Source organism: Saccostrea echinata, unplaced genomic scaffold (assembly GCF_033153115.1).
Source record: "Saccostrea echinata isolate AGI-Se365-2 ecotype Australia unplaced genomic scaffold, CSIRO_AGI_Sech_v1 ptg000029l, whole genome shotgun sequence".
Taxonomy (NCBI): domain Eukaryota; kingdom Metazoa; phylum Mollusca; class Bivalvia; order Ostreida; family Ostreidae; genus Saccostrea; species Saccostrea echinata.
The window spans coordinates 42467313-42611491 of record NW_026889778.1 but is presented as its reverse complement, the minus strand read 5'-3'; the positions used below and the strand labels follow the sequence as shown (position 1 = coordinate 42611491).

Below are 144179 nucleotides of genomic sequence, written 5' to 3'. Positions count from 1 at the left end.
TTTTCATCTTATAATGTAACTTGGAATTTAAATTCTTTCTTCTTTATATATTTAGAAAATAGTGTTATAATTCATCATTGAAACTCCTGTCTATGTAGGAATAAGACTCCGCTAAATTAAAATATTAAACTTTGAATATCTTAGTTCATTGATATCGAGAATTGATACAGCTCAAGCTAATAGCTATGAACTGATTCGATATTTGATAAATAACTACAAAATATTTCAAAAGGAAAAATTCAAATGAAACGTCCACTATCCCTTACTGTAAACAGGTGTAATTATTATGAAGAATTCTTCTTACGAAGCAAATAATTGGCTATATGATTTTCACCTGATAAAATGACCTATCAGAGATTTTTAGAATTACATAATTACAAATTTATCTCTCTCTTATCAGAGGGCCATTAAAGTTAAAATCAATTGATTGTACTCACAGGATGAACACTTTTTTGCCTTTTTATCTCTTAGGAAACTGTACATCTTAAATATTTTTTTTAAAAATATACAATTTCTCCGTTATCGTCATATGGACAGGCTAACCTATACATGTATTTATTACAGTTAGAGTAACACGTGTGTCGATCAAACACGTGTTTGTTTATTGATATTTATACTGGAAACCAATTTTCATTGGTTAGCTATTTTAGAAATAGAACCTGTTAAACAGGTTTATCTATATGACACGCCTTCTCACCAGTTTAACAAGTAAACCCCATTCGAAGGCTCTCTCTTCGTGCAGTTTAGACGTGCCTAACCTGATGGTGGAAAATAGCGAAGAAGAATTACTTCAAGAGTCCAGTTTTACTCCAGCAGAAACTGCAAAAAATACAAGTACTAGTAGTACATTTGCTTTGACAGACGCTGTGCAGTTAATTTCGTCTACTATCAGCACTCAGTTTCAACAGCTCGCAGAGAAACCTCAACAAGAAAATAACAATTCTGCGCAGTTATTAAAGAAAAAATTGAAAGAGAACATTGCTGGAAAGCTAAAGTTTGAAGGTAACAAAGTAAAATACACATTTAATGAAGAGTGCCTGGAAGAACTTGAAAAACTTAAAGATTTATCCTCGGCTGACCAAGGAATTGTCAAACGTTTGAAAGAAAAAATCAATACAAGACAGAAGTACATAAGAATCGCAGATGGGTCGCCAGCAGGATGGAAAACTGTCCAGGAATACCAACTCAACCACGTTGTCGAAAATTCAGATGACGAAAAACGGATCAGAAGTGCTGAAAACAGGGCCCTTAGGCAGAGCAAACAAGGAAAGAAATCAAGATTTCAACCTTATTCTTAACCAGCTCCAGCGGCCGTGGCTGGTTCTTCTGCCCAGCTTGCTTCTTTTGGTTTTCAACAACAGAATAATCCAATGCAATCAACAAACCCTTTTCTCCAGCCCTTTCGTTCGGCTAGCAGACGCACTCCGCAGCCCAGTGACGTCTGCTATAGATGCTTTCAGACTGGACACTGGAAATCCAGATGCCAATCTCAGTTCAGTACAGCAGTGCCTTCCACCTCCAAGTGAAGTGAATGATAAGTATTTAGTCAGATATGTTTGACCAATACAATGATAATGAAATTTTATTGCAAGAGCACATTCATTTCTTTGATGATCTTAATTCTGGCGAGTCAGAAATTTATAAAGGAATAAAGAAAAGTTTGTCAAATCATTTAGATTTCTGGAAAAGAATAGGCACTTATGATCACATTTTAAGAATAATTGAGCATGGTTATCACATTTCTTTTGAACAGAATCCACCCAGGATGTATCTGAAGAATAGTAAGTCCGCTGAGGCTAATTCTTTGTTTGAATTGCTGGAATCAGGTTGTGTCTTACAGGTGCCGTTCAAGCCTTTTGTAGTCAGCCCCTTGAGTGTAGCGGAGAACCGAGAAAAGAAGCGTCTTATTCTAGATTTAAGTATTTTGAACAAGTATATAAAGAAAGAAGAGATCAAATTTGAGGATTACAAAACAGCTCTACAATATTTTGAGAAAAATTGTTTTTGCATAAAGTTTGATTTAAAGTCGGGTTACCATCACATCGATATTAGTAAAGAATGCCAAACATATTTAGGTTTTCAGTGGAAGGATAAGTACTATTGTTTTACTGTCCTACCTTTTGGCCTTTCAAGCGCACTTTTTGTCTTTACAAAGTGCCTTAGATCTATGGTTCGATACTGAAGAGCGTGTAATATTAGAATTGTATTATACTTAGATGATGGTTTAGCTATGGCTGAAACTTATGAAAAATGTGAGAGTATTTCAGATTTCATACAGAAGTCCTTGGAAGATGCAGGCCTGCTTATTAATTTTAGCAAATCTGTTTTCAGACCAGTGCAAGAAATCGAATGGCTGGGCATACAGTGGAATTCTGTAAAATTCAGTATTTCTATTCCAGAAAGAAAAATACAAGATGTAGAAGAGACGTTATCAAGTTTTATTTCTTTGTTACCTCATGTTTCAGCAAGATTTCTGGCAAAAGCTGCGGGAAAAATTATGTCTTTGCATTGTTTTTTGGAAATACTTGCAGATTGATGACTAGATTTTGTTATATGGAGATAGTGTTAAGAAAATCTTGGGATGCAAGAATCGATTTGAAATTTCAAGAAAATACATTGAGAGAATTGAATTTTTGGTTACAGAATATACGAGTTTATAATAGCAGAAAACTGACTAATACAAACCAAGAAAGTGTAATTGTTTATTCAGATGCTTGTAATGTCGCAGCAGCGGCATGTACAGTAGGTGTAGACGAACATAAGTTTTACCAGATGTGGAATGAACATGAGGTTCATAAGAGTTCTACGTGGAGAGAAATGAAAGCTATTGAACAAGCTTTATTTTCATTTAAAGAATTTTGAAATACAATTCTGTTAAATGGTTCACAGATAATCAGAACTGTGTTAAAATATTTGATACAAGAATTGTCATTTATAGCATTTTTGATTTTTGTAAAAAACAACATAAATGTCAATGTTCAATGGGTGCCTAGAAATGCTAATGAAAAAGCTGATTATCTTAGTAAATTAATAGATTATGACGACTGGGGTGTTTCGATGGAATTTTTTGAATTATTGATTTCATGTGGGGTCCACATACAGTTGACAGATTTGCTAACGCAAAAAACAAGAAGATATGTAGATTTAACTCTGCTTTTTGGAATCCAGGTGCAGAAGCAGTAAATTGTTTTACTCAAAATTGGGAAGACGAAAATAATTGGCTCGTACCACCGATGAGTCTAGTTATAAAAACAATTAAATATGTAATCAATTGTAAGGCAGTGGGAACTTTGGTTGTCCCAAAATGGGTATCAGCGCCATTTTGTCCCTAAATGTTTAGGGAAGAAATGAAAACGTATGATTACGTGGCAGACATACTCGAATTTAAAAATTATTCAAATATTTTCGTTCAAGGGACGAATAAAAATTCCATATTTGGTTCAGAAAAATTTTACTCTTCAGTGTTAGCTATAAGATTGGATGCCCGTAAAACTTAAGTTTTTTTTAGGAGAGTGTATTGCAGTGATATGTCCTAGTTCACTTGATATGTATTGATAAGGTCCTGGTACAATGGTACTGCAGATGTGAAAGAATTATATGTCTAGAAAAAGCATAGCGTTTGTGATATGACACAGAAATTGTGATGGTCCTGGTACAAATGTATTGCAGATGATTTTCTTTTGACATTTAGATGCTTGATAATTAAAGCAAAGTATATTGGAGAAGGTTTTAAGAATTCTGAATATTATTGATATGGCCCTGGTACAATGGGTATGTACAGCAGATGAAATAAGATTTATATCCTAGATAGGATTAAATTATTCAGGTGTCTTAAAATTAATGTATGTGTTTTCGTGCTATACGATTTGCAGATATATTTTCGGTTGGAAGGTGGAAGACTCTTTTTTCCAGCGTTCATGATCCACAGCTACAACAACTGGCAGAACTTCTACCTTCCTTCTGTCTAAAAGCAAGGGCCGAAAGCACAAGAAAAAAATACAGGTACGCATTTGACAGATTCACAAAATGGTGCAAGAACTTTGACCCACATGTCCCTAATTTACCATCAACAGATGTAAGTGTGTCTCTTTATTTGATATACATTGCTCGAAATTATAAATCTGCTTCTAAAATAGAAGAAGCCACACATGCTATAACTTGGGCACATAACCTGGCAGGATTTTCAAATCCCTGTGATTCTACTTTGGTGAAAAACACAAAGGAGGGTTGCTTACTAGACACTGGTCATTCCGTGACAAAGACGGATCCTATAACACCCGAAATCCTCTCATCTGTTGTTTCAATATTTGGAAGTAGTCAAGCATCATTTTTTGATTTACGTACATGTTCCATTTTTTTGTTGGGTTACGCAGGATTTTTGCGATTTTCAGAGATTGTTAACATCCAGAGATCTCATGTAACGTTTAAAGAATCACACCTGAAATTGTTTATTGAAAAAAGCAAAACAGATGTTTATAATGAAGGGAATTTTGTGTACATTTCTCGTACGAATTCTCCTAACTGTCCAGTCAATTTACTGCAGAGATATTTGAGAATGTCGGGTATAGAGGAAAATTCAACTGATTAAATTTTTAGGCAACTGTCATTCTGTAAGAAGTCTGGTATTTATAAAATAAGAAAACATAATGTACCATTGTCTTATACTAGAGTAAAAGAAATTGTTTTGTCAGCTTTAAAAAACTTTGGGCTTAGATTATACAAAATTTGGCGTTCATAGTTAGCGTTCGGGTGGGGCCACTGCAGCTTCAGGAGTCAATGACAGGCTATTTAAAAAACACGGTCGGTGGAAAACTGTTAAAGCTAAAGATGGCTACGTTCACGAAAATTTAGAAAGCAAACTCTCAGTTACTAAAAATCTGGGTATCTAACTCTTTCTTTATTTTTCGATACTGCACTCTTCAGAGCGCTTCTGTACCTACACACTGTGTTTATTTATTGTATAAATTATTTATGTTCGGTTGAGTGTGAACGAATTAGAACATAAATGTATTCATTACAGTTATAGTAACACGTGTGTCGATCGAACACCTGTTTGTTTATTGATATTTATACCGGAAACTTACGCTGTTCAAATGACAGTTACTCATGCTTTTCATAACCACAAAGAGCAATCTATCATTGTTTTAATGAAAGATGATATTTCTACTGAAAACATGCCTAAAGATTTAAGATACATATGGTGGTGTATAGAAGTGATAAATATGTCCGATTTTCGCGACAAAGTGGACTGTTCCATCTGGGATCATATTGTTTCTCTCTTGCGTCCAGATTTGAAGAGTGCACTTACGAGTACACAATAGCTTAACAAAATTGCAGTCCTTGTGATTCTAGGGGGGGGGGGGGGGGGGGGCTACAAATTATTTATCAGTTTACTTATGTTCATGCCTTCACATAACAGAATATATTTATTTCTAGGATGACAGGAGATAAGTATATTTTTTCTTGTTCTTGTTCTTAAAAATGTTTGAGAAGCAAGGAGGGGTTGTCCAAAGACAAAAACTTTCTTTTTTATTTCCAAGATCTTCCAGCCCCCTTACCCAAACAGGAATCAAATGGTTGTACCCTTTTTATTTCTTTAAAAACCCTGGACAGAAAATTCTGATTTATATAAACTTTTCCGAAACTGAAATTATTTTGTCAAATATCAAATAGTATTTGTCTTCTGGATCAATCAGTAACACTGTGCTTACGAGCATAGCTGAGTGAGGTAGATTGAAAATGAATTTCAAACTAGAATTTCAATCCAATGTTTTCTCAGACGCCTGCGACGAATTTTATCCGGCCATTTCATTCCCTAGCCTGAAGTGTTTTGACTCTAACAGATGGAAATTACGTAAGCTCCATATTTCCAATCTTGCCTGTTTATGTTCCGCGGTCTTAGTCTCTATGTGTTCACTAACAGACATTAGAATCTTCTGATTAGCAGTTCCCACCACATAACGTTTGTGCTTGTTAACAATTTATTTTTGTGTGGCGTATTGCATTATTTTAGTATTTTTACATATAATGAAATGTGAATCGCAAATGTCATTTCATCCGCCGTGTTAAAAAAATTGGAATGTCATTTAGATCTTTCTTTTTTTTTACATTTCATTTCAAACCATATGCCCCTTCATCTTTTTATCATCTATGTGGTCCTACTTGTTGCAAACTGAGTCAAGTGTATTTCTTCTGGTCGAACTCTGACTCTGCCAAATAACGTTTTTGATCAATTGAAGATCACATACAAAATCGATGATCTGGAATAGAACTTTATTTACTTCAAATTAAAGTAATTTCTATTATATCCTTGTCATTGTTTTTTTAGATTTTCGTCATCCCTTTATTTTTTTTTCCTGACTTTTTTCTTCCATTGCGGCATATGCTGCTATATCCTATTTTGAATGCGACTCTTTGTTATTTTTGTTGATGCTTTTGTTGTTGCTTTGTATAACCTTGACCTTACTGATCAAATAATAAGCTTTTGTATAATATACGTGATCCTATTCATAGAAGGGGGTGTATTAATTTATTAATAATCATAATTGTGGGTTCTTTATTTATTACCTCCTCTTCCTCTGACCATCCGAAACATCTGTGTAACAAATGAAAAATAACTAATATAAACTATGTAACCTTACTAACATATAATTTGCCAATGTATGTCAAAGAATAAAAGTTTATTTACCAAAATTAAGTACATGTATTTTTATTACGGCATCCAAGTCGCTATACTTCATTTACTATTATTCATTTCGATCATTGTTCGTTATTACCCTTTTCATTACAAGTTTTCAAATTCTCTTTGATTGTTGTTTAACGTCCCCCTCGAGAATTTTTCACTCATATGGAGACGCCACCACTTGCCGGTGGAGAGGTGCAAATTTTGACCTATACTCGGCACTTAAGGCCATTGAGCAGTGAGGGATCTTTTTCGTGCCAGCACCTACTGCGACACGGGACCTCGGTTTATACGGTCTCATCCGAAGGACCGGTCTCAACGTCCCGCATTGGGATTCGAGCCCGCGTGTAAGGATCAACTCCTTACTCCGCGACTCTAGAGCAGGCGCTCTACCACTGCGCCACGCGGGCGACGACATAATATTTAAATTGTGTATTCAAATACTATTTCCTAAGCTTCCATCCTCAATTTGATTGATTGATTATTGTTTACGCCGAATCGGCACTATTTCAGCCGTATATCGGCGGTCCCTCGTTAATTTGAGAAATATAAATGCACTTAATCTTTGAAGAAGCTCGAGAGAAACGTTTCAAAATGCTTCAAAGTGTGATACTAAAATGTCCAAGTACAACAGTATAATCAAACATCAAAGTATCATAGTAAATCAAAGTATTTAAGAGATATATTAAATCATAGTTAACTATTATAAAGTAAAGTTATTATAACATTTTTTTGTTAAGGATTTCTTCGAAGTTAATGAGAGCCCTGTAAAATCAACTTATTTGACAGTAGTCTGTTCCAGTTTTAAAAACTGTATTGTAGAATTATGCTCTTGCTATCATCTTCAGATTGAAGACACCATATGTAATTGATATTGGAATATTACTATATGTACATAAATACGGGAAGCTGACGAGGGCAAAGTTGAATTCCTCCCGCTTGTCATGTATAGTTCATGTATTACATTGTCATTAAGTCTATAGTCAGTAACACATCCAAATGTGAAACAGATGTGACAGACTCTGTGGTATCTTTTATTTAGAGTTCAATGGGATATACTGAGTCAACATGTGAATGAAAGTAACTATTGTTAATTGATAAAATGTCGTCGATATATCTGAATGTCAAGTTGAAGGCCACAGCAAGAGTTTTCTTCTTCTCATGAAGTTTTTTTAAGAATTGTGCTTCGTTAAAATATACAAATAGGAATCGGTTTATGGAGGGATTCTTCTCATATTTCTTGTATTTAAAAATTAATGAAATTTTCAGAGAATCAAGAAGACATTAACACTAAGTGATAGTACCAATTAGATTAAATTTGATCGTTTTTTAGAAGCAAGATGAGCTCAAGGTCATTATCTTTTTCCTTGACTTCAAGAATAAAAAATAATTGTTGCCAATTATATGATGCCTGCTTCTATTTCAAAAAATTATTTTTTTCTTTTTGCATAAAATGTGTAACCATATTACGTTTATCACATGATGTTTATCACTATCAAATTGACATTAATAATTTAACTAAAATAGATAATTGGCTAATCCGAATTTCCTCTATTTTTCTTAAAGATTTGGAAAATATTAGTTATTTTTTTTATATGCTTCGTATTTTTAATTTTTTTTTCTTTTTTTCACATAGGTAAAGTAGTCACCGTTAACTAAGAGAGGAAAATCACTTTTTACTCTTCTTTGGCTTAAATCTGTACTAACATTGGAAGATTTCAAATCAAGGTTGTAATTTGTTTGGAAAATCATATTTATTTGATATAATTTAAAACTTTAGTCCATTATCATTAATTTAAGTTACATAGAAAATTGTTTAAGTCTTTGATTGTTTAAAAATTTTAACTTAATTGATTGTTTTTTGTTTTTTGTTTGTTTTTTTGTTTGTTTTTTCTTTTTTTAATTTTGAGAAGCGGAAAACGTGATATTTTTTATACGCCGCCGTGAAATTTAAAGTCTTTTTTTCAATTCTCTCAAATTCTCTCTGCCTCGGTTGCAAAAATATATTTTAAAAATCGAGAAACATCTTGTTTTGAAGATCCCTCGGGTTATCTAGATCGAATGCCGTGTATGGTACAGCCAGGTCGTCAGCTTCAATATATAGATAATATCAAGGTTATTGGACGCCATCTCGGACGGGGGCAAGAATTTGGGGCTGACGTCATAATAAACAATGGCTGAATCGAGCTCCGGAACTAACGATGCAGTAAATATAATCGCTGCATATAATTTACCTGCGTCATAACAAGTGTGCTTATCTTGCAGAGAAGACCCTTAGGTAATGTATAGTTTGGATCTTAAACAAGTATATTTTTTTTATTTATATGTTTATGACGTAAGACGCTCATTTACCCGAAGTTGCAGAATCACGTGGCCGACGAAAACGCTTCTTATATTTTGGAGATCGGTTATGTTATGCATCGCCCTAGGCCTGGCTCTATGCGACATATTTCAGTACTATAATTTTTGTGGTCTATGGTGGATGATTTGGATGCTAGACATTTTTTTTTCAGAAGGCCTGAGACAAAATTTCAGTTTTTTTATAGAGCTTTAAAATCTGTCACATTGATGGTGTTACATATACAGAAACGATTTCCTTTACATTAAACTATTTCTAAGTCCTTATAATTTTTTTTTTTATCTCGAGAGTTCCATATCGGCTTTGTCTTCTGCTACGCCGTACTTCTAATACAATCAAGGAACGAATTTAATAGCTATCCAGGTTATACTGTATAACCTAGGTTGAGGCATTGTACGCTTTATAAACTGCGAAGGGGTTTATAAAACAGCGTAAACTGCTCCAACCCAGGTTATCCCAGGGTAGGTGTTAAGTTCGTTCCTTGTAATTTAATTTTCCTTCATTAAGTGTAGAAAATAAGACAACTTTTCTTTCAAAATGCCTTCAAATTAAGTATGTAGTATCCTTATGTAAAATAGTAATCCGAAATTGTTATATGTGCACGTGTTTGGTTTATATGAAGTATAACCGGAAGTGTATGAAAAAAAAAGAAGTCTGTGCATTGGAACTATGTCGTTCTTGAAACTAGGTAATTTGATCATCCATATAACAGACCAGAGTATCACAAAGCATATTTTAAAAGTATCCTCAAGCGGATTTATGCGTTTTTGACATAAGACATTGTGAAGTAGGTAACACAGGTTATAGGATATAAACTAATTTTTAATCCAATCAAACAACCAAAATTAAATTATTATTTTTTGTTTTGAATTCTAAATGTCATTACATCTGATGTATAAAAGAATACTGCATTAAATTAGCCTACATGTATTTAATGTGCTTCCAAGTCATAAAAAAGTCCTTCAACTCGAAATCATTCGGATTTGCAATAAGAACTTTGCTCTTCACATTCAAACAGTAGGGACGTCTTTGCTTTTTTCGTTGAAGGAATATACCGGTTGTTAAATTCGTTTTATTATTTGTAATGATAGACATGGCGTTTTATTGCTGTTCGCATTCTGTGTCATTTGATAGTTGTAATTTTTCCGATTTTTAAATTCTATCGTAACCAGATTTAAAAACAAAAAACAAACATTGCTGTAGTTGGCGTTCTCCAAAAACGAACGTTATGCATGTCTGTCTAAAAAATCAAGTCGTTCGATTACGTGTCATTTAATTCATTGCCAATTTGTTGAGCTTGCTCGCTTTGCTCTCGTGCATCATTTTGGCAGTAGAGGAAATCTCTTTTAAGTTGGAAATATAATATTAATTATTTTGATTGGTGTCATCCTGAGTTCATCTCTAACACTGAAATTCTTACTTTTCATGCCTAATATGTATGTTCGAGGTAGCTTTGAGAATTAGTTGAAGTTAGTTTTGATGACCATCACAATAAATTTGTAACATGAGCAGTGACGAACTGAAATGGAGTCTTCTTCGTGTTCGATTAATTTTAGATAATCATGATAAGCTATACATCACTGGGACATTCCTTTTAGAACTGCTTACAATGAAAATGTGAGTTGCCCCTGAAATCTCTATAAACCTCCTTACTGTTTTGCATCAGTTTCTGGTGATTATCCTGTTTCTTTCTTTTCTTTTTTTTTTTGTTTGTTGTCGAAGCCAGCTTTTAGGCGTTTGGAAATGAATTCTGAGTATTCGGTTTCTGGTGCTAATCAAATGCTGGCTATTCTTGCTGGGGGATTTTTTCATGGGTCTTACGGTATTTCGTAATTGCAATCTTTATAAACAAAGCCCTATGTACATAATCATGTGAAAGCCTAAGTCTTTGCTTCTTCTGATGATCCTAAAAGCTGAGGTTAATTTGTCCTTGTACAACGGTAGTTTATTAAAAAAAAATTGCTCACTGTATTGACTTTTTCAAAATGCATTGGCTTTAATTCGGTTATTCATTTATAACTGGTGACGTTTATATTGAGTTTTGAAAGACATTTTAAAGCTTCATATAATCTATCAATCAGGTAAAATTTAGTATCTATGCAAGAATATCTATTGAAGATTGCTTACGCTATTAGAAAGTACATGTTCAACAAGAAGACATAAAGGTTAACATAAACTTGTAGATATTAAACTGGATTTTTTTATGTATCGATATGTAGATTTATAATTGCAATTCAATGATTATGCAGGTTTTATTTTGAAATGATAGGTAAAAGGTGACTTTATATGGAAGTAATAGTGGACAATCTCGATATTTTCTTACGTTCGCGGCACTTTTACATGTACAACTGCAACTTAAGGCATTAAGATTGATTGATTGTGTATTGTTTTACGTCCCATTCGAGAATTTTTCACTCATATAGAGACGTCACCATATACCGGTGAAGGACTTCAAATTTTGACCTTTTACTCGGCACTCAGGGCCATTGAACAGTGAGGGATCTTTATCGTGGCAACGCCTGCCGTGACACGGGACCTCGGTTTTTAAGGTCTCATCCGAAGGACCCGCAACTTTCACTTCAAAGTGCCGAGCGCATGGCGAAAAAACAGTTGCTACCCATTTGTTATCGACTTAGGTCAGTCGCGGCCGAGATTCGAACTCACGATCTCCCGATCACGGAGCGAGCGCTCTACCGACTGAGCTACCGTGAACTGTCTTAAGGCATTAAGAGAGAAACGTTTGATTTGATAATGGTAGCATTAAATTCTTTAATTCCTTCACTTTACATGAATAGACAATATGTTTTCTTTTTTATACTCCCCATCGAAGAAGGGAGTGCAAATTGCTTTGCTGCTGTCTGTCGGTCGGTCTATGTGTCTGTCTGTCTGTCTATCCACTAACAGTTTCCGTTCATTTTCTTCACAGAGGTTGCACAAACTGAAATGAAATGTGGTATGCATATTTATCTAAAGAATATCTAGGTCAGGTTCTGTTTTGGCACGATCGAACAATTTTTGACAAAGTTATACCCCTTGGACTTTGAAAAATCTAATTATTTGCAGTTTCCGTTCATTTTCTTCGCAGAGGTTGCACATACTGAAATGACATTTAGTATACCGATTTATCATAAAAATATCTAGGTCAAGTTCTGTTTTGGGTACGATCGAGCAATTTTTGACAGAGCTATACCCCTTGGACTCAGATAAATTCCAATTATTGGGGGGAGGCATAAGTGTTTCACAAACATCTCTTGTTTACTAAATATTTTCATGTCAATTATATATGAAATTCATGCGTTAAGCTTAACAAATTTTGTAGCTAAATGCCAAAAATTGCAATTTATAATATCCTTCTTGCACATTTCTGAGACTAAACATCATGAGCAGATGAATATGATGAGCAGATGGTTAACAAAAATTTTGTTAAGTTCCTGATTGTACCAGGAAGAGAGTCATTTTGTAACTTGTACACAAACATGAGAGTTCTCGTCTCTTCATATCTGTACTTTCCGTGCTCCTATTAAACTCAAATATTTGTACATAGAACTCGATATAGATAATAGACAAATATCTACATATTTCCTTGTAGTATATTTTTAGTATATGTTTGTATATTTTTGTACTAATTTTATTATTTTTGTAAGATCTCGATAAATGAAAATCTGGAATGACACATCGATATGACTGAGGTTAATACAGAATAGGAATTATCACGTGTATCATTTCTAACCTTTCACAAACAAACAAAACCCTTTGAATATTGCTTTTATTTGAAGAGCAATTAAGATTTTTCTATATCCTGTCTACATTAGACTAACCTATATGCTTTATCAAATCATGTGATCTCTCGAAGTTGTAAAACAGGACACGTATTACATAATTTAACAGGAAAAACCTTTATTCATCATGGAGATAGTAATCCCACTGATTGTGTTGATTTTTTCAGTAGAAAGAATACATGGTTCAGGAAATCAAAATGTAGAAATGGTTTTAAGAAACAATTCCAAAGGAGAAAGAAAAAACGTAGATTACAAAATGAATATCTCGAAAGGCTGTTCAGTTAGTCCTGTCTCAAGTTTGGTACGCCACGACATCAAACAGAAACTAGACTCTGGAGTTACTTTAATAAAAATGCAGCTAAGTTTCATTAATCATACCGGAACTTTACCAGGAGAGACGGAGTCTGATATTTATAAGCCTTTTCATTGGGAGAGAACAACTGGTCGCCATGGACGAGGTTTATTATTCTTGAAGACAGGTTTTGAAATTCTTTCGCTCTCAACTTTAACCTTCGGCACAGAAACCATGAAAATAGAGTTAATGGAAGACCCCACAGGATGCTTATTGCAGAGGAATATAAAAGAGATAGAACATAATATTAGGCGTATTCTTTTAAATGATTTTCAGGAAATCTCTTCAGACGGATCTGGTGGAAGCTTAAATAGCAATGAAAATGTATGCAACATGCACATTAAAAATGTTAATAGACGTGCTGCTTTCTACCATATTTGTTGCCATAAAACCATGAAAGGTGATATCGTATGTTCGGAATTGATAAAGGATATCTGGGTACAAATTTTATTTTATTGTATATACTTCATGAACTTTATTGCAATCATGTTTTGCCCATATCTTATACCCAAATCCTGGTACAAGATCAAATATCAGACACTTGCATATAATGTTAGTTTTAGCGAAGAAAAAGGAACAATCGGAATTTTAAAGCAATCGAGACCCAAGGGAAAAGATTACATACACCTCACTGAAGTGTCAGCGATGAAAAATTTTCAAGAACTTCTTACTAACGTGGAAGAGGATGACCCAAAACGATGCAAAATATCAGAACTTTTTTTACGCGTTAAACCTCATCGATTAATACCACCAAATGATGTACCTGTTGGTATTCTTGAGTTTATCTATAATTCATTCTTCCTCTGTAAAATTCGAAAGACGGAATCTTTTTCAGCGTGTTGTGACAACAGTATATGTGGACCACTAGAGAACCTATGTCAAAATTCCAAAACACCGTCATGGTATAGTTGTTTAAGAAAGCTTATGTTTGTTGTCACATGTGTTCTTATTATAACGCCATGGATTATACGAATTCTTATCTTTTACAAATTTGAAAATGCAGAGTTCGAAACGAAAGAAGAACGCGCCAAAGAACGAAACTTGGAGGTTCACTTTGCTTTTTTTCCGGGAAGCTTAGTAAGTTTTCTTACACCTCTACATATCTTGTTTTTGGTTTCTTATGTTGCCTTGTCAATAGATGTTGTCCTTTTTTGGTTATTGGGATTATGTCTAAATATTAAAAGAAAGAGGTTTATAGCTTGGCAGATTAAGCAAAATATAGAAAGTGTTGTGCGAAAGTGTTTCAGGGATATGCATGGATCTTCATTTAAAGATTCATTTGTTTGGGCAACAAGTATCTTACTATATCCTTTCAAAAAGTTTGGAATTTTGGCTTTTCTCTTCTTTGGAATATACTGGATTATTTTATTACCTGTTTCCATTACTGTTGTTTGCTTTTACTGTATTCCAACTCTTAATATTTTCGTGCGTCTAATGTCTCATCTTCTAGGAATAGTCATTCCTGGCATTAAAATCCCAAAACTGTTATTGAAAAGAAATGACAAATTTTTGCAGAAACAAGAGATTGGACGTTTGCCAAAACATTCGACAAGGTGTTTCCGTTGTGTTCAGTTCCTGACCATTCTGCTGTGTTTGCTAGCAATGATGTCTAGTGTTATATTGGCAGTGGAAGTTTTTGTGTTTTTCGTGGAAATAATTGTCTATACTTTGATCGGCATCATTTTGAATGCTTCTCAAACTCTCAAGTTTGTGTCATTAATTTTCATGCTATCTTTGTATGCACGCGAGTGCTTTGGAAGCGTGACTAAGAAATATCAAATTTTCAACCAAGCTATTAACAAGGCTCTTTTAGAAAAGGCAAAAACGGAGATTGACAATATAGCTTGGCAATCAGCAGATAAGCAACCAAACACAGCTTTCCAAATCAAAGTGGATGATCATATTTCAAATCAAAGATCCTTAGTTCCGGAATTTTTCGTATCAGATGGAATCCTCAAAGTAAAAATTGCTCGAGTTCTGCTATTTTTGGATAATCAGGACAAACCCTTTATTTCTCATGATTTCTTTTTCAAGGTAGCCTACCAGAATCATAAGGGATGTCCAGGAAGTCCTCTCAAGAATTTATGTCAGGCACTGCGTCAATTTTGTATTATTATCTTATTTCTTTTGTTCGTAATGGTTGTTGTGATGGCTTTTGGAAATGAGTATTCATTATCAGGTTTCAACCAGATGTTGGCAACACTAGCCGGGGGATTTTTACCATGGATTTTCAGGAACATTCTGTTTAAACCTCCAAATGAATTGGAAGTTGATACCAATAGTATATCCTTTAGCAATTTCTTTAATGAGAACATTCGTAGTTATGCAGAAGTTTGGCCTGTTGCTGATATTGATTTTGCAGAGCAATCATCCATTGATACAAATAATTCCAACCACAAAATCATAAGAATCAAAACTGATAAACGAGAACACAAAAGCTATGAAATTGAGATGTGTTAATCTTGAAATGTAAATCATATTTTATTATCATTCAATTGTCATATTTTTATGAACATTTTAGAAAGGCCCAATACTACTAGGAAGATACTGTCTGATATTTGTTTAACTATCAAGTATTCAATTTTGAATTCATTTGAAAATTACTAGGAGCTTCAGTAATGAATTGAAATTATTTGAACATTCTTAATACTAAATAACAATGACATTCCCCATAATCTTACACCGAATACCTGTGTTTGTAAACAAAAGAGAGCTCTGTAATATTTTTTTTTTGACCGGGTGTGTTTGATTGCCTGACACTGCTTATATATTGACAACACTGGTGTGTTGGATTTGCTTTTTTTATATTTTGTCAACTTTTCTGATTACAGTTTCTATATGTTTAAATTATACACTTTAAATTTCAAATTTCATTTGGATATTAGAGGTAAATTAAGATTGTGAAAGTCCAAGGATGTATGACAATAAAACAGACCCTAAAATTCGTAGTTTTCATAATTGTCAGATAAAAGAAATTTTTAAATATTTTTTTATAATGTATCAGTCTAAAACGCTATAGGAATGTGAAAATCATTAAATTTAACCAAAACTTTCGAAGGTCAAAAGCTTCAAATCTGTCTGCATGCCCCTCAAGGAAAATTGAACTCTTCACACAAATCGTAATTTTTTCCCAGTTGATTATGAAATTTTTCATTCAAAGCAATTGGTTTTTGTCGGAGTTTACCTTAATCTTAGATTGTTACCATTGAATAAGTAAGTTATGAAATCCAACCCATTCTTTTGAATAATTCTAATTCCTGTGGATTAATGTTCAAGGACAGTCAAAAACGTTTATTGGTTCCTAGGCACAAAATTTCGTGGAATAATCATATGTAAAGTTTTAATGAAGCGATGTGTTGCCAAGTTAGTGGAGAATTGTGGTCATGAGTAACAGTGATAGACGAAATCCAAGAACATTGATCCCACATGACTACTGATGACCCAAATGTATTATATAACCCATTGTCTACTCCTCTTATACCACTGAATGAAATTTAATGAGACTTTCGCAGAATCTTTGTTACATAGTGCCATTGTGCACCTCCTATTTTACATTTTGATCGGACACATATTTCGGGTTTCCCATATATAGCAAAACATGGACATTGCCATTCTTTCGGTAATATTGAGGAGTACCCATCTCTTATCCGCAACTCCTCCTAAACCACTGAATAGAATTTAATGATACTTTCACAGATTCTTTATTACATAGTGTCATTGTGCACCTCTTATTTACTTTTTGACCTGACATTTAATTCGGGTCTCCCATAACAAAACATGGATTTTGCCATTATAATCATATGGGAGGCGAGGGTATCATTTTGTGAACTCAATACTCACAGTATCTCTAGTTTAAATTCTTATTAATACAATGCTAGTAAACATTTTTATTTTAAAAAAAAAAGATTTGCTATTATGGTGAACCGTAGAACACAGCACAAAGTTATCTTTTTTTAAATATAGCACATAAAACTTTGTTCTTTTATTTGTTGAAAGACTGTAGATAAGTGGAATCTTTTGGTGATAATTTAGTACTTTGTCGGCAACATCGGCCTATCAAGATTGTGAAGGCATTTAACTATAAGTCATCAAATTACTTTGTGCTGAAAATATGAAATACTAGTACATTGTATATTAAAAAGTTGTGTGAACAAATATTTGTTAATTTGAAATTGGACATTTCAGGATTACATGAATATCAGAATTACTGAATGTTTATCAAGTATACTTTGGAATAATTATCTTGCAATAAACTGTAAATATATATATGTTGTTTGTTTTGAAACTGTTGAAGTACCTTCATTTTATCTATATGAAATAAAATATTGATATGAGTAAATACGATTAAAATGCAGGGCCGGGATTCATAAAATTTCTTAGTATATCCTTCAGTTTAAAAAATCACTTAAGTTATATATTTTTCAATTAGGTTCCCTAAGTATAACTTAAATTTAGGTTCCCTAAGTATTACTAAAATTTAGGTTCCCTAAATATTACTTAAATTTAGGTTCACTAAGTATTACTTAAATTTAGGTTCACTAAGTATTACTTAAATTTGGTAGAAACACTTAAGTGTAATTCATAAACATACTTAATGCTTTAAAAGTATTGACTTAAAGTTAAGTGCCCTCAGGCCTCAAGACCATAAATTGAGAACAGACTTAAGTCAAAATTTTGATTTTGAATATCTTGAGTTTTATTTCACATGTGCTTAAACATTTGGAGGTTTATATTATATTTAAGTTCAAACACATGATGAAAATTTTGCTTCATTATCAAAATTATTTCAAAAGTTATATTGATTTGAAAATTTGACTTTTTCTGTGCACCATTATTTTTACTTTGATAAAGAAAACTTAAGCATTTCTTATCTACTTAATACACCTCCTGAGGACACTTAACTTTAAATCAATACTTAAGCAGTAAGTATGTTTATGAACTACACTTAAGTATTTCTACCAAATTTAAGTAATACTTAGGGAATTTAAGTATAAAATTTATAACTTAAGTGATTTTTTTAAACTTAAGATATACTAAGAAGTTTTATAAATCCCAGTCCATGTATTTATTTTCTATCAATTATACCCCCAGCTTCCCCCATCTCAGGCTCTTTAGCTCTATTTCTAACAGTCAAGGCACCTGGTTGGGAACACAACAGTGTGTTCAGTATACGACCATTCTGCTTTCAATCTACACTTTTTCACTGTAGAAAAAAGTAAACTACACATATTTTTTACATTTTATTTTTGCCACCATAGATTTTGCAAAGTTACTAATTTAATTCACTTTATATTTCATCTGTAAATAAGTTGTAATACATTTTAACACGAGTTAGTTTGCCTGATTGGTACAATAATGGTTATTTACAATGTGGAAATAAAAGACGAAGGCTTTTTCTATTTCAATCCCTTTTTTATCATTTCATCTTTAAAAATATGAAAATCTTTACAGAGAATATATGAATTCGTCATTACCAAAAAATCAAATCATCTTCAATCTGTTATTTCTTATATATCTATAGAAACTTCTTTTATAGTATAGTATAGAATTCACTAAAGGACTCAAAAATCTGATGATTAGCAGTTCCCACCACACGAGGTATGTGTTTGGTAACAATAAATTTATTTCTATGTTTTTTTTATGATCTTAACATATGAAATGTAGATTCCAAATGTTATTTTGTTCTGCAGTGATACAAAAATAGTGTTGCAACATTTAGATTTTTTACATCTCATTCAAAATCATGCTTCTCTACTTTTCCATCATATGTGAATTCCTTCTTATTGAAAACTAAATCAAGTGTTTTCTTCTTGTCTGTATCTGACGCTGACAAATTAAATTTTGACCAATATTAATTTAAGATCATGTACCAAAAACCGGAATAGAACTTTATTTTTTTTGAGTTAAAAAAAAGTAATATTATTATATCTCGTGTCATTTTTTTTTTTTTTTTTAGATTTTTACCCCTTGAATGTTTATTTTTCAGACGTACCTACCACTTTAAATTGCTATATCTTTTTTGGATGAGACTTTTTTCCTATTTTTATTGTTACTTTTTATAATCATTACCTTTCAGTTCAAATAAAAAGCATTCGTATGATATTCCTATTCATCGATTTGGGTGTTATAAATTATTTTTTAAAAAAGTAATAATTGTGGGTTCTGCATTTATTATCCCCTCTACTTCCTCTGCTAATCTGAAATATCTGTAACCAAAAATACTAAAATAAACTGTAGTGACCTATAAATTACCATAGTATATCAAAGATTCAAAGTTTTTTGAAATTATTATTTCTACTATGGAATCCAAATTGTTATACTTTTTGTTATTCCCATTTCGATCATTGTTTTTTACTACATTTTTCATTACTTGTATTCCAATTCGCAATGCAACGTTTTATATTAGAGTGAACATTTTAATTGTATTGTAACGCTTTATCTTTGAAGATTAAGATCATTTATCTTTATCAAATTACATCAAGTTTTATCACGAAGGTCGTGAGAAATATTTCAAAATACTTTAAAGTGTAATAGATAAATATCAGAGTATTACATTAAATCAAATATCAAAGTTTCTTAGTAAATCAAAATATTCATGAACTATATACTGAACATGTTTAAAACGTTGACTATTTTAAACTAAAGTTGCTATAATTTTATTAGCCTTGTAAAATCAACTAATTTGACAGTGGTCTATTCCAGTTTTAACAATTGATCATGGAGTCTTGTTCACCGAATCCGATGTGAAACATACACCATATGCAGTTGATGGTGAAATATTACTAAATAAATACTGGAAGCTGACGATGGCAAAGTTCAATTCTTCCCTTGTAGTTCACATGTTACTTTTTTCTTATATATAAAGTCTGTAAAACATCTGGATATGAAACAGATGCCAAAGACTCTTTGGTGTCTTTTATTTAGAGTTCACTCGGATGTATCGAGTCGAATGAAAGTAACTACTGTAAATTGATAAAACGTTGTTGATATATCTGAATGTCAAGTTGAAGGTCACAGCAAGAGTTTTCTTCTCATAAGGAAGTTGGTTTTTTTTTAAATTCTGCCTGACAGGAATATAAAAAAGGCAAAGGTTTATAGAGGAGTAAAATTAGTTTCAACCATAATGTTGGACAGAGATATTGTCAAAGAGGAGCTCTTTTAAACAAAAAATTTCATGACTTGTGTGTAAAATCATAACATCTTTTAACAAAGCAATTTTGTAGATGACCAATTACAAGATACAAAAATCTGGTCTCTAACTCATCATGAGGAATATTTTGTATAAAATTTTCAAAGGACATTAATGACAAATTTTTGAGACAATGCGACTTTAATCCTTTCCGTTACTGTAAGATATTGTTCAAAGACATTATATCTTTTTAGTGTTCCTAAATAACTACCTTGCTTTTACACTTTTGTGCTCCGATTGATGTAAACATCCAAATCACCATAGTCTTGGAATTCGGCCGGCCTCAACAGGTTCTGTCTTTTTCGTTGACTCTATATTTTCCATTCTTTGTTTTAAACCAGTATTCAAAAACCGAAATAAATAAGACTTTTATGTTTATTATTCCCTCGCAATGGAGGGGATATAGTAACGCAATCGTGTGTGTGTGTGTGTGTGTTTGTGGGTGAGAGACTGTGCGAAACGGAAGTGACGTAATTTGCATCGGGGTCGATGTCGAATGCTGTCTTGATTTATAGATATGCTCTTTGCGAGGGGATGTTCCACTTTGCGGTCCCCTTGTTTCTATAACAACTATTATTACGAGCAACATATCTTATCAGCAATGTTTTGAAATCAAGCATTTGATTAAAGTATAGGTTGTATTCAACTACATTTGAAAATGGAGAAAAAAGTTGTTATTTTCAGATCCACCTTTAGATCGAACAATCAGCAACGCTGGGGTAGGGTGTGAGGGGGCTTATTGAACTCAGTCTTCATTTTGGTTTACGGGCTCTCAGTGGCGTGGTTGGCGGAGCTATCTATACCATCAACATTTAAGTACACAATTATATATATATATATATATATATATATATATATATATATATATATATATATATATATATATATATATATATATATATATATATATATATATATATCATCTCTGGAGTCAGTCTGCTTCCTTTTCGTCAAATCTTCTTCCTTGTTCCTTTGAATTGGCCTCAGGAAATAAATTTGATTTCATGGGAACCAAAATCTTTCCGACTTTCTCAATGATACACTTTAACTGTATTATCAATGCATGTACAGTTAGATAATTATGAAGTTAGATGATTTATTCATGAAACTAACTTTCTCAATTCAACATGCGATCATGCATATGCAATCACGGCAATTCAAGCAAAGTTAATCTTTGCATCTTAATTTTTCACGGTTATCCTCATTCCAAATGTGTTAGTTTCTATGTATCATTTGATCTGGAAAAAAAGTAGGCATCAATACATTGATTAAACGCATACCGTACATGTAATTGCACCAGAATACCCCCGGTATGCGAGTAGTTTTGGCTTTGAAGCCATTTCAAAATATGCAGTTAATGAGATATACAAGTGACCTGTCTGAGGTGATCCGTTACCTTCTGGGATTAATTGGGGAAATTTTTTATCTTTCTCCTCAGTCATTCTACGATAAATGGACCAATTCAGGGTATAAAACATGAAAAAATAATTGTTTAGAATAGCAAAATGAACATCATAATTCTCTAAAGGACATATTAGAGAACTTGAAAAAAAAAAGAATTGTTCACAAATCTGGTATCGTTAACTTTTTACAACAATTTCAATATACCATTGATTTTAAGGTAATGTTACGGAAGTTAATGCTTGATCAAGTCTTATGATTTTTAAATAAAGCTGAATTTGACCAATTTTTCGTTTCTGATGTTCAGTATAGAACGCTAAAGTATGATTTATGAAGCCTTGCATGAATCCGAAATAAAGTTAAAATTTCGGGAAAAATATCGTTAGGGAAGTTAATTCCCAGCAATAAAAGTTAAAATTCTCGGCAATAGTTAAAATCAAAGTTTGTTTTAGGATATTAAACAAAAGTATGAAGCATTTCGCTCCCAAAATAATAAAAAAATTTATATCTTTAATCAAAAAGTTTTCTGAATTACCGTTACGGAAGTTAAACTTTGAAGAGAGACAACTATTTTTGTCTAATTCATTTTGTTATGTCGAAAATGTAATCGTCTAAAATAGCTGATTCGCAAACTACAATCGATGATATTGGGTTCCGTGGTCACTTTCAGATAAGTTTCCGTTCGTTTTGAAATCTGCTTTCTGTGCGTGAAATTTAAAACAAAATCGTTACGGAAGTTAATCGATTTTTAGCGAAATTCCATCTTGAAATTTGTAAATAAATAAAGCGACATTTAGATTTGCAGTGGAATACTTTTTTCAACATTACATTATGTTCATATCAAAACTTTTAACAGCATATATTCGGTAAATAATTACAAAACCATGTGTGTATGTTAAGTCTTTGAGTTGAAATCGATCTTTAAATTTGTAGTTAAGTTATTATAACGGTAAATTTGTAAGCGACATAAAATATTCTTAATTGGCCATGTTTTTTGTAGAATGACTGTCCTATACAATTCAATACAAATTCACCTCTGCTTAAAAGCGAATAACCTGAGGATCATCGATACTTTGATAAGAGACATAACTCTAAATGGGATAAACGCCTATTTTTCCTATATATTTACATCCACTGAATAATATTTCCTTTATTTCTTATAAAAACCATTGCCGTTTATCAGTCAGTAAACGACACTAAGCAAGTCACCTGCAGAGATTTCTTGAGCAACGGCTGTTCCATCAATTATACATACAATGACAAACACTTCTATTATACAATATTTAACATATTTAGTTTTACTGGAACTAACTTCTTATACAGATATAAATTAATATAAGCAATAAAATGTCTTTCTTTCTTTGTTAGTAGGAGAATTAACGTCGCAGCTATTGCAGAAAAAATTACACAACTCGCTTACCAAAGAAAGCATATTATTGTTTAAATAAATCTGTCAGTGGGATAAATGTCTATTATTCCCATATAAATCTATCATTGGAATAAATGCCTATCATTCTATATAAATTTGTCAGTGGAATATATGTCTATTACTCCTACATAAATGTGTCGGTGGGATAAATGCCTATTTTTCCTTTATAAATCTGTCAAGTTCAAGTGTGTTTTCTGTAAAATCGTGATGTGTAAAATTTTTAATTTTGTAGGAAGATCCTAGGAAAATCTCACTTTAGCTGTAAAAATATGTATTAATCAGCTGTGTTTAGCAATGTACAACGTTTCGAGAGCAAAAGACGAGACATCGATATGATCTTTATAATGTATTTTATTCTAAAGTCATATATTAATTTTATCTGTACAAGTGTGTTTCTGAATTAATAATCGTTTGCTGACGTCCGTGTTTTATTGGAGAATAATGTCTGCGGTATTACTTTGGCTATATATACTTTTATGTGGCATTGCATGCATGTTAAAATTCATCTTAATTCTTATTAGTAATTTCAATAATTGAAACCTGAAAGATTTAAATTCAAGCTACATAAGTAAAAATACTTATTTAAGGTATTCATTTTACTTAAGGTATTGCCTTATTCATCTTTAATCGTAGAATCTGGGGAAAAAATGGTTTTGAAATGGCCACGGTTAAATATTTAAATGCCAAATTCCTTTTTTTTCTGTGCCGAGGAAAAAAGTAGGCAAAACTTAAGTAAAAACAGGGAAAACGTATTTATTATCCAATTTTATGACATGAGAAAAAAAAATACTTATAATCTAAACATACTTTGGGAGCAATGCCAATTTTTAGGCCCCTTATCACTACTGATCTACTTTTCCACTACATAGTAACATACATGTACTAAAGTTAGAAAATCATGGCAAGATATTTGCAGTCAGTAAGTACATGTAGTTTCCTCGTTTATTCTAAAAGTTGACTTAATCTCTAAATCATTAAGCTGGAATTATAAATTCTTTCTACAATGATCTATTTAAGAATCCCTTTATTTCAGGTGATTGCCATTTTCATAATAATTGTCAACTGCATTGATACCATATATGGTGTAGGAATAATTCCAGACTGTCCGCTTCCTCTGCCTTGTGAATGTAATGGAAATCAACAGATTGTGTACTGTAGCAACAAAAATCTTTCGTCACTTCCTCCTATCCAGAAGTCAGAAGGAAAATGGACATTTTACCTAGACGGCAATGGGATTGAAACTATACCTGAAAATTATTTTTCTGGTGTCAGTATCAATTTTCTCTCATTGGAAAACAACGCCATTAGTACAGTTGGAGAGAATGCATTTCTAGGGAGTGAAAACACTTTAAACTATTTTCATCTTGAATATAACAAACTCAGAGAGTTGCCCAGTGCCATTGCAAAGCTTAAACAACTGACTGCAATTTCAATTCAAGGAAATCCAATTCCGGATTTTCCTGAAAATGTGCTGCGAAACCTCTCCTCCTCTTTACAGCTGCTTAGTTTCGGATCCGAGTCGATGACAAGATGGCCGATGAACATGCATCTTCTTCCCAATCTCTTTTCTATTGATTTATATGACGTACAGTTTCCTGAGCTGCCAGACGATGCGTTTGCTTTGTACAAAAATAATTTGATATTCCTTAGCTTCTACAATACTGGTTTAACAAAGTTACCATCTTCCTTAAACGACTGCAGAATGATTTCAACCATGACTTTTCAAGGAAATAAGAAATTGTCAGCAAATGCAATAACGGAGTCTATAACCGAAGGATTTCCATTTCTAACGTCGATAACATTTGAGAACAATGGATTAACAACTCTTCCCTCTATCTTTTCAAAATCAGATAAGATTAGACAAATTTATGTTAATAATGAACCCATAGAATATCTTCGTGGAGACATTTTCCCGCCGGATTTCAGCAAGTATCTGTACTATCTGCCCTTTAATGGTACAAGATTAACACGTATACCACCTGTTTTGTCAAATTTAGACTTTCTGCAGGCCTTGAGTATAACAAACAGCCAAATCTTCGAAATTCAGGACAATGATTGCAGCAGATTTTTCAATCTAGATGTCCTTTTCCTTAGTTACAATCCCCTGACTCAGATTTCGGAAAATGCATTTATGAACAATAAACGACTTGGTGATTTAGTTCTGGATCATACTAATCTCACCTCCATCCCAAAAGCACTTTTGAAGGCAGAGTCCTTACAATCGGTGGATATGGCATCATCCCCTGTGGAATGCACATGCGCCAGTCTAGGATGGATGAAGTCGTGGAAGGGCATCCCCTCGTTTTATGGAGACTGTGTCAATTTAAATGGAACCAGTATAATGACCTATCTTAAAAATGAGGTTCCCAAATGTCCCTAATTATTTGTTTATCTAATTTATTATCTTAATAATGGATTTTTCAAAATCTTATTTGTGTCAAATTGCTGAAAACATATTTCTGAGGGGAGTGCCAATTTTATGTTTCATGATTTTTAGAGGCAAATACGGAAATCGGAGGGGACTTTATGTGTCTCACTTAGACTCTCACTATATGTCTAGCTTTGACTTGTCTGTCATTTAGTCAGTCCCACTTGGTTTTCCGATATTTGAAGATCAACTGCAACTTTTCGGACCTTTCCGACAACCAAAAAAACCTCGGATGTGTTACGTAGGGTGCCCATGTAAACCCCGCCCCTCTTTCATATACCTTGAAATAAACATATCTGATCTTATATATTTAAGGGAATTTAGATGATACATAGCCGGAAGGAACAATTTTGCTTGTACAATAATGTTAAAATGCTTGTTTATTTTGTAGAATTAACAGACACTTAATATCTTAAAGTCACCCGCGTGGCGCAGTGGTTAGAGCGTTTGCTCTAGAGTCGCGGTGTGAGGAGTTGATCCTTACGTCGCGGGTTCGAATCCCACTGCGGGACATGAAGACCGGTCCTTCGGATGAGACCGTATAAACCGAGGTCCCGTGTCGCAGTAGGTGCTGGCACGAAAAAGTCCCCTCACTGCTCAATGGCCCCGAGTGCGGAGCATAGGTCAAAAATTTGCAGCTCTCCACCGGCAAGTGATGGCGTCTCCATTTGAGTGAAAAATTCTCGAGAGGGACGTTAAACAACAATCAATCAATCAGTCAATCTATTTGACTTAATATCATTGAAAGAAAAGGAAACTCAACAATTTCTTTTAAAAAAAACAAAATCAGATCTGATTTTAAAAGTTTGTGGTCGCAATGTGTACAGAAACAATTTTAAAAGAAAGAAATATGTTTTAACTCACCTAAGCTAAAAGCTTTACTGAGCTTCTCCGATCAAAATGTGTCCGTAGTCTGTCGTCGTCGTAAACTTTTCACATTTTTGACTTCTTCTCAAGAACAATTCAGCCACAAAGCACCCTTTGGTAAAGAGAGGATTCAAGTTTGTTCAACTGAAGAGCCATGTCCTCTACCTAAGGAAGATAATTAAAATAAATGAAAATTTACTAGCATCTTTTACGCCCTGATTAGTCATATAAAACATTCTCAGGTAGTGTAAGCCCTGCATTAAAGATCAAAATTTTACATAAAAATATTTTACAAAAATCTCCAATATATAATAAGAATAAATCTGCTATTGGAGAACAGCATAGGCATAGAGACTAAAGTGAACGATATGGCTTATAGGCCTCTCGTTAATAAATGCATGTTTTCCGAAATGGTTTATAGTCTGTCATTATTTAAATGTGCATTTTCGTCGTTCAATACGTTTCAGCCATTAGTCCTATTTTGATATGCTTCGTTTCGGTTTGTCGATAAAATTGTTAATAGCTTTGTGACTGTTTTGCTTCCTTGAACACTATAAAGGTTTCCGCAAACACTTCATGAAAGTTTAAATTTCCGCTTGATTGATTAAACTGCACCACAACAGTATTTTAAATGCCTTCTACACGTAATGGTGATTAAGACTATACCATTAAACTGAAACTAAAACATTTTGCAAAATGGACGTCTTTGTGTTTGCTGTGTTTGTCTCTGTCTATTTTCGACCAGCTTTTGGCTCCGAAAGTAATTCTGAAGATCAAATTCCACTGATGAACACTACAAGTGTGATTTCTTTAAATCGAGATTTATCAGTGACTTTGTCCAAGAATTGCACAGTGATACCAGTGTCCGAAATGCTAAGACATGATATCAAAGAACTTCTAGACGCCGGAACGAAACTTATAATATTTGATCTGGAATTTCGCAACCATTCCGGAAAACTACCGGGAGAAACAGAGTCGGATATTTATAAAATATTCCAGTGGGAAAGAAGTACAGGTCGGCATGGTCAAGGCTTGTTGTTTTTGAAGACGGGTTTCGAAATACTTTCACTTTCGACTTTAACATATGGCACTGAAAACATGAGGGTCGACTTAATAGAAGAACCAGATGGTTGTCTATTAGGTAGAAATATACATGACATCGAGAGGGGACTTCGTCAAATTTTATTGAATGATTTCAAAGAAATTTCACCAGACGGAAGCGGTGGAAGTCTTGGGGATAATGAACACATCTGCAACATGCACATTAAAAATGAGAACAACAGAGCTGTTTTTTACCACGTGTGTTGTACAAAATCTTCAAAAGGTAGCGTGGTATGTCAAGAGTTGGTAAAAGACTTGTACGTCCAACTTCTGTTTTTCTGCATATACTTCATGAATATGCTTGCAATTATGTTTTGTCCTTATCTCATACCTAAGTCTTGGTATCAAGAAAAGTATAAAATGTTGAAGTACGAACTTAATTGTGAGAAACAGGTCCAAGTCAGAGTAATGAAAACTTGCTTAAAGAATATCAATACCACAGCGGACAATGTCGTGAATATAAATGAAATATCTTCAATGAATGGGTTCATGAAACAATTAGATGAAATGGAGGAAGACGCCGTTTATTCACTAGGTTTGTCTAAGATCCACTTTAGCGTGAAACGTGATCGACTGATACCTCCAAATGATGTCCCAGTCGGCATTATTAGATCATTGTATGATTCCTTCTTCCGTTGCCAAATTCGAGAAAGAGAATCTTTGAAGACATGTTGTCACCGCAGTATATTCGAACCTTTTAGGGGAACCTCAGTTTTCAAACATGTGAAGTGGTATCACTGCCTACAAAGAATCATGTTCATCGTTTCTTGCTGTTTAATAATTATTCCATGGGTATTAAGAATCGCTATTTTCTATCGATATGAAGATAGTGAACACGACGATAGGGACGACGCAGCACAAGATCGGAAGCTGGAAGTGCACTACGCATTTTTTCCAGGAAGCATGGCGAGTTTTTTAACTCCAGTTCATGCTATCTTTGTTTTCTGCTACTCTGTGCTTGTATTAGACGCTATCCTGTTTGGAATTCTAGAATTCGTCACATCTGAAGTGAAAAGGAACATTGAAATAGTTTTTCGGAAGTGCTTCCGAGATATGAAAGAGTCCTCATACTCGAGATCATTCGGATGGGCAATAAGAACTTTGCTTTACCCCTTCAAGGAGTATGGAGTTCTCGCATTCTTCATCGTTGGTATATACTGGTTGTTCGTTTTACCAGTTGTTATCATAGTCGTGGCATTTTACTGCATACCAACACTGAACATCGCTGTACGTTTATTGTGCCATTTGATAATTGTAATTTTCCCGGATTTTAAATTCGTAACCAACCTAAAAGAACAAGTTGGTGTAGTTGGCCTTCTCCGAAAAGAAACTGTTGCACGTCTGTCAACCAAATCTAGTCACCGGTTTCGTGTCATTCAGTTTATTGCCATTTTGTTGAGCTTACTTGCTTTGCTCTCCTGCGTAATTTTGGCGGTAGAGGTCATCGTCTTTTTTGTTGAAATCATAGTGTACACGTTGATTGGCGTCATCCTGAACGCTTCTCAAACACTGAAATACGTATCCCTACTTTTCATGCTAACTTTGTACGCTCGAGATTGTTTTGGGAGTGTGACCCGGAAGTACCAGGCTTTCAATCAAGCTATAAATAAAGCACTTCTTGGAAGGGTAAAAGATGAAGTCGACAAGGTGGCCTGGCAGACAGCGGACAAGCAACCGAACACCGCCTTTCAAATAAGTGTTGATGATCATGAGAATAAATCTGTGACAAATGACATTTACGCTCATATGTGTAGTGGCGTACTGAAATGGAGTCTTCCTCGCGTTCTGTTATTTTTAGATAATCATGATAAGCCATATATCACTAGGACCTTCTTTTTTAAGGCTGCTCACATTGATCACGTGGGTTGCCCCGGAAGTCTCTATAAAAATTTGTTGTGTGCTTTGCGTCAGTTTCTAGTGATTATTCTGTTTCTTCTATTTGTTGTTGTGGTTGTTATGGCGTTTGGAAATGAATATTCGGTTTCTGGTGTCAATCAAATGCTGGCTACACTCGCTGGGGGATTTTTACCATGGGTCTTTCGGAATGTTCTTTTTAAGCCTCCTGCTGACATTGAAGTTGATACAAGTAGTCTGAGCTTCCGGAATCTTTTTGATGACATCATAAGAGAGCACAGACAAAACTGGCCAGTAGCAGATATCATTCCAATTTCAAAGCAACCTGAAAGTCAAGGTATTGAAAAGAGGGCAAATTCTCACCCATCGGAAAAGATTCGCATGGATCCAGGGAGTGTTACTATGCTGAATGGGAACTTCTTCTGCGAGAAGAAAGACGACGTGTTGATTGTCAATATTTCGAACAAAGTTAAACAAGAAAATGAAATGACGGATGTATAGCGAATAGTTGTTCAGTTTACTAGTAGAAGTTGTGGTTGTTTTTGTATATTGAGGGGGGAGGGATAAAATGTACATTTGGATTTATTCTTAGTTTGTCCATCACAGACTGTTCATCTTCGTATAGCTATTGATTTTCTACTTTATTTTTTTTTAATCTAAAATGAATTATATGTAGGCAATTCTTTAAAATATTATTTTTAGGTAATCATGCAACAATCTTATTGTCTCTTAAGCTGATGATCTCATTTTGTAAGTGTTATTTTTACATCAACTTTTGCTGATATAGAAATATACATATATATGCCATGAAAATACTCAGAAGTCATCTCTGTTATTCCGTCTTCTATTTTTCTATACTGTATAAATATGGCTTATATTTGTAACATACAACCTAAATAAACGTAAAATAAATGACAAATACTGCACACTTGTCATGAAATCTTTATGAAATACTAGTATGTGTGGATGTAAAATTTTAGGCAGGTATACAGTTAAATTTTTGCATATACGAGTTCAGTTCTTTATTGTTCACAGCATGAGGCCTTTTAAAACAATTATCAATTACGTAAGAGTTCAGCTTCGGTGATTGCATGTTACGGAAGCCATTTTAACACTTTTTTATTCTTCATTTTCATTTTCCAAACCACCATTTCTTTAATCTGTAAAATTTACACTTTCATCTATAAATTTTATACTTTTTTACTTTAATCTGTAGATTTTACACTTTTTATTTGTAAAATTTACACTTTATTATGTAAAATTTACACTTAAATCTGTAAAATCGTACATTTCAATTTGTATAATTTACACAATCAACTCAGCTACCTCAAACATCATACATATACGTTTTAAAACCAAACGAGCATGAATCCTGCATATTGTAAAAAGTACACATCTTCTATAACAAGTAATTATGATATCACTCAGTGATATCACTCAAATATAATTGAAGAATAATATTTCTTGTCAGGTTTCAGATAAACATGTAGCTTGTGAAATGTAAGTGAAGAACATAAATAAAAGATAGAATGTTCGTTGCTCTTACTTAAAAAAATAAGTGCTACATTGAAAATAAATTCTTGAGGAATTACAGGGGGAAATTACCCATAGAAAACACCCATGTAAGTCACTGTGGTACTACTTTCTTCAGAAGATTTTCCCATCTTTACTCCAAATGCAAAATTTGACCCCATATTTTTACCCGCCCTAACCCCAAGAGGTCATAACTTATTGAATTAAATCAGTCAAATTAAGTTCAATCGACACAACACGGGGATGGTTCAATATCTTTATAACTAACATTGTCTGGCTATTTTGGAGATGATTTTGAGATTTTTTTTTCGTACATACATATTTTTGTAACATTTGATCCACGATTGAAGCCCACTAGAATCAATAATCTAAAGACTTTTATGTCACTATTTAATAACATCCCATTTTGTACGATTTATAACCATGAGCCAGTCATCTTTTAATTTTCTATATCATGTACATACATAACAACATAATATGACCATTCAAATAATACAAACAATTTTATAGATCAATGTGTAAAATAAAGTGTATATCATTTAGTTAAAAATGCAAATTTTACAGATTAAAATGCAAATTTCAAAGGTGTGTTTTCAGGCAGTGACCAACTAAGCCCCACCCTAAGGTCTGAACCCGGGGATCATTATTTTTTTCAATTTTAGGTAGAAAGTGGAACATTCGTCATACTGGTAATCACGCAGGAGATTACCTGCTAGATATCCATGAAAAAGAAGAGAATATTATAAGATAAACATGTACATTATATGTAAAGCATTTCCTATATATATGCCCAACTTAACCCCATCCTAGAGCCTGAACCCTTGCACCCAGGGGCCATAAGTTTCAGAATTTTAGTAAAAGGCTCTTAGGTAATTATAATTAGGCCAACAGTTTGCCTTATAGATAACAAGGAGTACAGAAAAATTTTGAAGATTGTATCAATGTTGAGCGCTTTGTCCCTACTATCATGGTCCAGTTGGTGGATGTAAATTCAAAAGTTGTAACATAATACTAACCCTCGGGTCCCAGGGAGGCAAGGACCACGAAATTCACAAGTTTTGTTCCTTTGACCCATAGATGCTTAAATTGGTTGAAATTGGTTCGGGGGTCCCGGAGAAGGAACTGAAAGTTTACGATCAACGCCGGACGACGAACAACGAACTCACCCTCCCATATTTATCTATTCTTAGAAATCTATTTTAATATTAGATTTTATTAATTTCAGAAAAATATTTTCATTCCACAATAACCCTAGTTTCTATAAATTCATTTATTTTCAATAATGTTTTTCTTCGTTGACTGATACAGATAGCGAGAGGGCACGTGACTCAAGTAACCTGAAAATGGATGCATGGCGCTGCCCTATGCACGTATGAAAAAAGTTTTTTAGACATTGAAAAAAAATATCTGCATATAAGTTTAATATTGAGTTTATCGTTTTCATTTTTAACAGGGGCACCAGACAAAGGTAGCCATATATAGAAAAATTTCAAAGACGACAAAGTATTGCTTAGAAGAAAACACTGTAATATAAATAAAGTGCTCCGTTAATTTCTCTTGGGCTAATAAATTGGTAAGAATGCTTAAAATGGTTACAAATTGAGTAATGTGTTGTAATTTTAATTTTACAGCTAAGGGCAGATTACTTTTACTGCATAAAAATTCCTCAGAAGTGTGCAGTGGACAGAGGTCGTTTAAGATTAATCCTTGAAAGCAGGTGAGGGCAAAATTATAAATTGAAAACGAATCAAATTCAAAATGAAAGTACCGTAAAAAATATTTTAATCACGCATTATCATACACATTGACTGCAATCAATTTACTTTGATATTTTACACACCAATCCAGGGTTGTCTTTCCTTTCATGCACTCGTTGTCCGACCCTCAGCAGCTAAGTAATTGAAAATGCTCACAAAATTTGTCTCTGAATTCACAAAGTAGTGTGTTTTTAACCATGATATTTCTGTAAAGTTCATCACCATTGAAGTTAATCATTTAATAATATATAAGAGGTGGTCTGGGTTATTCAGGGCATAGGTCTGAAAAAGTCATGAATTTTATATATTTATGGGAAATTGTGGTTTTTAATGTGAAAACTTTGTGCCATCTAATCAAGACATTTCCCTTTTTGAAATTCTAAACCTCAGAGGGGACGCAGAGAGAAGGAAGAAGTATTACATTTCAAAGACATTATTCATAATTTTTTCCTTACCTAAGAAATTAATGTCTTTGTGATGATATACTTAAAGCTTCGAAGACAAGGAAATCAAACATGAAATGAATACTATCTTAAACTATCTTACAAAAGATTTTTTTTTCTCCCCTATATTCCAATACATTTTTTGATCCCATTTTGTGCCCCCACCTTACCCACTGGAGCCATGATTTGAAGAAACTTTTAAAATCTGCATTTGCCATGCAGTAATAACAGTATTTGTTGGTGAGTGTAAGCATTTTATGTTTTACTATACACGATAGATGGACACCCCAACCGCCAACTCACCCCCACCCCTTCATTTACAAATTGCTGGATCCGTCACTAGATTATGCGTATACCTTGCTTTGATGTGGTAGTAATTAAGCTGATAATAGCGGTATACCACACTATCCGAGTTCGCTGATTTTAATGGTGGAATGGGTCAGTTTTATAATCCAGTCTTGCCAACCGCTGCCAGAATGTATATCTAACTTAATTACAAGGCATTAAATCTTATTAGTGTGTTAATGAAATTATAGACCTCAGGAATTATCTATACCTGTTCTACTTCTCTGAGTCACTTTTTCCTCAGAGAGAAAAAAAATATAATCAGTATCTGTTGCCATATAAAATGTCTTCTTTCGGAAAACATATATATAATTCATGGGGAAAAAATCTTTATTTTACTAGAGATGGTTTAAAACTGTTGTATTTTTGGCAAGAAATGGCGATTTTTCCATTAGCGCGGTTTCTTATTTAACGCGGTCTTGTCAGAGTTACGACCACATGGAGCCACATTCTTCAATCCCAAAGACAAAATCAGGTTACCAGCTAATAGTTGTACTAAATAAACATTGTGTAATGCGGATTTTATACTCGATGCTTAAATGCAATAAATACAATTCGGATCTATTCTGCCGATATCGGATCGTTTTAAATCCGTTAATAACTAGGGGAAATTATAAGCTGAGCTTGGAGAAAAAGTGGTAGACTTTTCTGTGGCATTGCATGGAAAATATTATATTTTTTCATATTTGAAAAAAAAGGCTCTACTCTAAACAAAATTATAAAATGCTTTGATGTGAATTAAAATATTGTTTTCCAAGTGTGTAACAAGTTTTGATGAGACAATGGCTGACCGATACAAACGTCAGCCCATGGGGTACGACCTACCTTACATGGCAGTAGTGGAGAGATACTTGAGCAGTTTGAACGGTGTATCTTGCCAGGCGCAGGTAAGAAATATATAGACCATGCAAATGACTTTTCTTTCCATCCTTTTTTTTTCTCGGAAAAAGAGTATGTGTTTGTGGCGGGGGGAGGGGGGGTTAAATATTGATTCTCAGACAAAGTGTGTGTGTTTGTGGTCGGGTGGGGGTGGGGTGGGGGTTAAATGTTGATTTTATTTAAAATCCCTTTCATTTTTAAAGTGTAATATCTTATCCTTTTCCACAAATGTTTTGTAGGTAAAATTTACATATCTTGAATTTATTTATAATCAAATTGATAAATGCAACACTGTTCAGATCGACGAGAACAATTGCCAACTTTTAAATACATCCCGACTGATTGTTATATTAATATTCTTTCGGTACCTACAAATTTAACAGCTGCAGATTTATACGAATAGTTAAATGTGGTAGTCTCTTTTTCACCAAAAATAAAAATTTCAAGAGAACAAAGTTTGACACGATAAAAAATGGAATATCCAGTTACTGAAAGTAAATCAGTAAAAAGCGGGAGGGGGTAGTAGGAGGGGCTGTTTGATAGATCACCGACATAAAATCCAAAAGGTCGTTTGATAATTCGAATTTTGTTGGGGCAAAGTACGACGTCCCCTTGTCTGCAAATTTTAATTCATTTTTTATTAAATCTACATATTAATAAATACTCTCTCTCATCAGAAATAAAAAAGAAAATTTGCAACTTTGGCCGAGTTAAACTAAGTGACGAACTTTCTTTATTATTTATTACTTATTTGATTTTAAACATGTGATCCTAGTGAAAATTTTATATGAATTTTATTTTCAATTTTTATATAATGAAAATATCTGCTAGACAAAACTTTACCTGAAAAACAATTTTAATCGTTTAAAAAAAATTATTTTGAAGCATTTTAAAAAAAAAAAATATTCACACCAGATCGATTTCGTACGATGACAATATTAAAATTACAATTTGCATATCGAGCGGTGCATTTTAATTTTTGAAAAATAAATAAAGCTTGCATTTCACATTATGTTAAAATATTTTTTTAACATTTTTCTTTTAGCAGGACTTTTCGTTAAAATTTGTTGTGTTTCTTAGAGTTATCTCTCCTTTCTTGAAAAATTCCGCAAGCCGAAGACGAACATGGAAACAGCATAAGAGGTTCCGAATGCCCTTCTTCGGTTTGTGGGCGGGGCTTAGCTTATTTGAACCCACATTGAAAACAAATCGTGATTTTTACCTGAGGAGACAAGATGTGTGATCTTAGCGATGTTTATTTTAAAACACCACATGAAGAGAAATGGTGTAAATTGTTTTAATGTATCACCTTAACTGTACGGATTTTAAAACATAGAAATTGATTTGGATTTTACACAGTATTATTTAATCCCGCCTTCGAAAGAGAAACTAGCGAATCGCACTGTGAAAGGGACGAGTTTGGGGGCTTATTTTAGTTGCACGTGAAAAAACACTAGATGAGGGAACGTGATGGGTGAAATACACTGTGGAAACTGTGTAGGATTTTAATCGGGATTTTAAAATTACTTAATGTGATTTCTATCTTGTGTGTTTGTTTTTATCATGGCTAATGTTGGAGATAATTTGATGAAGGATGATGAGAGGCCGATATTGGACACGGGGGTCATCCCCAAAACTTACAACACGGTAGGGGGAGGTCGAATTACTGAAATTTCTTCTATTTAAGATTTGTATTTTAATTGAACAAGCAAGATGATGGAAATTTTGCGAATCTTTATGAAAGTTCGGGTTGGCATGACTGCATATATAGAATATGGCGTATGCTAAATGTCTAATATTTACATTTATACAATTCTTCAGTCTTCATTCAATACTTTACAAGAAATCAATTTTGTCTGCTTTATCACAATTTTATTTTACAACTGATGCCTGCATTTCAGAGTCCACCCCTTGCACACCAAGTTTCAGCAGGAAAACCATGCTCAAACTGTCGGGAACTATGTCCAGGCTTCGAACTTCATTTCTGGAGGTGAGTCTTGAATTCTGCACAGGTGCATGAGGTGAAATTCTGCACAGGTGCATGAGGTGAAATCCAGCCCCAGAAATTTGAATAAGCTTGCACTCTTTTCAAAATGGACAAGATCAGAGGTTTCAGAATGTGTGGAAGTTTGGGAAATTTTTAAGTGTTATCTATAAGTGCTTGTTGATGTTATTTTTTACACTTGCCTGCCCAGCTTCCGTGAGTTTGGTCTAGTATTACACCTGCTGTTGGTTGCATTAGTTTTAAGATAGGAGGGAAATATATCTCCCCAGTTTCTAATTCTACCTATCTTCAAGTCGTAATTTGAACATCCGTTATACCATAGAAAAAGGTGGAGCATTTTAAAGCATTTCAGATTACATGGCAATAGAAATTCTTTAGTGTTACTTAATTTACACAGAAGATGGGTTTAGTTTGCCTTATAGCAAAAGTAAACTTTAGCAGGCAGAACTTTTTCATTTATAGATTTTTAATTTTTTATTGACACTGCACAAAAAAAATATATACATATGGAGCCAATATTCCTTGACAAGTCTTGTACAGCAAGACCAACATGATGCAATTGATAAAAAAAATCAAGCTGGCTGTTTTCCAAAAGGTACCCGTTAGAATAAATAAAATATATTATTTCAGTCCCGTATTAAACCCCCTACTGAATGATAAACCAAGTAAAGGGTATAGGCTGAAATCTGATTTTGTTCTCTGTTTTTTAGAAATGTGACACTCTGGACTTTGAATTTGTGAAAAAAAAAGAATTTATTTTAATTGAATATAAATATAGCCCTGTATTTAGATGAATATGTCTTGTAGTATACATATTATTAAAATTCCAGCACATTCAAGTAATTGTGATATACACCACTGAGAAACTAAGAGCCTCATCATGTTCAAATTAATAAATGATGACAATCTGTCAATTTAGGGTAGAATTCTGGAAAATGAGATTGTAAAAATCTTATCCTGAGGCAATGGTTATAGATGTTAATCTCAATGTTAATCCTCTCTGTGTATATATATATCCTGTGATCTACATGTAGCCTGTCTGAGGCAGTGATGTAGTAATGAATGGATTGATTTAGGGAGACATTACACAGAGGGGTGAGGGGTCCAATATACAAACAACAGATGTTCACAGAGAGAGAGAGAGGGATAGTGAGAGAGAGAGAAAGAGAGCACAGATTTTTTATATATAATTATGAATTTGGCCAAGAGTCAGACAGTAGCTGAAAAAATATGCTAGTTTTCTTAGACTTCACCAGAATTTTTTTTATCTGACAGTTAAATAGATTCCTGTTATACATAGTACTGTGCAATGGATGAAGTTGATACAAGGGTCCATATCTATATATATACTGAAGTGCCTGTTTGAACAAATCTTGTATCATTGAAAACTAGCTTTTCTGTGTGAAAGGCTCTCTGATATGAATGAAATATTGACTAAATACTTGATAAAATATTGAAATAAAAGTGACAAACACAGCTTTAAATGCCCAGCAAATAGTGGGAAATTATTTAAGCACACATTTTGAAATGGACACTAACTAAAAAATTCAAATAAATCAGTGAATATACATGTATTAAAACTCTTTATTTGATTAGGAGAAATTTTACTTGCATGCATTTAAAAATTATGTGGTTCAGAAGAAATTACTTTTCATTCTATGTATAATTGCATGAATGAATATTTAAAAAAAAAATTAACTGCAAACTTTCACTATGTTGACCAGCTGAAAATCTTCACAACACAGAAACATGTCAGTCTGTAATTGTTAGTTAGCCAACAGATGAACAGAAGGTATAGGAAACGGCCAGTAAAAAAACAATTATAACAGTTAATCTGAAAGATAATCTGATAATCATAAAATAGCATGGCTAATTAGACACCTTATCCTCCCACAATCTGTTATGACCCCCAATTTTCTTCACGACCTGTGGCACCAAGGTGACATTCTGTTAGGACACCAAGGGGGTGCTCTTTTGTCTGATACTTGGTGCATTTAGCAGGGACATGTATTTTTATCAGGTGACCATCATAATTCACCAATTGTCCAGATTGAAAGTTTTTATTGGGGCCCATTGTGTGAATTTATAGGCCTGCTTATGACACACGCTGGCTGTTTATGTTTCGTCAATTATAGCTTTATGGTCCCCTGGCTTTGATTTCTTTGGGGGGAAGGTGTTACAATATTGAGGGGGTTACATCAGTAATTACTTTAAAAGTGGGGGTAGTTTCACATTAAACTTTTAGATTGTTTATCATGTTTATAGAGTTCAGACAGTTTTAATGGATCAAGGGGATTATTAGAGGATTATCAGTTAATTACTTTCAGTTGCTTCTTGAAAATTATGGGAATTTTTTTTTTTTATTTTTTTTTTTTTTAAGAACAACAGATTGGAATTTAACCAGTAAAATACCATACAACAATATTATGCAACAAACTATTGATGAAAATTTCAAGAATTTTTTAATAGGGTTGATTAAAGAATTAGAATATGTTTGTATCACGCAAACTAACCTTGGGATATTGGAAATATGTAACCTTTCTTGGTCCTTAAAATTTTTTGACACATTTGTCAAAAGGCTGGAGGGTTAAGATTGCAGGACCCTTTTATCACCTTTTTGTTTATATTTACAGAGTAGATACAAATTATCTCCCCTTTAACAAAGGTTTATCTACGTATCAATCTGGACAATGGTACCTTATGTTCCCTAGTAACTTTATGTAGGGGGGCATTGTTACGTGCTGATAATTCGGAGATTTCATTAGTAAACAAGAAAAAATAGAAGAAAACCAGACAGGTATATGGTGCCGATCGCAAACAGAGAAAATTGTGCAAACATTCAGGGAAAAAAGAGCGAGAAAATGGTTATGTTTACATATAGGGCTACTGGTAAAAAGGCACAGACACAAAGAAAGTTGATTCGAAGCCACTCATTTGTTATTTCTATGAGGGGTTCTGTTCTCAATAGAAAATATCTCGCAAATGTACATTTGTTGTTCAAAAGATCATTCTCAAGTTTGAATTTTCTTTTTAGGAGAAATACTTAGTCTATTATAGATTGATGGAAATTTAAATGACAGACACCTACTAATATTTCTAGACTTATATTACACGAACATTCCAAAAGTGCATTTTGCGGTGCCCATCTTTCTCATATCACAGTTTGGAATTCGATCCATGTGTGTTATGTAATATAGGTCTCAAGTGTATTGCATGTTCATTTGAAATCGATATATTAAAGTGACTAAAATCAGAATAATTTTCTTACACGTAAATGAATAATTTAAAAAACACCCACATTGAGACTTCATCATGTACAATGATGTAAAATGTAATTATAAAGGCCTGCATGGCTTAAGTTAGAGAAAATAACAATTTCAAGACATTTTTTCTGCCTTTATTTAATGTGGCTATTAGAGACTTGAAGCATGCAATCATTTTTTTTAACCAAACCAAACATTGTAAGAGTTGAGCATGATTCACATATTTTTCAATGGTTTAAAAAATTGTTTATTGCTGGCAATCCCATTGAAGCTAATTCTGTAATCTTGGAAGAGATTAACATTTTTCTTGATGATGTAAGAGGCCTAGTTTATAAAAGTTTATATTTAGCGGATTTCACATGGAAAGACACTTATTTCAAGGCTCAGTGGTCAATTTTAAGTCAAATTACAACATAATTTAGTCTCATTAGAGAGATAAAAGAGCCACCGATATTAAATCCATTTAAATTCGGAATATCCAATTAAAGCTTGCGTGTTGTGATTTTTGCTACTTCAGGGATGTATCTGCGGGTGACCTTTGAGGCACTGTTTAGTTCATTGAAAAGATTCGAGTCAAAGATACAATGGGGGGAAAATTGTTTTTGAGGGGTTTTAAACATCATTTCTGAAACTGATTTTAAAATGGCTAACATTTGAGAATTGAATTGGATATACAGCCATGCTAGGAATTTTTGAGTCATTTTTAACTTAATTAAAAATCAAAATTTGTTAGCATACTTTTCTGAGCATAATTTACAAAATTCCAAAAGCTATTATGTAATGTGCATTAGGAAATTTTTCTTTTGACAAGCAAATTTTAATGTTGAAACCCAAATACTTCCACATGTATATATAAATCTGCACATAGAAATATATTTCACCTTTACTTGCCAGAATAAAATAGACATTTGAATATATATATATATATATATATATATATATATATATATATATATATATATATATATATATATATATATATATATATATATATATATATATATATATAATATATATATTTTATTAAAATTGTGCAGAATGTGTGCTAATTAAAAAAAAAGAGACAGGTATTTTGTATGACAATGACCACCAGCTGTCAATAATTTACATATGATTTCTATACACAATATCTTGTATATTGTTTTTTTATACCTGTAATTAATGAGCCTTGTTTGACACCTGTTGAAGTATTATAGATGACAGGTGTCTCAGGTAAGTGATAAATCATTCGTCCATTATGACAGCCCCACTGCAATGTATAGGGGAATACACTGTTCTGCCATATAGCCACACAAGAAGAAAATTTTCTTCCACTAGCAAGAGTGTCAATGTCTTGTTTTTCTGCTGTTGCCAAAAAATGCTGAATGTTAATTTCTTTGTGCCATAACACGTCTTTCAATGTGTCGTAGTTGCCAATCAATTCATTAGGTATTTCTGATAACATGGCAAAATTAACAAGAGATCTTTTCATAGCTTTCAGTATTTATGTTGACCTGCCATGCAATAGTTCAGTCTCCCTTCATTCACCCTCATGTTCTTCTGGCATTCCCCAAATTTGATTCACACTGTAATTTTTGCTCTCATGTTATTTTTCCCCCCAATGATATATGGATGATACTGAGGTACAATAACTTATACAGTGTGCATGCATACTTGGAATCCACTTTGATGTAAAAAGGTCTTTTGAAAGGCTTTGGAGTTTGGATGTGCTTCATGGTATGAAATGTGTTGCTATCATTTCCAATAATATCTGCTTTTTATGATATTTTCAAAGTTATACATCTATGATCTTTTTCATCACAATCATCAGTTTTAACAACTTCCATTACACTGCTAATATTTTATAAAACCATCAGACATTGACAGACATGATAGTTCTTACCTCCACCATTAAAGCTATGGCTATCTGTATCACTGAATGTTTGTTGATGGTTCTGATAGTGGGATGATGGAGGGAGATAAGATTAATTTGTATAGTTTTAATGGCTGCACTTGTTATGGTTGTGAAAATGAACAGTGAGAGGGGCCAGAAGAATTTATTACTACAGGAGTTCTCCTATATACACTGACCCTCAGACATCTTGTTTCTGGTTGTTCCGCTGTGGAATTCAATATAACATGGAGGAGACAGCTGAAAATTAGTGGAAGTAGATAAGCTTACCCAAAGAACATTGTTCAGATTAGAAATCCTGAGATATTTACTAATATTTGAATGTTTGGTATGTAGAAAAAGATTTTAGGATGAGAGAGAAGCCATTTTCCTTGTTTTCCACATAAAGTGGCCTTCTTTTATAGTGGAATGCTGTACTTCTATCTTCTTAATTAAAATTATATAAATTCATTAAAAAAATTTTAATTTTTTTTTATTTAGAATTTTTTAGGGAATCTACAAAGTTCAATAAGAAATACTCTGTATTTCTCATATTTGAGCAGGGTTGTTTTCTCTCTATAAAGGGCCATAACTCTGTCCACCACTCCCTAGCTGTATTGGGTAATTGTATCTGTAAAATCTTAGCCATCTGGATATGATGGAGGAAATTTTCCTTCTTTTGATCACAAGAAGATCACCTTGGATCTCTCTGTAAAGACAGGATTTGTTGAGGAGGTTCCACATAACTCCATGTGTTTCCCCCACAGTTGCAATTCACTCAAAAATTTTTCCCATTCAGTGTGTGACCAAAATGGAATCCTGCTCTCTTAATGAGTTTTCAATAGCTGTATGCTAAATGCTTAATTATGGCATTGTTGAATGAGTTATGGGTAACAAGTGACCAGTCTTTCAACTGTGAAATTAACACATGGGGTCTGAGGAATTAGGGGTCCTGCTGTGTATCAAAACAATTAGGATTTAATGAGGAACAGATAGGATTCCAATGCAGAGATTTTGCACTTGAAGAATGTTTCTGAAATTTATGTCCCATATTGAAATTGATGTCTGCTTGAATTGTTGTCTCTAAAGATAATCCTTGTAGGAAGAGCAAGATTTCTTACACAAACAGGAGAATGTTTAAAAACATCCTGAATGTTGTAGAATTTTGTCTCTATCATGATGAAAACTGCTGAGGGCAAAAAAAAATATTTCTCAGAGATTTTTCTCATCTGCTGAAAGAATATGTTCAAATTCTGGAAGCATTCAGCCATTTGATAAATGGCAGAAACAGAGGTTAGGGTGATTGCATGGAGTTCTGATTTTTATAAGTCATGGGGAGGGGGATTAGACTGAAAAGATAAAATATTGATTTGTGGCATCTGGGAAGTTGTCCCTCATATGTGTGTGTGTGTGGGGGGGGGGGGGATTAGTGCTCTCTTGCTGATACTTCTTTTTAAAAAGTTTTTTTAAGGGATTTTGTTTACCATGACCATGACCCTTTCATTGTGTCATTAGACATATTAAACACATAAATATTTAATAAAAAATTGTTTGAGTCAAAAAGAGTTACCAAATAGTATTTCTAACAGCATTCCAAATCTAAATGTCAAGATTTTAAATGTTCACATTTTTTCATTATAATTACATTTTATAGTTTTCCTTTACTTGATTTGGATTCTGACATTAATTTACAGTCTGAATCAAAATGCCACAAAATTTACACCACCTTTTGAATGAATGGAATTGAGTTTGAGGAATTCTTTGGGCTTCATGGTTTTCAAAACCCCACCCATCAAAAAAGACCAGCGGATACAATAGGAAGGAGGATCACGTATGACACCCTCCTTGTCCTGCGTTGAGGGTTAATTGTGTTTGTGTTCATGGTCAGTGATTGTTGCATTTAATGTTGAGCACCTCTTGACTGCTCATGTTTAAATTGATTTCAAATAGTTTTTCAGAGTAAAAAAAAAAGATACGAAGGTACAACTAATTCACATATATTAGTTTCCATTCATTCAAAACTCTACAAAGTTACAAATGAAATACATTAAATTATTCTATACTACAGTATAAATCATGTGGATTTAACATTGTTTAAAACACTCCAACATCTCATATGAAAGCAAATTAAAAAAAAAAAATACCACAGTTGAGTAAAATTCCTGAAATGCATGTTTTAATTACATCTTTGTCCTTTGCATGGTATGATTTGGATTTTTGTACACTGGTCATGTACCAGTTTTGTGTAGAATTGCAGTTTTTGGTTTGGGTTATGTATCATATATTGGAAGGTACAACTGGTCTGGTCAGAAATTGGTCAGTGTGGTTTTCTGTTTGACGACTGGGTGTGCCTTGGAGTATGCGAATTGTAATTTGATAAACTACCAACAAGTTCATTTAGATGTTATCAGAGGGTCTACCCTTTCATGTCCCTCTAGGACCACCTGGGTATATTTCCCTGACTAGACCCAAGCCTAATGTATTGTAGAGAGCATGTTGACATAGAAATTGGAGATGAATGGCCGCAATCAGCCTTTAGTTATTTCCACTCTCCATAGTTTATTTGTTGCAGATTTATGTAGTAGTTTTAAAACTTCATATTGAGAGAAACGAACTAAAATGGAGTGGTTTTGTGAGTCTTCCTTTGAATCTTTATCTTTTTTATGAACTCAGAGGAATTTGAATTTCAAATAAATCTGCTAAACAGAAACTCCATAAAAAGTAGATTTTCAAGTTCTGATCTCAGAAATAAAATTAATTTAAAAGTATCTGCATGTATATACAAGTGCATGACATACCATCAAAGTGATTGAATTCTGGTGCATTAGATTAATGAGTTTCAGATTCATATAGAGCTGTGTAAAATTAGATGTTAAATTCCCTTGAAAAATTAATAATGTAGTAATGAAAGTGATTTATATATATGGCATATTGATCACAAGATAATGCTGCAGTTATAAAATTTCAAGTACTCTTTTTTATGCAACATTTATCAAAAAATATTACCTTTGTGTAATTTCACAGAAAACTGATAGTCCTTTACTAAACACAAAGCGTGCACTCAAAGCATTAAGCCATTAACACATTTGTCTAGATTTTGCTTAATTAATAATAAATTAAACATGCAAGAATGCAGAACCAATCGATGCCCAATATTACATCATTACTTGAATAGTGGCTTATATACTGGCAACCTATAGATACAATATGTGTTAATTATTTTTTAATTTCATTTATATGCAGGGAAAATTTTTATATTCACCAGGTATTATCTTTTTGTATTGTTTCAGTTGTTTTAATTGTAATATTTAGTAATCATGGTTACACATTACCATTTTTTCATTCTCTATGAAGTTAAGTACTGATTCCATCAGAATTTAATCAAGAAATGGAGGATTTATTTTATCAAAACAGTTGGGGCATTCTGCAGAATTGGCTGAGATAATAGAGTATACCTTTCTTTTAGCAATTTGCCTTTCGATTATTTTTTTGCAGACAGTTGTTTAGATCTGTTTTTCTGTTTGTTTTCCCCAGGCAGAGAACAAATAATCAAAACAGAAAATTCCCCTTCCAAAGGGGAAATAACCAATACCTAGAATTGTGGGGAGAAAGGTATCAAAACAGAGATGGATTAGGCATAAAGTGGCTTTGGGATATTTACTCTGAGTATTAACAGATATTCAGATATAGTTCTTTCCTTATCATTTAAATAAATACATGGGGAGATAAGTAGAAAGTGATTATGAGTCTAATAAGCAGGAAAAGGGCTTCTAATGATTAAGAAATCAAAAACTGGGTGTCTTAATCCCCAACTTTTAACAGGTTTGGGGTTTTCAAAATCTCCTTGACTAAAGAATTTTTGTTTGGAGAAATTATTGGACTCCTGACTTATTTTTCTTGCAGATTAAAATGTTATTATAGGTCTTCACTTGATTAAAGTTTGATATAGGTAAGTTCAAAGAGAGTTTAATATGTAGTTTTTTTTTCAGACATAGAAAGCAGTTATTGGTTTGGCTTTTAGGATTGAAATATCAATGGCTGTTAAATGCTGCCATGGCTTGTATGAAGCGTGAGCAGCGAGCAGCCAAATAGAATTAATACGATTTCTCTCTGGGACTAGATATTTCTGTAGAATCCATTTTATTGCTGATTTTTTTTCACCTTCACTTGATCTGAGTGTTCCCATTTCTCTCGTAAATTGTCAAAATGCAAGCCTCAATGCTGCAACAGGCATATTATCATTTTCTGCAATCATATGCAATATTCATGTACTAAAGTGATTTTACAATACACAGTGTAATATATAATGTTTATAGCTTGCTGTTAGAGGTGTAAGCTGCCTTAGAAAACAGAGTCAGACAAGAAATTAATTTCATTTCCTACGACTGATTGCCGTCATCATGAAATCATTGAATTCGATAAGACCTTATCAGGCCGCCATGTTTTTCGTTTTCTGCCTTTTTTTTCTTTTTTTTTTTACAATATAGAGTGAGCGTGTGCCTCCTGTGTTAGTATTACAAATCAGAAATATGCTATCTGCATTTTTTCAGTGGCTATCTTTATTTTGTAATTTTGCATGCAAAACCTAATCCACGGCCTATAAGGGATCTGTACTTCGCATTCTGGGACCTTTCTAGATTTTGATGGAGTGCTTACTCAATGATGGAAACAAGCTCTCTTGTCAGAAAACGGAATTACACCGAGACATCGGTGGTTATTATTCTGACATTAGATGATGGAGAACTTCATTCTGATATTTCAAGAAAAAAGTTGTTTTTTTTTTTGAGCAGAGCATTTCAAAATCTGACAGCTGCATAAATGCCCTTTGATTCATAAGTTGCCATGGCAATATACACATTGTTAATTTTTTTCCAACGATGAATGATATTTCCAGATTTAGCATGTTGAAGAAAAGGATGGCTCTCAAGTGCTCGAGTTCTTTGAAGTTCTGTCATAAGTTTACAGTAATCCAATTTATTGAAGATATTGGTATACATCCATCTAGTGTTGAGAGTCTTAATGTACAACAACAGTACTAAGTAATTTTGCAAGTCGACAATGTATTTTAGATACATACTACTGCAAGAAATTTGGCAAGTATTAATTTTGCTCATACTGACTAAGAAGATACAACTTAATTGTTGAAATGGGGGGGGGGGGGTATTTAAGTGTCATTTATTTGTCAAAGATCAGCTATAAAATATTATTGACCTAGCTCTCACTGAGATTTTCCCAAAACTAAGCTTCGCTGTGACTGATGCTAAATCTGTTGATAATTCATCCCATCTCTGAGATCAGAAGTGAAGTATGTATATCTACATCTGTAGATGTAAAATAAACATTATATATAAACAGAAATATTTCCTTTCTCCATGGCAGACAAGGGTTATGCCAGGTGATCATTGACACATCTCATTTACAGTCACGGCAGATGAGAGATGATAAACACCGAGCTTTGTATTTTGAATCCATCAGGCTATTTTCCACCATGTTGGTCAAAATTATCCGTCTTTTTCACTAGGTGCTAGGAAATAAAATGCAAGCCTTAAAGTGACAGTGACACAATGCTTTTTTTTTTTTTTTTTTGATTTACTGATTTCCACAGTGCCAGTGCCTGATAAGTGCATTTTCGTGTTTTGTTTTTCTTTAAAGAACCAAGCAGTTTTTTGTTGTTGAGTTGAAAGAGAGTCTGTGTTTACACTAAGTAACCTGATAGCTCAGTAGCACCTTGTCCCTGGTGCTGGGTTCAACCAAGTTTACAAACGCTAACTTCACACAGATTTAATTGTTGACAGTCTGATGCATATGAGGGACTCCAAGTTTGTGTGTTGACATTTTTCAGTAAACCATCTGTTGAAATCTCAGATCCTTCATTACTCAATCATTCCCCTTCATCAAGTTCACTAAAAAAAACACAAAATCTCCCTCTTCTGAAGCTAATTGCAATGGTAATCTTGATTGTTATTATCTTTGGCTGGTTTTACTATTTGTTTTTGTGGTCTGACCACCTCATTAAAAGGTTAATTTGCCTTGTATTACTTAAAGTTCATTTGATTAGCAATTGGTCAAGGATTGGGCATGGATAGAGCCAATTCACCCAATTGCATTGATCAAAGATTTTATGTACCATGTGCATGTAAGCTTTTGTAAAAGGACAATTGCTTTCTGGTTGTGTGAAACTTATGGTAGATTTTATCCGATACTGATAAATTTTTCTGATTGTTCCCTGTATATATATCATATTGGAATGTTGCAATTGTACATCAATTTTTTTTTTTGTGGTAGCAACTAAGTTAAATTTGGAAGAATAAGATTTCTGGAAAGTTACTTCAAAATGTGTTACGAGGTAAGAAATAAATTTTGATAGATACCAGAAATGAGATGAAATGAAGGGTTTTGTGTAAATTTAGAAACACCGAATATCATTTCAGTAATTATTCCACATTTTATTATAACCACAGCATTCTGAAATGAAATCAATCAAACAATAAGATGACACAAACGGAAAACAAATCCTGAACTTTCTTGCATCTGTCGGATTTCAGTTGCGTAATCAGGAACTCAAGGATCATGTGTTTATGTAAATATAAATCTTATAATTGATATCCAGATGCCCATCTACTTCGACTTTTTTTTGTAAGCAAAGAAAAGGGCTGGCTCCCTGTCTACTGAACAATTGGCGAACAAGACGGAAAAATATGCCATAGAGATAAGTTGATTATAGGTACAAGACTAAAAATACTACCAGATTTCAATATTTTTTGGTGGTATTTTGAAAATTATTGTTTTGACATACTTAAGAATCTGACATGAATCATGATTCGCCTCTGTTCAAAGCTGTCAGAAATTGATGATGTATCGTAAAAAATTGTGGTATTGGAAAATTTTCAATTTTCAAAGAAGATACTAGTAATTATGCGGTCATGTTTTGAAAGATGCTCATTAAAAGATAGTTATTCTTTTTTATACCACTGCTTCTGTAAGGAAACTCTTTGCTTTGCATGACAATAATATGATCAGTATCCTGTTAACATTTTAAATCAAATTATAATGATCTGCTTATTATACCCCCCGCAAACGAAGTTTAGAGGGGGTATATTGGAATCAGCATGTCCGTCTGTCTGTCCATCTGTCTGTAGACAAGATTTTGTCCGGACCATTTCTTGGAAACTGTTTCAAGGATTTGTCTGAAAATTTGACTTATTATTCACCATATGAAGGTGTGCACCTGGTATTTTCATCATGATTTGATAATTTTTTTGCATTTTACTGGTGTTTTTTTCATTTTTATTATGTGGTTTTGTCCGGATCTGTTCCCAGAGACTATTGCATAGATTTGTATGAAAATTTGTACACTTTTATTTACCATATGAAGATGTGCACCTGGTATTTTCAACATTATTTGATAATTTTTCTGCATTTTACAGGTGGGTTTTTTTTTTTTATTGACTTAGTCATTTTGGGTTCATGTCTAAGGTTTGAGACATAGAATCTAGAACATCTGTACAAAAATGTGAACTACAGCTTAAAACTACTAATTAGAACTAAAACAAAATCACAAAGTATTAAAAACAGTTTTTACATTACACAGCAGATAGTGTAAATCCATTTGTCCCTTGGGAGTAATGAGTGGACATGCATCCAGTAAAAGATTAATTAATGAGTTCAGTGTGGGAAGCTGTTAGGGCATCTCCGATCAAGCAGGTCTTATCTATATCTCCTGGGAATTGGGCAGAAAGAAATAAAAATCTCTGTTGTCTAAGTTTCTTAATTGAAATTTATGTCTGTCAAAATACATAGTTACTGGAACCAGCCTTTTATTTTTAAAATGAGTTTGATATAAAGGTATTAAGATTAATTTGATTTTGTATAATTAAATCTGATATTTTTTTTTCAACAATCAATTTGCAGAGTGTCATGTCTCACAAAGATGACATAGTTGCAAACTATTTTTTCAGTGTAATAAAAAACACTGTAATTATTAGTATTGATGTTTTATTAGGCTGCACCTTAGTTTCATTCATTGAAAAAATATAATGAGCAATTAAATTTTCACTCTAAATGTTTAAGCAAATTGTGAACACCTCTCACATCTAGAAAACATTAGTGATTTGGTACCTTCTCTCAGTGGGGGGGTATTTGTCCCTTTTGGACAGTTCTAGTTTACAGTTGAACTTCGATATCTTGAACACTGATATCTTGAATACCATGGAAATGTCGAAGTCGCTTGCTAGTCCTAACTATTTATGTATTTTAACTTTGTTATTGAGAATCCTCTGATATCTCAGAAGTTTTTTTTATGGTCCCATCGAGTTCAAGATAAGAAGTTTGGCTACAACATGATTTTGCAGATATTTGATCTATAAAATCTTCAGGACGATATTCATTCTTCAGATGTATAAGTATAGATGATAACAGTTTACTTTTCCTTTATTGTGTTGTTTGTAGCAAGTCATCACTTGTACAAGTACTTCTACCATACGTAACACTTCAGTACTGTAAAATAAAGGCTCTTATTGAAGAAACTCCAGGGACAGATGAAATTCGTTATATCCATAATTTGTAATATCCAGTGAATATTTTTGTACTTGGTTTTAAAAAATGCCTGCGTTGTTGAAAGCATGAAATTTCAATATCACAGTTTGCCAAACAAATAGTTTAATGCATTGAGAATAACACTTTCAAATTGGCTCTATCAATAGATTGTGACCAATGTGCATGGAGTATTAGTACATCTATTTTTGTGAATGCTAGGTATGGCCTTCAAATTTTTTATTGAAAAAAATTGACTCATTTACAATCTATTAAAATTGCTGAGGTCATTTTATCAGAGTTGATTGAATTTACCAAGGAGTTAATTCACAATCAGGGGGTTAAGTTGCATGCAGGTGTGAGATGGTCTGTAATCACCAGACGTGCAGATTGTGCAGTTTCTTTGCCAAAATTCATTCCTTCCCTTCTCATTACTTTAAGATAGATTGACTTTCTATGTTCAAAAATATGTCAGACAGACAAAGTAATTGATTTCAATGTAAATATTTCCTCAACTGTGAAATGCAAGTGTGAACCGCAGTGAATTTTTGTTGAAATCTTGGCAGTATAATTGCAGGTAAATTTTTTTTCTTCACTGCAATTGACTGAAGTTTGCAGATTTATCAGGGATAAGAAATAAAATCGACAGTTTCTGAATAAAAAACGTCCAATGTTTTTTGCTCATGGCTTTGAACAGGCAACAGTAATAGCAGTTTTATGAAGAAATGAAAAATTTGCCTGGCAGTTAAGCCTGACAAGCTGTTATCTCACTCTTGATAGGGCTGTCAACACCTGAAGAGGCTAAAATGTTTGCATTACACATTAGTCCAGATAATTCCTCAGTGGACATCTCAACATTAGGCTTATCCCTCCTCTTACAGAGTAAAAGGGAAAAACAACACCATGAACCTGTAATGGACACTATACACTATTGTTGCTTTGCCAGTATTTTATATCAAGTACTCTTGAGTTTGTTTCCAGTACTAGTGTTTCAGTATGTAATATGCCCCAATTTCCTTTTCATCTTCAATTGGAGTGTGAAAATTTCCTTCTCTTGGGTGTCATATTGTTTTCCTTCTTAATGTATCATTAATGTTAGATATGTTACAGTAGGTACTTCCACATGCCATATAAGTTATCCTATATAAATATTTGTTGATTATCCAATGTCAAGCTGGTTAATAAACTGAGAGCAACAGATTAATAGAACAATAATTTTAAAATCTTGTGTCAGTTTCTTTCTTTTGAGAAGTCCTATAGTATTCATCTGATTAATGGAAAACAGATTCCCCAAACAATATTTAGGATTTCTAAGGGTTACTGGCAGTAAAAGACAGAGGAAATTAGGGCGGTTGTCAGAGATTGCACATTGAAATCCCAGATTGATTTCATTTTGCTACTTGAAGCTGACAGTGAGTTGGCAAAGATGGAATATTTCAGAAATAGGTCATTGGAACAGCACAGTGCAAAAGTATTCATATTAACACATATATTTTTCTTAGACTTTGCCAGAAAATAAGTGATAGCTAGGAAATTTTTAAAAATAAATTTTGCTGGTTCATGTAATTTTGCATCCATATGGCTGTGAATTCAATGACTTACATTTTGTTCAATTTCTGATTATTGATTTTACGAGAGTGTTAAAGTTTCAGAGGTTAATAATGATATAAAATAGATAGACAGTTACATCTTATCTTTTCTAAAGCAATCTCCAGGCTTAATTTATATATTATGTATCTTTGTTTTTAGTGCATAAGACATCTTAATTTGCTTTTAAAGTTCTTGATCTGTTATCGATTTGAAAAAAAAAAAAATCATTAAAAAGGGCATTCACCTGGACAAATTTCCTCAAAGTGTTAGGATAAAACAGTAGAAATGCTTTTTGATGTTTTGATACAGTCTGAAGAATGGCATCATATCTCTGTCGATATTTCTGACTTTTGAAATTCATTGGTTTTTCTGAAAGATGAGTCACGTTAAGTACTCATCAGCAGCACAAGGAACAATTTTTGCTGAAAACTATATTTCTATAAAAATCGGACAGTGAAGATGGCTAATAGCAGTAAAGTCTGAAGTGCAGCAAAGATTATATGGCATATAGATCCTGAAAGTAGAAGCTTATTTATGAATATTGATGATAAAGTGTCTGGAAAATGCTGTTAAATGGCGATGATGAATCTGACCTCCCAAATTAGGAAAGATGAACATTAATCACTTTTTCAAGGAAAGCTAATTGACTGAAACCCCAGGATACCCACTAGAGAAGTTAGAGGGTTCTGACAATACAATCTTGAGGTCAAAGACTGAATATCATGTTCTGGTGTCTGTTTCATAATGGTACCGATTGAGATTCTTCAAGCACTAGGTACAAAGGTGTTCAGTGCCCAATGAGGGCTTTATTGACATCTATATGCCTGACTTTACCAGTAATCTCATCAAGACTAAGTTGACATGGCATATTTTGTTCTTAAAATGTGTCATTTACCTGTAACTTGGGAGATGGCCAATTCTCGTATTATACCCTCCTGCTCAAGAAAGTTGGGTGTGATCTTAAAAATCTCCCAATTTGTGTACTTTGGCTATCTTTGAGTTGACATTACAGATTTTGTCATGTACATTGTATGTCATTAAGTCCACCTCTGACTTGTCTTTAAAGTCCAGCTTGGTTCTTTCATTGATGGACCCAGGTGCACGTTCTGGATTTGACAACCAATTCTTGGTGGCCCATTGTGGTGTTAGCCACAGAGATACATATTTATGTCAGATGGTACCCTGATAGGTTGCTTCAGTCATACAGTCAGGGCAATCCCAGAGTTCTAGATCAACCCACCAGATATGGTGGGTAGCCATGCACATCTGTGAGTTATGCAACACCTGTCTCAGGCCATAATGGAAGAATAAGTGTCACACATTATTAGAATACTTTCACTTCTCATGCATAAAATTTGGTGAAATTAGAGCTCATTATCAGTTGTACAAGTTGCCTTTTCAGATTTAGTAATTGTAAGTAAATTTGGGATTCAGTAGAGCAGATTTTATTTGGGTATTTATATTTTAAAGGGTGCCATTGTTTAGGGTAGACATGATTTGGTGGGTCGGAAGAATTGTTGATAGATGTTTTGATTGTTATCACCTGTCAAAAAAAGGTCATGGCATATTGATTGGGAAGCGACCAAATAGATATCGCAGATCAATTTTCAAGTGCGTAATCAGATCTCATAGTATTGTGAATGAGTGGACAAAATTTATTGTGACTTTTAAAAGTCCAAACACTTCAGTATGTATAAGATCCCAGGTCCCTGTCTATGTGGTGGTGTGAGATTCAATGTGGGCATTCTCTCATAATTTGATGGTATGAGCTACAGCCTGTCCCAGCTCAATAATATAGATCTTTGAATGTGAATGCTAAATTTCATTGGTTGAATTATATTATAGCAAATGATCTTAAATTCCTTTATGTACATTATCACATTCTTTTGGACAAATATTCCCATATGATACATCACGTACCGACTATATATATAGACTTTATGTGCACATTGGAGCCTAATTATTAAGGCTTGTCTTGTAAGGGAGGCTTCAAAAGTTAATAGTGTATCAAATTTGAAGGTGCAATATGTATATTTTTACCATATTGTATGTTAATAATGAATTAAAACTATAATGTGAATATTTTTTTTTTTAAAATATGATCTTAAAATTAATGATGTTTCTGTCATATGAAGTGGCAGCTGAATTATAATGAGGGATTAAGTGGTGATAAAAATAATAAACCCGTTATTTCTTCCAGACCATGCAGAAATATCAGGGAGGGCGAGGAGGCCAACACAAAGACCCAGTCTCAAATGAAAATGGAATATGAGCAAAAAATCCTTGAGCAGTGCATTCTTGTTAAAACCTCCATAGATCATTTACATGCTGTCAAAATTTTATTGCTTTAATGGTAGATTCTGTGTCTCTCTGACTATGCATCTTTTAATTATAAACCTACCAAGAACAATTTATTAGCTTTCATTTTTCCAGCAGAGAAAATTGAGCATCAGCAATTTTCCCATCCCATCCTATTAACCGCAGAACACCTCTTCTGCCTTTCATTTTTTCTCTTAACAACTGATTTTCTGAACATTTAAGAAAATCTGCAAATGATTACTGGTGTGTTAAATGAGAACTGACTTGTGCCTATTCACTCTATTCCTCCTTGCCTTCTCTCTGCATCAGTCGCGCTTCCCTGCTTCAGACGCGCTAGAACGACTGCGAGTTAGTTAGCAGTGAGTGTAGATTACTCGAGTCTGTAAGGATGCTTGCTCCCTCTCTTTCTAACAGAAAACCTATTTTATGGTGCAGATGTCAGGTGGCAATGGAGAAAAGAATTCTTTCAGAGAACATCTTCTGGAATGTTTACACATACATATCTGTCTCTGTACTTATTTTCACTATCATGTCAGACTCCTCATCAACTGCTTAGTCTCCACATTCCTCGTGTAACTTGTCTGCTCCCATTATCCCATTTCAACAACGCTCATCCTTTTTTAAAAATTGACATTTTAAAACTTTTATCTTCTAGAGACTTCTTCATGATTCTAGTATGCATTTTTTAATGCAAACAATTTACATTTAGAATTTTTAATTTCATCTTCTGATGGAAAGCAGAGTAGAACATGAAATTTGATTTACACTAGATACTTTGTTTTGATAACGAAAAAATTTTAAATTACATAACTATAATAACAGGAATTCATTTTGTGAGTCTGGATGACATTAAAGTTCTCAGCCAAGTTTGTGTATTTTCTTTCTGTTAATTCAGATAAAATTAACTTGTCTTGTAAACACTGTAATTGAAGCACGATTTTAGAATCAACCTTAGATAAGGGGAAGTCTTCAGAGGAAATTGACTTATCTAGATAGCAAAGCTGAAAAAAAGACTGCCATTTTAAAATTCTATTTGTGAACAAACTGAATCTGGTAATGGCCAGATTGACATCAGAAAATGTGGTCGTAAAGTGCAGCTAACAATACTTCTGCTGTTTTTGCTTGTTTACGATTTTTATTTTTGGTGGTTTTTAATTCAGGTAGATAGAGGGAGGTATAGTCATCGTCCAGTGAACATTTCCATAAAATGGGGATCGGTCTTAACACAGGAAAATGTTTACACAGTGAATAACAGACAGACGGCAGGGGGTAGACATATTAGGGTACAAAAGTGATTAGTTTTTAGGTGTAATTGGCTGTAAATGTTTAAAACCTGTGTCAAAAGTTCCGTAAGTGCCCAATTGACAAAATCTTGTTAAGGGTTAGATAGGTACAGACAGGACCCAATACACAAAATGAGGAACCAATACACAGAATGTACACAAGCTTAGAATCTGTGTTAGGTGAAGATTAATGGTGAAGACAAGAAAGTTCCAAAGTACAGATTTAGGCTGTTGTTACTGGAAAGTGCTCTGTACAAAATGCTATTTCAATATTAAATTTTCACAGAGCTCCTTGGGAAAGGAATTCACAGAAGAAAATAAAAACATGCACATGTATTTGCATAACTTTTGCATCACACACTATTACTTGACTAATGGAAACATAACATATTTAATCATTTTTGTAAGTTTCTATGAAACTTAATTCAGTGATTGAAAGAAAGATAATAAGATATTAGATTTATTGATGAATTTTAGATATTTTTGGCAAACCACAAGTAAAATTAATAAAAATGCATTTATAGTGTGTGTTTTTAGATATTTCACTTTCAGTGCAACAGTCAAACTGATGTGTCATGATCTCATTACAGAATCATTTAGTCATTAGTGGAATATTATACCCCATGTAGTAGGTCTTTTCATTGGTAACGGAATTTTCCCTTTTCCCAAATTGAAAAATGATTTTTTGTTACTGAATGCTTACAGAAATTTTCATTTCATTTCATGCTTAAATGGTTTGTAACAGAAATTTAAGGTTGAAAGAAGTTCTCAGTTCTGTGAAATGATATACTAAAATAGCAGTATGAAATTTAAATTTCTAAACATGCTAAAAGCTGCATAAAAAGTGTTGTTGTTTTTTTCACAGTGATGATACTTTATTGATAAAATGATCAAATAGGCAATAATTAATGCTAAATAACTTCACAAGTTCTTGTATCATTTTTTTTCTTTTCTGAGTCCATGCTGTTTCTGGTAATGAGTTATTATGAGCCTTAAAGACAATCCACCAAATTTTGAATGATGTGCTTTGAGATGAAATCAATTAGGTTTAGACAGTTTTATGTTAAAATATTTTGTAAATCTTTTTATTATATCATTATTGCCTTATATGACATACGAGACCAACATCATCCGAGTATACTGGAGTTGATATTAGGTAACAGAATTGCCTCAATACTGTGTGGAATATGAATCGGTGAGCCTCATGCCAGCCAAAAGAAGCTCTCGAGTTTGATGAAGAATGACAGTTGCTCAAGTGTAAGTACACCGGAAAACCAGCACGAGCAACAACGTTCATTTACACACCCGCGCACCTGGAACACGGTAAACTTGAGCACAGAAAAAGAATAATATTTATCACACATGTCCTTGTGCCTCAAGATTACGATAGGATGAGAGAGACCATTTTTTAAAAAAGTGATATTCTCTCTGGTAGTTCAGAAAATACAAAACACATGGGTTTTTTTTGTATCTAATATATATCTGGTTGTTTGAAGATACCTGATTAGACCACCATGGAATTAAATTTTCCGACCTCTATAGACCAAAATTGGAGATTTCTCAGTCTCTAAACTCCCGCTTTTATATTTTGACATGGGAAAGACCAAGGATATGTATATAATTTTTAATCTCTGAATTAGTGTATGGATTTTTAAAAAGTCGTTATACAGTTATTAGTGAGCATATGAAACTGACATCAATTCAAAATCCTAGCCCTTCTATCGGAGAGAGCAAGCATTATGAAACTCTTGTGATTTCATTAGGTATAAAAATTCTATAATAAAACATGCGTATGATGTAATGTCAGATTGGAAAAATGATAGCAGAATTTGAAGTTGATATAATGAGGATGCAGGTATAAATGAAGGACCAGACAGAGATTCGTTTGCCATGCTCTCAATTAAATTGGCACATACTGATACACCTTAATTTCCTGCAAAATTTACTCAGGGCAGCAATAAACGAGCAATAATATTTTATGTACACACAAAATGCGGGATGTTGTAGGATGCCGAGCAGGAAAAGGGTTAAAAAAAAAAAAATGGCTGCCGGAAATGAGAAAACAGCTCATCCTTGGTTCACCATCTGAGGCAAGTGGAACCACGGAAAAAAAGTCAACAGTGGAAGCTTACAATCCTTGAGATAATGACAAACCATCAGCTTATGATGTAAAAACATGCTCAAAATTAAAACCAATTACCCTGTTGCTATGCAACATCTTTCTCTGAAGACTTGCAGATTTCATATGAGATCAAATTTTACAGGAAGTTGTCCTGGCTTTGTGCAGGAATTTTTAGGATGACAAGAGTACATGTAAAAATACTGCTAGCTAACTCTTTTAAATGAGCTTTCCAGGGAGATTTTGATGTTAGATTTTCAATAATTAATTGACATGCAGAAATACAAGGGAAGGAATATCTGTAAAATTTCATTATTAGATACCTGCATGATAAAGGATTTATTGATTGCATTTGTATTATCAGTATAATTTGATTTCTATAATAACTAAAAATGATACAGTACATTAAGGACAGACGATACGTTCCTCAATAATATATAATTTTTTCTAAGATTTCGTCATTGAAGTACTGCTACTTTAACAAGTTTCCTCACAAAAAATTGAGGTACCTTACCAGGCATTTGTGCAAGATACCAAAGGATGTTGTTTCCTATATAATCCTTTTGGAAAAAAGTTAATTTGTCAATATCACATTTTTTAGTGTTTCAAGTTTTAAAAGACAATTAGAAACCAGTTTAGAAATCAGAAGGTAATTAAAATTTTGAATATTTTCCGTACATTACGAAGATATACAAAACAGATATTTGAGGAACGTCTCGTCTGACCTTAAGATGTCCCCCAAGAAATATTCTAAATTTTACTGCCTGCTAAACTTAAAAGCAAAACTTTCCATTATTTTAACTCTCTATTGAATGCCATATTAAGTGGTGATTTCCCAAGAGGCATTATCTCATAATTGGTCATTTAATCAAAACTGTATTCCAGTCTAAATGGAACCATACTTCTGAGCTTAGAAAGAATTTCATTAATACTATAGCATGAGGCATGTAATGTGTTAATTGTCATAGATTGATTAATGAGCAGAAATCTGAAATGATGAATGAAATCAAGTGCTTAGTTTGTGAGAAAATGGTAATGAACTTGGTTCAGAACATTTTGCATGTTGCAGAATTTTGCACTCTCAAGCTGTTGTGATCTGCTGCTGTTGCAGTAATTGTGTTCATGAGTAGATCAACTTCATTTTTTATATCATTTTAAAAGGAAAAGAGTCAACAGACAATATTTTCAATATTCTTTAGCATTGTAGCTTGCTATTTTTAATGTGCAGAGACTTTAAACTTAAATGAAAAAGAGACCAAATGTAGGTTAAAATATTCACTTAAATATTCTTTAATGGGCTACTCTGTCTGTGTAAAGCTTCAGCTATTTGTTTATGATGGGTTCTTCAATATACATGTTTATTTATTCATCTTTTCTTTCCTCTTCCATCATCTTGTCCAAGAGCTAATGTTTCACTCTGACAGAATCTTAGTGTAAGTCAGACTTAGGAAATCTAGGGGATACATGGGGATCATTATAGAATCTTGATTACTATGAAGAATGCCTCCTGTATGAAATATATGGACTTCTGATGTTTTACCATCATGCAATTATGGTAATGTTTTCCCAGGGTTTGGGCTATATAATCAAATGATAGATTCATATCCCACAAGAAAGAACCTTTTCAATATTCAAAAGATCACCGAAATTTGGCAAAACAGGATATGCCATGGTCGTTATGTTTATTTCAGAATCAGTATACTGTCGTTGTTGAGTTTTAATGAGATTATCCAGCTCCAAGAAAGTGTGCTTTGAAGAACCTTAAAATTACACAAAATAGCCTTTAATTGATAATTTGCATTCCTGTGGTGATTTTCAATGTCAAGAAGTTTAGTGTATCATCATATTCTTTGATTTTACTCAGGGGCATCTTAATGTATGCTTCAGTTGTAGACTGAGATATTGGCCAGTCTTTTCATTGGTATTTCTAGGATTATTGAACAACTATTATACTAGATGAAAAGTTTGAATAAATGTAATATCTTTTTTGTATATATTTGAAATTCTAATTGTACAAAATTTAATAAAAAGCAATTTTCAGGGGAAAATCATGGAAGAAGAATAAAAACAATGCTGGGATCATGATCTGAAGGTCTGAATTTTTAAACTCTTTCAGACACTGTCTAAGCTTCAGAAAAAGGTGTAAATAAAATGGGAATTGAACAAAATTTACCTTGAAATCTACAAATGAGGCATTAATATTCTTAAAAAATGCACAATTATAAATGTGTTTTTCCTCCTCAACAGTTGACAAGGTCAAAGGCTTATATGTAGAAGTAAGGAATTCCCATTTCAATTCAGTAAACATGTTTCATGTAATTTGTGAATATTGAAAATATTAATGCATTGGAAATTTTGATATTTAAAAAGGGTATCTTGCCATACATGAGAAATATCAATTTGATAATTGCACCCCTATCTTAAACATATTTATGAGTCTGAATTGCTGAACTTTCACTCATTTGGAAAAAAAAAACTTTTAAGAGGGAAAAAATGCAAAATATGAGATCATAGCAATCGCTTACTACAGAAAATAAAATCAGCCTTCGGGGACCTGCTTCAGACAGCAATTCTATATTAGTGATCAGAGAGAATAGACCTAACAGATGACATTTTAGTACATTAGGCCTATATCGTTCTCATGTCTAATAGACCTTACTCTGGGGGGACCGTGTTTGAATGCAACAGATCACGAAGCTTAGTGCTGTATTGGAAAATATCATTGTAGCTATAAATTCCATGAATAGTATTGCTGAAATTATGCACTACATCTTGGAGGGCGATAAAAGCTTTAGCAGAGTGAAAGAACGGATTTCGGAAGATGTAGATTTTATTCAGTTGTAAATGATATCACTTCTATGTTAGTGTGAAGATTTCTGTATGTCATTCGATTAAGAGATGATGGAGCATATAGGGGCTCTAGATTTTTATACTCTTAAAATTCTTTTAAATATTCTGTATTCTGCTAAGAGATTTTATTGGTTATGAAAGTGGTATCAATGTTAACGGTATGAAAATGACTTTTAAATTGCTTTCTAAAATTCCTTTTTTCCAGATTAAATGCATAAAAAAATCATATGAAAGTGCATTTGTATTAGTTCAGAATTAAAGGAAGATGAATCAGAACTTTAAGTTAGATTTTTACTTAAAAAAAAAACAAAAAGAAGATCGATGTTCTTTCAGGGATCACAATGTTACGAAGTCATAATAATATGTGCAAAGATGTGCTAGAGCACTCGATATCAAGGTGTAATGTCATAATTAGTGTAATTTTCCCCTGTGCCTGAGGTAATTGCTAAGCTCATTAACACCTGGCCAGAAAACAACAGAATCATATAGCATCACTCATTGTTGTGTCTCAAAACATACTCCTGTTTTTATACGTTACCAGCAGTTATCAACCCAGTCTGTAAATGTCCGAATAATTGGCCAGTATGTGTATTTTTTCGCACCTGCCTCGGCTTTATGTTGGCATGCATGAGTTGTTGACCATTAACAAGTCACAGGTCGGTGGCTTTGCTGGTGTAATTTCTGGGCAAACTGGTTTATGCACCCCTTGCTGTCATAATTATGTAGATTAAGTTTGAAAGTGTACAGGGATACATTTTTCAGTTCTGTGGTTATTTAGAGGTTTATAAAGGTCAAATATTCACAGGTAATTTTTCTTATTTTTTTCCAGAAAATTTAAAATCATGGGATTTCAGAGGTTTGGTTTGAATACTTTGTCCATCTTATGAACTAAAATGTTACTATGTCAATCTTAAAGAACTTCTCTTACATGCATGGATTATAATTTATGCTGAAGATATAAATTTTCTTTTCAGAAAAATTTGCAAGCATTGTAAATGTGCACCAGAATCCCATGACATGACCAGTCACAGTGACCATGACCGGAGCTTGACACGGCTAAATCACGACCCCAAGAGGAACTCCACCTCCGATGATGACAGTGGCTGCCCCCTGGAGGAGTACGCCTGGGTACCACCAGGACTTAAACCAGAACAGGTAAGTTCTGAAAGGTCAAGTGCTTGCCCTGTGGGGGGGGGGGGGGGGGGGGGGTTTAATCATTACGTGGGAAAAGGAAAGCTTTAGTCTAGAGAGTGAAATAGTTGGAAATTATTCTGTATATCTCCTGGATAGGTCCTACATTAATCTGGCTGTTGCAGTTTTAATGGATGAAATCTGTGCCAGTAAAGAATGCAGGCATGCTGACACTTTTAGTGACCATGCAATATTACAAGTAGCAAAAATGCTCTTTATGATACAGATGTTTCTGTGGAATTTAGTTATAGGGAGAGATTATGCAGTTTTGAGATGCTGTTTCTTAACTGCATATGTTGGCAAAGTTCTCCAAACAAACTCATTAAAATTTACACAGTGTGGTGGGAATTATTACAACACGACATGTTTATATGCTAAGAAAGATGAAAAATGCATCATATTTTCAAAATATTGCTGTTGTTCAAATCCTTGCACCTGTTGGTTTATGATGTTAGATGTTCGTTAAGTTATCAGCAGTTCCATCTTTCTGATCGTTGGGGGACTAATGCTTCAGGGGGGTTAGGAAATTTGGAGGGCAATGATTTATCTGTTGAGGGTTTGCAGTGCAAAATTTGTTGATTTTTGATCATAAAGTTTTAGGTTTATGGTTGATTTGAAGAAAGAGTTTTAAATGTTATATACAGTGTATATTATATTTGAACCCAAGTTTTTCTCGGTCAAAAACTGAACATTATGTGTAGAATTCGTACAGTAGATTAATGTTTAACATGTAATGTGTCAATCATATGTTTTGAAATAGAATAACATTTCAGGGGAAAAAAATATGTTCACATCTGACACCACAGTCCAAACACTGGCTAAAAATCTCCATCTCTGGTCAAAGGTCATTGTTGTCAAAGGTTCCATCTAATGGGAAAGCCCCACAGTAACACTATACAGAAAAAAACTATATGCATACTTTTTTTTAAAACAAGAGATTCTCAGAAATAATGAATCTGAATAGTCAAGAGGCAAAATAAACAGTATCTTGTCACCCCATAAAGACTGACAAATGATGGTGATTTATAATGGCGCATAATGAAGTAAGGATACTGTGGTGGTGGATTTATAGGGCAGTAACCCCCATCCTTACCGCTCTATGGCTGTGTCCGACAAGCTTGACCATTCATTTTCTTCTCTGACATCTGGTATATACTGGTTGTCTATCTACGCTATGGTGGTACAGCTAACTAGTGGCATTGATGTATATATCTCTATTTCTAATGCCCTTTGTCTTTAGATATTTTTCATTATCAGTTACAATCTGAATAGAGATTCCTTAAAATATATATGTTCTGCAAGTCACTAGGTAGATCAATTTTTCAACGAGATCTTTTTTTTAATAATCTTCTTGTCTGTACCAGAGACACAGGTACATATGAGTATCGTAAAGAAAATGTGCACAGTCAATCTTGTTTACACTGAAGTCATGTATAATGAATTCCTTTTTAAGGTGAAATATCTTTCATTAAAATTACGCTGTGTTGCACAGATCTTGAAAACACTGTGTTGCACAGATCTTGAAATTGTGAACAACTCAGTCGTGTTCAAGATATCATAGTTCAATGAAGCAGTTTTGCAGTAAACTATGATATAACTAAATGGTTAATTACCATTTGCTAATAAGGTCAAAGATTTTTATGTGTAGAAAGAATTTTGCATGGTTTAATTAAACTTTGTGACAAATTCAAGTGAAGGACTGCAAGTTTTCTGTGTATGATTCTCATGTAACAATGTCTGTATTGCTCAGAGATGTCGTAACAGTTCCGTATTTGTTTCTCATTCCCTTTTTTTATTAGAATTTATTGTAATTTGTCTTGTGCCTGTTGTCAGTTTAATGAGAATTTGGCATGGAAATGAATGGAATTTGATAAAAAATCTTCTAATGCAGATGTCGGTATGTTATACTGTCTCCATTGTTACTTTCTATTTATATATATTCAATGAAGAGAAAATTCTGAAAAATTTGCTTACTATTCAAAACTCATTTTGTATCCAGAGCAGAAAGGTTACTGCAAGAAAATACCATGGATGCACATCTTTGTAAAAGGTAGCAGTAAAGCACAACAATAGATGTATTGAGTGTGATAATTTCGCTTACAAACAGAAGATCAGAGAGAGTGTTCAGACAGCAATCTTGCGAGCACCAACATAAAAATTGATTAAAATGTTACAGGATGATGCCTTTAGATTTAATCGGGCAACTTTTTTGTCAAATCCTCAGCTGATATTGCAAGCAATGAATTATATGTCTTCAAAATAACATTTATCAGGTATTATATGCTTTAGATACCATTTTTTATCTTTGTTGGAGAAGTAATCTTGTCAGAATCTGTCTAAATATGTTGTGAAGAATGGAAGTCTGCAGTTGCATGTTTTCTAGTTCACTGACTTTCATTGAAATAAATTCCCCTCGATGCAGATTAAAGAAGCTTTGTATAATCTCTTTTCATCACTTTCAGTCCATAATATAACCAATACCTGAACATGCAATTTTTCAAATTATGTAAGATCACTCATTTGGGCTTTGAAAGGAGATAATTGAATTTACATATGCCTTTTCATGTTTGAGAATATCTGTCTTCAAGCTTAAGAATGAAAACTGAGCTTGCTGAAAATCTTAATTCTGTTACTTTATATATTACCCAAATGGCTCAAATTTATTGACGTGATAGTTGAGATATTGAATTTTGTTAGTAACTTGAAATGTGCCAAATACATGTATTAGAAAAAGAAAAATGCGTAGTACAGGGTATATATTTATAGATCTAAAGAAAATACATCTTGATCCATCAATGATTTTCTGGGTTTTTCATGTTTGAATGAGTGCAGTGTACCCAGGAACTTAAAAAACATTTGAACAATCAAGCATTCAACTTTTAAATTCTGTACCGGCCTGCATGATGAATTGCATTTTAGATTTTGTTTTGCCCATAACATTAAATCTATATTGCGAAGTTATACAACAAGAAAGGGGTATGTATTTATAGACGAGCATTTAGGAGATATCCAAATTTATTTTCCATTCAGAAGCAGTCAGGAGTAATACATTTGGTGTGTTCAATTTGAAGTTGTAGTTCAGAACCCACTTTTTGGCACATAATGGCATATTATGAATTTACGTTTCCAGCTGGGTTTATGGTGCTTTGAAAAGTTTTTCTTGCTTTATTGACATTTTTTGGGGTAACCTCTAGACAGAGATGGAAAACTATATAAAAGTAACATGTTAAGAAGTACATATATCACCGAGTTCTCATGACAGAAAGGTGTTGTAATTTGCTTTATGATGGGGTATTTCAGTTTAAATCAATCTATGGTAGACAGTCACATCTGTCAATCAACCACAAGTTTTAAGCAAAAAGGGATTGCTTGCTCTCTCTCTCTCTCTCTCTCTCTCTCTCAGCAAACCCACATGGAATATATCTTTTTTTCTCATGGGGTTAAAACCAAGAATTCTGCTTTATTCCCCTCTCTGTCTCATGAGAGAATTTTTCTGGAACTTTCGTTAATGGCAGCACACATGATAAAGGTTTATCATTGTTCTTGATAGTTTTCTCATTATTACAGGAGTGTAAGGCATGTGTTTTTCAAAATGTATGAAAAGGATTCAGTGATTTTATTGAGTAGGAATGTTTGTGATGTATCTAATAGAGTTCCACAGTCTCAAAAGAATCAAACACACATTTTCTCTTTTGACATATTCTTTGACTATCTATTTAATATCCATTTTGTGTCTCAGAAAGAAGTTTAAGAAATAAGTTGATGTCATTAGCATTGGTTATGGTCTATTAATGACAAATTCAAATTGAAGAGAATCGATAAAAGCAAATTATTTTAAAACTCTTTTAATACATGTACCTTGCATCTCATAGGTGAACTGCCAGAGTATATGTGTGAATTTCAACACCAAGTATTTGGTTTTGTGAGAATTTCAATGGACTTGAAGCATTTCAATAACTTTTCCCCTTTTCTCCTCCCCTTGATAAACTTTTTACTAAATTATTTGCACCCATGAGAGTTAATCAAGTAGATTATAAATTATCAGAGAGGGTTTATGGTGTATTACCTGTATCAAGAAGTATGTTGTGGGGCCTCTTTGACCCACTGTGTGTACCAGAGTGCTGGGCTCAAGAGACTAGTGCTAGTGGTTTTGATGCTTAAAATTTTATTTGTTTGAAGAATTTTAATTTCCAGGAATTCCTTGAATTAAAGAGTACTCTATCATTTTATCATTCTTTAGGCTTAAGGGCACCTGTTTTTTGGGACTGTATTGTTTTAATCTTTTCCTTTTATCAGTTTAATGCAGGAGGTGATCAAAGCATTCTTTTTCCATGAGAAAATTCAGTGGCTTTCATTATACTGGCCATCATAGGGAAGAGGAAGCTGGTCTGCAGAATCTTTTTGAAATATAAAGAAACAGCTACTTGACCACTCTCGTAAACAAAGACTTCAAATTACAACAGTTCTTTTATTGTCAGTTTACTGCTGCATCACCTTTTATCCCTCCAAACACAGAAGAGTAATTGCAAAATGTTTCAAGTTTGGTGCCTGTGTTTTGAGTCTTACCATGATTACATATATTTAACTCCTCAATTTTTGAATTGTTAAGGTTGGGATGCCTAGAGAGTTGGGGGGAAAAGGATATATAGTAATTAATTTATAATATATCTCATCTCTTTTATTTTTATTTGTCTTATGTATATAAATAGATTTTTATTTATTTTTTTATTTTTGTATTCACTGACATGTACCTTTTTGATGTAAAATGAGTCATAAGATATTTCTCTCTCCTCCAATTATTATTAGTTAAAAACTGAATATGAAACTGACCACTGAACATTCTGTTGTCAGTTTGATATTGACAATTTCTTTTCATTCATTAAAGTGGTTACACTTTTTATAAACATGACAACGGGTCATATTTCAAGCATTAAACCAAATTTCTCTATTTTCATTGGCTCAAGAGTGTCATGTTACTTTAATTTATTTCAACAAAAGAAAGTGTTTCACTTTGAAGTCTACAGTGCATTGTGATTTTGGGGATCATTGGATCTCAAGTAGAAACCTTTGAAATTTGAGATGGATTACTAAAATTAAATTAGTTACAGCTAATTGTGTTATAGAAATGTTGACTTGCTGTGTGTAACTGTCTAAATATTGATCTACAGATGGCTACTCATCTACCTTCAAGGTGGATTACAGAAATTTTAAAGTACCATTAAAAATTAAACTTCCAATAGATGTTAAAATGTCCTTAGAAAATTAAATTTGTTCAATTTTGAGGAGTTAGCGTCCAGCTTTGACCTTGTTTTGAAAAGTCATACATGTATATTGTTAGTTGATTATTGCTGTCTTCAAAAATAGGAGACGAAGAGCAAGTGTTATCTCCCCTTGGATTACATTTTCCTTTTCATCAAAACATGGAATTAATCATTAGTAAACAAACAACACAACAGCTGATTCAGAGAAGTTGACACACCTTCAAGATCTAGTAATCAAACAGAATTCTTGATACAAAGTTTTTAACTCTTGTTCTGCCTTTCAAGATACTTCACAAAGGAAAAAAGAAGTGATCCTGGCTCTCAAAGTGTAATGGGAACTGTTCACACAGAAGAAAAAAAACCTTTAAATATATCACTTTTCAGTGGAATAGCTTAAGATTGATTTGTTTGCATGTTAAGTTTACATAAGTCTCATGTTCAATATTTATACATAGATACAGTGATTTACAAAATACAAGAGTAGTACTAGGCACAGTGAACAATGCACTGACCTCAGAACTCATTTTGCCAAAAATAACTGCACTTTCATTAAATTATAATTAAAGTACAAAATGGTCACAGAATTCTGCAATACCTTTGGATGATTCATGGAACTATATAGACTATCACTATTTAACAGGTTAAATAATAGTTTTTAAAAAATTAAATGTCCTCTCAAAACAATTTTCTACATTGCATAGTGCAAGGTATTACATGTATTTGAACCTGGCAGTGCGATACCATTTCCATTTTGCTTACCCGAAGTGCAACTTGGTAGTGCACAGTGTGTTATTGATTAAAGTGCATGGTGACACTTTGGAACTGCTGTGCCACAATTTAAGCACCTTCAGATTATAAATCCCCAAGTATAAAAAAAAAAAATTTCAAGTGGTAATTACTGATGAGCTTTCTACCGCAATCATTTCACAGCTTTAAATATTGACCAATCATATTTAATTAAATGCATAAAGAGCAATATCAGACTGATTTGACAGATATGTCTGTTTGCAGTCTAATTCTAAAATCAATGCTTTTTCTTTACATAAGGTGGGTGATATTCCTGGCATTGAATCCGACACTTGTAAATAATTATTTTATTAAAATCAATTAGATTTTTTTGCCTGGGAACCAAATGTTCCACAAATATTTTGAATGCAGTATTTCATGACAATCATTTTTCATCTTGTCATTTACTCAATAAGAATTATTGGACAAGCGTCAGTTGCTAATTTCCAGAAATCAAAGTCCAATATCAAGATAATCTATTTCATTGGTTCAAATATAATTTGATTTCTTTTTTCAAAAAAAGGAGAATCATTAGATTGATTAAACTTTGATATTATATGGAATTTTATTCACCCTAACTACGTAAGATACATGTAATTACAAGTGAAATACAGTTGAACTTCGGTATCTTGGACACGGATATCCCGAATATCATGGATATGTCAAAGTGATATGGAAGTCCCAAGTACTTTTTCTTTCAGTATTTTACCCTTGATATCTCGAACCTTTGGATATCTCATAGTTTTTTCTCGATCCCATCGAGTTCGAGATAACCAGGTTTGACTGTATTTTTGTTCCTGTAAACTCTCAGAATATATAAAATAATGACATTAAAGAATGATAAGAGTTTGAGTGAAACAGGAATTCTTAGTTTCTGATCAGAATTCCTTATGTAACTGCAGCTATATTCATTGCATAACTTTTAAAAATGTGAAGAAAAAGTACACTATGAAACACAGTCTCAGTTTTGTAGAATAAATTCAGAATGGATTTTTAAGCTGAGCGTTACTGTGCACATTATGATATAGTGCAATTTAGAGTGCCCATGAATCATTTCAACTCCTCTTTTTTTCCGCTATTCAGGAATCAAATTAAGATTTTAATCCAAAGAGATTTAGATATTTGGTTAATTAAAATTCAGTAATCGCAGCATAAGCAATTGTTTGTGTGAGTTCACGTCAAGCCATCTGATATGACAGCCTTTAGATGTTGTTTAATGCCTTGTCATTGATATAGATAAATTTACGAGAAGTATATACATAGCCAACTAAAGGCAAAAAAAAAAAAAAATCATGGCGTAAGAATACTAAAAGGGGTAATAAAATTCCAAAGTGGAGCGTGGAGCCATTTTTTATTATACTCTAAAGCAGAAGTTCAATGTGGTAGAAAAATTGTAGAAATGATTTATGCAGGCAAGGTCTGAAAATGGCATGAGCAATACAGAGCATGCGATATGGGATATTGTCAGAAGTTGTAATCTCCAAGTCTCTGAAAGATTTTTTATTCCATACGATTGGGAATAATGAAGGGTGATTTTTTTTTTAATGTTCATGCATGGTACTTTTGCTTTTCTCAATGTTGATATTTGATGTAGATTCTAATCGAAGTTTTTTTTTTTTTTTTACACATTCATTTCTTGTTAAAGTTTTGAATCATGGTTTTCATAGTTCTTTATTTTCTTTGTGGTTTTCGGAAGATATCGCTTAATGTTGCTCACAGAAGATGAGCCGATGAACTTAAGATTGGACTGCCATGAATCAGATGATTTTATCGTCATTTCATCTGTTAATCATTATACTTATATACATATATATATCAGTATCGTACATCTCTATTCGATAATTAATCGTGACAAAAACTGAGATATTAGGTATCGTAAATTTAGAAAGTGCATCTTCTTGCCTTTATTAATTACTCCATTATCAGATAGACTTAAGGATATCATTATATTTTATTGAGCACTGTGGAAATCTTGCCAGAATAACTGTGTTACATAGAATTGAGAATTTGGATAAATGCTTATTAATGTAAAATTACATAAGTTCAGTTCTTTTTTTTTTCTTTAAAACATATGTTGAGGCTCTCTAAACAAGATTTCAAACTGACTGATGAAGACATCATTTTCACACAATGATTGTCACCTGTGGAATGTAAATTACAACTGCAGGCTGACAATTCGAGCAAACATTACGGCATCTCGTAATTTTTTTGTGGAAGGAAACTACACAGAGATGTAAACCTAACTGTTGAAGAGGAAGAAACATTTGTTTTGTGTATTAGGAGTGAGCATCTTGTGTGCTCTTTCTGGCATTCACTAATTACCCTTTGATTAAAGCTCCACAGCAACATTGACTAGGGGGTGTAAATTGCCAGAAATTTTGGCATCAAAACTGCTGATTTTTTCTATCAATCAATTGTCAATCTTTACCTTTCTCTTTTTTTTTTTGGCCAAAATTTGTTTTCAAGTGCCTAACTCTAAGTGTATATGTATATATATAAATATGGTAGCATCCCTATGGGAAATTAGCCCTGACTTCCTTAGATAAGTTTTATTAACTCCTGGCATGGCAGATAGTGAGACTGTAAAAAAGTCAGTTTTCAATGAATCACTGTGCCCTGTTATTTGTGAGGTTGTGAATTTGTTTAACCTCTTCCTTATCTTCAAGGAAAGTAAATTCTACAAGGTTCATTAAAAAAATTCTGGATTTCACCGACAAATAATGACCCTTACTGCCTTCTACATTTTTTCTTCTCTTTTACAAGATACTCGATATTCCATTTTGAATACTCTTTAGAACACCTTCAGTATTTTTTAGCATACCTTTGATTTGTAGTCTGTTGCTGTTGCTTGGATGGACTGACACATCTTTATGGTTTTTTCATGATGTGACAGCTATCTAATTATCAATTTTCCTCCTTAAATGGCTGACATTAATTATATCACATAGATAGGTTATGTCAAAGAATAAAAGGCCACATTGTTGTCTTTTTTGTTGGGTGGAGAGAAATTGTGTGCAGAATATTAAAAATTCATAAAAAGAGTTTTGAATGGCTTGTAATTATTGTAAGGAATTGTCATTATTGGGTCATATTTTGCTACCAATTATGGCAAAATTTAATGGCGTTGACACAGTATTTGGCAACAGCTGTAAACTGTTATCTAAACTGTTATGCATTAAAGGAATGCAGTTTATATGGAAATTTCTCTATATAGCAAGATGCTGTACTTGTGAAATTAATTGTACATTGAAAAGAAATCTCTTTCTCTGTGGTCAAAAGTAATTTGATATCTGGCAGGCATGAAGGAAAAGCTGGGTGTGGGAGGGGGGTGAGTCATCATATACTGTCCTTGAATAAGTTTTATTTAAATAAAAAAAAAATAATAATATACACAGCTGTGTTCCTTCAATATTTGAAAGATGATTAGTGATACACATGAAAAATAATTTTATGGCTTGAGGTAAAGGATTTATTCATAAACATGTAGTGATTGATTAATACACACAAAAACCATATGATTTACAGTCAGATTTGAGGAAATAACTGGTATCGTTTCTCTTGTTTCCCCCTCTTTGTTTGTTTGGGGAGGGGGCATATCTTGTGTTTATGCATATGTACAATGAATTACTCAGAGTGGGATTTTGTTTATCCCTGAATAAAGTTAAAACTTTATAAATATGCATGTAATACGTACTATATACATGTAATATGTAACCAAAAAAAATATGTACATGTACATATGTATTGATTCAAAAATTTCTTATCCATAGGTTCACCAATATTTTTCCTCCCTCCCCGAGGACAAGGTGCCATTTCTTAACAGTGTGGGTGAGAAGTACCGAGTGCGTCAGCTCCTGCAGCAGTTACCTCCCCATGACAATGAGGTTCGTTACTGTAACACCCTCACAGAAGAAGAGAAGAGGGAACTACGGATGTTTAGTGTGCAGAGGAAACGTGAGGCCCTGGGGAGGGGTAGTGTGAGACCCCTACCCCTGACTATGCAGGGGGTCATTTGTTGCAAGGTGAGAATGCCTCTGTACTCACTAAGATGCCCATTGTCAGTGACAAGAGGAATAACTCTTAAAGATATTGCTTGCTAAAAGAAGTTTAACACTGAAAAAAAAATCAAGTAAAAAATAGGGGGTTTTTTTACATTTGGATTTAAATGCCTATAGATAATTACCTGGTAAGTCTTTTTATTGACAGTGTCAGCAAATGATCTCGGGTGGGTCCATGGCAGTTTTTGCCACCAGAGCAGGGCATGACAAAATCTGGCATCCATCGTGTTTCACCTGCATGACCTGTGACGAGCTTCTTGTGGACTTGATTTACTTCTTCAAGGACGAGTTTCTGTACTGTGGACGACATCATGCTGAGTTGATAAAGCCTCGCTGTGGAGCATGTGATGAGGTGAGGGGAGTAGTCAGTGCAATGAGAGGGTGGGGGAGAAGTGATTATTGACAATTTAAAATTTCTGTTTATGTTAGGTTGACATGTAAAAATGTAATTTATTAAACCTTGTATCATGCTGTACCTTATATGCAAGCAATTATTTAATCCAAAAAATCATTTCTGCTGAACATTTTTGATTGATTTATATGAAGTATTAATAAGCAGGAATTTAAAGGGTATTGAGAAAGTGTAAATAAGTAATAATTTGTGTCACATATTTCACTTTGGTGAATTGAATATGTTGATTTAAATTGCTTTTTGCCCTCTGAATGGGGATTGTTGAATTTGACATTCAAATAAACTTTATGAATGCATTTCTGAAATATTTCTATTAATGATGTTTTTTAAAAAACTGAATGCTCATTTTCCTGTTACAGATAATTTTTGCTGATGAGTGCACAGAGGCTGAAGGCAGGAGCTGGCACATGAAGCATTTCTGTTGTTTTGAGTGTGATAGACAATTAGGAGGTCAGAGATACATCATGAAGGAAGGTCGGCCATACTGCTGTGTTTGTTTCGAGAGGATGTATGCCGAATACTGTGACACTTGTGGTGAACATATAGGAGTGGATCAAGGACAAATGACCCATGAAGGTCAACACTGGCATGCCACTGAACGTTGCTTTAAGTGTCATACGTGTCAAAAGTCTTTGCTTGGACAGCCATTTCTACCCAAACATGGTGTGATTTATTGTTCCGCAGCCTGCAGTCGAGCTGCTTCCATGCAAACACAAACTCCTAGGAGACCAGAGGATTACGTTCATGATATAAATAGCATGAGATTAGGTTCCCCCGTAAGTCACGCATTACAGGAACAAGGAACTATGGGAATGCAGGAAGCATTACGACAACAGTATTCATTATCGGACAGTCTGCCATCATCAGAACGTGATCAAGGTTACGCTACGAGTAGCAACAGTGAGGTGTATGCACCAGGCATGTATGACACTTCACGATCTCAAAATTCTCAAGGTCAGTGTAGTGCAAATTACGAACTGAATGTGGATAGTCTTGTTGATGCTCTTCCTGTTCCACATGAAGCCAAACTCAAAAAGAGGCTCTCGCAATTCTCCATGCCAGATCTTTCAAAGGATCCTCAGTCTAGTCCCATCGAAGAAAATGGAAAAATGAACTCTCAGAGCAGGAGTCGTTCTGGATCCGAGAAAAATTTAAATTCTCGCTATCATGAATATGAGGAGTTACCATGCATGTATGATGTGCCAAATAGAAGTATGAAACGTACAAATAATTCACAACAATCCCAGGAGTATCGGTCTATTAGACCAGTGGATCGCATGTTAGGAAATCCTGAGTCTGCAAGATCGTTCCCAGAGTTACGTTATAATTGTGTGAATACTTCTCCCCAAAATGTCCCACCACCACAACAAAATGTACGCTTAAATACTTCACCCCAAAATGTAAACAATGGTTTACCTCCATTACCGGACAATGTGAGAATGAATCCCATCAATAGACCACCATCTGGAAGAGTTCCTCTGCAAGTGTCGGACTATCCCAGAAGCCAAAGTTTTGAAGGTCGGCCTTCAGAAAGGGCACACAGTCGTCGTCATGAAAGACGAAGAGGTGATAGAATATCCAGGCGTGACCCAGGTCAAGGTCATTGGTCTGATTCAAACAATTACCGTGACGATGATTATTGTAGCACATGCTCTAGTTCTAGTGACTCGGACGATTATTACTATGATGAGAGAGGTCAAGGTCTGGGTACCAGAATATCGTATGTAGACGATATGAGTATCTCACTAGGAGCTAATAGTGCAATGCGGCAGAGGATGACCGGTCGACACAGAGTGAAACAGAAGCAATGTGTAATATCCTAACCATAACACTGTACATACTGACCAATCTATGTTATTTATTTTTTTGTGCAACAAATCTGGTACCAAGCTTGACAAAGTTGTTAACTGCCTCAGTGAAAACCAGTTTAAAGCTCTTGACAATCATTTATTTCATGTCAAATCTTGTTCTGTGTTCAAAAGGCGATCTGTAATGTGCACCATATCTCTGTCTATGGGCCTGGTACCAGTATAGTATTTCCACTGTTGAGAACCAGTTTAGTGCTGTATTGTTATATTCCATGTTGTGTTATAATTATTGTCGATGTTGATCATACTGTGTAGTTTATATATAATTGTGTGTGTATGGAGTCTGCAAAAAAGTGATTCTTATCCAGTATTTATATTCAACTGTCAATCAGAGGTCAAAGGTTGTGATTGGGTGTGGTCATATAATATAATGACCAGTGATACTTTTATTTATTCTCTTATGTAACTTACTCAGTTCTCCCATAGGACTTAATGTTTATAATGTAGGTATAATTCTTTGGTTTGAATGGCTGACACCTTATTGTAGATTGACATTATGCTATATGGTTAACAAAGGCCTTTCAGTTACTCTCTTTTATAAGTTAATATGATGTTGCTTTAAAAAATTGTACTTTACATCTGTAAATTTATTTGATCGTTGAAATTTTTATAATCCCTTTAGATGGAGACAGACAACTTTTTATATGTTGAAATTTTAATCTCAGTAGGAGTTTGTTATTTTTTTTTTAATTTTCAAGAAGCAATACACCAATTATCTTGTTGATATGTGATATTCAGTTGAAAAATTGGCAGCCATTTTAAATCTGTGTTCCATTTTTTTTAAAAACGCTTGGTGGCACACTGTGAAATCTAACTACAAAAGTACTCTATTCAAAACAATCTTGATATTAAAACTCTTCACAGAATATAGAAATTTGAATGCATTGCTCAAATTTTTCTTTAAAAAAACATATCGTTATTTTGGACAGCATAAAAAATACACATGTATACAACATTGCTTGATGTGCTTAAAATATAACATTGATGCAAACAAAAACTGATTTTTCAGTTCCTCATGTTGTGTAATTAGAATATGTGTGCTAACAGTGTACATGAAAAAAGAACACATTCTTTATTAATAATCTTGTTTTGCAGTAAATGTACTGTCTCAATTTGTGTCACCAAGTGTCAATTCATGCAATGCTTTGTGCCTTTTATATGTTTGTTCAAGTTTATTTACTATCGTTTTGTACATATATTAGGGCAGAGATCGCAAATAAACATCTAGCAAACCTTACATTTATTTGTACTGTTCATTTTATTCAAGTAAGTTCCAAGGATTTCTTTCATTTTACTCAACAAAAGGAGATTTTAAAGTACAAACAGTAAAATAATTGATAGGGGTCAGAATAAAATCCTGTTACGCCTTGAAAAAAGTCCCAATTGATACAAGGAAATGAAAAGTATTACGTATACATGTATTTATAAAGTTGTTTTAGATCTTCTTGACTCTTCAAAAATGTTATCAAAGTTCACACTCAAGAACGGACATTCATTCAATATTTTCTCGGATAGACTTCTCGAATACCTTTTTGAAAGTGCGTCACTGTTGCCGGAACTAGAACACGAGGAATGTTGGGAGTAACTTGACGTCCTGTGGGTATTCTGGGTTGCCTCTAAGACAGGGATTGGGTATGGATGTACGGTTTCCAGTGTGTAATAAAATGGTTCCTCTGGTGGTTTAGATTGATGTGTCGATCCTGTGTGAGAATTCTGGAATAGATAATCAAACATGAAAACCCAAAGATGAACCAGTATACATGTAATTCAGTAAAAACTCTAAAACTGATACTATTACATGTATCACTCTCTTATTTTCCAATCAACATTCTTAATACAAAAAATTAATAAAATACAAACTCTTTTGACATTTGCATTTTGTGACTGTAAATCTCCTTGATTAGGTCCGAATTCTCCCAAATCTGGACAGGTCGAGCGTCTGTATCTTCTAAATGCCGACAATCTGTGCTCATCTCGGGGATTGAGAATACTATTGGAGTCAAGTCTAGATTCTGACCGTGAAATATCGTTCCCAGCTGGTGAATATGAAAACTGACTGAGCTGTCTTCCAGCAGAACGTCGAACGAAACTGTACGGGTTTTCGTCTTTGTCTGTATCATTTGAACATGGTTCGGTCGCAATTTGGCTTGTGGAAGACAAATCGGCTTCCTCGGGTTTAAGCATGTAGTCTTCCAGCCCAAGCTGGTCAAGACAACTACTTCGAGCATCAGTTGGAATAAGATCACGTGGTGCGGAATACAAGGACTGAAGCTTCACGTGACTTTGTTCCTCGGCATCCATGAGTTTCCTTACGTCTCGTGGACTAGAATACATGGATTGTTGGGTAACATGGGTGTTCTCTGTTGAAGTGGATTCTGTCTTCTGCCTTCTCCTCATGAGGACAGGAGAATCAGAAGGAATTGGTTCCGGTCCTCGAAGGGTGTACGTTTTTCTCTGAAAGACCAAGAGCGATAAGACACATATTTGACCCCTTATACATTAAAGTTATATACATACATGTATGAAATTTAACTCATTAACAAATTGCTTTGACACGTGTATCTTCTCAAGAACCAGGCTAATTTAGTAGAAACAAATGGGAAAAAATAGCAACTCTGCCTTAAAATTTTCTACAGGAATTTCGAGTATATGCAATTAAAACTAGCAAGCAAAATATTTTGTTCAAATTCTTACGCTCTTTGAAACCTATGGGTAGAAACTCGGCATTCTTACAGAAAATTTTATTTACTGTTTGCATTGTTAATTTGATAAAATTGAAAATAATATGATGGTCCTCGGCATTGGAATGTTAGGTTGGGGAGACAACGCGAGGAGCCGGGTCAAAAAATTGCTTGAGAGAGTGCAAGAGCGACAAGGCAGCTAGGGAGACAAAGCGAGGCGGCAAGAGTGCAACGGCGACAAAGCAAATGAGTGAGAATTTGAATGCGATAACGCGCGGTAGCGACAACACGAGAAATCGAGGGCGACGATGAGAGTGCCGTTCTTGCACATTTCTTGTTCGTGTTGTCGGCTTTAATAGCACGCTTTGTTAATACGTAGCATTCTCGCTTTGTTGTCTTAATTCGCTTTCTCGCTCTCTCGCTTGTTGCCTCTGTTCAGGGTCTTTCTTCATAAGCCAACATTTCAAATTAAGGAAGCCTCTAAACACTGCTCACTGAAGAGTTCTTTTTCCATGGTTGGTTTATGCAGTTAGAGTGATCTGCTCTTTTATTGAAAATAGGATAAACGGATATTTAAAGTGAATGACACAACTTGAAATAGATTGAAGTATTCCTAACATTAGACAAAGATAAAGGAATTAAAAACATTTTTGGGAAGGAATCCCCAATGTGACTAAGCAACAATGATTTTTGTTCACTAATACTTCATTGTCTTTGAACATTTTTTCCTGGAGATATGACTGGTACCCTATGTTGAAAATGATCAAGATAAACTCAGTACGTATTTACACCTCTATATAATACACTTTTCCCAAAGTTCAAAAAAAAGTTTTTCATTAGTAACATCATCTGTAACCCTGACATCAGTATCTATCGACAGATTATAAAATCATTAAACGATCAATTTAAATCTTTTATTTGTAAAATGTAATGTTTAAATACAGTATAGGCATGTTCATAATCATTTTAACTATTTTCAAGCCTTAATTTTTCTCTTTTCCAACAGAATTTCATATTTTACCTTTTCATGTTTTCCCTCGCTGTCATCCTTATAACCAACAGGCAGTTGTTTTATAATCTTCTTTATCCAGTTTGCTCTAGATAAGTTAAAAAAAAATATTCTAAATGTATGAATACAATATCCATTTAACATAACTATCTGGAAAATATTTGCATTTATGTTTCAATTTACTTGTATGGACTTCATTCAATTACACTCCTGGCACCCCGGCCGCTTTAAAAAAAAAAGGGATTTTTTTCACGGTTTTTCTTCTTTGCATCAAGAGTTTTGAATTCTGATTAAAAAAAAAAAGAAGAGAAAACTTGCCTGAATTTGCAAAGGAGGACTATCATTGCCAAGAACAGAAAACAACCGAAAACGAGACCTGCTGAAAATGTGGCGATCATACTAGCCGCTACAAATAAAGGTTGTTCTTCAATAAGTGATAAAATAAACCTTAAATATGTAGTAATAACTAGGACTGAATACTAACGACTAAACTAAACGTAAAAATAGATTTCTGGATACTAGTATTACAGACACCCTCTCCCCTCAAGCAATTTTTAAAGCAATAATGTTAGATATATAAGACATTCATGTTTTTTCATCTATAAAAGTGACACAAAAATTATCACTTTAAATAAATTAATGTACATAAATTATACACAAGTATACCTATCTATGGGATCTAAAATTAATTTTTAAATATTTAAATACTGTGTTTTATTATGAAATGAGAGAACACTTTATAGTTCAAATATGAATAGTTTATAACCCTGAAATAAACTCTCAAACTCTTTATATTCCTCTTTGTTTCTGACGTTTTCTCAGTATATAATTTGTTTTTCAATATTTATGGCAAATTATGCATTGTTTTTCTCGCAAAACTTTCTTTCTAAATCTATAATATATATTTCCAGACAATTTGGAAATGTTTAAAATTCTACATGTAAGTGATAGGAGACAGTTTCGCACTAAAAGACAGTTCCAAATTGTTGGAAACAAGGAGGAGCCTATAATGTGTTTGAGAGTTTATTTCAGGGTTATAAACTACTATTCATATTTGAACTAGTCTAGTGTTCCCTAATTTCATTATAAAATACAGTAAAATAGATATTTAAAAATTGATTTTAGATTCCATAGTTAGGTACATGTACTTGTGTAATTTTGATTTGCTACATATTGTAAATTTTGCATTTACTTCCACCTACTAAATTCACCATGATATATCTATTGTAAAAGAAAAGAAAATGTCATTTCAGTACTTACGGTACTTTGATTTTTCACTGCACTATATTTATTATGTGTAGAGAAAGATCCATTTATACACATGAAATAGTCAGAAAAAAAATAAGGAGTATCTAGTAAATACCCTTTCGGCAGTACTTATCATAATGGTGCTTCGATTTTCACTTCGATTGAAAATAGCCTCCATCGGATCCTTGTATACAATTTTCAATATTATACAAAGATGGAGGCAATTTTCAATCGCAATGAAAATCGAAGTACCATAAGTACTGCCGAAAGAATATTTACTAGATACTCCTTACTTTTTTTTTCTTAATAGTTCATGTATACAAAGGTATAAATGCATCTTTCTCTACATGATATTCTATATATATTGATTTTTGTATATGGAGAAACATGTATATACTAGCTACATGTAAATAAAAATAGGGAGTATCTAGAAGATGTCCTGTCAATATTGATTTTTTACTGCAAAATGAAAGTAGCCATGCAGAATATAGAAAACGTGTCATCTGACTTCAAAATAAATAATATACATGTATTTGGCACTTGAAGACGGAATTTCAAATTCGGCCTTAACTCCGGACAGTAAGTGATTAAAAAACCCGGAATTTTGTATAAATTTTACATATACTATTATCCTTTTTAAAAACTGTAAAATACACAAGTGGTGGAAAATCCGGATCGTACTACTATTTACGCGAAAAAAATTTGCAAAAAATCTCTAGTTTTTATGACCATTGGTAAAGACGTGAAAAACCAGTATTCATAATAATAAAAAACCTATTACATGTAGCTATCATAACAAAAATTGCATTAAAATAAGAATGTAACATATTTTGATGTATTTGCACTATTCGGCTGAGACAGATAACAGACACGAAGCTCTGAAGATAAAAAAAATAAACATAGATGCTGGCCACTAGGGTTTGACCTTTTCACCTGGACGGTTCCAAGAAAATGATACATTATAGATTGGAATGCGCTTTGTTACTTGTTTATCAAAAGATGTATTTGGTAAGGAGAAAAGAGCAACCAATAGTATTGAGGTGACCAGAGGTCAGTTGTTAGTATAAATTAGCTACAACAAAGAATATTTAAAAATTATGCAAAAGATAGAAAATGATTTTTAAAGTGCATTAGGAAACTAAAGGGTGTTGGAGGACAGAATAATGGTAACTGAAATTCAAACTAAAATTTAAAGTAATTATGGCAAATTTCGAGGGAGTTACAAATATGGAGATGTAAAACTACAAGGGTACACCTGGTATAAAATGAGCGGACGGCCAGACGCATTCAGTCAGAAACTGGATTGTGTCTGTCTCTGCTTGCATTTTATACAGGTGAGATCATTTTGTAGACTTGCGCGTTTTTATAAAACTTAAGTAAAATTTTCAGATGGCTAATTTTATTTACAGGTTTAAATATTTAGATTATAAGTGGTAATGTTTATTATAATGTTTAGTATCTTGTGTAAAAATATTTATTGTAATCATTAATAGAAAAAAATGGATTGTTTAATTTAATAAAGTCAGAAACTGGATTGTGTCTGTCTCTGCTTGCATTTTATACAGGTTGGGTAACAGTGCCACACCTTAACACCTGTGAGCCGCTCTGGTGAGGGAAGGTCCTCAGATTTAGAGGGAAATTGGAAGCGTAATATACAAGGGTCATTTCGCAGAAATAAAAAGTTGACTTGGGTCACTTCGACCAAGCTCAAAGATTATAAGAGTTATCCCACTTGGTGCGTCCTCTCACTTGCATAGCCAAAGATCCCGGGTTATACAAACAAATGCATGATCGGCCCAATGTCATTCGGGACTCTGCCTCCTCAAACTTCAGTGGTTGAGGTACAGAAAATAAGAACCATTAGGCTGGAGTCCGGAATGAGGTTGACCCGGTTATGATAAGTGGTGGAGAATCCGGGTATCGATCCCGGTACCTCTCACATGATATAGCCATTAAAAATGTGAATCTATCTAGATATTTCTGAGTAATAGCGCTCACCAAATTTTGGAATAAAAATAATAATTTACAATCACTATTAATAACATATAATAAAAAGAATCTAAGGTCTTCCGTTTAAGACAAAAGACCTTAATTAGTGATATAGTGGAGGACCCGGTGCCTGCGCTAGGTGAAGTAAGCACACCAGTGTTGTAAAACTCACAGCAAGACTTAGTGTTCGGTTGATTTTACATCAATCTAATTTTTTAACAAAAAAAAGTACACGACGTGTTTTCTAACTTTTTTAAGAGTGCAGGATACTTCCTTCGTCTACTTCATTTATCAGCTGTTTAATAGATTTTATCAGTGTCCGCTATTTACACTAACTTTTTGTTTTGTTTTGTTTATAATATCTTTTATCTTTAATCAAGAAGTCACGAGTTCTTTATTCTACATAAAACCAATAAAGAAAAACACACTTACCACACGAGAGTGCCATTTTTTTCAGATATAATACGAATGATCTTTTTCGTTTTATTATTTCCTCATCATAAGGAAAAGGAAAAAAGGACGTTCTTACTGTGTTTATAGGCGCAAGCAATCAGAGGTTTTTAAAAACACTCTTCTATTTAAATTTACACTTAAAAACTGAACTTCACGTGGGCGGAATTTAAAAAAAAAAATTCATAAGGAACCGAACAAGGAAGAGGTACATGCAGTACAGTATTTTGTTCTAAGAAAAAAAAAATACTGTGAAAATTCGTTTATGTTCCATTTTGATGAGGGATAATGAAAGGTATCTTTAAAAAAAACAACAAGAGGCCCATAGGCCACATCGCTCACCTGAGTAACTTTGGCCATGCTGTTCACTACCAGACTTCCCCCTTTGTAATACCTATTGTGACCCCGCCCTACCCCCGGGGGCCATGATTTAAACAACTTAGAATCTACACTACCCCAGGATCCTTCCACATAAGTTTCAGCTTTTCTGGTTCAGTGGTTCTTGAGAAGAAGATTTTTCAAGATTTTTCCTATATATTTCAATGTAAAACTTGTATTTCCTATTGTGGCCCTGCCCTACCCCCGGGGGTCTTGATTTGAACAATTTAGAATCTACACTACCCCAGGATGCTTCCACATAAGTTTCAGCTTTTCTAGATCTGGTTCAGTGGTTCTTGAGAAGAACATTTTTAAAGATTTTTCCTACATATTTCAATGTAAAACTTGTATTTCCTATTGTGGCCCTGCCCTACCCCCGGGGGTCATGATTTGAACAATTTAGAATCTACACTACCCCAGGATGCTTCCACATAAGTTTCCGCTTTTCTGGTTCAGTGGTTCTTGAGAAGAACATTTTTAAAGATTTTTCCTACATATTTCAATGTAAAACTTGTATTTCCTTTTGTGGCCCCGCCCTACCCCCGGGGGTCATGATTTGAACAACTTAGAATCTACACTACCCCAAGATGCTTCCACATAAGTTTCAGCTTTTCTGGCTCAGTGGTTCTTGAGAAGAAGATTTTTCAAGATTTTTCCTATATATTTCAATGTAAAATTTGGATTCCCTATTGTGGCCCCGCCCTACCCCCGGGGGTCATGATTTGAACAATTTAGAATCTACACTACCCTAGGATGCTTCCACATAAGTTTCAGCTTTTCTGGCCCAGTGGTTCTTGAGAAGAAGATTTTTTAATGACCCCACCCTATTTTTGTCTTTTCTTGATTATCTCCCCTTGTAAGGGGACTTGGTCCTTTATTTTAAAAATTTAAACTCCCCTTCACCCAAGGATACTTTGTACTAAGCTTGGTTAAAATTGCCCCAGTGGTTCTTGAGAAGAAGTTGAAATGTGAAAAGTTTACAGACGGACGACGGACAACGGGTGATCAGAAAAGCTCACTTGAGCTTTCAGCTCAGGTGAGCTAAAAAATGAAAGAAATGCAATTAAATCCAAAATAATCACAAAGAACTGGTCCATATGACGCAAAAACTTGTCCTGTAAGTTAAATTGTTAGCCCATCAAAGAGTTTTATTATAGGGGGTGTCTTTCTATGAACTCGTGAATTTAGAGTGAACAATCAACATCGTTAGATGTTGTTTTATTTACTAGTACAATGTACTTAAATCTGCTTTTGTCCCCTTCTTGCAGATACCGGTATACCGAACATTCATTTCGAGTAAATATATTACTTCCGCTTTTCTCATGGCTAAACAAACTTTCATGCCAATGGCCCTCACCGTTTATACAATGTTAAAAATGGTCCGAACTCAGTTTGAATAGCTATATGTCTAGATTGCACAATACATTTTAAGGTAACTTTTGTTGCCATTTTCAAATAAAACACACAAAGCCAACTTTAAAAGCATATATTTGTGTATGTTTGTGTGAATTTTCATATTTGCTGCCTTGAGATATTTTCTTGAGAAAATTTTCCTATAATGCCACATGTATATCCTGAGTGAAAATGATACACTGCATGTATATATTGCTGTGGACTATACAAAGTGAGTACTATATATATATATATACATGTATTGTCGCGTTTCCTAAATACATGTCTATATATGCTAGGTTTAATACACTGAAACATGTATTGTTAACTTTGAAACATAGAATACCGGCGATGTTACTCGCATTTTTCCTTAAATGAAATTCAGAATATTGATTCAATTAATCGGTAATAGATTGAGCTGTACAGTAGTATATTGTATTTTTATAATATAAATGTAGGGAAAACATACTTTAAAATGCAGCTGTTGATTTGTAAATATTTTATCATTGTGCAAAGATATCGACAACCAAAGGTGGGACATGTTTGTTGAAACACACTGTATATCATTTCTTCATATCGTCAACTTCTGAAAATACCAGCTAAGAGATCTTGTAGGTAGAGTAATCGATCACATTTTCGTCTATTTCTGTGTTGTACACCTACTTTTAAAAAACTCTTTGAAATGGTTTGACCGAATGACAAATCGAGCCTGGCTTATCTCTGTAAATGTACTTATGGAAGAAATGCAGCCCAAAACTTCGGATCAACTTTGAAACATAAGAAGTTTCTTGGTTTCAAGCTTCCACTCTTGAAAATATTTTCAGCAATTGTAGCAACGACTTGGCGAAACTGTGAAGAATGGCGATTACATGGATACACAAAAAGCGGCACCTTCAATCTGGATCCCAAGAACGACGGGAACTTGTTTTCTGTGTACTGTGATATGACGTCCATACCTGCACAGATGGTGTTTAAACATGACGTCAGTGCAAGACTGCATGTGGGATATGCCATCAACAGTTGTAAGACAAAGCAACAAAAGATACATACATGTATAAAATTAAACCAATAGGTGTATAAAATTTGATTTGAATTTCTTTGTCTGAGTGAACATATACAAGAGTAAGATTGCAGCATATATTCTTGGCAAATAATGAATCTAGTGCATTATCGGCAAGTTTAGAATATCTGAATTCATAGTATCTAGTGCATGTCATGTGACACTCCTTGACGTCTCGAGGTTATGTTGCTAAACTATATTGGTGAACCATTGCATATCGTTAAGTTAACATATGTTATCAGACAATGTGAGTTTTTTTTCTCTCTTTGCTTCGAATATCAGGGTATGCCGATGTGCAACCGCAGTATTCCGTCACGATGAATAATATTGTGGATGCATTAACATTGACCTCAAGCTGCCTGCAGTACATGAAATATGAATGCAATCAGTCCAAACTAATTTTACAAAGTACGTATTAAGATTATATTATTCTTAGCTAAGATATACATTATCATAAAAAAGCTACAATCATATTTAATCTATTTTATTCTGAAGATTATTATTTTTTCTTTTATAGAAACTTTTTCAAAATGGGAATCACGTGACTCAATAAAGCAATACTATTGGGGAGATGCTAACATGCAAAACAAACATTGCGCATGCGGGCTAACAGGTACATGCGCAGATCCTTCTAAGAAATGCAACTGTGAAATAGAAGATACAGAGTTGAGAGAAGATAGTGGCTATCTTACAGACAGTAGTGTCCTACCGGTAACAAGGGTGGTAATAAGAATGTCACAGACGACATCTGATGGGTACTTAACTATAGGGCCGCTGACATGTATCAACGGTGAGATCATGTGAGGGGAGGAGGGAATGGGCGGGGGAGGGGGGGGGGGGGCTAAGGCAGAAAAAATGCCAAGCTGGTAATATTACAGTTATCTTTATCAATCAAAAAGCTGTTTATAATCGTTGTGTAAGAATACGAATATAACAATATTGCAAATAAATACATGTGGAGGATTAGCTTAGGAAAAGTTTGTTCAGAGTTAAATTCTAGCAAAGAATTTTGACCATTCTTTGAATTTAAATACAATCAGCTGGTTGAGATTTCAGTTATTTACGTATGTGTTGTCCTATAAGCTAAAAAAAACCCACTGAGCCATGTTTACACATATTGATGGTTTACTTTTTAAATTCTTTATTTTTTGCACATTTTTAAATAGAATTTTAAAAAGAGTTTATCAGATAAACGTGAGTCATGTGATGTCTAATTAAAACTTACAGTTGATCCCAGAAGTTTTATTGAGAAACCAGAGGGAATCGCCACCACCATCATTTGCTCCATTCTTTTCCTGCTGTTTGTTTTCATGATGACATACGCCTGTTACAAACGGCGCCCTTGGAGAAAATGTCAGACACGGCGCCTTGAGTCGACGTGAGTAGGATTTTCCGCTTGGGAAATATTTTGTCGTTAACTATATTTCTGAGTGGTACCGATATATTCTTTATGACTAAATATAGTAATTAGTCCTTCCGTAATTTTACATGTATACGTAAAACAAGATCCTCTATATTATTTGTTTCAAATTTATAAAGCGAATTTAAGCTTAAATTTCGTTTTTTTTTTCTAAAGTTCGATTGAAAAACTCCCCTCCGCAGAAAAGTCAGAGGTGAGTTCAGAGACGCCGGAGGTTGAAAAACCACATGATACTGTTGAGTCTGAAGAGATGTCGTCTATGGCACAGCTACCGCGAGGACCGCTCCACGCCATTATGCCACCTAGTTGGAACGTCCATAATTTTCCTATTCAAAGTTACAAGCCTGGAGAACTGGCGAAACTTCTCGGAGCTCAAAACGAGACTGACCTAGTTCGTCTGCGAATGGAACTGAACGCTTGGCATCTTCATCCTCCACCAAAGAAAGACAATTTGCAAAGAAAAGAGGAACCAGAGATACAAGACGTTTCAAAAAATGATAAGAAATTCGAGTATAACTGGAATGTTGATGGTATTTTGCTGGTCAATTCTCTCATCAAACGAGAACAAGCAAACAGGCTAAATAGGGGCAACTTCCCCCAGTCATACCCACATCCGAACGCAACAAAGGTTCATAAAGACACTGTCATAACCAATAACAACGATGAAATAATCAAACGCAACACTGAAGAACCTATCAATGATAAAAATACATTAAAACCTGGAGAGGAATCATATATTAATTTGGATAACCATGACGTTGATGTTTTTCACTCTCTACCACCGTCACGTCAAGTAAACTATGCTAATATTCAGATGGTTAAAGATGTTATTGAACAGGAAAGGGTAGAGAAGAGAATATTGAGCAATTATGACCTAACCCAATCAAATACATAGTTATCCCAGTCCAGGGATTTATCAGCCTATTTTGGGAAACGCCATTTTTGGGGAATTGGGAAAAAATTATCGGCTATTTGATGAAATTGGGAAAAAATTTAAAATGTTGCTTATATCAATCATGTATTCAGGTGTAATTCATTTAACATTTCAGCATGAACTCTAATTTGGGCAACCAAACAGACAATTAAATATGATCCAACTTCATTAAAAGTTATCGTAACAATGTGATTTATTCATGATTTTTCCCCCCTCAAATCATGTGGCATATACATGCAATGGACAATAAAATGCACATTAATAAGACTCACATCCCAATTATCTATGAGAATGTCTCATTTTTCACTCATCCAAATCTGAATTTAAAAAATGGCTTGTTCGTCAAAGACAAAATCATCATTATTGATTATGAAAGGGGCAATGTTGTTTTGAAACGAGCGGAGAAAAAGAGACGGAGTATATATACGTTTGTGTTAGAGACAACGATCACTGGCATTAAGGAAACAAAGTTTTATTACAACTACAGGAGTGTTGATGCAGTCCACAGGGACCTGAAACGGGGATTTAAGAAAGATAACATATACATGTATATTCCCAAATTGTGCAAAACAGCGCAAACTGATTGCACAGAATAACGTAAACAGATGGACGGAGAAATTACATATTTCCGAGAAAATTTAGAGTTGTTATTTATATTTTAGTAGGGGGGGTGCAAAGAGGAACGTTATCCACGCTTAAAGTGCATTCAGTTGGTACATTTGCATTGAAAATTACGTAATTTTTCCCTCACACGGCTCATAAGGATATCGAATACCTGCCGTTCATATTGATCATAGGCGTCGTAAGCAAATTGAAAGTGGGGTGGCTAATTGAAAGTGGGGGGGGGGGGCTAAACCAACGAAAAAAGGTAAGCCCCAATTTTCAATGCTTATATTATGTCTATCTTTGAAAAAGGGGGGACTAAGCCCCCCCCCCCCGGTTCCGAAGCATATGGCTAGTACAGAAGTATTTAGCTACTGGGCTGTAGAGACCCTCGGGGCCTAAGAGTCCACCAGCAGAGACTGATTTAACAATACTTTTTTTTAAAATAATACTAATATCATGTTGCAAGTTTTGCATTTACCTCCCCCTAGCAAATTCAAAATTTACAACATGATACTAATACTAATTAAAACTTAACATCATCTTGCACAGAGTTAAACAATTTTAGTGCTTTAATTGTGATATGTATATGCCCTGATATCGCCGTACTTTTGCCAGGTACTATACATATTTTGAAGCATTTGCCACTCAAAACAGAAGCAACGTTAACAAATTAATAATTTTTTAAGTTTGCAAAAAAAGTGCACTAGTTTAGTTGGTGGCTGCATATTTTCTTATATATCTCTTCACAATTTAAGATTTTATTTAAAGTTTAATGATATAGTTTTAACATTTCACAAACATATATCTTTTCATTTTCACGTATATTTATTTTCACTTTAAAATGTTCGAATACTACTGGTCTTTCTAAAGAATAGATAATCAGATTGGTAGAATTTCTGTTTTAATAAGATCTATATTTTTGAATTTAGTACATCTTTGTCCGAGTGTTATGATTTTTAATTAATTAAAACCCACGTAAGGACAAAACACTTTTGATTACCAGATGTGCATGATTACCAGAAGTGCATTATTTGACTATAAACCAATTTTATTTGAATAACTTTCCATGATCGTGGAAAAAGGAACATTGCATCTGTAGTTCAAACACTTAAAGCTTCACGTTTACAGAATCATATATCAGATGTTTTCTAAACACGTGTTACCGTTCATGGTAGCTCAGTCGGTAGAGCGCTCGCTCCGTGATCGGGAGGTCGTGAGTTTGAATCTCGGCCGCGACTGACCCAATTCGATAAAAAGTGGGTAGCAACTGTTCCTTCGCCATGCGCTCGGCAACTTTGAAGTGAAAGTTGCGGGTCCTTCGGATGAGACCTTAAAAACCGAGGCCCCGTGTCACGGCAGGCGCTGGTACGATAAAGATCCCTCCCTGCTCAATGGCCCTAAGTGCCGAGTAAAGGTCAAATTGAAGCTCTTCACCGGTATAGGTGATGTCTCTATATGAGTGAAAAATTCTCGAATGGGACGTAAAACAACATACAATCAATCAAACTAAACGTGTTCATACAAAGTTTTTATTGAAATCAAATCAAAAATGTAAGAGGAAGAGCATTTTTAATTCACTCAAATTTCTACTGAGCAGCTATTGAAACACTATTCATTAAAATATCAAACCAATACAAGGAATGATGTTCTGTAAAATCACTTATTTTCGTGGGGTCGAATTTTTGTGGTTTGAGGAAAAAGAAATTGGTTCTAGGGAATCTGATTTCATGGTTGAAGAATTAAGATTTTACTATGTAGTTTTAAATTTCAATATTTTATGGAGGACATGAATTCATGGGTTCTTCATACCACGACCCCCCCCCCCCCCCCAAAAAAAAAAAAAAAAAAAAAATAGTGCTTTCACAGTATCTTGGTGGTGTCTGTTTATGTACCAAGCTTTACTGAAATTGAACCAAAAGTTTAATAGTGTTTGAAAGAAGTTCATGTGAATTTACATTTTAGTAACACTTCATAAAAATCACAAACTGATACAGGGATATATGTATCTTGGTGCAGTCTACTTGAATACCAAATTTTATTTTTTGAAATTAGACAAAAATTGTAGGAGTAGTGTTTTAAAAGTATTTCACATAGATGTCTATTTCAGCATAAAGCATGGCAGCATTATTCATCAAAATAAAAAAAAATCATACAGAAAGAAATATCTGTCTTGGTTTACCTGCGTTCCAAGTTTTCTTGACACCCGATCAAACCTGGAGAAGTATTCTGAAAGAATTTTTAAAAAAAATTCCATTTTTTTTTTCTTCACCAAAATTAAAAAAAAAAATTTAAAGAATTAAACGTGTACATTGGGGTGTTAGTCTCTTTATGAAAGAAATTCTATCAAAATCATACAGAAACTGTAGTAAGAATAGCATTTTGAACAAAAAAATGATTACAGTCAAACAGAAGGTTGATGGACACCTTATCATCGTAAAAGCTCTTCAGGGCCCCGTTTTACCAAAGAACTTATGACTGAGACCAAAATGTAATTTTGCAAATAATTTTTTTTATGAAAATAGTTTTAGATTTTTTAAAAGGAATCTAGAAATATATCCTTACACAGGCAATTTGTAATAGCATCATTGATTACAATACCCTAAAAGTTTTTTTTTTTTTTGGTCTTAGTCATAAGTCCTCTTGTTTTTGTTTGTTTGTTTGCTGTTTTACGCCCCTCTCGAAAATTTTCACTCATATGGAGAAGCCACCACTTGCCGGTGGAGAGCTGCAAATTTTGACCTATACTCGGCACTCAAGGCCATTCTTTTTCGTGCCAACATCTACTGCGACACGGGACCTCGGTTTATACGGTTTCATCCGAAGGACCGATTTCCACGTCCCACAGTGGGATCATTCGAACCCGCGACATAAGGATCAACTCCTTACTCCGCGACTCTAGAGCAGACGCTCTACCACTGCGCGGGCGACTAAGTCGTTTTGTAAAACGGGCCCCTGATCTCTTACTAATAGAGATAAAAGATAAAAACACTGTAGTAGTGATTACGCATTCAAAGTTAATGACATCTGAAAAAGCACATAGTTACATAGCATTTTGTTATATCATATCTGAATACATAATGCTGCATGTATAAACTACTGGAAGACTGTTTTGGTTTGTACTTTAATACAACTATTGGCAAGTGACTAGGAAAGCTGCAGTACGATGTCACCTGGAATATATAAGAATGACAAAACTCAAATTACCGGTACAAGAGATCAATTCTACTGTAATGCCATGTTTAATTACTAAGAAACTGAATCTGGACTCTGAATTGGCACTGATTGATTTCACTTTGATTTTCAAAACTGAATCGCGATTATTGAAATTGTGATTCCACCTCCTGAGGTTTCATTAAAGACAGGTGATGATGTTGATTTTGTGACCACATATCTTGAAAGGAGGATTTTCTGTATGTTCATTTAAAAAGTAAAAAGATTCTCCCCTCTCCCTTAACCAAGATAGCCAATCATCTAAATGAAAGTAACATAAATACTTGTACATGGACATATACATACATAACAGTAATTAAAATCCAGGTGTATTTTCACATTTGATTTTTTCAGTACTGATAGGCAAATCTGGATTTTTAATCTGGATCCAGTTTTCTGGTAATCAAACATGGCATTACAGTGTATCACAAAGCAAAACATCTGAATCAAATCAAATACATGTAGCATCGATGTAATACTGCAATTATATACCTAGCATTTGCATAAACATGTAAATCAAATCTACAACAACCACTGCATTTTACATACATTCTTAGTTATAACATTTTGTAACGATGTGGGCATGTATATACTCTAATATTTTTCATGGCCAGTTGTATGTTTCAGATCCAAATAAACAATGACAAAATCTTATCAAAAAGGGTCTAGAAACAATAATTTTTTTTTTCAAATACAGTAAAACTTGTCTAATACGGACACCACTGGTTCCAAAGAAATTGATTGGATCTGGATTAGGCAATATTTTAAACATTTGAAATAAAAAACTGGGGACTCAGAGTTTACACCATATTAGGCAAGATTCTGGAATACATCCTGATTAGACAAGTTTCATTGTACTTTACTCTCAGTGAATATAATTTTTGCTCCTCATTTCAAATACATGAAAATTGCATAGACAAATCTAAATAAAATAGATGTAAAAAATCAAATATTGTATATATATGATTTTTATTCATAATATGACTAAAATAAAACCTCACAAATAAGATGTCTTCCTGCCTGACATTATCTGAATCAAAAGAAAGAGGTGTTTGACCCCCCCCCCCCCCATCTCAATTGCATTCCAATTCATTTATGGTTAAACACTTTTAATTACAAACATTTCAGATCAGTTCTATTGTACTTTCTGTAAAATCACAAATCAAATGAAGATTCTTGTTCACTGGTTAATAATAAGGCATTTTTTGATATGTAGGATAAACCAATATTGCCAGTCAAACAATCAAAATGCACACAACAGCTGAGAAATATGTCCACAGCACAGTCTAGGTAAGTTTGAGATCCTTTGCCAGCATGGTGGCTGTTGTGTTGTGCATCTCCCCTCTGTGTGTCTGGAAGTTCTGTATGGCTATGGGTCTAGCTTCTTCCCAGCCGTAAAGGTCCCTAGGAAAAAAATATTGTTGAGGTAAATCAGTCTTAAATGAATGTACAAAATCAATCATGTTTCAAAGCCACTCTAAATTGCTGATCCAGTTGTCTTCATTTTATGCAGTAAAATTTTAAAAAATTCACATTAAGGTTTTAGATTTTAAGTTAAATTTCGATCCAGCTGACCTGAAGAGAAACCTGACAAATTTCTTGAAAGTTTTAGCTATAAATTTTAAAGTTTTATTTTGATCCAACTGACCTATACAGAGGCCTGACAAATTTCATCCTTCCTTGTTCATTTACAAAGTCCAACACCCTTGGAATAGCGTCTTTCCACTGGGCCTTGATACACAACCTCTGCCAGCTGCAGAAGAAAATATTCTCCAAGTACATGTATATGAAAGGCTAAATTTGTGAGTTCATTTCTTTGTAACCTTTTAAATTACAATTTTGTAAACATTGTTCTGAATCTTTGCTTGCTGCATGGATCAAACTTTTGACTATACCTGTTTTATAAATACATGTAATTACAAACCGAAATCTGACTTCTGAATTCCTGACAGCATTCAATTTATACAATTCCTCCATCTTCAACACTTTGGAAAGTGATAGTGGTGGCTGAAAAAAAGTCAGCAAAACCATAACTATAGAACATATCAGCTAAAAGATACATGGATGACATACATGTAGTCTAGTTTAATACTGTTTATTAAAAAGTTTTGACTTGATAACAAGTAAATTCTTTTCAGCAAAAAGTGCACCCGAATACATGTACTCTCTCATGTGCCTTAGTAAATTAAATACTGTTGAAATATTCTCAAATCATGTACAATAGACAGTAAATATTGTTGAAATACTCTCTAATCATGTGCCATAGACAGTAAATATTGTTGAAATACTCTCTAATCATGTGCCATAGACAGTAAATATTGTTGAAATGCTCTCTAATTATGTACCATAGACAGTAAATATTGTTGAAATGCTCTCTAATCATGTACCATACACAGTAAATATTGTTGAAATGCTCTCTCATTATGTGACATAGACAGTAAATATTGTTGAAATGCTCTCTAATCATGTACCATACACAGTAAATATTGTTGAAATGCTCCCTCATTATGTGACATAGACAGTAAATATTGTTGAAATGCTCTCTAATCATGTACCATACACAGTAAATATTGTTGAAATGCTCTCTCATTATGTGACTATTGTTGAAATGTAAATTTGTGCAATGATCATCTAGGGAACCTAAACAGATGAACATGAAATTCCTATCCCCTAGCACATACAAGACTAGCATGCTACTTTCTTTTTCCCTTTATTTCTTACCTCCTCCACCAGAAGAGCTAGGAATTCCCTGACCTGTACAGAGGTCAATGAAGTTAGGTCATTGGGTTTAAATTGGTCTAATTCATTCTCACCGGCTGACGACCATCTCTGAGACAGCTGTTTACAGGGGATCTCCAGACTGTCATCATACCTGTAATAAATCAAATGGGAATTTCATATGTCATTGAAATAATCTGACATGAGTGCCACATTGCAAAAGTTAACTTTGAGTAACTTTGTGACCATGTTACATTGTTGATATCTATTTTCATTATTTTTGTGTACAACAGAGCCATTACATGGGAATATTGTGGACAATGACACCAAAGACTTACTTTGGTTTAACGGGTGGCATTCCCTGATCATAGAACCATTTATCCCATTCCACACTGTCCAACACTTCCCTCTAAAATTGTACCATTTATACAATGTATTTACACAGATATTTTTCATCTGTAATGTCTTTAAAAAAAATATGACCTCAATGTTTGAATGTAGAAGATGAAAAATAAAGATTCAGAGCAAATCTGTGCTATTCAGTCATTGTTACCTTGTCAGTGAAATAGGAGTATAGGAAATCTTTCCACTGGTTCGAGTCTATAGACTGCTGTTTAAACTTCTCTATGTAGGCTTTCAAAAATTTTTCAAACACAGCTGAAATGTAAATTAAATTGTAATGTAATGAAATTTGAATTAAGTATATCATCTCTTGGCTTTTCTATGGTCAAAGCCCTAAAAATCAATGCTTAAAATGAAAACTAAAATGCAAGGTGCCAAAAAAAGTAAAATAAGGCTACTGAAAGGGTTTTACATGTATATTTAACTACTCCAGCTTATAAACATATACAGGTGACTCTCGATCTCTCGAAGTTCAAGGGACCGCAAGAAAAGTTCGAGAGATCGAGGGGTTCGAGAGATAGAAAGTGAATAAAATCCGGAATTTTCAGTTCCGATCATCATTGTTCTACTATAATAATACCGGAAGTATATGTTGATAATATCATTGCACGTTTTCATGCGTATTTTACAAGTAATTCACTTGATTTCAAAAACAATGATCGTATTTTGAATAAATAAAACGATCTCTTTAAGTTTCAATATTTATCTGTTCTCATTTCATGATTACATAAAACCTGAATAGCAATTGTCGGTGTGGCTACCCCCCTGGCTTGATCGGGTCCTTTACCAGATTTCTCGTATTAAATCGGTATTTAATTCTTGAGATAGGATTTCTTGTGCAGTGTTTGCATATTATGTACCTTCTAATAAAACTTCATAATCTATGGACAATTATTGACAGCCTCTTAAATTATTTTCTAAAAATTTTCGTCTCTCTGTCAAGTCAAAATAAGTTGTGAAGCAATTCATTTCTAATTTTCCAATTAATTATTTATATCAACACTCGGATGCTCACGGGTATATTGTCATCTATGTAAACACCCAATTAACACCTCCATGCCAACCCCAGGCGTTCACTGTTATCCAGGTAAGTCCAAGCTGCATTAATTTTACGCTTGATGGAGGCGCAATCAAAACTTCGAGAGATAGAGAGTAAAAAACAATGAAATGTGTGTAACGGGACCCAGGTCTTGGTTCGAGAGATAGAGAACTTCGAGAGATTGGAAGTTCGAGAGATCGGAAGTAAATTTGCTTAGTAATATAGAGGGAAAAAACGGGACCGGAGGTTCACTTCAAGAGATCGAGAACTTCGAGAGATCGGAGTTCGAGCCATCGAGAGTCACCTGTAGTATACTGGTACATGTATGTGGAATTTAAACAGAGTTCCATCTCACACTATATTGCAAACTCTACTAGGGCATCACATAACTGCGATACCTTAAGAATATATGCAAACTATGCATGGTGATTGTACCAAATCTTTAAACTTTGAACATATTAGAACCAGAAAGGCTTGTGATCCAGTGCAATGTCCATACAGAATACAGATTAAAATAAACAAACATACAAACAAAAAACATACATCATAGCAAAGCTCAAATGGAATAATTCTGGGTGCTGGCATCATGTTCAATTTTCCGTTAAAAATGCTGATAAAAATTGTGTATGTGTGTATGATAGCAGTATTACCTGGACCTCCCAGCAGTGTCTCCAGATGGAACAGCAGAGTAAAGCCTTTCTCATAAGGAACAATGGAGAAGGCTTCATCTGGATCCACACCCTTAAGATCTGGGATCAGTCGTGTGTGGGGACCATTCTTCAACACAACTTCCTGAAATAAAAATCAAGATTGGTCCTTTTTTCAATGTGAAACTGGCAAGATTTTAGAAAACATACCATTCAAATAAAACAAGTTTGTACTTTCTCTCCAAGTCATTGCATATTTATGTTTTTATTTACTAAAAAGCTCAGAAATTTAAAATATTACTACATGTACTAAATTAATAAGCAGATAGCAATAAAAATTGAAAATCTTTTAACGGTGCAGTCAAAACTGTCTTAGCGGCCACTTGAAATTAATTGCCACTTGTGACCTGTGGCCACTTTCAATTCCTCCCCTCCCCCGAATTTTCCTAAATATATTTTGACTGGAATAAATGGGTACTTCTGTAATGCAGTCACAAAGTTATTTACACTGTATTATGTGGTCAGTTCATCTGTAAAATTAAAAATCAGCCTTCATATTTCATGGCTATTTTTTTGAGTTTTATTTCAAAAAACCCTATTTTCATGTCATTCTTTATTACTTGGTTTAATTATCAAAAAAAAAAACTTCTCAAAATATTTTATCTATGATTAATCATGTAATTAGTACAATTTCTTCCTTCAATTCTTTTGCCCCTCCCAATGCCAGGAACTGACGAATTGCCTCACTGCCATGTAACCTTCCTGTGATCTTTCTCTCCACAAACATGGTGTGACCTTCATTTAACCTGTAAAGTTCAGAGGTCATCAACAAATTTAATGCACATCAGCCTTCCCATCAGGATAAATGAAGGTCACTGGCTGATTTGTGGATTTGAAGACAAGTTTATCACTGAAATTCCTCTCTGCTGTCCAACGAGCAGTGACATTACTCTGCTCTCCAACAAGCTGTGCAATTTGGTGTACTCATGGAGCATGAATATTTAAACATATTTTGATTTATATTAATAAATTAAAAAAAAAAAAGGTAAATACTCAGTTTTGAATTTTAAATTTACAATTGACTCCTTGAGATCTTTGGATCCTCCCAAGGCCATGAATTGACGGAGTGCCTCACTGTTGTGTAAACGTCCCGTGATCTTTCTCTCCACAAACACAGTGTGACCTTCATTTAACCTGAAAAGGTCAAAGGTTATAAATCTTTATCAGTGAAAATTATCAATAATCCAAAAAGTAACAAAGGCTAATAAAGGCTAATAAGACATGTTTGTGGAGTAAAAATCACAGGGACAGCTTCATCAATTTTAAGGTTTAATTTTTGTTCCTTGAAATCCCTCCTCCCTCCCCTTCGAAATGAAATTTTTTTCATATAATAATTTTTTTTCTCTCAATTTTTTATTAAAATTTTATACTAGTAATATAACTGAATGCAAATACTAAGTTTCCTGATAAGAACACTTTGTCTTTGGTATTTACAATTGTTTCTTTGAGTTCTTTAGCTCTCCCAATGGCCATGAACTCAGATAGGGGCACACTGTTGTGTAATTTCCCCGTGATCTTTCTTTCCACAAACACAGTGTGACCTTCATTCAGCCTGTAAAGGTTAAAGGTTATAGGTCAAGGACAGTGACAGAATATGTTCCCTACACTGAAGACACTTGACTGAAATATAAAAAATAAGCTTGCATGTATGTTTTAAATAGTTCTTTTTTTATTGTATAAAAACTATTTTGCAGAAATGGTGTACCCAAAATTTCCATGTTTTATATATATATATATATATATATATATATATATATATATATATATATATATATATATATATATATATATATATATATATATATATATATATATAACTTATAATATATAACAATTTATAAGATTTTCATCTTTCACTTTACACATTATTATATATTACATTAGAGGAATATGAGTATACTTTTTCACTATAAACATGAAAAATGTTTAGCACAGTTCAGATATTTATGCTTACTGGGGTACACTATGAAATTTTTAAAGATTTTAGAACTCAAAATTCTCTCAACTTGGTCAAATAACAGGAGACTAAAATAAATTCACTTCAGTTTAAATAGTTTTCTTATGTGCTAATCATTTTGGTTTTGCTATTCTATCTCATTTTGTTCAGCATTTCATTACCAGAAGTGTTCCCAGTTTTTGTTGGTGACGAGATTCCCAGTCCAGCTATGAGATATTTCGTGAGCCACAACATCAGCCAATGATTTATCTCCTGCCTGTAAAAGATGTGCGGAATGTCAAAAGATGGACTTTGGAACCAAATTTGAACACTCATAAAAAAACACGAGTTTTTTGTGCAATTTAAGTATTAAAATATCTTACTTTTGAAGGTGTAATGTGTACACATTGAAATTTCTTGATTTGAGAGATCACTGCAAGAAAGTGCTTAAATTTACCAGAAGTGTTGGGGTCACAAAGGTCAAACATGGATTCTCCATTCCTCCAAAGGGAAAGGATGGAGGCAGTACAAGAAGGTCATACTGTCCCCAGATGTAAGGCCCCAGTAATGCTTCAGCAGTTTGTATCATCTTCTCTGTCTGTCCAATGAAAAATTGACATGGTCAATGTTCACAGAACATCCAATAAAACATCCGATGATAATTTTGTCCTACCTCTGAAAACTCTTCGGCAGCATCTTCTACCATCTCTTTCTCTGTCCATACTTTGGATCTTGGTCCAATTTGCCTAAAATTACAATGAATGGAGGTCTCTAATGAGACTGTAGCTCTGTTGATAGTGGAAGAGGAAGGTTGAACATGGACTTGCAACACTTCAATTTTAGTTCAGCATTTAAACATTTATGTACAGTAGCTTGAAGTTTTCTAAACATGTATCAAGTTTAATTGAAATCAAATCAAAACTATATAAGGAATAGCCTTTTTAAAAGAATTTCACTGATAATTTCATTTTAGTAACCATGGCAACATCATTCATCAAAATAAAGAAAATATAATAAAGAGAATTTTCTATCTTAGTGTAGACAACTTATACATCAAGCTTTCAAGTCTACTCGTGTAGCAAACTCAATAGACCAAACCTGTATGGAGAGTACATGTAGCATTTTGAAATTTCTATTTTTCTTAGAAATAATTGCAACAACATTTAAAAAAATCCAAATCTGATATATATTTTATAGCTTTATGTATCTTGTTGTAGCCATTTATGTATCCAGGGCACTCGATTCTCTATATTTGGGGCCGTTCGAAGGCCCCATTCCCAATTCAAAAAGGCACCTTTTTTCCCAATTGAAGGTGTTAATTTTCCCAATTTTTCACTTCCCAAAATATTAAGGAACATATAGTAAATATATAGTTACTAAACTTGTAATTCATATTTCTCTGCATTACAAAGCTGAAATTTAGTTGATAACAACCACCAGAAACTCAATATATCATGAATTTAATGTATAATGTCTAGTTATGATTTTCCAAAAATTACCCATAAAGTCGCTAATTTTCCCAATTTTTATGGCCCCGACCCCAGTCCTAAAAAGTGGTATGAGAGCCCTGGTATCAAGTTTTACTGCAATTAAAAACTACTGGGAAGTATAATTTTGAAAAAAAAAAAAAAAAAAAAAAATTATAGAAATTTCTATTTTTTGTGAAAATTGCAACATTAATTTATCAAAATCAATAATTCATGAACAGAATTATGGATCTTGAATTAATCTACTTGTGTATCAAGTTCTATTGAATGAGAATAATAATTTTGCTTTGAAATACATGCACACAGGTTTTCTGCAAAATATTCTGAAATCAAGAGTAGTTGCCCTTTAAAACAGAATACTCTCTCTCTCTCTCTTTATTTAAAGTGATCCACATTACAATCAAATAACTGGAGTGACAATAATGAATTTCCACAATTAAAATAAGAAAATTGTGAGACCTGTTCCATCATTATTTTTCAAGTGACTGAAAAGTGGTGGTGAACAAAGCTAATATAGAAGATATAATTTTTGACCATCAAACAAAACAAAAGAGTGTTCCAGAAGCATAGGTGTCGTCTGCTTTACACTTATGCATGCACTGGAAATTCATAAAATGTTGCATATTACTGTGAAGATTGTAAGACAGTTCTGCACAATCCTCTGTTTGAATGAATGGAACAACTTTACATCCACCCAGAGACCACCAGAAAAACTTATCTCTGTACACACCATGCAGGCAGCAAATATATTTTAAAAAATGTCATAATCTCTTCCAATGCATGTCAAATCTTTATATACCTTGACTCAAGATCTCCTCCTACTATAGCAATGAGATAAGTAGGGATGGGAACTTTCTGTTCAAACTGGTGAACCAGTTTACTGCTGTCTGAGGGGTGTGGCTCTGGGTCTAACCTTACTGCACTCATCAGGATGGTTATGTCCCTTGGGGCTGTAACCTATTAAAACAAAGCCATCTAAAGATTTACTCTAGCAAACAATAAAGCTGTATTAATATAAATGATTATGAAATTCAATGAATTTTTATCACAGTGCTGAAAGGTATTTTTGAGACCCAGTCTATCTTTTACCTTAGCTGTATATGGAACTTTAATGGCAGGTGTGTCCTGACACGGTACCATACTTCTGGCATGAATTGCCTGTAATGTTTAGAGAGTGATAGCAAGAGGAACTCCAGAGCAAAATAACACACATACATACAATATATCAAATTTTAAAATGGTACATAGTATAAATTTTTTTTTACTGAAACAGTAGTAATGTTTAAACTAGTTTGAGAAAACATAAGTTTCATGCTATAACAAAAAATTCATCTCTAAAAACTCATATATTAAGGGGAAGAAGGACCTTGAGCTGAAAAAATACTTGTCATTCAATTTTTTTTATATTTTGTATATTTCTAATTAACTATGTCCCACATATCTTAAAGCAGAAATATCATTAGGTTTCTGACCTTATTTTCGAGATATTGATTAACAAATACTATGTCCTGCAGTATCTAAGTGGAGTTTTAATTCTCCATGTTTCCGGGCTCATTACTCTGTCCACAATGGGATTTTTTAAGCATTTATAAAAAAAATATGTAAGTGGACATGTATCTTTTAAAATATTTTAGAGTATGAATAGGGTTTAAGATTCGAAAAAGCAAGTTTCTTCTATCACTCTGCATCTGGATAGGGAAAATTACGTACTTTTTAAGACAACTTAAACAACATAAAACGTAATTTACAAAAAATTCTATCATTCAATATTTTTAAATTTACCTTGAAATGCAAGTCCTTCGTATTATTGATTAACTGTAAAAATTTCGAATGGTGAAGCTGACCTCAATATTGCACAGGACATCGTGAAAGAAGGCATAAGCATGACAAAACCGTGTCATGTTTATATTTCCCGAGTACGGGAAAAACCAACTATGACGTCACATGTAAGCTATATAAGCGAAATAAGATATACCTACATAAGATTTCCGTCATCAGCAATGCAAAAATAATTTTTGCGTTCCCCGTTTCTCAGAATATTTCATCAAATACTGATTATGACCTGTTTTTACATAAAAATACCGCCCCTGTATTCACCGAGTATGATCTTGCTGTACTAACAGATCGTGTATGACGTCACCGACTTTTTGGACGCGCAGTTTAGGGAAACAGAGGAGTGGATCAAACAATTTCATAATTTGTTAATGTTTACAAGAATGTTAAAACTTTTTATTTTTTATACATAAGATGGTAATCAAAGTAAACAAATTGTCAAAAATTAATACAAGAACTGATGCTTTACACGTTTTGCACTTATATAAACGGAGACTATGACGTAGTTAAACAGAGTCATGTGACCATGTGTCCTTCATCCCCTTAAATGTTTTGTTTATCATGGTTTCATTTTTCACTCTTTGTGTTTTGAACTTTCATTTTATACTCTTTGAGTGTTGAATTTCCTTTCAACTGTAGAGTTAATTTATCATCTGACAAACCTTTAATCAGAGCATAAAACAAGATAATTTCACTTATTTCCTATACTGTTGAGGTGTGAATCTAAATATTGTTGTACCTGGCACTGACTGAACAAATATGGCTGCCGTTTTCCTGCTGTCTGTTCTGGTCTCAGCCATTGTAGAGCAGTGCATTGTGGGGAGGTCTCATAATACACTCGCACTTTGTTGCTATTAAAAAATTGTCACTAGTGATGAAATTCAACATAAATATTAATGCTATCTAAAGAAAAAAATTTTTAGATTCACCCCAAAGCTTTTTTCTAATATTCATGTCTAATTTGCCTTTTGAACTTGTAGTATTTACTTATCAAAATAATAGAACTTTCCATTTACTCAAATAAAAAAATAAAGAACTTCCTGTCCTCCTATATATACCCATATTAGTCACTGTGTTGTTATGCACAAAGGAGTAAAAAAGGAAATTCTAATTTAGACTTTATAAACAATTTCTAGTGTTAAAATCCTTCCTCAACAATAAAACTATATTTTGTATGTGAAAACTACTGTGAAATCACTCATTTTCATGGGAATTTATTTTTCACTGTTTTTGTGGTATGAAGAAACATGTGAATTCATTCCTCACAAAATGTTAAAATTACATACTACAGTTTCATGTTTCCTCTTCAACCATGAAATCAAATCCCCATGAACCAATATTTTTTCCTCAAACCACTAAAATTTGTTCCCACAAGAATGTGTGATTTTACAGTACTCTGTGATACACATGTACTAAGTCACTCCACCTTGTAGATGAAGACACAGGAAGCTGGACCTCTAACTTGGATCCAAAGCTCCCTGTGCTCTCTCCTAGGGTATATTTCAGCTCCTGGCAGTTGTCAGCATCAGTGATTTTTTGGATAGACACATCTCTGGTATCTAGTATCTGAAAAAAACATTATAATTAAAGTACACAATTTAAGATATAGTTACATTTGCATTCTGCTCGAATGCAATCTGTTACATTCTGCAAACATTTCATTTGTGGCAGTCAAGCAAGTTTGTTTGCTGATGGCCAAATAGCTCAATTGTTAAAGCATCTATCTTAGGTTCAGCGGGGCCTGGGTTTGAATCTGGTCCATCACATTTTCTCCCTTCCTGTTACACAATCAATCCTATCAAGTTTTACTTACCAGGTTCTGTACTCCATCCTTCATTCTTTGCACTGACAAGTCCACATATCCACATAATTTTCTGGAATCAAAATCCACCTCTAAGATAAGGTCAAGGCTGGTTACTTTACACTCATCTGGCCTTGAAAAGGAGCAGGGGTCCTCTGGGCTTAAAGCTGCCATGTTTAGTCAGTGTCTATCAAAGAAAATTACTACTGATCTGCACCACAAACAAAAATATGTAGTAACTGAATAGACTGATTGATATAACTGTTTTTCACATAGTTGCAATCTTTGTCTCACTAATAAATACATGTGTGTTGTTTTGTTGGCTTGGTAGCTTAGTGGTTAGAGCACCTGTGTTGTTTGCAGGACATTTTTCAGTCGGCAAACAGAGTTTTGATGCTGTTTATGGAGATAAAAGAAATTAAAGACAAGTATGCCATATTTGGTTTTTTTTAGATAAATTAGCACAGAAGACAATGGTAATAAACAGTTTGTCATTGCATTTTCTCCGATAGTGTAAACAACTGTGATTCTGGGGGGGGGGGGGGGTACTCCATGTAATTCAGAGTTAGATATCTTGTGTTATTATTATACTATGTGTCAATGAAAAATATTTACAGATAAGCCTGTGGTAGGTAAGTAATATTTCAGAATTTCTAGAGTTGCTTCGTAATGTGCAGTGAAACACATAATATTCAAACTGGTGTTTCTTCTGTGATTTCATGACCATCATTATTCATATAACTGCAACATTATTTTGTTTGTTTTTGTTTTTGCGAACAATGAAATGTTTATTTTCTGGTCCTATAAAAACCTACTTTCACTTTCAAAAAATAATTTACATCTATACTTATTCTTCATAAAAAGTAAAATGATATCAATATATGTAAGACTTTTACATTAATGAATTGCATGCTTTTCCCTCTAAATCTAATTTACCTAGGTCAATGCTCACAAACTGCTGAAATCAATGTTTTAATACCAGCACCATAACAGAAAAACCCAACAGGAAGTGGATTCCATGTGGTGTTTTTGAATTTCCGCTGCGCGAAATGTCACGTGACAACTCGATACAGCAGTTAGTTTTATGTAATGGAGAGTGAACTGTGAATGTTCGATGGAGTGTATTAAAATTGAGGTAGGATGATTTATTTTTTTAAAGTATATGATGTTTAGCTTAATGTCAAGTGTTTTCTTTATTAAATTACGAGCTTTTAAAACTTTAAAGAATATGTATTTAAAAGGATGTTTACATATCTTCCATGGTAACTACACCAAATGTAAAATTTTGATTTTCTTTTTTCGTTCTTTATATCAAATGTGTATGTCATCGTAAATGCATAGGCATTTTTAGATCATGAGATTTATTTCGAAATTAATAATTTTTTTATACAGTTGTTTAACTCGCGGTGTAGTTTTTAAAAATAATCTATATTCTGTAACAAGCACATGAAGCTTTTTGCGAAATAAAACAACAGGAGTCCCTCAAATCGTTAATTATTGATATTTTTTTTAACATAGATCTCTGATGCAGAATGATTTAAATTTAACTATACTCTTAAATTCCACGAAATTTTAAATTAGAATACACATCTCATATTTGATTACTATGTATATTTACACAAATCGAAATTAAAGAGATCATGTTCAGATGAACATATGAAAAAGGGATTTTTTACCTGTATACAAAAGAACACATTTATTGCAAACTTGAACAAAGCCAATCCGTGATTTGAAGGAAGTGATTTTTGGGGTCCTACACAAAAAAATTCTGGATGTAAAGAAATGATATATATGGTGTGACTAGGGTTGGATACCGGTACTCGGTACCAATACCGTACCGAATAGTTACTTCAAAAATACCGGTAAAATACCGTTTCATTTAATAACGGTACTAATAACGGTACTTCTTAATCTATAAAACATTTTAATACATTCAATTTGATTTAAAAAAAAACACATTCCAAACTTGCTAAAATCGAATTCTCCGCTCATTGAAAGGGTAGGCTAATTACATGTAACGAAATGGATTCTTAGAACGATACTTACTTTTGACTCCAATATTCGAGGTAAATCAATACGTTTATTTAAAAAAAAATATCAAAATACATTCACATGAATCTTATTTTAATTTTACAAATAAAAACTGATAATAAATGTAAATTAAAAAGGCAAAATGTCGCAAAAATGTGATCTATCCATTATATAATGTTTCGTCATTTAGTGAGACCAATCAAAAGGGGTCCTGGCAACCGGGTGAAGCAGTGAGCCGATTTATGCAAATTAATTTGTTTGGGATTCTATTGATTTGTTTTGTTGATCATTATTAAAAGGTTGAAATGAAATGTTTGTAATTTGAATATTAGGAATATCTTAAAAGCATGGTACAAAGTTTATAAGCTCATTTTATATTATATCATTCAAAGGATAGTGAATGGTGAAAGCACATTTGTCATAAAATGAACCCTCATCCTCATTCATCAATGCATAGTACCGTATCGTTAAAAATACCGTATCATTTCAAAAATACCGGTATGGTATCGTACCGTTTCATCCTTAACGATATCCAACCCTAGGTGTGACAATCAGGTGGCCAGATATCTCCATTTGTAGAGCACCTGACTAGTCAGGGATTCAGGGGGCCCCGGGTTTGAATCTTTCTTTTCTCCTCCCAGTTGCAATGGAATCAATTTCACCTGTCATAGACACTGATGAATCACTGTAACATGACTATATATGTCCAGTAAAAAATTACATACCGGTACATTAAATAAACAAATTAAATGTATGTAAGTTGTGTTTGATCTGCATATCCAATTGATTACAAGAGTAAAACTGCATGGGAAATAAAAAAAAAATGTATGGGAATCAGTGTTAGACAGATATCTTCATTTAAACGAATTTTATGCACAGTTTTAAAAATTTTAGAACCAAAGCAGAATTATATATGTACACATTTTCATGGATATGTAAGATATGAAGCTGGATAGAGATTATTATTTTCCCATCCTTTTGCCCACACTCTTCTACTAATCCATGTAGAGAATTTCCCAAAATATCTAGTATGGTTTTGCAGAGTTTTGAGAAACATAAGTAGATCTAGTATAATTTCATCAAATTTATATTAAATTTTTCAATTTTTCAGAATACCTTGCGAGGGCATTGGTCCTATTGGAACATCTCTTTATTATATTTGTCAGGCATTTTAGTGATCATTTGTCAGTTGATTTGTATTTCTATACAATGATATCAAGTGTTTATGACAGAAAAACCTTTTGACAGTGGCTTTCTCTGTTCCCTTTAATTTCTTGATCAAAACAGCTTAAAATCAAAATTTTAAAGTGCTTAGGCAATTGATTTAAACCTGTCTATAGAAATGCTGTCTATGCTTTTGATAAGTTTTGGTTACTTCATGTCGGCATGTGTTTGACCCTTTCTTTAAATGTAAGTTGTTTTTTTTTCTTCAGGTACTTACCATGCTTTGGAAGAATAAAGGAAGATTACCTTTGTACAACTGGATTAACAAGTGAAAAAAAATTAGTTCATATAAGTCTTCAGTCCATGCTCAAATTTAACCCCTTGGTACAAGTGAGAGTATTATAATGGTCTATTTTTTTGTGGAGTTATATTCTGTAATACCACAATGAAAGGAGTTAGCTAATACCATTTGAGATGTGAAAAGAACAAATTAATCAGGTGTTTTCTAATCTGGATTTAAAATGGATCAACTGTGTGGTTTAGAAAATAGTTACGATTTATTTATCGCTAGTACGCAACTCACAAGCAGTGTGTTTCTAGTGTCTGTGTTCGGAAATATTCCTTTGTTTTAGATGAAATTTTTTACTTTATTTGTACGAGGTTTCTGACATAGCGAATCATGGGGAATAAGTGTAGTCGGAAAGAGGCTGACCCAGATTCGGCTTGGAAGCAACAGAACAAGGAAATTGCGACAAACCCGGTCTATAAATTTGTCGATTTTACCGGTGGAGGGAAGTTGATCGAGGCTTATAAGACAGGTGGTGCCCCGGCTGTGGAAAAGATTGCAAAAACGGAGATGTTACCGTACTTGTACAATGAAGGAAATGGTGCTATTGTAACTAAACTAGACTACATAAAATGGCAATGCAGAATGCAAGCAAAGTATACGGTAATACTTTTTCTTTAGTTTGTTCTTTATTACTCACATTTTTAATTAATAGTCATCTTTAAAAAAATGCCAAGCTAGTGAGCTTTATTTCAAATACTTGAAATTTTTAATCTTCAATCTCTATAAATATCTTCCACGTATTAATGTACGTAATACAGTTATTGAATTGCATTGTTCTGGAGTCTCGAAACTACAGTACAAATACACAATCCAGAAAAAAAAAGTGAAAATATAGATGTGCTCTTTTTTTTAAATGGTAAACATAGTAAAGAGAAACATTATGCATGCAGCCATTAAACAACTTTTATGTTCTTCCCTTTATTATTCATTATCTAAAAAACGTGACAAAAACTAACTCATTAATTTAATAAAAGGACCATATTATAGCAATTCTATATTTATCTATGTACAAATGAAGTAAATTCGTCCAAAAAACCATTTGCAACCCACATATAAAACAATTTTTTTTAGCATTTTGATGTATGTTTTATGTGTCACACAAGTTTTAAAGTAAGGTGCTTGCGCTCATTAAGTTTCATAATCTGCTTGAAAGGTATGTTTTAATGAGCTGTGTATCAATAGAGAACAATTACGGATATGATACCTATAATTGGGCTTTGTTTAATGGAGCAGAAATCTATAATTAGTTTGGTATCCACGTCATCAGTGCGGACCGGCAGGCAAGTAAATGTTTGAATGCTGGAAATTCAAAGTAATTGTATCAATAAAAATCAGGGGGGAAAAAACGAGCAGTGGTTTGCAAAAGAAGTTAGACATGACGCAATGGCTCATTATGAGAAAAATGATTTTAATGCCCTTTTGATAAATTTTCTGCTGGAGGACCTATAATGAAATCAAACTGCTTTGAATTAAGTGTCCTTGAGTTTAAAAAGCTTTTTTTTTTGGTGCCTCTGCTGGTATCTAATTCTCTGTGGCTGATCACTACCTTAATCATGACAATTAGACATGTTCAGAAATCGCATTGATTTCATTTTATTGATTTTGCTATTATAACCCAGTGTTAGTCGAAAAAAAATATTCCCCTAATTTTACTGTTTGAGTATTCCGAAGAAAAATATATTAACATGTAAATAGGTCATATAGTTATTGACTTATTTGCCTAGAAAGGTGTTTTTTATTAAGTGGCAATAATTTTTAACTCATCAAGAAGACATCCTAATGGAAATATTTAATCCTAGTAATTTGCATGCAAATGCATGTTCTTTGGGTTTATAACAAAGAGCAAATAATGTGTCTGATGCAGGTCCATTTAAAATTTTTATAGAAATCTGTACATGCAGTATGCTTCAAATCTGTGAAAGCTGGGTTTCAATTCAACATGTTTAAGGAAAATATTTCCAATCGGCGTTATGGAACATTAATATTCATTCAGTAATTACATTATACTGAATATAGAAGAAATTTTAGTGAGAATTCAATTTTGGCATTTTTAGCAAGAGTGTTAAGATTGCTAAAATTGAATATGTCCATAACAATTCATTCCACATTGGAGGTTACTGTTATCATTGTTGGCATATAATAAAATCATTAAATTTTAATACTGATTTTAAGGACAAATCGCTAAATTTGCTTATATGGTAGATTATTGTTTTTTTTTTTTTTTTTTTTTGATTCATGAGTAGAACAGGAATTTTTATGTAGAATTAGAGTAAAATAGCAAAAATCTATAAAATTTTGAAGAAGAACACTTACACAGAAAGTTACTGTTACAATTGTTTCCTGTATTTCTTTCACAAGTCTCTGTCTATAAGAGTTTTGGATATGATCTGTGAAAAACAAGTGTCAGATCCAAATTCATACTAATAGGTTAACATGGTCAAGATCAAAAGCTTCATAAGAAGAAAAATCAGAAAAACATTAAAAAAAAAAAACAAGCACTGGGTTTCAAAATTTTATGTAACACCTCTTAGACTAGTATTTATAAGGCAAGCCTTTCCGTGTGTACCAGCCTTAACTTTCTTTCCCATAATATTGCTACACTGATTCCATGATTAAGTAGTTCCTGGCAGAGTTAATAATTAATCATTTTAATCTAACATTGTATTGAATATAAAATTATTAAAAATTGTGTAATTTACTAGTGTGCATTTGTAAATCAGTCAGCTGCAAGTCTTAATTGATTTTTGGCATTGCTTACACAACATTTACACAAGTTTACCATGGAATTAAGTCAAAGAATGTACTATTTAATTCCTGTATTAACTTTCAACATAATTAATTATTGAGTTTTTTTGTTATTTGCTATATTAAAAAAAGAGAAGGTAATAGAATTTAAAGTTTAATGAGGTGTCTCTCATATGAGAATATTATGGGTTCTTGGAGCAGAGTGAAAACAACGAAGTTTTCCTGATACTATAAAAACCTAAGTTTTTCTGTCAGTAGGGATGCAGGTAGATGTTTGATTAGTTTAAAACTGAAAATGTGATGAACAGATAGTAAGAGTATTTTGAAATTCTATTGACAACAGAAATAGATCAATTTGGTTGTCACAAATAGAGAATTTTTAATACACATATGAGGGTTGTAGATGCTGGAACTAATATATATATCATTATTCTCTGATGCTTATACTGGTACATGCAGTGAGAGTCAAGAGCCTTTGTGCATTTATAAATTTATGTAACCAAAATATAAACATTCAAATTAACTCACAATATTACAATGTCTTCATAGGTAAGGAATACATACACATGTATGATATATGATCAACAATTCTTTTTTCTGTTTTTAGAAATTCTTAATGTTTGATTATATTTTAATTTGCAATATAGACCAATTTTTTTCTTTTATAAAAAATAGATTGCTTACAATGTTCAGCTTTCTAAGGACCTGATTAATTAATGGACCAATTAACTCCTCATTATGAATTAAACCCTCACAAAATATAATGATTCCCCTCCACAGTAGTTCATTTTACTTGTGTCTATAAAAAAAAAATATGCATTGTTAAAATTTTCATGGGGATTTGTAACTGCAGAACTATAGCTCTCTGGTTGAGAAAATTTGGACAGACAAACCAGTGAGCTACAGATCCTAGCATTGTAAAAACGTCCTTCGTTTACGACAATGCATTTTTGTTGCCTACTTCGGGTATTATTTCATCCATTATATGCATTTCCCCACTTAAAGGATGATATTATTTAATTAACCCTATTTTACTTGTATTCCTAATACTTTATTAATTTTTCAATGCTTACAAACAGCCCCATATGGCCTTGGAATGTCAGCTTTTAAAATTCGCATTCTGACATCCCTATGATGGGATTATGCTGAAACAATGCACCCTGAAGATAAATGAAGTATAAGGAATAAGAATAAAATACATGGTTAATTAACGTACCATACTTTAAACGGGGGAACGCATATATACTATACAGTAATACAAGAATAATACCCGCAGAGAGCTACTAAAAAGTGTCGCCGTATATCGAAGTTTTTAACAGTGCTTGGATCTGTAGCTCTCTGGTTTGCCTGTCCGAATTTTCTCAACCAGAGAGCTATGTACAGTTCTGCAGCTAGGGGATTTGAGCATCTATATAATTCTGTATAAAAGTTGACATATTAAACATGTTAAAGTGAAGAGAACAGAGGTTCCTCTGATAATTTGGATGGCTCTCAAATGTTTAAAATGTTGACCTTCATAATAACTAATTATGGGACAGTATGGATTGAGGCTAAGCGTGTACACCCAGTGCACTTGCCCACCCCGTTCCTTTGTAACTATCCAAAATTGGGTCTGCTATACTCCAAAGCAAACTATATTGACACTCTAACTCCTTCAAGATAAAACTGTTTACCCTCAAATCATTCAGATGAAATTTGTTTGAAAATAATAGGTTTAGCAGAGATTATATCCATGTTTGGATAGTTTTAGAAGGGGGAAAAAACATTTAAACAAATTTCTCTCCTTTTCATTGTTGATATATTTCTTTTGTTCCCTTTTAATGTGCAGAATGGCTTTAAATAAAGTGATGAATAATCTGCTTTGATAATTTTAGCTATATTATGAGTAAGCTGTAAAGTTTATTATTGTTTTTCTTGCCTCCTATATTTCTTATTTAAGAGAGGTTGAAAAGGTCACATGGAATTTTTGGAAAAGGTCAGAAAGTGTTTTTGGAACATTTCCACAATTTCTAATGGCAGTAGGTTATATGTGGCACAGTAACTGATTCACTGATGGTTGAAATATTTAGATAAAAAAATGTCAAATCAGTACTACTCGACAGTGAATGGATAAAGAGCCCTCTACACAAGGCCACCTATTGCACATTGCATTTTACAGGATTTGTGTCTGTTCAAAGGATGATGTGCCTAAAAAATTCCATCTTTATTATTATTTTTTAACCTGAAGAGCTTAATTATCTTAATTCATTATGTTCATGGTAGATTAATGTTCTGTATGCATGCATGCGAAATTTTATTTTAGCTTTTGTGAATCCAGAATTAAATTAGAGCCTTATACATAGTAATTTTGATTATTAAATATGTCTATGTTAGTAGAAATAAAGGATATGCAATTATTTATAATTACTTAACAATAAAAAAATTAAGGAATACTTCAATAGTATATGCATGTCATGACTGCATTGTTTTTAGACTTTGGTACATTTACTTTTTTAGGAGTTTTATTGTATTAAATTGCAGACATGGTAGCAATATATTCAAGACCAAAGTATACTAATTATATTTTACCCTTTAAATTAATATATAAATACAAAGTTTTTGAATCAAGTAGTTACAAATTCAGTTTTATAATTTGAAACATAGATGTCTGCATTTCACCTTAGACTAAAATGGTAACATCAATTGTAGTACTTTTATCCTGTACATTAATGCCATAATTTTATATTGCAGGGTTCAACAGTATGGGAAACTCGTACAGACGAACAACTATTGAGTGAATTCAAGGAGGATTACTTCAACAAAGTGGTCCCTCATGAAGCATGTTGGGACCTCAATAAAAGGGGTGGGGTGGGTGAAAGTCCATTCCATTTGTTATATCTGTTAGACTCTCCGACTCATCATGCTGTTGGTGAAATACTTTTAAATTTGTATCCCAAACTTAGCCTGGATGTTTACGAAGGGGAAGAATATTTTGGTATGTACGTCAGTATATATAGTGTGTAAATGTTTAGTGTCTTTGATTAATTATACATCAATTGGTTCAATAAAACTGGTGATCCAGATAAAATTGCTTGTAGTAGAGGAGAGAAAAAAGTCTTCTGAATGAAAAATGAATGTCTCAACTCTTACTCAAAGGTTCATTAATAATCTATTTTGGAAACAAATTAACAGTGTTTCATTTTTCATTAGGTAGATATATTGTTGGTACTCTATTTTATATTTGATTATGATATTAATCATGCTATATCCCCATTCGATGTCATTAATAATGATAGGTATTGATTGTGGTACCCGACAAAATTGAATATATAGCAATAGAACAATTTCAAACTTTGATTTGCACAGTGAGAACAGATTGGTCACTGCATTCATGGTATTGGTTGTCGAAACCAATGTGATTATTTCCTTGGAAACTATAAAAATTAACTGTCTGGAAACACCTTAAAGGCCAATAGCAGCCTGCCATCATTTTGTCGACCGTTTTGCATGAGAAAAGAAAAAAGACTTTACTTTCTTAGTTTATGGCAAAATGATTTGAATAATTGCTGATTTGTAAAAGCCGAAGTATTCTTGGGAAACATTAAGAAAGCTTGGTATTAAATGTACAGCCAAGAATGACTTGACACTTTTTATTTAGCTTTGGTTAATGGTCACATTTTCATTAAATTACTGTACATTTATAAATAGGAACATTAAATAGCTTCTATTATTCTATTATTTGACAAAGATGAATAATTTTGATCGTAAATGCCAAATGCTGGCAAATGTTTCAGTATCATTGATGAATTTTAAAAGTTTCATTACTGCAAAAGCAGCAGGCTTACCTCGGTAATTGTTATAACCAGGTATGAATAAGTAAGTTAATGGTAGATGATATTATGCAGAGAAAATGTGAAAATTATTTTTTGACACACTAAAAACACACTCTTGTGAAAATATTTGCTATTGCAAGTGGTGCTTGGTATTAACCTATAATGATATAAAAATACTCTGAAGTTTTATGATATTTTGCAATATAAGTGTGTACATATACTATTACAGTAAAACTTGGTTATTTTACTTTGCTTTATCCTTAATTCATTATATTTGTATACCAAAATCCATTAATAGATTTATATATATTTAAATGTAATCAAATGTAATATGTTTAAGTTCATCATCCCCTCCGTTACAGTCAAATGTAATACATTTAAGTTCTTCATCCCCTCCATTACAGTCAAATGTAATCCATTTAAGTTCATCATCCCCTCCGTTAATGTCAAATGTAATCAAATGTAATATGTTTAAGTTCATCCCTCCATTACAGTCAAATGTAATATGTTTAAGTTATTCATCACCTCCGTTACAGACAAATGTAATACATTTAATTAAGTTCATCATCCCCTCTGTTTACTCATGTAAAATTTTGCTTTATTGTTAATGTTTTTCAAAAAAAAAATCTCAATCTATAAATAAAAATTAAATGCACACAATTTAGCATACATTGCATGTGGGGGGGGGGTTGGCAAAATTTGACAGAAATGGTCTTTTCTCCCCAATAATTTTACGTAGGTATAATACTAAGTTATCATAGCAAGAGTTATCTGTCTTATCAGAGAGTCAGTGAACCTGAACAGAATGCAGCTTAGTCATTCATTAGTTCCACATTGTATCATGTATCGTGTTATATCAGTATCATCATATATCATGATGCTATATCAGTAGTGGAATCATTAGGTTACCAAAATGCTATCTTTTTGGGTTGGACTTTAATTCATTAGTTGTGTGCGCACTGGACTGTTAAAATGGTCTAGAATTCACTTGATACAACTAAAGTATAGTTCTCTATTTGTTAAAGATATAAAGTAAAGGGATTGTTTTCTGTGTGGTAGAAATTAGATATTTCTGTAAGAATTAAACCTGTGCATGTCGTACAATGGTTTTGGTCATTTTAATGAAGAAAAAAGTGCTGTTTTAAAAACAAGTACCAAAATTTCTTTGTCAGCATGATTTTTGCCAGCAACGCAGTAGTGGGGATAACTATAATACTACGAATGGAGTTTTAATTTATTAATGATTTTAAGTTCCCATGAATGGACTTGGATGCTCCTGACAACACTCATGTTTGTTTGGTGGTTTCATTTTCCTCTTGGGAACAATATAAAAAAACTCAATCTGTTGTTCGAATGTTTTGTTCATAAACCAAATAATGTCAAACAAGGCAGCAAGAGAAATATAAAATTTGAAAAAAAAAGATATGAAACAAAATCAATGTAGAGTTTTAATCCCACTGTGAGGTTTGGGCTTGATAAGGTGTTATTGCTTCCATTTGGGTAGAGTCATGTTTACAGATGAAATTCCTGTTCTACGCGTCTGAAATTATTTAGGTGGGAAATCTGCTATGGCCCAGTATGAAAAAAAATGAATATTGATTAAGGGTTTATGTTGACTTTGCTAAATTAACTAAAAAAATTAATAATAAAATTTGGACCAATGTTGATAACTAAGACATTCATCTACAATTGTGTCAATGATAGAAAGAAGCAAAGAAATACAATTAACACATAGCATAGTTTGTTAAACAGTATATAATGTTTTAAATTAATCCAGAGTCATGGTCACAGTTGTTCAAGGTCATATTCAAAAGAAGTGTATTAAAAAAATTAAATTCATACATACTACCTTAGTCACCATCAACCTGATAGGTTTAGATTACTGGTAAAAAAGGATTTAAATTACCCATCATAACCATTTAGTCTTGGCAAGCCAGCTCGGATTTGTATTAAAAAAGGTATTTAATTGAGTGATCAGTGTGTTTAGACGCTGTGTTGTTGGTGACAATGAAATCTGCCTTGGAGGGCCGAGATCAGTTTTCTTTTTATTGTGAAGCCCATAGAAATCAAGAGTATGAAATCAAAAAATCAATTTTAAGAGCTGGCATTAAACATCGTGGTTATTGATACTTAAACTAAACCACTCTGAGAAAAAATTTTGAAGTTTATTTCAATTGCATTGAGTTGTACAATTAGTACATGTACTCATATTTGATTTTACATAATTATAAGGACACATTGGTTTCAAAGTGTTTAGAACTTAATATAAAACCGGGAGTAAGTGACATGAAAAAAATCATGGCTTTTAATTTACTTTCAAAGTGGCAGTTGGCATTTGCAATTTAGTAATGAAATAAAACTTCTTTGTGATTGCAGAATAATTGCTAGTTATTTAATCATATGCATTCCTTGTTGCAATGGAAATTACAAATTATTAGCAACTGCTGAATTCACTTTTGAATGTTAAAAGTATCACTGCATGAGTGGGGAATTTCTACTCATCTACAAAAGAATGTGCATAATTTCATGTGACATATTGGACAGTTTGATCTTGATATCCATGAGAGCCTTTATTAATTAAAAGTTTCTCCAAAAAATCTCTTATTAATATATATTTTTTTTGGGGGGGGGGGAATGCTGATGTAAAATAAGCATTTTTTTCCTATCTCTCTCTCTCTGTGTTTGCCGGAGAAAGTAAACTGCACTCTATAGGATCTCTTACAGAAACATTTATGAAAAAAAAAATATCATCTAAATATTTCTGAGATAAAATATTTATCTTCCTTTTCTTATCACTTTAGGAGAGAGCGCTCTGCATATAGCTATCGTGTTTGGTAGTCTGGATGCTGTAAAACTCCTCATCAAAAAAGGTGCTTTGATTGACCAGCGATGCACAGGGCGATTCTTCCTGCCGGAGGACCAGAAGAAGGGCTACACCAAAACTACCGATTATGAAGGTTTGTAGTTTGTGATGTATCTCGAAAACCGATATCTTGAATAGCATGGATATGTGGAAGTGATTTTGAAGTCCCAACCACATATTCTTGAAGCAATTTACCCTTGATATCTTGAATCCTTGGATATCTCTCAGTTTTTTTCTTGGTCCCATCAAGATGGAGATAATGAGGTTTGACTGTACATGTATTTTTCCAAACATGCAAGAAAAAGAGGCTATTTTGTCACATCATAATTAAACAATGCCTGCATCAGAACAAGTACATTACTTGATCTAGAAGCACTTGCTACAATACACATGTACATTGTTTATATGCTTTAATTGATTTGAGCAAGATGTATTTGGAAAAGTTTCAGATAACCTTAAAGGATAGCCCCATCTTACCTTGTTCATTCATGAAGAAGTTCTTTTGATTGGATTCCTGGTACAAAGATTATTTTACAAACATTTGACAAACATTATTTCTTTTTGACAAAAACAACAAATGCAGCTTTGAGCTACAAGTTTATCCCTATAGACATTCATTTACTAGATAAATTAATTATGAAGGAATTTTATTACAACTAATCTATTTTTCTAACTTGATTTTGAAATAGCTGTCTTTCCGAAGTAATGGAACACTATATAGTTGAATGAGTTTCATGGAAAATAGGAATAATCATTGATTTATTTAGAATATCGGAAGAGCATGGATTAAAAAATAATAAGTTCAGCAGATAATTGTATTAATAAAAAATTTATGATACTGACAATAAAATATTCCTCAGTTTGAATCAGCAGAAGCCTTGTTGTGTCAGAACGATTAAATTCTGTTGTCATAAAAGAGGGCAACTCCCTTGCTGGGACAAGTACCCCCCAGTACCGAATCGAGATAGTACCATGTCTTATGAGTGACGTTTAATTCCCCGTCATTGGCCATTAATTCTGGTCTAACAATTTCTAAAGCTAGCCGCCCGTGGCACTGATAATTTTACCATTAAATTTCCGTCAATAGTTGGTGAAAAAGATACTTGTGATGTGAAACTGTTGTATGGTCTTTGCTTCCTAAAATATCAATTTTGTTCTTTTTTCGTAACCTGGGATGGCGTCAGTCATCAGGTCCGAAAGTGGGACTTCAAAGTGGTAACATTTTTCTGATACAGCATCAGGTTACATTTGGCTGACTATAGGCTGTATTTGTAATGTTTGCTTGAATATAATCATATCTGTAGAAAATAAACTGCCATACTGAAGAATGATTACAGTTACATAGGATTATGTTTGGATGATCCATTTATTAACAAAGGAGAAGAAACATTGATTAAAAAAAAAAATCGCATCAGGGAAAAAAATTACTGAAATGTTTATTCACTGTAGCTTGTTTAATCCAAATATTTTGCAGTATTATGTTTTGTGTAATCATCCATAATTCTATGGTTCCAAATTTTAAATGCCCATGCAGATGGCTCCAGATTTTATGATAAGCTTTTCTTCTTTGGCATACAATTTAACCTAGACTGTAACATTTTATAAAAAGATATTTTGGTCATCTTTTTGAGAGAAAAAAATTCTTGTCATGATATAAAGACACAAAAAATACACAAAGAATCTATTAGTTTCTATGTGGTCCTGAAATTAGATTAGATTTTCCCAACATAAAGTACTAAATTCTACCTTTTTCTTTCAGCAGATTTGGTAGGAAAGTTGAAATGTGTTTGTCTTTAGCAGTGTATATATACCCATCGATTGTGCTCAGAAGTAAATCCATGTCAATTTTCAACTTGTTTGAAAAGATCTCCCCACACCAAGTTCTCTATACACACAAATCAATATGCACTGTTTTATTTTAAAATACATGGGGCTGTACTTTGATATAGATTTTTCACAGCTACAGACATTTTTGAAAATATTAAAGTAAACAAGGATATTCTTAAATGCTGCATATTTATATATAATTATGTCTAGTATATTTATTTTAAGCCCAAAATTGTAGTCAAATGACCCAAATAGAAAGCACTATGTTTCAAAACCTTAACTACTATTTTTTGCAACAGAACCCCATATATAAAGTTAATATGAATGCTTTAATTAATGTATTCACGGACATCACTCTGTTCTAGCTACTATAATAATATTATATATGAATGTCGTTACGCGGTATGACCAGATTTTTTTACTTTCCAAATATGGTCATGACCAGATTTTTACATGTTGAAGGTTGGCAAGTATGATAACAGTACTAATGAGGAATGCTACACAAAAATTTTATTTAATGAATCTTTAAGACATCTCTTCTGAAATATGATTTCAGCATAAAAATATTGATATTAGCTCTTAATTATTTTATGTGAATTTTCTTAGTATTTTTTCAGAGAAAATGAAAAAATTGTTTTATTTAAGCAAAGAAGAGTTACAGTAAAACATGCTTATAGCGAATTGCCAGTGATGAGAGATTTTTGCTTCATTATAAACGTAATGCATTATATCCGTTAAGTTTACAATATGATTTAAGCTCTCGGGGAATGAAAATCACTTTGATATTTGCATGCATGGATTCATTAAAAGCATGTTTGCTGTAAGTGTGTTTTACTGTATGTATATAGAGACCCACAAACTTGTGTCCTCCATGGAACTTTCAAACAAATCCCTGACACTAAATTTCTTCACCATGAAATCAAATCCTCATGAACCAATATTTTTTTCCCCATACCATGGAAATGCAACTCGATGAAAATAAGTGATTTTACAATTATGTCAAGTGCTTGCATCTGTAAGGACGTCATGTATTGACAATAATAATGAGATCTGCTTTATATTTTCAGGGTACGCTTACTATGGTGAATACCCCATACATTTTGCAGCGGCGACAGGTAACCAGGAAATTTACGACTACCTCATCGACCACGGAGGGGACCCCAATGCACAGGACACATTTGGAAACACAGCCCTTCATATGGTGGTCATATGCAATCAAGTGGTAAGAGAAAATAAATCCACAATAACCCCTTCATATGGTGGTCATATGCAGTCAAGTGGTAAGAGAAAATAAAACCATAATAACCCCCTTCATATGGTGGTCATATGCAGGCAAGTGGTAAGAGAAAATAAAACCACAATAACCCCCTTCAATCCCTCGCAATAAAGAAATAAATTATAAATGGAATATTGTCTGCTGAAAATTTTGAGAAAAACAAGGTTAGGATTACAATTTAAGGTAGACAAATATACATTTAAAGATTCATTAACTTCTTTATGCTCATTGAGGTCAATTAAATGTGTTATTTATAAATGCCTTAGATTTGCTCAATTCATTAACATGTGAGTGTACGCCAGGTATTTGTGGACTGAATGTTTATTGACCTAGGGTCAGTGATATAAAGGTCACTCTATTGTCCAAGAAAGAACAAGCACGTCATATAACAAATCAAATCGCTTTTGGAGAGAGGGATGGTGGGTGGGATTGAGAGAGACAGTGTAATTTTTCGAGGCAATTTTATGTCTGAAGACATGATTTTATATCATGTAATAAATTATGATTTTATGCATTAAGAAATGATTTCTTTCTTTTTTCCACCTCTTTTCCGTTTGCAATACAGATTAATAAGAAATTACATACTTTTAAGATTTAATTGGACCATTAGCATGCTCCTCATGCATGTTCAGTACTTTGATTGATTTCTAAAGTGTGTACTTTCATAGGATTAACTTAGTAGCTATAACTTCTGGCTTGAGTACAACTGGGTATTGCAAAAATTTAGTCCAAGGTTGCACTTTAGAAAGAGATTTACGAGAAAGTTCAACAAGAAAGTTCAACATGACTCGATCTGTATAAAAGTATTAGGATGTATTGGAATTATAGGATCTTTCCATAAGATTGTTAAAGTAATTCCTTAATATTCTTAGGTGCAGACTTATAGTGTGCTTCTTGTACCTTTGTAAATTAAATTTAAACCCCATGTTATAATTATAAAATTCCCATTTCCATGATTACAAATATTAATTATTAGTGCACTGTTTTGATATTTTATGCCATTTAAAATTAATACACTATACAAATTACTAGAAATTCAAAATAATTATATACCTCCTTAAAGAAAGATGGACAAAGTACTTATAGCTCCTGTTACAGAAAAATGGGCAGTAAAACACAGTATTTTGAACACATAAAAAATTTACACTTAGTGCAGAGTGATTTTCATTCCTAAAACAATATATTATGAACTTGATGGATAAAATGAATTTCGTGTATTTGAATGAATCAAAATTGTTCGTTTTGGCACTTCAACATCAGTGTGTTTTACTATATTTCCTTATAATATAGAAACATGAGAAAGATGGGCAATTGTGTCCACTAGCTGACCTGTGGATAATTTCTAGTAAAATCACTTATTTATGTGGGGTCAAGTTTTAGTGGTTTTAGGAAAAAATATTTGTCTTGGGGATTTGTTTATGGTTGTAGAAGTGTTAAGTTGGTATATGAAATTTTACATTTCGAAGCAGATATGTTAAATGGTGGGTTCTTCATACCTTGAAAGCGATGAAATTCCCATCCCCCACCCCCTAAAATAAGTGATGTCACAGTACAAGAAAAGATGTTCTACAATACATTCTTAGGTGTTGGATGCACATGACAGTATTACCTTAAATATCTTGTAGAGGTTAATATGTTAATTTTTTTTTAAAATTCAAAGACAAGGAACGTTAACTTGGGAATATTTTCAAATGTTCAAATATGAATGATAAGATATGATTTGATTTTTGTTGTAGGAAATGTATAAATACATCGTAAGGCATCACACACTTCCTGCCAAAACCGATATTAAGAATGCGGTAAACTTAACCCCCCTGACTCTGGCCAGTAAACTCGGCAGACAGACCATCTTCAAAGAGATGCTGGAACTAGGAAGTCTGGTAAGGTTACATTCTTGGATAAACTTGTGGTTAAAGCATCATTTTTCAACACTTTTGCACATTCAGACAAAATCAGGCATACAAATGCATGATTAACCTATACATTCAGTAAAATTTGTTTGAAGGAAAAATGTCAATTAAGAGGCAAAACTTCTGCATGCATTATAAATAACATTTTAATATTGGCAGGAAATTTACACATAATTTACAGAAGTTCATCATGATCTATTTGTTTTTTTACATTTTGATCAACCTTAAGCTATAAAATTTTAAAGTACATGTATAGGCCTGGGGTGGTCAAAAAGTAAGACAGCTAAGAGATTGTGAGGAACCCCTCTGCATAATTTTTCAAAATTGTCTTGCCACAAAAAAATGTCCCCCATCTATGATAAGGGGAAGTAATTCAAATTAATTATTATTTGTATGTTAAGTGAAAATTTCATCTTGTGCATATATTTTATGCTAATCATGTCAAGTTTTGTGAACAGGTAAATTACAGTTAGCTAGAAATAACAGGATTAATATTTTATTGCAAAGAGGTTTATGATCTGAGCAGAAACATAAATATATGCATTAGTTAAACTGTGTAATTGCACCAAATTTTGGGTTATGGTAAAATGAAATATAATTGTACATACAGCGAGTACTTTGACCGCAAATCGTTATGTTGGATTGAAATCCCACTTATTTGGACATTCTATGGAATGAAAAAAAAATCACTATTGTAAACAGTGATTTGCTGAAATGGTATTTCAAATTGATCTCAGAGAAATTTATTATTTGTTTTAAGCCAATTTTTATTCATTTGTGTGAAACATCACGGAAATTCTTAACAGTCTCTCAAGCATTTCAAATGAGAATCTGTTTTATGAAACAGTCTCTAAATGAATCTGGGCTATTAAACTAGATTTTTTTTTTTTTTAATTTTTTTTTTTTTTTTACATATATTTGAAAACCATATTGATTGGTTTTGGGGGAGAGAGAGAGAGATAGGGTTAGTACAGAGGAAGAGCACCAACAAGTGGAGTATATCCTCTTGCGACAACAAGTATTTTTTGGATATATGAGTTATTGAGGGGTTACTGTGAAATAAAACAAAATAAACGGGCAAATAATAAAACATCAAATTTGCATTTTATCAGTGTGTAACAGTGATTTCTTGCTCTCCATAAGTTTAAGAGCTATTACCACAATAGAAGTCTTTCTACCAGAAAAGTTGAAGAGAAATCTGAGTCAAAAAAAAGCTCTAAAAATCTTAATTTGGATGGCCACCACGAAAACAGTCTAAAGTTAAGTGGAGGGACTCTTTTATTCAAGTTTATGACCCCAATTTATCTGTGTAGATCGAACTGCCCTGGTTGGCTATCTTGCCTTCAGCCACATTTCTTGTTCTCCGTAAGTCTAAGAGCTATTATCATGAAAATAAGCACATCAGAAGCCTTTCTACACAAGAAAAGAAATAAGCTCTTGAAAACACCATGGAAGCAGTATACGATCAAGTAGAGGAACTCTTATATAAGAAAGCCTCTCTTCGGAGTCTCAGCAGAAAAGAAATCAGAGTGAAACAAGCTCTTGAAATCTTAGCTCCACCACGGAAGCACTATACAGTCAAGTAGAGGAGCTCTTATATAAGGTGCTATTAAGTTCGAGACCCCCATTTATCTGTGTAGAGCTTGGTTGCAGGGAATCTGTAAATTAAATTGACTGTTATAGAGCAGATAATGACAATCAATTGATCAGATTCATGATTTAATGCTTTCTTTTGTGTTCACGCTTGGTACGCAATTGATTTTCAAGGCTTTGCCACTTGAGTATGTTACGTAAAATCGTCACAGCAGCAGCATCTCTTGACTGTTTACTATTGATGTTATTTTCTAACATGTAATTGAAAATGTTTTGAAAAATCTTTTGTTTGTGTTGAACAATTGAAGAACAACAAACTACTTCAACATGTTCAACATGGTAAAATTTACTAAAGGGCTTTCATGTTGAATGTTAATTAAGCTATTATATCAGTACCTCATTGTATTGAAATATTTGCAAAAATAATATTTTTCTTTATTTATTTATAGCTTAATTTAGAATAGTTTACAGAAAATGTTATTGACTTCTTAAATCTTTTTTTAAACAGCCATTATCTTTTCACTAGTGTTTTAATATTTAATAAAAGTCATAGAAATGTGCATAACATTTTAACTTAGGGGAAAAATTAGCACAGAATATATTCAAAAGCTTTAAAACCTCATAATTCAAAAAGTGCTGTTCATTTACAACACTAGCTCTTCCATAACATGGCTGCACATTCCTGGTTTCCAAGTAAAAGTTGTGTATACAGTAATTTCATGGGGTGTCTTTGTGACACGATGTACCCACTACACTTCCGATCCTTTGAATTAGGATATTTACCATATCCGCATGCGGGACCATTATCCCTTTTGTGTCTGATCAATATATCTATGATAGTTGACACTAGCATTTGAAGAGCACTGTCGTTAAATCTTTGAAACTAGACAAAACTCTTGACGTTTTAAAGGACTTCCATGTTATTTTAAGACTTACAAATGTCTGTCTGTATGTCTTTCATAAAAGCCCTGGATAACAGGCTATAAATTTTGAGTAAATATTTTTAAGGAAAAAGAAATGTTTGGCAGCTGATGGCTGTTTCATTTAAAGGCAATATATTGCGCTAGAAATTACATCAGCATAAAATTTTTGGATTTTAAGGTTTCGATGTAAACCTGAGACAAAGAGGGCCAAAGTTTTGAATCTCATTTAAAATTTTTATGTTTGAAGTCATTTTTCCAAGGCTTAATTCTCCACTCTTGGTCTATTAAGTGGTGAAAGCATTTAAAACCCTTTGCATGATCAGATTATTGGACTGTAAAAGTACACAGGTTTTTGACGGTAGATGGGCAGCAAAGTAGACCAATATGATAATCCCCTAAATGGAGCAGCAATGAATGGATAGGGAAACTGGGTATTACAAACAGACAAAGACAGCTACTGGGGCGGCATTGATTTGGGATTGGTCTTTATGTGGCTGTAATGGCAGACTTATCCATTTTATACCAACAGGAACTTTTCTTCCCTTAAATTCGATGACTTTCAATAGCCTTTCTAGATCACAGTTAGTGATTTTTGCATGTATGGTTTATATATCTGTATTATTATAGGGTATATATACAGAGAAGTCTGTTTTTATGAGAATGGTAATTGTGCAGTAAGAGGGTCAGTCAGTGGTTCACGGGTTGAGATACAAATATAGTAAAACATGGATATAGTGAACACACTTATAATGAATTCACGCTCACAGTGAAGTGATGTTTAATCCCCTTAGTTTTAAAACGGGTAGTGAACTTCAATGGATATAACAAATTACATTTATAACAGTCAAATCAAATCTGTTTGTCCCTGGCACTTCACTATTAGTTTTACTGTACAATTCACAGAAAACCAGTCTAAGATGTTTTCAATACAAATTTCAGAGTTTACTTTAACATACATTGATTTATAATTGGTAAAAGATGCATTCTTTACTCTTGTTTAATTTCTGTGCAGATCAGTGTACAGAAATTTCAGTCATGGTATTTTGTATGTAAAATATGTTAGATTACATTACACTTCACAATCAAATAAAGCCTTCTTTGGCTATTTGTTTCTTAAATTTTATTTTTTTTTTAACCAATTAATGGAGGTAGGCAAACACTAAACACAAGGTAATGAACTTTTCAAAGATGTTTAGTCACCATTGAGTCACTTGTCATATTTGTTGTATAGAATGGGAAATGGCTTTTCCAAGCAGGAGACATCTTCAGCTTTCTTGTAATGGTCTCAGACTTGATTAGGTAAATTGCCATGTGAATAAACTTAAAGGTTGTAAATTGGTAATATTTGATCAGCCTCATCATTGTTGATCAGTGGATCCCCATAAATAGGCAATATCTTGGCAATCAATTCATTGATGTGGGATCTTATCAATGGCTATAGAAACTAGGAGAGAAACGGGAGGTGAAATTTGAGGTCAATATTGAATAATTATTGACCACTAGATGACCTTAATAAATTTTTCTAACATGATTTGACCAATATTTGGATATCTCCTTCAAATAAGCCCAAGACTAATTAAATTCATCATCTTTCATGCTTTGGATCTTAGTGAGTCAAAACATTTAAAAGTGTATGTGTACCTGTGTTGACATTATATCAGCCCATTTTATAGGTTTTTCTTTTTATTACCTATAATAACTGTGTACAGCACCAACATGTTTACTTGAAATAATTGGAATTTGGTCAGTAAATCAAATTAGAACATGCAACTACATGATCACATCTTGATGGTCACCATAATTTTACCAGCTTAAGATTGTATGCTGAAAGGAAAAAGAAATGTAGGGTAACATAATATGCGGAAAGTTTTTGACTGCATGACCGAAATTTAGGAAACTGGTCAAAGGGGTATCTTGGTAACTGTGCACTCAAATGCACTCAAATCGGTGTTCAGAATTTCTCAACCATGAAATGTATGACGTCACTTAGGGAAAATGACAAAAAGGCAAAAACACATGCATATTGATGATGACAGATTTGTCAACACATCTTGTTATATACCAGTTGATGCACTAAAGATATACACAGTATGTTTTTCAATATTTAAAGACAATTTGAATTTTTTGTAATCATGGTATGGCTGATGGAAGTTCCATGGGGTCTGGCTATTGCATTACCTAAGTAAAGAAAAAGGAAAGAACAGGTTGCTGTGCAGTTTTTAATGATTTTTTTCACCATAGAACGTCTTATCCGTCGTCAGAGAGGGACTGGAAATGTTTCCAATCAACTATGACGAAGACATTAGTGAATAATCAGGAATATATCAGATCCAAACATTCATAGTATATTTTCTTTATCTTATTATCTTACTGTAACTATAACTTTTTTCTAATATATATATTCAATCTAAACCCTTTTTTGACCAATCACTATCTGGAAGACACAGGAAATTATTCTTAATTAGGCTTCAGTAATAAAATTTTCATGTATTCATTCCAACCTTTGATGAATCACCATTTAGAAGACACTCCGGCTGGTCTGTTGTCTTTTTGCAAGGTTATCTCAAACAGTTATCAACATTTAAATTAGTGGATTAGAGGGAACCTGCATGTCTTCTTTAGAAGAATTGATGGAATTTTAAAGTAGATCCAGTGAGGGAAGCAGAATACAAGTTATGGCTTAATGCTAAATGTTCTTGTCAAATTAAGTGTCATCTAGAACTCTACAAATGTTCCTTGAAAACTGAAGCCTTATCTAACAGCAATTTCCTAAATATAATTGATCGTAAGTAAAATATTCTACAGGTATCTAGGTTATTCAGTGCAATAAGACAAATATTTTAGATTATTAAAATCTTGCCTTTTAGTTTTTGCACTCAATGGTGAGAAATTATGAATTCTATCAATGTTTGATTGCATAAAAGTTTTTTTAAAAAAAAGTCTTGATAGGAAAAAAAGTATATATAATGATTTACTTAATACTTGATTAATGATTTGATTATCAATGTAAATGTCATTGTACCAGACACCTTTTGTATACATAATGTCGGGTGTTGACTAGAAGTCATCTATTTCCTGCTGCTTATGAACCAACTCTTACCTCCCCTTGGCATTTTGGTATTCAAGGAGTTCTCCCCCTTTGATGAATTATGGCTGATAATGAAGCAATTTGAAATAAATGACCCTGAGTATTGAGTTAATGCCATGATTTGAGAGCATTTAAGGCTGATGATTCAATTAATCCACTACCTCAGGTGACAGAACTTGTGAACAATAAATTGATTTCATTCATTTATCTTCTTGTAGTTTCACCATTCTAGCAGGGTTACTTGTGGTTACATTATTTAGCCTTGCCACTGCATTGAAATTATTGGTACATGCATTAATTAATTTGTCCTTTTAACAAATTTTATATTTGAAAATGCTTATGAATTTTTTTTTCTGCTCCAAAAAAAAAACAACAACAAAAAAACCTGTACAGTTGTTGGAGTGGTTAAGTATGTAGTAAATCCATTTCCTGTCGTCCAGTTTGATTTTTAGGAGTTTGATTTTAGTTTTTTATCTTCAGAAAGTGAATTATAGTTCCTTTAACATGTCAATGACTTAAATGAGATCAACTCTCACAATTCACTTTGTATTTTTTTTTCTGATAAGTTAAGCATCACTGATGGATGATGTTTGAACTTTTATCGAGTGCTAAAAGAGCAAGGCAAATTTGTGGTTTATTATTAGTACAAACAAAATCAATTAATGTACCTACAGATTAATTAACTCTGTGCGTCATTTGTGCAGTATTTATTTTATACTGATGTGGGTCGAAAATTAGCAATTTTTTAGGTGACCTCTTGATTAAGATGTGTTAAATCTGTCACAGAAAATAATTTTAAAAATTCATGAAGTACCATTTAATTTCTTTCAGTCCAATGTTTATACATTCTAATTAAAAGTAGAAAATAGTTAGACAGATATGGGTGATTTTATGACCTTGCAGTTCCAATCAATGCCAGGGCTTGGTGGCCATAGATTGTAATAATTGAATTTTGCAGACTGATCCTTAACAGTGTCAATAGGAAGGTATTTGTGAAGTTGGAATTATTTCTGAGATGTTTAAATTTAATTTCTTGTGTAAATGGAACCACCATGACAACAAAGCACTAACACAGCCGCTGGTAAATAAACGTTTCTGTAACCCGGACACTGTCATGACAAGCATATTATGGCCAGTGATGGCGTCAAATTTACAGAGAAGTCATAACAACTTCTGCTTCCTGTGTGCTCAACAACCTGTAATTCGAAATCAATGCTGTATTGTCTTATTGCTTCCTCCAGGTCTTTTTCATGCCATTCTTTAAAGTTTGATATGAAATTTATATGACGTACACTAAGAGAATTAATGACTTCATGGAAAAAAATCAGTTTGGGGATAAAAGAAAAATGCATGTATGCTATTTTGATACTGTAATTTTAAAGTTCATGGGGAAATGGAAGACATATAGAAGAAAGCATTTTATGATTGAAATATAAATAAAAAGACCTTTTGAAATGTGGTAATATATTAAATTATATTTTCTTGTAAATTAGTTGAATCTGATTCGTTGAGAAATATTTTTAAAAAAACATTCATATTGCCCACTGAATGATGAAGCCATGCCCTCCAGCGTAGTAACAGTCAACACTGCTTGACAACGGGTGTTATTAAAAAAAATAGCGACTGCGCAGAATTAATGCGCACAAGGTTCACTGTTATATGTATTTATATAAAACATTCAGTATGATATAATAAATATTGTAACTATATAGTTGAGTGTAACATTGAAAATTTTCACTGCTCGAAAACCATTGTCAACCTTGGCTGCACCTCTGTTGACAGTGGTTTTCTTGGGGTGAAAATTTTCAATGTTACGCTCAACTACATGCAACATATATATATTAATATTGCATGTTTTAATTTATTGTCAAATAAAAAATTAACTTGTGTTTGGTAACACTAGCTTATACCCCAATATTTTTTGGTACCAAAAACCAAAGTTTGTACTTACCCATTATCATAATGTATTCTTTGTTCAATTAAATCCTTGATTTTGCCATTACCTTTTTCATAGTAATGCTTTAATATTTTTTATGTATAAGATATATGTACATGTGTAAGGTTGCATGACTACAATATATATTCATTTGTGATATTAAAATTGTGGTATTACAGTTTTAGTTGCTGTAACACAGTCGTATTTTTATCATTTCATTACATAATGTTAAATATATATATATATATATATATATATATATATATATATATATATATATATATATATATATATATATAAGCCAAACAGTCATTTCAGCATTTGTTTTGTAAAAATGTGATGGTTCAAGGTTAATTACAATTGTTACATTACAGAAGTTGTAGCATTTCAGTAATATTTTTGATTACTATACCCAATACTGGCTCTGGTTTAACTTTGATTACAATTGTTACAATTTCGTAGTTCTTATGTGATAATAATTTTGATTTGTTTACTATACCTATTGCTGCATGGCCCTGGATTAAGTTTGATTTAATTGGGTTTTTTAGCTCACCTCAACGAAGTTGGGGGAGCTTATGTAATACCCTCGACGTTGGCGTCGGCGTCCCAGGTTAAGGTTTTTGGAGCAGTTTTCTTTTCAAGTACTTCTATGGCCTATATTAGTCAGAGATGCATGGAGGATGCTTCTAGTGTGTTTTATTGTACCAGTCAAGGTTTCAGATGCTGCAATTTCAGCTAAAGAATGACCAGGTTAATGTTTTTGGAGCAGGTTAAAGTTTTTGGAGCATGGTTAAAGTTTTTGGAGCAGGTCTCATTTCCAAGTAACTATAAGCCCTATATTGACCAAACTTGCATGGATGATACATCTAAGGATGCACTCTACTGAACTTGCTTTGGATGCTGGATCTGACCTAAATTTTTGGGATGAGTGACCAGGTTAAAGTTTTTGGAGCAGATGTCGTTTCCAAGTAACTATAAGCCCTATATTGACTAAACTTGCATGGATGATACATCTAAGGATTCACACTACTGGACTTGCTTTGGATGCTGGATCTGACCTACGTTTTCCGGATGAGTAACCAGGTTAAAGTTTTGGGAGCAGATCTCATTTCCAAGTAACTATAAGGTCTATTTGAACCAAAACTTGCATGAATGATGCATCAAGGGACGAACAATCTCAAAACTTGCTTCGGATGCTGGATTTGACTTACATTTTCTGGATGAGTGACTAGTTTTAAGTTTTCAGATAAGTCTATTCCCAAGTAACTGCAAGCCCTATCAGACCAAAATTGCATAAATGTTGCATCTAGGGATGCACACTCCTAGATTATTAGTTTAGTGTGGGACTTTGCCTTACTTAAAGACAACATTTGTTGAGGTGAGCTCTGTAATCTCTGATTACCTTTGTTTTAACAGTCCAGTTGTTGTAAATTACTGCAACGGTAAAAGTCTTATTGATTTCACTAACTGGCTCTTTTTTACCTTGATTACATTTATTACATTTCAGGAGCTATGGTATTTCAGTAACATTACCTATTCACTATATCCACTACTTTCTCCGCTTTAGTCTGATTTCATTAGTTACATTATAGGAGTTGTGGTGTCACATTAATGTTATCTATTCACTATATCCCCCACTGGCTTTGCATGCTTAAGTTTGATTACATTTGTTACATTACAGGAGTTGTGGTGTTACAGTAACATTACCTATGTATACACTTTATCCACTACTGGCTTTGTTTAAGTTTGATTACATTTGTTACATTACAGGAGTTGTGGCGTTACAGTAATATTACCTGTTCACTATATCCACTACTGGCCCTAGACTCCATAGGCCCCACAGGAGATACAAGTAAGTTGTATAAGTGTTCTCAGTGACAGGCTTTTGTGTAATACGATAGCAAGATATTGAACCTTATTGTACATGTATTATTGTAAAAAAGAAGACAACACTTTTATCTTATTTATCAGTGCTTAAATTAAGCTTAAAATGGCCTTGCTACTTTAATAAAGTGTGTGTATTGAAATAAAACTTGCCAACTCTATGATGATTTAAAGTAAAAAAGAAAATCATAAAAGAAGACAACTCATCAGGAAAATAATCCCTAATGGAAGAACGTACAATACTTATCCTAACTTGATCGGTGCTTAGTGAGGCTTAAAATGGTTTTGTTACATTTAATGTAAAATAACTGTCTGTTGAAAGAAGAATTTAACATATAGATGGATGCTTATATGTTCACCTTTTCACATGGCATCAATCGAACCATGTATTAAATATAACTTAACATGTTGTAGATTGGAACTCAGCTTTGATGATTATTATAAACGGAGAGAATGATGAACATCTAGAGATGTTGGAGGGAGGAGTCATGAGGCAGCTTCTAGATGAGAAATGGAAGGCTTTTGCCAGGGTTAGTCAATCAGGCATCTTTGTATGGAACTTCCTGATTGGTCCAGTGAAATTCATAGCCAATCAGATTAAAGATTCCTTAAATGTTTCCGTTAATCGATATAAGTTTTAAAGATTCAGAGCATGAGTGTATCAATTAATATTGTAAATTTCTGAGCCAAATATTGCAAGTTTTAAAAATGAAGTTTATGTAGGCCTTTCGTTTTAGTATCAATGATAATTATGTTTTACCATATATATATAGTGTAAATATATGACCACAATTTTGAACTTCAATATGTTGAATTTATGATAAAGTATGTCATTATTTTTTTGACAGAGGCGGTTTTTCGTGCGGTTAATTCTGGCATTTATACAATTGATTTTAATAAGTGTGGCTGTGTATTTGCGACCCAAATCAAATCTTCTTGCCGTAAATAGTTATACAGACATTGTAAGTATTAAAGAAAAATATTAAATGTATACTCAGAAATTCTTACCTTGCTTGTTTGTTTTCTTACCAATACTTTATTAAAAATTTGGAAAATTTAATATAACAGCTAGAATTCAAAATCAAATATAAATTGGGGACAAAGTTAATTTTGATGCAATTCAGCAATAAAAAAGTATAAGACAGAAAGTTTCTCCTTATAGAAAAATCCTTACTGCCTGTCAATTTCATTGTCTATATTCTCTCTGCATGTACAAAAAATATTACAGTCCCAATAAAGTTATTTCTTATATATAAATCAATTTTGTCTAATAACATTTAAATTTGTTTGCGTCTCTATTTTTCAGATTCGTTTTGTGTGTGAGATTCTGACGTGTATAGGATGTTCCATAACATTAGTGGCTGATATTTTTGAAATCATCACTCAGGGAATATTTAGTTTCTTAAAAAATTGTGTAAGTATTAAATGGATTTTTTTTTATGAAAGTATAAAGATGAATTTGAAATTAAAGTCAGTTTATTTGCAGCTGCTTTAAGTAGATGATTTTTCATACCCAATCTCTGTATTGTCATTTGCTATTAATTTACAATGAATATTTTGTGTATTGAATTTTTTATATTTCTACAGCTAGGAATGTCATATATATTGACTTCACTGACGGTGAAATTGATCATACAGATTTGACATTATATTAAAATAACTATATGTTATTTTCTTAGTGAACTTGATTTAATTTACAATGAAGACTAATGAAAAGTATAGCTCTCATTAGAAAAAAGTTATGTATAATGGATGTCTAGGATCTGATGTACATTGTACATATATCATCAACTTAAAGAAAACAGGACGCCCCTTCCCAGCTGTAGACGTGTAAGGTCATAACCTTTGACAATGTGGGCTAGATATTCAGATTCTCAAAGTAAATGACAAAAGTCAAGGGCAACAACTTTGCATTCATGGTAGTCAAGAGTTAAGGCAGGCAGACAGACATGCCAAAACCAATCTATTTCATTGTAATTGGGAAGTGGAGACATTAATAGTAATTTAGCAATGTTTATGACTGGCAAATCATCTTATAGAAAAATCCACCTTGTTTTTTTTTGGGGGGGGGGGATACAACTACTATCTAAGTAATGTTTATGACGGATGAATCTTTTTGCAGAAAAATGCGCCTGCACAGACGCTGTTTATGATATCATGTATTCTGTTCCTGGCCTGTATACCGTTCCGCTTCCTAGAGATGAAGCAGGTAGAGGACGTCCTGATGATAATAGCGGTGCCGTGTGCCTGGCTGTTTCTTTTATTCTTTGCCAGGTATGACAAGGAAATACCAATACATTTATCTTTCTAAAAATTAATTTGAATTACTGTTCATTTTTCTTTTTTTTAATTTTTAATAAGAGAAGATTGAATATCTATGAAAGTTCATTGGCATCTTTTGAAATAAATATGTTGAAAATATTGTGGACCTGATTTTATCAGGGAAATACACAATAAAAGATAAATTAAGAATGTAATTTGAACTTATTTGCAACAAAATTGATAGCATAAATTGATTTCAACAACAAAAGAGAGAGGAAATGAAAAGTAAGAACTGTGAACCAATCAAAAGTAGCCCTTTTAGGTATTTTATTGTCATCAACATTTTAATTTGGTTTGAGTTCATGCTGGACCTGTTTTCAGAGGTCACCCTGACACGGGACCCATGGTTGTTATGATGTATGTCATGATTCTCAATGACATGGTCCAGTTCGGATACATCTTTATCATATTTTTGAACACATTTTCTCTAGGTATATATTTGTTTTCGGTGTGTGACAACTATTTTTGAATCTCCCTTCTTAAATTAACAAAATATAGTGTGTCTGTCACCAAATTGTATGCAAAATGTACTTTATGCACTCTAACTTGCCTGGAATATGTTAACATACAGATATGGGAAAAGTACAAGAGACTTTCACACTAAATATTAATTTTGATGATGTCAAATTGCCAAATCCTTAATTAAGACACTCCCCTGTTTTTTCAGCATCATGGACAAATGTTGGTCAACATAAACATATATATACATGTATATATTCATAGTAAATGTACTCAAGAGTAGTCAATACATCATTAACTGAAAATGAGAATAATTGATTACACAGGTTTAAATATACCTCATAGTAAAAGTGAATGCTAAAAGTTTAGGGATTGGTTTAGAAAAGTCTACAAACAATTTATGCCCATTCAATTTGGGCATATATATCAATTTGAAAGTGATTTTTTTCTGTTGTGATCTATAACAGGTCATGCAGGAGTTTCAAATGACCACCTTTTCAGATTGTTGCTTTGATTTCTATATGCTGCATATGTAACCAGGATTTCTTTTGTATAAATGGTTTTCTTCATTAGAAAATAAAACCAGCCACGTGTTTGGTTACTTGTCAATATTTGTTCTCCATCTTTGAGCCTCCATTGAAAAGTACACAGCAATCCCAGCAGTATATATAAACAGAATGCCATTGATTTCAAAATCAATCTGTTCAGATCCCCTTTTCACTGGAAGATGCTAGTTATTAAGTATTACTAATTCTTAACTTTAAGTGGGTATTATAGTTTATAGATAATGATTACAATGTTAAAATTATAAAGTTCAGAAGGAATTGATCAGCTGATTTGTTCAATATGTTACCCCCCCCCCCCCTCCCACCCCCACATACACACACACACTCAAATGCTGTCATACACTGAAATATCTACTAGTATACATTTTAGTGAGATCTGAGCCTTAATTCTGCCATGTAAAAGTTGTAAAGACATTTGTATACACTAAAAACATGAAAATTTTCTTTAAGTAACTACATATAAGATTGCAATTAACATTCTTTGAGCATAGTATATATTTTAGAACATTAAATCACTACATGTGTAGTTTGCTGTGGCACCAACATACAGTATTGTGTACACCTAGTTTGAACCCTTACGCAATGTTTTTATTGACTTCAGTAAAACTGTCCTCAGTCCACCCCCCCCCCCCCTCCCAAAGAAAAAGTTATACCACTATACATAAAATGAAACAGCTGATACTCATGATTTTTTGTTAACTTGATATGATTGAGAACTTTCTCTTGCACAGTGGTTTGTGATGTGACCTTTGCACTTTGACCTTTCTTCTTGCAGGACCTTTAAACTAACAGGACCTTTTGTCACCATGATCTACAAAATGTTGCTAGGTGACCTCCTCAGATTCGGCATTATTTATGTTATATTTCTCACGGGATTCACACAAGGTTTGTAGTGCTTTGTTTTCAGGTAAAAACTATTCATTCTTGATTTCAGTTGAAACCTTTACTGCACTGAATAACAATCTAACATAATGACACCAATTGATCTATGGAATGAAGTTTTTTTTTTTGGGGGGGGTGGGGGGGGGTTAAAGAAACACCACAAGACTAGGAGACTAATATGGATATGTACACTGTAAATTTATAATTTAATATATGTTATTATTTTTAAATGAAATAATCAAATTTTATGTTTTATTTATTCATTAAAATTTTAATATATAGAATGTGGTTGTTAAACTCCCAGCAATTTATTGTTAAGTTACATGTAGTAAGTTTACACTTTGCTGTAAATTTCCTGATGGTCTGGACTCTCTTTTATTTTACAGCATTTTACTTCCTGTTCCGGGGGAACACCAGTAATCAAAGTCAGGGTTTTGACGACATCGGAGACACTGTCCTGACTCTCTTCCAGATGACCTTGGGTGAATTTAAGGTATTTTAGAACTGCAAAAATGGAACCACGTCTAACTTTTGGGGATTTCTTGCTTTTAGAAATTCACCATAACAGTTCTTAAAATCTGCTATATGATTGATGATAATTAGTCGAATAATTCTATCTAACAAAACTACTAGTACACTTATTTAAGCATGAAACTACATTTGTATAACCATGAAGCTGCTAACTTTTCTATTAACAATATAATTATAGATCTTGGAAAAAAATTTCAGCTGCTATTCTGGCTCGTCAAAAAGTCTGCTTGTATTGAGTATTCCACCCCATATTTTTTTTGTACAATTTTTTTTAAATTGATAATGATTATGTAAGAAGGAGATGAGAAAAATGGGAAATTACAAGACTTAAATTATACCTCTGTATATGTACTTATTTTATCTGGATCCATGATCTGGCTCATTTTTTTGCTGTCTGATTCAAAAATACTGTCAGAATATGATTTCATGTGTTATGTATCATAGTATAATCATGCTGTTAGCTTAAAATCATGATTGAGCCAAATAGACAGTCCCAGCACTGTATTTATGCAAAAATTTTGAATACAGAGTTGATCTTTGGTATCTAGAATATCAATATCTTAAATACCATGGATATGTGAAAGTGAGTTGCAGATCCCCACCACTTTTCCCTATGTGTTTTGACTTTAATATCTTGAATCCTTGGATACATTGAAGCTTTTTTTTTTGGCCCCGTCATGTTGGAAATAATGGGGTTTTGTCTGTACTTAAAATAAGATTGGTAGTCCATGTCAGTCACTGTTCATTTTATCATGCGTTGATACTTATGCCTATAATCTCTAATATCCCCCCCCCCCCTCCATTTACCTCACAGTATGCAACCATTCAGTAACTGCGATGCATGATGATTACTGAATCTCATCACTTCATCAGACCAAGAAATTGTTCACTGTATTTCCGAAATTCCCCAATTCATTTTGTTTTTCCAACATATGAAATCCCATTCATCTGTTACTTCATCCCTTATCCCAAGCCTATATTCTACTGGATCCTAATCCCACATATATATTCCATAATCCTCGGCCCCTTTCAAGCATGATGTAAGATGATATCACTTGGCCATAGTGCATGACCCTGATCACATGACCACTTCTGTGTATGGGTGTATATAAGTTGTTTTTGTTCCATGCATGCATCATAGTTTAGCCGCGGAGGAACCAATTCACAGGTACATGGGAATTTCACCAAGAAATTCATTTTTTTTTTTCAATTTATTTGTTAATATTGTACTTTTTTAAATTCAACTTTGAATACTGAACAACAGGTTTTTTTTTCTCCTCTGTGTACTAAATCCACACCCTTTCATTGCACAGATATGTGTATACATTAACAATAGATGTTTTCTTGTTGTAAATGCACAGTTCACCTTTAACCTGTTATTGTACTTGACCTCATGACCTTTGCACTTGACCATTTTTAGCCATCAGACTAGCTGGTAGAGAAAACAGTGAGTGATACTCTGAAATAGATATATGAAATTTTATTAACACCACATTTCATATTTAGAGCTAGTTTTCTTTAGGTGCAGATTAGTTTAGGAATTGATACCTTTCCTTTGAACCTTTCAATTCTGGTTTTAAAGCAGAATTTTGGATTTTTTTTTTTTTTTTTTTTTTTTGCAGTTTGGTTTGATTGCACTGATAAATAAGTTCTTAAGTTAGGTTATTTTTCTATAATATTTAATTATGTAAAACATTTGAAAACATCACAGCTTTTTATTAACAAGGTAAAGGCAAGCAAAATATTTCGGTGTTGAATTTATGAACGTGAATAGGATTTATAAAATTGTTGTATTTTTCTTGTACTGTACATGGTATTTTTCTATTGTGTAGTGTTTTTTTTAATCTTTAAATTACTGTGTTCTTTCTTAAATCTGACAAACATAATGAGTCTGCAGGTATATGCTTGGTCATTTGTCAGTTTTGATTTGATTTAGATTGAAAACCTTTCATCTAACTTTTAATGCATCCATGATCATATGCAGCTCATTTTGCGCTGGATTTCTTTCACTAACACTGAAAATAAATTCATGTGCTGGGCCGCGGGATTGTGCTAGGGCACAGGATTGGTGTCACTCTTGAGGAGTCGTACTGTGCTTGTGCTAATTTTACATCTACAAATATTTCTGTTGATGCATCTATGTCTAAATGTTTGATTTACATACAGAAAGTACATGATTTATGAAAAAAAAAAATCTGAGTTTGCTGAGATATATGTTTCCTTTATATAAAAGGAATACCAAATAGTATTTGTACTTTGCAATTTTACACCTCAAATCAAAAATTTTGATTTTCGGCATTAACAAATTTGGAATTGAGATGACTTCAAAGAAGAATGCTGATTTGATGTTTTGAAATTTCTGCAAAAATCGGACAACTGCAGGAATTATCACTGTAATCAATGATATATGATATACATGTGATAAAAGAGCAATTTTTCGGTATACCTGTCTTTTATCATAGCTAATTACTATTTGCAGTACCAGGATTTCAATTACACAAAATATGCCGGGCTAACTAAGATTGTGTTCGCCATCTTTATGATGCTGGTTCCCATACTGCTACTGAACATGTTGATAGCCATGATGGGCAACACATACACCATGGTCATAGCCAAATCAGAAAAGGAATGGAGAAAGCAGGTATGCAGATTTGAGCTTTTGGATTTTAAATCTTACCTGGATGCTGCAAATTCTGTGAAGTGCCATAATGTATAATGTTCTAAATACAATATATTATAAATCAATTTTGTAGTAAACACAGATATACTAAATCCTCAAAGTCTTTTGTCCCCAATGTGTACATGCCAAGTAAATACTACAAAGTGATGAATTCTCATATATATTTATATTTAATATATTAAAATATTGGTCTAACTCTCTTGTTTTATCTTATTTTTTAATGTACACACATTTTACTCTGCTGGAAAAAGTTTTAAAAAATCAACAGAGGATTTGGTTTATGGTTATAAATTTACAAATGTTGATATAAAGTCTACTTTTGGAAATTTTCTCTTGACAGTGGGCTAAAATAGTTGTAGTCTTAGAGCGAGGCTTCTCTCGTAAACAACTACTGAATTTCCAAAAGATGTATGCCATAAAAATGTTGGGTCCCCCGAAAGAAAATCTTGCCGAGATCACGGAACAGGTGGAGGAGCAACGGGGACTGATGGTCATCAAAACATCCAGCAAGACGAAGGCCAGGCAACGCAAGGGTGCCATTGCTAACTGGAAGGTACACAGCATGTATATGCTTAATTTAGGCAATAAGTTCTTTCATATATTTATAAATTGAATTTTGATTATTTATGATGTATCATTGAATGTTTAATATGATTTTGTATATACGTGTGTCTGTAATCTCATTATGGTGTTACCTTTCATAACTAATGATCTCATTTGAAATACAATCCTCTAACCATTTTCCACATTCTCCAGTGAAGAAAATATGACAGGTATAATATGCTTTCATTACTGCAGACCAACATTTATTCATGTGTGAAAAATATCTGCTAGTTTCACAAATTTCTCCATCATGTACCATTTATTTTCCCCCTTCACTGAAAGTTGGGGATATTAATTTGCATCTGTCCTTTTGTCAGGCCATTTGTCATTCTTTCTGACTGTGTGTAACACTTTCCTTTCTGGACAATATCTCAAAAAGCCTTTGGAATGAAATTTTATATAACAACTCCCTATGGCCTTTATTGAGATCTTTGTTGATTTTGAGGTCAAAAAGTCAAAGGCTTAGGTCAGAATTTTTTAAATTCTGTCTGTGTGGAACACTTTCTTTTCCGGACTATTTCTCAAAAAAGCCTTAAAGATTTTGCAAGGAAATTTTATATCACACATCCCTGTGGCCTTAAAAAGAGCCCTTAATGATTTTGAAGTCTAATGTCAAGATTCAAGGTCAAAAATGCATGCATTGCAAAAAGTGGCTTTCTGATGATAATTGGTTTTCCTTCAGCTTTTGCAATGAAAGTTTACAACTCCCAATGACTTAAAGAAGACTGGGCCCTATTGATTTTTAGGCCAAAAGGTCAAGATCAAAAATTCATATCTTGCATAAAATGGTTTCCTAGTGATAACCTTAGTTCTCTGAGAGGTTTTACTATGAAATTTTACACATATTCTTAGTCAATATAACTTTTTTAAAAACTTATTGATTTTGAGATCAAAAGGTCTAGGCCAATGTCATAAATTCATATGTTGCATAATGAATTGCATATATTGCATATTTCAGATGAAGACTTCAGTTTTTTGTTAGCTTTTGCAATGAAATACAGTATAAGTTCATGAATTTCTTTAACTTAAAAAAAGACCTCTATTGACTTTAAGGCCAAAAGCTAAAAGGTCTTGATCAACCTTTTTTTCTTTCTTCATCTGCATTTCTTTCAGGTATTCCCCCCTTTTTTTTCCTTAAGTGGAGGATGCAAATTCTCTGAATTAGCTTGTTCATTATAACTTCCTCAGTTGCAAAAATGAATGGTCTGCATATACAAAAATCAAGCTGTTGAATCGTGAATAAAAGATCCCTAAAATAATAGTAATGGTCTACAGTACTTCATTCTGCAACAACATGAATTTTATAGTGAAGCCTAACTTATCTATTTCAAACAACGGGAGAGTTCTATACTTCTTTTTTATTTGTGTCATGCATACAGGCCTTAGTTTACCTTTGTGTGTGCAATCTAATAATCTAATTGGTTGTACTGTGTTTTTTTAGAAATTAATTAATGCTTACAATCTCCAGCAATAACTACTCAGGTTTGTCATAAAATTTGATCTAGATATAGGTGAAATTTGAACAGGTAGCACTAGTGTTCCATTATAATGCAGTAATTAATCTATGTATAATTAATTTTTTTTAAATAAAAATTGAATGCATAAGGGGAAAAATCTTAGATTTTATTTGATGATCATTGCAACAGATGGCCATTGTATTCAAAATTTTATTTAAAAAAAAAAAAAAATCAAATTCTTCCACGAAAATATAAGTACAAATTTTAAAACCGTCCTTTTGAATGAAACTCAAATTCACCTATAAATTTATCATATAGCACACTCTATCTCCTGAATGTTCAGTTGGTATACATGTATGATGTTTAATCATTATTTACCTTCATTCTACCATCACTACATTGTAGAGATGTAGTTCTAATTTTGACAGACCTTTTCAGAAGCACCACCCACAGCCAAAAAAAATATATGTGATGACTGCCATTAGTACACACAATTACACCCGAGTTGGATTTGCTTTATTGTAGATCACGTATGGACCAATCTGGTGTACAGATGAAGATGTCATGGTTGATTCACTTAGCATTATGTTACAGAGAATTTCATTGGCCAGTGAAAGATTGTCATTTTTATAAATTAAGAGAAAGTTCTAATGAAAATAATTCCTGTTAAGTTTATGTTCTGTTCAACAAACAGTGAATTTTTTGGACTGCTTTATGAAAATCATGTGAAAAAAAACCTCACGTCTAGATTATTTTGATTTAAATTTACGATTTAATGAAGATTCATGCTGATCAAATCAGATATTTAAAAAAAAAATGACTTGGTAATTGGCTGGTGAAAATTGATAACTGCATGTGAATTTGTTGATCACTAACTTTTTTTTTAGTTGATTGATAGATGGTTTCAGGAAATACTAGAACTGCATGATACATTGTTTACAGCATGTCCTATTGATTTACTCACTCAAATCAATGAACATATTGAATAATTCCAAGGTTATCTTTAAAAAAAAATATTCTAAATTACTGAAAGTAAACAACAAAAATCAAGAGTCAAGAATCATTATCGATCAGAGCCAATAAAATTTCTACTTTGACCTAGTATTTATGTGAACTCTTTCAGTTATATATTTATGATAGTACACTCCATTATTTGATAAGAAGTTAAGTCTGTGAACTTTAAATGAATCTTAATGAGTTTGCATCAAATTGCTTATAGACATAAAGCTCTATTAAAAAAATTAAAGTGCTGTGTAATCTTAAAAACAATTCTTTTATTTCAGTTATTTGGAAAGGAGGTCATCAAACAGTTGAAGAAACACAAAAATAAGGGAAAGAAAGAACCATTCCAGTTAGGCAGAATCAAACGCAAGAGAAAGTTGTCGTTCAACGAGTCGGATTACTCAAGCGACGAAGACGAGAAGGCCAAAATGTTCTCCATGACACTGGCACAATTGGCATGGGAACGAGACATCGACCTTACCAAGGGTAAAACGTTTGTGACAGATCCTAATCTGATAGAGAAGTTATCTCCTTACATTGGAAAGGAGGAACCTGGCAAGACTGTGATTCAGAATCATTCAAGTCCCGCTCTGATCGGTGGGGATTCTCCTACTACCAACCATCAGATCCCTAATGGGGTCAAACACAGGGCACCAGGGGAGAGAACTGTGAAAAAACCAGCAGGTACTCCCAAATCTAGCCCCAAATCTGCTACCACCAAACAATTCAATTATAACAGGGTCTCCCCCCTTGTGTTGATGAAAAAATCTTCCCCCACAGATGATTCTGAGAGTGACCTGGAGGGGTTCAAACCCAGTGATAGTGTGAAGAAAGGTATGTCAGTGACTGATATTTCAGTACATGGAGCGATGGACTCTTCAAGGAGCACTCATCATAAAATGTTTTTGGATGACTCTAAACCCACTGTAGAAGTTAAAAAACTACATTGGGACGATGTGCCAAATGTTGCCTATACACCAGGTTATGCAAGTTCAAAAACGAGCAGTACAAAGTCAGGAAGCGTCAAGTCAGACAGTTCCAGGTCCAAGTCGGACAAGTCAGACTCAGAGTATAAACCTAGTTTTTATTCTAAGTCGGAGGATGGCTACACAAGTCAAGGGAGTGTAGAATCATCATCAAAAGCTTCTAGAGTATCTCGAGGAGCAGACTCTGTGTCCTCAAAAACCTCTAAATATTCCTCAAGATCCACCACAACAATTGAGGAGTCGACAATGTCAAAATCCTCAAAAGGAAGAGCAGACTGTTCCCTACAGGAAATTGACTCAGAAACAGAGGACACATCGAGGATATCAAAAGTCAGCAGTTCTCAGAGTACTTCTCAGCGAGAAACTGAACTCGAAACAAGTGAGTCCTCGGCAAAGCCCCCCAAACCCTCAAAAAGTCCGGAGAGGGAGGGAGGGTCGCCAAAGAAAAGCAAACATAAACGGAAAAAGAGCAAGAAAAGTAAACACAGTAGTCGTGCTTCTTCAAAAACTTCACTGTTGCCTTCATCAGAACATGAGGATCATGAAAGTCAAGTTTGAAGGTAGTAAGTTTTTATAACTTTTTTAACGATTAAGTGATTATTTTACCTTAAGGTGAGGTTTAGTACCAGGGTACTCTCAGTCACATGGTCTGTTTTGTGAGCTGAAGTAGACAAAGAAGTAGACAAAATTTAGTTTTCTATTTTTTTTTAAAAGAGAAAGGGTAACATTATGTGTACATTCCAGACAGTTTTGACTAATTTTGTATATTTACTTTGCAATGACAGCTGCTGTTTGTTTTGTAATGTTTATATTCATTTTCTCCACATCTAAAAAAACAAGCTGAAGTAATACATGTACTGTATTTAACTGGAGAAGCAGTGAATTAAAATAGAAATAGTTTTAGTTCTAATACAGTGTAAAGCCCCTTTGAAATAATATATGACTACCTAACATTAACTGTTACTGTAGATTCCTTATTTTTCGTGTGTACTTAATGTATAGCAAAATGACTCTTTGACGTCAAATCCCAAGAACAATAATTGGTTAGTGGACAGTTTATATGGATTTCAGTAACATAAAAATAAAATGAAAGTAAATTTGTTTCAAACATGGTGCTTCTCGCAATAATTATTTCCTTGCGTATATTATGGAATCTACTGTATCAAACATTGAGGGAAAAGAAATTGCATCTTTCTTATTCATGATCTTTAGTTTCAGTTTTCAATTTTGTCTGTTTTTCTTTTAAATTAATATATTGCTACTTGATAACCAAATTTTACTTTTTGACAAGTGTCAGTTTGCCTTGACTAGACGAATCTGAATTTCAAAGTGGACGTATCACATGTATCATTACTATCATAGATATAAATATACGTACAAATATACATTATATGCTTCTTGTGCTGAATATGGTGTGATCAATAAATCAATTTTTCTGCAGAAGAGATCGTATTTTCAAATTCTATGCAGTCTATTGCAAATTATTTAAATGGTTTTTAGTTTGTGTCGATATTACTCTATGTTTACTCGTTGTTCTGGTCCATCATGCCGTTTTAATTGATCATGTTTTTGTGATTTTATTGTTTTATTTCTTTTACCTTTGAGTTTTAGTAGATTTTGGTATGAAATGTAATTTTAAAAGGGTACATGTATATACAAAAGGGTATATTTTTAATGCACTTTTGTTTTTTTAACATAAAAAAGTTCAAAATTACTCTTTTGTTTATTTGTGACTAAATCGTCTATGTATTAAATGTTAAAGTCACTTGGTCTGATCATGACTGAGAAGCATATTTTAAATTTTCTTGCACTATAAATGTAATATATGTATAAAAATAAAATAAAAATAAAAACTGGTTTTGGGGGTTAACAGCAATATTTATATGAGAAATCTAAGTCAAGAGCCATGTTGACAAAACAAATACGCTATGGATATCTAAATAGGTGAGACCACATGACTTCCAAAAGCTAAACAAACCCTTAGGTGAGAAACGTGAAATTATCATTTGACAATATAATTTGTATCATGTTCTGAATTGCAGTTCAGCTAGCGCTCTGGCGATTCCTGAAGGAACTCCCCTTTATGATTTCCCATATATTAAATATACTACTTTTGGTCTTTTTTTCCAGTTTGGGTTTTCCTTTTTTGTTTTACGCCCAGAGTCAGTTAGGTATTTTGGACTACCATGTTTTCGTTTGACTTTCATCTTTTTACAAAGTCACTGCACATGTGCAAGCTTTACATTCTCTATTTTTCCCAACAAAAATTGTTTTTCAAAATTTAATATATGACTATCTTTTAAAACACACCAACTCTGAGAATATAATTTTATGAAAGTAGAAACTTTCTATGGAGAATTATTATTCACAAATAAGCATGCAAAAAAAAGAGAAAAATTTCTAGTAACAATTGGACCAAGTGACTTTAATTTTTGTGATTTAGTGACTGGGTTAGCTAAGAATTAACAATAATTTTAAGTAAAAAAGTCTGTGTTTTTTGTTTTTTATTTTCTTTTTCTTCTCTGTATCGTTTTTGTAGTACATGTACAGTGTAAATGAAATCAGATTGACCCAAGCCAAAATATGTACATGACAAAGTGACCCGCTGTTTTCACCAGAGATAAAATTGAAAATCTTGAATAATGAAACAGATGGTTAATAAAATTCTGATGAAGAAAACTGACAAATGAAGGACAATTTATGAAACATTCTTGGTAGGTGGTAAAAGCTCTGCATGATTATTTGCTGTAAAAGATTTTTTTTTTATTTTTAGATATAAGGACAATTTTTAAAATGAAAATTTTTAACTGTCAGTGGTCACTGCATAACCATGTTTCCAATTTTATTTAAAATGAAAATTTATTTTCTTTTACCGGTAAATATTTTTCTTGTTTCTTTTGTTTTTTTTGTTTTTTTTTTTTTTAATTATCTGTAGGCATGATTTTGTGTGAATAATAATATGTTTTAAATGAAATTGATTTGATGTTAAAATGATGTTTTTATTGATAAACCATGACAGTGATTGTATAAATGGTGATATTATGTTTTAAAAATGTTAGCTAGTGCCAAACTGTCTAATATATTGATTATGATATATGTATGTAATATATTGTATATATGTATGTACACTGTATATTAACTATTTATATCAATTTATTTTCTGAGTATATGTCAACAAACATTTA

General features: G+C 33.1%; 6 protein-coding genes and 1 pseudogene across 8 annotated transcripts; 5 read left to right on the top strand and 2 right to left on the bottom strand.

Annotated features, from left to right (window-relative positions):
• The first annotated feature begins 24089 nt into the window (after positions 1–24089).
• On the top strand, positions 24090–25617 carry LOC133195351 (leucine-rich repeat protein SHOC-2-like). Its single transcript, XM_061331194.1, has 2 exons — positions 24090–24110; positions 24225–25617. The coding sequence occupies exons 1-2, from the start codon at positions 24090–24092 to the stop codon at positions 25569–25571; spliced, it is 1368 nt and encodes a 455-aa protein (XP_061187178.1). The 3' UTR covers positions 25572–25617.
• Positions 25618–27198: 1581 nt separating this feature from the next.
• Positions 27199–30200, top strand: LOC133195968 (uncharacterized). Its single transcript, XM_061331957.1, has one exon. It carries the CDS (start codon positions 27273–27275, stop codon positions 29940–29942), a length of 2670 nt encoding a protein of 889 aa, XP_061187941.1. The 5' UTR covers positions 27199–27272; the 3' UTR covers positions 29943–30200.
• Positions 30201–35575: 5375 nt separating this feature from the next.
• Positions 35576–75042, top strand: LOC133195969 (prickle planar cell polarity protein 3-B-like). The gene is made up of 6 exons (XM_061331958.1): positions 35576–36045; positions 36300–36388; positions 61204–61384; positions 71238–71489; positions 71674–71877; positions 72297–75042. Exons 1-6 carry the CDS (start codon positions 35962–35964, stop codon positions 73758–73760), a joined length of 2274 nt encoding a protein of 757 aa, XP_061187942.1. The 5' UTR covers positions 35576–35961; the 3' UTR covers positions 73761–75042.
• An 80-nt stretch (positions 75043–75122) lies between these two features.
• Positions 75123–77839, bottom strand: LOC133195349 (uncharacterized). The gene is made up of 4 exons (XM_061331192.1): positions 77814–77839; positions 77508–77583; positions 75666–76259; positions 75123–75518 (listed from the first exon to the last, which is right to left on the bottom strand). Exons 1-4 carry the CDS (start codon positions 77837–77839, stop codon positions 75228–75230), a joined length of 987 nt encoding a protein of 328 aa, XP_061187176.1. The 3' UTR covers positions 75123–75227.
• A 1875-nt stretch (positions 77840–79714) lies between these two features.
• On the top strand, positions 79715–86327 carry LOC133195348 (uncharacterized; annotated as a pseudogene).
• Positions 86328–90074: 3747 nt separating this feature from the next.
• Positions 90075–103124, bottom strand: LOC133195966 (leukotriene A-4 hydrolase-like). 3 transcript variants are annotated; one of them, XM_061331954.1, is made up of 17 exons: positions 103042–103124; positions 102118–102292; positions 101731–101870; positions 101044–101155; positions 99561–99629; positions 99271–99428; positions 97658–97730; positions 97442–97582; positions 97167–97261; positions 96483–96600; positions 94992–95133; positions 93454–93557; positions 93239–93309; positions 92904–93054; positions 92107–92189; positions 91831–91935; positions 90075–91586 (listed from the first exon to the last, which is right to left on the bottom strand). In XM_061331954.1, exons 2-17 carry the CDS (start codon positions 102277–102279, stop codon positions 91469–91471), a joined length of 1842 nt encoding a protein of 613 aa, XP_061187938.1. In that variant the 5' UTR covers positions 102280–102292; positions 103042–103124; the 3' UTR covers positions 90075–91468. The 3 variants fall into 3 exon arrangements, with proteins under 3 accessions (XP_061187938.1, XP_061187937.1, XP_061187939.1); XM_061331953.1 differs by lacking the exon at positions 96483–96600 and adding an exon at positions 96065–96182; XM_061331955.1 differs by lacking the exon at positions 96483–96600 and adding an exon at positions 95677–95794.
• Positions 103125–103169: 45 nt separating this feature from the next.
• On the top strand, positions 103170–141613 carry LOC133195967 (uncharacterized). The gene is made up of 17 exons (XM_061331956.1): positions 103170–103240; positions 105570–106249; positions 111125–111368; positions 115008–115163; positions 117964–118118; positions 119909–120052; positions 129393–129474; positions 129921–130036; positions 130355–130468; positions 130813–130920; positions 131629–131780; positions 133629–133738; positions 134122–134228; positions 136746–136907; positions 137287–137499; positions 139532–139573; positions 140290–141613. Exons 2-17 carry the CDS (start codon positions 105980–105982, stop codon positions 141550–141552), a joined length of 3438 nt encoding a protein of 1145 aa, XP_061187940.1. The 5' UTR covers positions 103170–103240; positions 105570–105979; the 3' UTR covers positions 141553–141613.
• The last annotated feature ends 2566 nt before the right edge of the window (positions 141614–144179 follow it).

Coding starts and splice junctions, on each gene's coding strand:
- LOC133195351 (XM_061331194.1), top strand. CDS start 24,090: ATGGCAAGATATTTGCAGTCA. Junction 24,111..24,224: donor TGGCAAGATATTTGCAGTCA/GTAAGTACATGT, acceptor CCTTTATTTCAG/GTGATTGCCATTTTCATAAT.
- LOC133195967 (XM_061331956.1), top strand. CDS start 105,980: ATGGGGAATAAGTGTAGTCGGAAAGAGGCTGACCCAGATTCGGCTTGG. Junction 134,229..136,745: donor TGACCTTGGGTGAATTTAAG/GTATTTTAGAAC, acceptor TACTATTTGCAG/TACCAGGATTTCAATTACAC. Junction 137,500..139,531: donor GTGCCATTGCTAACTGGAAG/GTACACAGCATG, acceptor GCTTTATTGTAG/ATCACGTATGGACCAATCTG.
- LOC133195969 (XM_061331958.1), top strand. CDS start 35,962: ATGGCTAATGTTGGAGATAATTTGATGAAGGATGATGAGAGGCCGATA. Junction 36,046..36,299: donor TCCCCAAAACTTACAACACG/GTAGGGGGAGGT, acceptor CCTGCATTTCAG/AGTCCACCCCTTGCACACCA. Junction 36,389..61,203: donor TTCGAACTTCATTTCTGGAG/GTGAGTCTTGAA, acceptor TTTTCTTTTCAG/AAAAATTTGCAAGCATTGTA.
- LOC133195349 (XM_061331192.1), bottom strand. CDS start 77,839: ATGATAGTCCTCCTTTGCAAATTCAG. Junction 77,584..77,813: donor GTCCTCCTTTGCAAATTCAG/GCAAGTTTTCTC, acceptor TAACTTATCTAG/AGCAAACTGGATAAAGAAGA. Junction 76,260..77,507: donor GCGAGGGAAAACATGAAAAG/GTAAAATATGAA, acceptor TTGGTCTTTCAG/AGAAAAACGTACACCCTTCG.
- LOC133195966 (XM_061331954.1), bottom strand. CDS start 102,279: ATGGCAGCTTTAAGCCCAGAGGACCCCTGCTCCTTTTCAAGGCCAGAT. Junction 101,156..101,730: donor CCTGTGTCTTCATCTACAAG/GTGGAGTGACTT, acceptor ATTTTTTAATAG/CAACAAAGTGCGAGTGTATT. Junction 93,055..93,238: donor ATGCCACCCGTTAAACCAAA/GTAAGTCTTTGG, acceptor GATTTATTACAG/GTATGATGACAGTCTGGAGA.
- LOC133195968 (XM_061331957.1), top strand. CDS start 27,273: ATGAACACTACAAGTGTGATTTCTTTAAATCGAGATTTATCAGTGACT.